The sequence below is a fragment of the Pezoporus wallicus genome, unplaced genomic scaffold (assembly GCF_028554395.1).
Source record: "Pezoporus wallicus isolate ANWC-B61680 ecotype Strahan unplaced genomic scaffold, APGP_CSIRO_Pwel_v1 scaffold_7383, whole genome shotgun sequence".
In the NCBI taxonomy this organism is placed as follows: Eukaryota; Metazoa; Chordata; class Aves; order Psittaciformes; family Psittacidae; genus Pezoporus; species Pezoporus wallicus.
In genome coordinates, this window is record NW_026636323.1 from 1,948,955 (window position 1) to 2,089,262 (window position 140,308).

General features: G+C 43.1%; 1 protein-coding gene across 1 annotated transcript; it reads right to left on the reverse strand.

The window, feature by feature from the left end:
• Positions 1-48,131: 48,131 nt before the first annotated feature.
• FOXO1 (forkhead box O1) lies at positions 48,132-112,952 on the reverse strand. Its single transcript, XM_057400000.1, has 3 exons — positions 112,276-112,952; positions 52,759-54,115; positions 48,132-52,386 (listed from the first exon to the last, which is right to left on the reverse strand). The coding sequence occupies exons 1-2, from the start codon at positions 112,873-112,875 to the stop codon at positions 52,772-52,774; spliced, it is 1,944 nt and encodes a 647-aa protein (XP_057255983.1). The 5' UTR covers positions 112,876-112,952; the 3' UTR covers positions 48,132-52,386; positions 52,759-52,771.
• Positions 112,953-140,308: the final 27,356 nt, after the last annotated feature.

Consider the following 140,308-nt stretch of genomic DNA (forward strand, 5'->3'; position numbering starts at 1 on the left):
AGATAATGAGAGTTAAAAAAGAAAAGAAAAAAAAAGGAAGCAAACAGAAACTCCAGATCTCAATCACAAAACCCTGCATTAAAATTTTATTCTATTCAGATCCTAACACTCACTTGGTCCTCATCCAAATGGTGGCTGAGAGATCCCACTGAGCCACCTACTTTTTGGCTTCTATTATCTGGCAAGAAATTCAGAAACTCTGTGCTTGTATGAAGGCTCAAACACGTGCAAGGAGGCTACAATGTACAGGAAAATCCTATGACCCCAAGAATGAACCAGGTCACACATGAAACAAGCCAGTGTGAGAGCAGATGAACACTGCAGTGGTTTTCAGTGGTCCCATACTGGACTTCCAGAGGACTTGTGCCTGAATTCACCCTCTCTGTCTCAGGCACATAACTGAAGTGCCCCTTTACCCTTGGTGACCTCATTAGTCAGTGGAGGAAGACTGGATATTTCCAGCCCACCTATGTTGCTCTGAGATGTATCGCTCTTCCACCACTGTTGACAGGAGAAGTTTGAAGCATCCAGGCTCCTAAATTAGACGTGGACAAGGGGTAACGGGTTAAAACTTAAACAGGGGAAGTTTAGATTGGATGTAAGGAGTAAATTCTTTACTGTCAGGGTGGTGAGGCACTGGAATGGGTTGCCCAGGGAGGTTGTGAATGCTCCATCCCTGACAGTGTTCAAGACCAGGTTGGACAGAGCCTTGGGTGATACGGTTTAGTGTGAGGGTCCCTACCCATGGCAGGGGGGTTTGAACTTGGTGATCTTAAGGTCCTTTCCAACCCTAACTATTCTATGATTCTATGATTCAATGATAGAATGCGATCAGGGCTTACTGCACTGTGGAATGCAAACTGGGCATCTAAGCTAAGCAACTTGATGCCTTGTGTAATGTGTGATGGCAACTGAGGGACACAGGAACCTATGAAAGTGAGGAGGCCTGTAACCTGTTCTAAGAAATAACCTCTAAGAAAGTTTAGAGCTTGACTCCAGAGCACAGAAAGGTCTTTTTACCACTTTGAGATTCTTCAGGGCTTGGACAAGATTGCAATCCTGTCTCCTCAGGACTCAGGTGGAGAAAGGCAATGCAGGAGCTCCTGCACAGAGAGCACCCCATGAATAAAGAAACCTCTGGGGAAGCCCTCCTTCTGCTTGAGGGCATTTCCGACTACTTCTCCTGCAAGACAGCTGTAACCACAAAGGCATTCAGAGGAGCTCCATCTGGTTCTGGCTATATAGCTACATATAGTCTCCATCTTGGCAGGCTAGGTGATCAATTAACTTCTGTAGCTGTGATTAGAATATGTCAACAGGGTAGGTCCTAGAGCAAAACTGAGCTAATACTAAGCTAAGCATCTACTTTCTGGCTCTGTGTGTGTTTGCACACATATGCACGTCTGCATGTGACTTTTCCTGCAGATTCCTCACCAAAGACCTGAAAAAACAAAGTCAAGACCAAGCACAAATAATCCCGGGTTTTAGATCGAACCTCATTTTCTAGCAGGAGAACTTAGCGTTTTGGTAGTGTTCACACATTGCAGACGTGATCATTAAAAAAGGCTTATGGTTGGCTACAGCCAAGACTCCTTGTTCTAGATCCCTTCATTATGCAGCGCTGAGGCTAAGTCCTGGAAGACGCTGCAGCAGAATCCTCTAAATTCCTTAAACTCAGCCTTTCCAGACAACCAAGGGCAAGCAGTCACAGGATGGGTATGGTTCAGCCTGTGGTTTTTCAGCTGCCTGCTTGACTACCTCTTTTCTCTGTCCCCCGCCCGAGGCTGGTATTTCAGGCTGCAGCAGCTCTGGTGTTTACCTCGCAGAGGGCTACCAAGACAGCAGCTCCTGGTGTGCCCCGGGGCGGTGCGGTCCGGTCCGGCGGAAGCACAGCCCTGCATGCAGGAGAGCTGCTCTCTGGCTCTAGCAGCCTGGCCTTGAAGCAGCTCCTGCCTGGCTGGGGAGTGAGCACCCCCAAAGGCCTTTTCCAATCAGGCACCAGTGCAGCACCAAAGTCTGGGAGCACCTTACCTGTCATCACCATCCTTCACCCCATCCCAGCCACTGCATTTAAACAGAAAAAGGGATAGCAGCTAGATGTGAATGCAGTGAAAGCAGAGGGTCCTTACCTCTCCATAGATGTTATTTTGTTCAAACCACTGAGTCTGTAAGATTGAAAAAAATTAGAAATAAGAATTAGAATTTTTTACAATGAGCATGGTAAAATACTGGCGCAGATTGCCCAGAGAAGTGATGGATGCCTGGATGCCTCCATCCCTGGAGACATTCAAGGCCAGGCTGGATGTGGTTCTGAGCAACCTGATTTAGTTGAAGATGTCCCTGCCCATGGCAGGAGGGTTGGACTGTATGAGCTTTGAAGGTCCCTTCCAACCCAAACCATTCTATGATTCTAATTATTTCATCTTAGTTTGGATATGACTGGTAATTAAGAAAAAATTTTGTATAACCAATCCATACATTGCCATGAGATCCCGTTTCTCAACAATAAACAGACCTAGAAATTATGGTTAGATGCAGATATTAAATTTTTTTGCTTGAAAAACTAAAGATTATAAGCCTACAACTGTCAATTGGTCTGTCTTTCATGTATTGAACAGCAAAAATTTTCGTGTCACTAATAACTGGGGAAAGAAGAAAAAGAAACCAGTAAAGTTATCTCTCTTTTTCCTTCCCACCATCAAGTCATCCAGAGTCAGTTCCTTATCCTAAGGGCTAGTTAATAGCTCATTTTATAAAGAGTAAGTACATACACTTTCATATTGCACCATGATTACCTGCTAATGACAGAAATAAATTTGCTCAGGCAGGAACCAAAGAAGGTTTAGAATGGCCAAAAAAGTCACAATTTCCTGAAAGGTTATGCTGAGCAACTGACATTAAGTCATTTTTGTAAGTCCTTGGTGAAAACCAGCCCAGCTACAGGTCTGACACTTCAGGGTGGGTCAGAGCTCTATGGTCCCCTATGAGTTCAGCCTTTATAAAAGGTACATCCAAAGGTAAGCTAGTCAAGTGGGAACTCAAAGATTCCTCTCCTGCAGATACCAAACCTTTACAGAGCAATGATCCATGTCCCTATTCCCTTTTCGTTTTGCTCCATGCTGAAAACAGGTCATAGAGGCTTGTTCCATGTAAGGCTGCTTTCCCTGTGTGATATAAGGTGCTTATTTCAGTACTACTGAAGCAGGAATTAATATTAATCATTCATTGCCACCACAATCTTGACTCATCCAGAACTGCAGAGATAGGTCTTCTTTACAGCTCCAATTAAAAATAGAGGTGGCTTTATCCTTCTAAAAAGAAACTGTCAGCAATGAAAGACAATTGACAAAAACTTTGATGCCTTGGGATCTTCCACCATTCCCTCTTGTGAAGTTCAAAAGGCTAACAGGTTCCTGACAGAAATTTATTCACAGATACCCGGCTAAGGTTGGATTTCAGCTACTATCAAAAAGGTGATGTATTTCTCAGTGATCAAACTGTTGGTTTGACTGGCTGGAATTTGTCTGTTTCCAAAATAAGTTACTGGCTACAGGGGATGCTTTAGGGCCCAGGGGCTGGTATCCAGCCATGAATGAGTATCCATTTTTAAATAAAATTATGTTCTTGTAAGTGCATTTTGGCTCTTATTTGCAATGGACCAAACTACAATAATTTCTCAACAAGGAATTCAGCTGTCAACTAGTGAGCCCCAACAACCTTTCCTCCCCAAATTAATTTGCCCTGAAGGATTAAAGTCAGGAGATCACTTCTGTTAAGATGTGGTGCTATGAAGTGTTTCAAAATACAAGCACTGGGACACAAGGTTGGCTTTGCGGCAATCTGCCAAACAGGCTTTGCTTTCAAAGCCTCACTTCCCACTTGCCAAGGCAGGGAGGATCTGATTTGGTGGAGATGTCACAGTTTATGCAATATCACCCAGCAGAAAACTTAAATGCACGTGTCCCACACTGACTCAGCAGAACAGGGCTGCAGGGATGTGGTCTGCTGAGGAGGGATCACACACAAGCTCAGGTCACTGGTTCCCCTTTTGTGGCCTTCCTCCTCCCAGGCAAACACTCTGTGAGGTGGCAGCTTCTCAGGGTGTCACATAGCCTACAGCCGGGGCAGCACAGCAGATGTGCAAATGCTCAGTCACTGCTGTCCCCAAAAATGCACTTGTGGGTATGGGACCAACAGCCCAGATGCCAGAGACCTTTGTGAGCTCAGGGATGCTGATGCAATGTGAATCATCTTCCTTTCCTCTTTCTGGGTTATTCCTTCCCTCCCCCACAACCACTGTCCCTCTGCCTTCCCCCAGCACCTTGCTCCCATCAAACCTGTGTCACAAGTGGACTTCTGAATCCCAGGGCCTCACTTCTCATACCTCCCAGCCACAAGCTTTTACATGCAAGTGCAAACTTCGGTGTTTCTTGTGTGTTATGAATTCATGCTCCTCTCTTCCGGAGCTTGAGCTCAAAACGCAGCTAGTGGCAACTGCTGTAATCTTTCTTTTTCCTTTTCAGTTGCTTACAAAGGGACCACCCTTCACATCTGACTCACCACCTCACAGGCAGGCCCAGAAGGAGTTAACTTCCTTGTCACCCTGCTTTGAGGTTTCCTGCTTTGATACAGCAAAGACTCTTCATATAGCAATGCAAAGGAAAAGCAGGGGGAGGAAGCCCTTCTGGTTGTGACATCTGGTCCTACTCTGCTTGGGTGAATAAAAGTTACACTCCCCTTTCTCTCAAGTTGCAGACAATGAGGACTACTTCCCTGCAACCAGAGTCAAATAAGCATGCAGCCAGGCCAAGTGGAGAATAGGGAATTACGCGTCAGCCAGTGTCTGAGATACAAGCCCCATCAGCTGCCATCAGCTTCAGCTGCTCTGTCTGTGCTGCTGCAGGGGACAGATGAGCAGACCAGCCCACACACACAATGTGCTTTGATGGCAGGCAGGCTATGTCTGTATTTGCATAGACCCTGCATCTCTGTTATTGTGGTCTCCAATAACAGTATCATAGACTCACAGAGTATCTCAAGTTGGAAGGGACCTGTAAGGTTCATCAAATCCAACTTCCTGCTCCTTGCAGGACTACCTAAAACTAAACCATATGACTAAAAGCTTCATCTAGCCATTCCTTGAACTCTGAGAGGCTTGGTGCCGTGACCAGATCCCTGAGGATGCTGTTGCAGCGAGTGAATATTACTATTTTTCATGCTTTTCTTGGCTGAAAATGCGTGAAGCAGTGAGGACTTGGATCTGCCACAGGGACATAGTGTTATTGAACCAAGAGTCCATGTTGCATACTCCTAGGGTGGCAAGAAGGTATGTGGGTATGTTTGAGGATACATAGCCCTTGATCACAACACTGAATGACTGCATAATGTGAAGGTACTCACACCTGGTGCCCTCTCGGTGGGCAATATGAGCTGTTCCCAGGACTCTGATGGGGTTATATCTTCAAGACAGATCATTGCAAGACTTCACAAGAGAGCTAGGGAATGAGTTAAACTGTCTCATGGCTTCAGTTCTCAGGATTCTTTCCTGGCCTTTACTTTCAAAACTATGGACAAACACTTTGAGGCTGAGAGTGCAGAGTGCCATGTGGACACACACCCTCCCCGAAAATGTGCACAGTGGCATGCCTGCAAGGCTTTTGTTACTGGGAAAGTGGAGCTAGTAAAGATGTAAGATCTACTTAACCCAAATGAGCTGATCCATAGCAGTTATCTATGAGTCTGCTTTCTGTCTGTAGTACATGCAAAAAGGGCTGCCTAAACCACAGTGATAGGGGGTTAAGCTGGGTCAGATTTCCTCCCATGTGCCATAGGATAGGAACATGCACTCAGTTACCATGCCCCAGCTGATCCTCAATGTATTTATTGTGCTACAATATGCTGATCATACGTCTGAGCCTCAAGAAATGATTAACATTTCTGGTTTGATTACTTGAAGGTCCCTTTTGAAGCTGCAAATAATGCCGCTACAATCTATCAAGCAAATATGTATTTATGAATATTTAAAAATGCTAGTTATGTAAATGTGCACTTAGGGAATTTAAAAATACATGTAATTAATCTCTTTGGGGTTGCTGTGATCGGCTGAGTGAATATGTATCCAAGGAGAATAATCAAGCCAAAAAGCCAACTACTGCAGAAGGATACTCACTCGTATCTCCCTCCTCCGCAAGTGGTGGTAGCACACAGTGGTTCTGGAGTAGACAGTTATGTCTTCAGTCATTTCTTTGTCAGGCTGCAATAGCTCAGGCTGGCTGATGAAGCATTCCCTGCCACAGACACACCTAATCAGAGCATAAAGACTCATTACAAAATCATTGCTGCAAAAAAAAGAGTATGCAGCATCTTTTCTAGATTAAATGTTTGCATTCACATCCTTCACTGCACCATTCACTTCAGACTGTGTCCTCAAAGGTATTTTTGTAAAGTCTGACCTCGCAGAACCCCACTCTCTGGTAGAAACCTCATCCCCAAGTGCATGTGATTCCCAAGGCACATGGATTGAAGAAAGAGATCCTGGAAATCAGCCAACTTGGGATTCACTTAAGTTAGCAAAGACACAAAGGAAAAAGATGGTGCTTAAGGTATTTAAGTGTTGTTTCCGTTATCTAACAGCTTAGCTCCCATGCTTGCTCCTCCGTTTTTTCCCCTTGCCACGCATACTGCATGTATGTTACTTCACACCCAGGAGCTGTTCTGTAGAAGTCAACAAGGTAAGAAAGACATGAACACAGCAGTAGCAGGACAGACACAGCCTAAGAGGCTAAATGGATCAGCAGTACGTGTCTGCTAGCCTGTTAGCATTCACACGCTTGCTAGCAGTCCAGCTGAGCTCTCATGACATCCACCAATCAGCTTATTCTTGTGGAACAAACAAACGGGTTTAGGAGCCATAAATGATCTCCAGGCTATACAGTGTAAGGACCTATTGAAGAAATCTGATATTCTTGAGACTTCTTTCAATTTGATGAACTTGATTGAAATTAGATACTATTATCTAATGGTATCTAATCTTTAAAACTTACTGGGGGCTGAGGGGAGGAGAGCTATCAAGAACATATTCTCAGAAGACTTTTGCATAGTTTTCTCAGAAGACAGTATTTTGTAAACTATCTTTGCACATGAATGCCCTTGCTTACTTACCTGGTGATCTGTAGGAGAGTCTTCTACCTGAGCTGGAATAGACTAAACACATCTCTTAAGCTTTTCAGATATTTTGGGCTTCTAGTCCAGGGAGTGGGCTTCTAGCTAGAGCTATTTCACTACTTTTTTCCTTATCTCATGTCAGTTGGTGGTTGGCTCTATAATCTGCTCAAAAGGGCTGTTATCTGACATACAAGAGGTTGAGGATCAGATCCTCCTCATAACCCATTTGTACAGTGTTCAACTGGCAGGATTAAGAAAGCTTCACCCCATGATTTTCCACAGACAGCAGTTCACCTTGTTGTTTAGATCAAAGAGAAGGATTTGAACCTGAGGGAGGATGCTTTTGACTGCCACGGTTCCATTCTTGCTGCCTGCTGGAAAAGATATGCTCTGAGCACACACTTAAGGTTTGACCAGAGAGCATCCATCTCATGACTGGAGACAGCTTAGCACCCATCCTATGTGCATGCTTAGGATTTGATTTGCTAGGTTAAATAGCCATGATTTTCAAGACACCAAGACAACTTAGTTGAAATACTTCTAGATTCAAGGCCTCATGCATAATTGTGGTAATGGGTGGAAAAGCCCATGTAAAGAACTGTTCTCCATGGCTTTCATGCCGTATCTCGCAAGCTTATCTGGTGACAGAGCTTTCATCCATATAGGCCCCTCCCTTGGATTAATACCCCATGAAAACTCTAGGTTCATGTTAATGGGATTTCTCACATTCTGGCGTTAGAAGCGCAACTTTGCCACAAGGCTTGCAGAGGATTCAGCGCGTAGCAGGCCAGCATCCCTGAGGACCCCTGATATTTATCACAGGCCTGTCCATGGAGCCCATCAGCCCATACTGCTCACATGCACCAGTGGTTATGCGCCAGCACAGGAACCTAAGAAAATGAACAACTATTTAGTCAGCACTGACTCACACACAGAAGATAGTGCAAAGCCCCAAATATCACACCGTGTCAGCTCTGTAAAAGCAGCATAGACTTTTTTTATTTATTTATTTCACATATCAACTAAATCAAGCAGTCAATTTCCCACTCCAGACTTGTCAGAATAAAACAGAAAGCATAAAAGAACCAGCTAAATTTTCAGTGACAAAACTGAGAATGTAGTACAGGCATTTAAAAATAATTGCTTTAAAAGCTTGGGAGCTGGGTCAATTTTCTCTGGAAGTGAGAAGCACATCAGGATTCTACAAAAAGGCATTTGAACAGGCTTCAGACCTGCAATACTGAGAGTAAGGGCAAAAGTTATCCTTGTGCAGATGTCTACAGCATGTTTGGGCTTCACTGAAGCCCACAGTCCATGTAGTCCTGAGTACCCTCCATCACACACATTGTAGCACTTGTGGTAGCCACCCCATGCAGGAGCAGTGCTGGTCCCAGAGCAGGTTCAGGAAATGAAGAGGCAGCTGGGTACCACTGCAATACAGCAGAGGACACTGGGGATGGTTACATTTGCTTAGTGATTCTTTTCCAAAGCAAGTAAAGGCAGCACAGCCTTTCACAGTGGGTGAAATCTAGACCTAGAGCCCAGCTTGTGCACAGTGGTGAACTTTAGCCTTTAGGGAACAGGCACTAACTTCATAGGTGCACTTACGAACCACAGCTGAATCCACCACTACCACAATGTGGCCACAGGAGCAGCAAATGCACTTCTAAACCCTGCCTGGAAATCTGATCAGTCTGAAAGACACCAATGAACTTCATCATAGTTCAGCAGAACGTCTGTGAGAAAAGGCAAAATCAAAACCATTATGTTCAGCAGTGCACTGACTGACATTTTCATATGCTAAGTTTCAGTCACAAAACCACTTATCTGTAGTGGAAATACTGACACGTATATGAACAGTAACACTCAGTATTTTTAGAAAAGCATTTTATTTCTGAGTTTAAGACCTACAGTTTCAAGTAGCCACAACTAGTAGTTCTCTTAAGCAAATTAAGTCCAATTATCTGATGTCTAAATTATAATCCTCTCCCTCCTCAGCTCCACTTGCAGCAATTTTTAGCACAAGAGCAATAACAGTTACTCACACTTACCTAATTATAGATAATGATCTTTATAAAGAGCTGCTAGAATATGCTAAGCATCTTAGCATAAACATACCCATTCACTCCTACAGCAGGAGTATGGTACAGTGCAGTGATCATGGCAAACAGTACCCCTGTGGAAGCAACCTGCTCAGTCAAAATGCTGTGTCAGTCAAATGACCTACCTCCTCCCTTTCTTCCATCTCATCAGCTGTTGGTGTTTCCTTTCCAGCTCAGAGAGAAGATCTCAGTCCATTGCTCACATCAGCAAGTTTTAGGAAAACATCTTTTATTGCCTGTGGTTTTTGATGCTTCCTCTTTTTGCTGCCATGAGGCAGGCCAGTTCGAAGACCCATTTTGACCCAGATCCCACACTGCTAGATACAAACTAATGACCACGTTCTTCTGACAGGGCAGATTAGAGGCACCACTTGTTACAAAAGCGCCATATTTCCTCAGTATGATTGGGACGGGCAATGTAATAGGACTCCAGTCCTGTCCACTGTTCTTTCTTTCCTTGCTTGATCTTTGTAGTCTGATTCTGGCCACTGATGTCACATAAAAATAATAGGTAAACAAATCCTTTTTTTCCTCAACAATTGTGGATGAAACTATATCTGCACCAAACCATATGCTGAAATTTACCCTGCTCATTATAGATTTTTCCACACAGAAGGTTTTTTTCTGCTAGGGACAGGTAAAAGGAAGAGATCTCCTATCCACTTGTAAAACTAGGAGCCTGAGCCCAAATATGGTGCTTGTGGACATGTGGGAGGCCATAGTCACATGAAGAAAAGCCCTACCTTTGAGCAGCCCTATGTCCCAACAGTGCTCAAGGCACAGCCCTATATCCCTGTGATGGCCAGAACCCCTCACCTACTGCTGCTCCCCAACACACAGCAAATCCACAGGTAAAGATCCCCAGCAGCAGTAAACTTCCCTAGAAAAGGAGAAGGTAAATGCATTGTAAATACAAATTCCCTATCACCTGGGAGGCAGTAGAGCAGGAAACTATCCTGACATTAAGATCACACCCTTGCCTCTCCTAACATTGCATCCTAGGACTGTCATGGTTTAACACCAACCAGCAACTAACAGCAACAAACGCTGCCAATTGGCAGGATGGTCTGTGACACACTTTCCAGGTCTCCCTGCATGACAAAACTAACTTCATCTCCAGCTACTTGAAAGGCAAGCTCTACTCTTGCCATCATGAACTCCCAGGGCATGTCTCTGAAAAACAGCTGTGTTCTTGATAGGGAGTTAGAAGGAGCTGAAACACAGGCACTGTGTGAGCAAGACCAGCCACTAAAGGCCTGTGGGGGCCTTCTGGCCAGCCCCTAGCGTGCTGTCTGGAGCACACACACTTTGTTAACATCTCAGGACCAGGTCTGCAAGCCCCGGGGAGGCAGGATGAGCAGCACGTACATTTCCGCCCCTCGCTGCCAGCAGACCTGAAAAGCCACAAACCACGGGGCTGGGAGGGGCTGTGGGAGCAACCTCTTCACAACAGAGTGGTCCAGCATCTGTGCCTGGTGCAAGAGCCTCCTGAGAAGCTCTACTGGTCAGCACGTTTCTGCCAGAGCAGTCTGTGCTCTTGCAGCTTTGACAGCGCTGGGCTCACCCCCCATGAGACATTATTCCTGCTTTGTAGCCCTGTGAAATAGCAGGAGAGGGGAAGTCCGCTGCAGATCCCAGTTTCCAGTCCTGTGCTCCAGCCCACCAAATTGCCAGTGACTGCCTTAGGGTTTTATGCAATGGGGGCATGGCAGCAGCCTTCAGTAGCAGATTTTGCCACCCTGGTAGTCTTGTTTCTACCATGGTAGAAACAGAAATTCCTGCACAGAGCATTGTGAGAACCACCACCTAGGGAAATTAAAAGATGCATTTCCATGAGTTGTTGAGGGTCTGTATCTCTTGTGAATAAAAATATGCCACTTCTGTCAGAGGAAACACATGAGGGAAGCACCTTTGCTGCTGTCAGGGAGCACAAAGAGATGCAGCAATAGGAGAAAATTAAACATGGCCCCATTAAGGCCTCAGCTGTTTGATGCTGCCAGATTAAAAGGTCTAGTCAGACAAAGGCATGATGCTGAAACAAAACTGCTTTGAGAGGCCAATCCCATGCTTGGGAAAAACAGTAGGGATGAAGCCGTTACAAAAGAAGTACATCTGTTGAAGGATCTGCTTGTACGTGGGGTACACTATCTGTGTGAATATCAGCCCCGATGCAAACTTATACAACAAGAGACTGTACAAAACCTTTCGTAACTTAGAGGTGAGGCTGCAAGCCTGCTAACCTCACCGGTACAAAACTCAATGCGGTGAGCAAACCCATCTCATGATTGCTGCTTACAGCCTATGGCCAGACCCTCCCCACCGATTCTGTACAAAACAAGCCTACAACTTGTTTTTAGGAAAGTGACACTAGTAGTGTGCAGAGCGGGTGAGCATGCATGCTGGGTTATGAAGACTTCCTGCCTCTCACCCAGGAAGGGCATGGTCTGCAGGTGTCATCTGGGGTGAAAAATAAAGTGCAGCTCCCAGTCACTTATTCCTGGTTATCACTTTGAATTTCAAGGTCTGTGTTAGTGAAAGGAGCCACACTGTATTTCTATGGAAATGTCTACAGAACACATCAGATAGTAGGAAAAAGAAGTGTCAGGTTATTTTGGACAGGCAAAGTGCAGCTGAAGCTACACACACACAGAAATCCCCACTTCTTGCAGTGATAGAGGATGGGATGGGTCTTTATCCAGTGCTGCTGGAAGAAATAAAACATTGAAAATGTGTCTTCAGCACCTTTGCATGACCAACCATTGCTTGCCCCAGGTTGCAGAAAGCAGACTCCAGGGTTGAGGGACACTCTCTACCTCAGCCAGCTGCTCAGCATAGCAGCTTTGTGAGAGTCACCCAAGAATGGCCCCAGCTGGGTGGATTTAACTGTCAAGAAAAAGCCGTTTCCTGCTGATACAAGCGACAGCACTAACTCTCTCCTGTACAGAAATTTTGTATTTGACCCATTTTACAGATTGAGAAACAAAGAAACAGAAAAGGACTGTGATCCACCTGACCTAGAGTCAGGACTAGCACCATCCATATTAGCCAAGAGTTTGTACTAACCATGCACGTGATCCAAGGGAATACACCGGCAGAATCAATTGTAGTAGTGTCAGCTAGGAGCTATTCTCCAGTGAGTGCATATAGCCATACAGTCTTCAGTACCTGAAACTGCAAGTTTTCTGTCAAATAGACTCTACAAAGTGACCTGAAAAAATCAAATAAAATATTGATAAAATAAAGCTTTCTGTAAAATACTTCTTTTGCATAACTAGGAAATGTGAAGGACATGTTCTGTTCTGCATATACAAGCTTTTTACTGCATAGGACCAATAGGCATTAATGATCCTAGTGCTGACAACTATTTGCCATAGATCTAATCTGGAACAATAATTCTTACAATGTCCTTGAGTAGTTTTATCTGATTCAACACAGAGCTCATACTTTACTTTCAAACATGAATCCTTATTTTCCCAGTTAATACTGTGTTTTGCAGAAAAAAAGATGTGCCTAGGTTATGTTATTACTACAAGTGTTTATGAAAATGGCATTTTAATGAGACCAGGGCACAGGGAGTCAGGTCCCCATCTCCAAGGCCATGGCTGCAGAGCACAGTAATGTCTGTTTTACTAAGCAAAATCTAAGATAGCAAGATGAGCTCGCAGCCTTTTGCATGGGCATGAGATGTTTTCTTACTCTTTTCCTGTCTCTTTCAAAATAAAAGCAAACCCTGCATACTCTTCTAAATAGCTGAAAGAATAAGGAAGTTGTTCTGTAGCAAGCCACATCAATGGGCACTATATTTCACCCAGGGACAACAAAGAATTTGGCTTCATTACATCACGATCAGTGGAGGGGATAAAATTGTTTTATCTACTTCTAAGCACAGTTCTCATATGTCTTACCCAACAGATTAAATGGAAGCAAAGGAGCAGCACCCGCAGTGATTTACAGGCTTCTGATGATATCAAAGGCAATTGCTCAGAGCAAGACGATATCCCTGGGTGTGCTGCACTTTCCTGTTATGATGCCCACAGCAACACCTTCCAGGCCTTGATCCCTGGAGGGAACCGACTCATCCAGTCTCTGGAGACTCCTCAGCCTATCAAGTGAGCATGTCCCTTGCTACACCAAGTAGCTTGCAAGTACTTTTATTTTGTGCTCTCTGCACACAGGTGATGCACCCAGGCATCTGCAAGAGAGAGGCAGGGCCAACAAAGACCACGCAATGCTGTACAATATAGTGCACACCATGGCATGAACATCTCAAAGCCCTGGAACCCCATGCCTTCAGGCCTGTGGAAAATAGCATAGGCAAGACATAGTCATGGTGTATCTACCACGTATCTTCATCTTGAATACTGGGCATATTTTGGCCATTTTATCTCAAAAAGTATATAGCAGAACTGGAAAGGGTTGTGTGAAGGACTGATATAAAACAAAAAAAAAGTGAAGCAACTTCTGTATAAGCACTAGCCAAGGAGACAAGTACATTTCAAAAACAGGGACTGAGGCAGAATATAACATCATATATAACGACATGTATTGAATCCTGAGTGGTATGGAGAAAACAGGGAACTTTTCTTCCTTTGTGCCCTCATATTCAAAGAACTTAGGAGCATTTTATGAAACCAGAAGATTCCAAACAAATGAAAGGAAATTCTTCACACACCCATAGAGGGTTCAGCTGTGCTCCTCACAACTGACAACAGTTTAAAAAGCTACTGAACAAGTACGAAGTGCCTGGACAGGTGAAAGTCAGGAAAACTTTTCCAGGGAAGCATTCACTTGACCTTCAAATCCACATACTTAGGTGCCCATTTAGCATTCACTTGCCTGCCCACCTTTGGTTTCACCCCTCCAGGTGCTCTTAGGGTGTTTCTCATGACGCACAGCTCTCTCATGTTAGACCCTGAGCAAGCTGCTCAGACCATGCCAAGGCAGCCCATCACCTACAGGAGTCACATAGTCCTGAAAAAAATCCCATACGCTCTTCTTCATTTGGAAGAGATATACATAGGATCACAGTTTTGGGAGGGCCTTTTACAGCCAGTATGGTTTTGCAGAGATTACCCATGTGTCACAGTGGGATACAGAGGGAAGAGGGGACTGTGACAGACAGAAGGAAATGTTGAGGGACACTTCTTAAGAGTGCAAAATCCACAAGGTAGACCACTAACAAGCAGGATCCCAGCCCCTCAGCTGTGTCACGCAATACAAAGCAAGAATTAGCTTTCACAGGTAGCATGATCGCAGATCCACCCAGGCCCTCTGACAGCTCAGCAAACATCACCAGAGGGACTGCCACAGAGACTCAAAAGGTCTCTTTTAAAGCCATCCACTGGAGAGGAGAGGGAAAGGGAGAAGGAAAAGGATAGGGGGAGGAAAAAAGAGAGGAAGAAGGAGAAAAGAGACACTGGGGCAGCCCTTGGGAACACCTTAACCAGGACAGGGCACATGTGGCCATTGTTTCTCTGATTACAGCTCAAGCCTGCTGACAGACTGCATCGCTTCCTAAAGTTCTCCGTTTATTTCCTAATTGTCTTGATGCGTAAACCTCATGTATTACCTTACATGTAAGACTGAGTTTTGTGTCTGCTTGCAAAGCTTGTTTCCACTAGATGTTGCTTCACCATAGCTAAGAATAAAGGACCTCAGAAGGAAGGTGCTGAGCTCCATCCACTTTAATTCACTTAAAAAGAGCTGAGCTGTGATTCATAATAAGCTGGAGATGATGGCAAGTGCGTAAACGTCAGGAAGAGTGTGTTCTTTCCAGCAAAAATCACTTGACTAGGTCTCTGTCAGCCTAATTTACAGAGGTGAAAATATTTACCCTCTTTGGAAATCTACAAACACAAAAGCATGAGATAAGTGCTAAGTATTAACTGAGGGATTGTATCACTTCAAAGAGACATAGCCACCATGCTGGAATTTCCTCTAGCAATGAGGAAAAGACATTGCCATGAGTAGAGGAGGAAAAGATAATTCCTTCTCATTCACTCACTGAAAGACTCGTAAATCACCCTTGACCAGATGTCATGAGAGGAAGAAATGCTGTTTCTACATTGTTTAGAAATCAGTGTCACTAGCACTAAATGCTCCAAACAGTTGTTTTTAAACTAGGGACAGGAAAATTACAGCTCTTTCCATGCACATCAGCAGTGGCAATGATAATGTAACTAAAAAGCTTCTATCACACTCCTGCAAATTAAATGCAAGTGTTCTCAGAGGGACGGGTTTGTATTCAATCAATGAACAGCCACAGGGCAATCAGTTACTGAGTGCACACAGTAGAAAAATTCCCTTTCTCTGCAGGCAGATGGTTTAAACTATGGATCCTCCACTGCTACTTGAAGATGCACATCCTAAGTCCTGTGGCATTCTGTCCAGTTATGCCAAAGGAAGGTCTATCCAATTATAATCAAAGTGAATATCATTGTTCAAGCCTCTGTAAAATGCAAGCACCTATACCACAGGTTGGAGGAAATTACAAGTGAGCCATTATAATGATTAAGTAACCAAGCAACCTTTTGATAAGTTCCAAGTAATTGAGTTTTCCCTTGGGCGATGCTGTTGAATCCATAGAGTGAGCAGCACCAGCAAGACAGCAAGGGGCTGGCCAGGAGGGCAACCATCCTGCAGCTGTGCTCATGCATGCACAGAGAGCTTCTGGAACACTCACCTCCTTAACCACACTTCCACTGAGCTCACTTTTTAAAGCTACAATTATGTTACACACTCCTGCCAAAAAAAGCAGCTGACGCATGAAATTTTAAAGGGTTCAGTTTGGTCTCTTACTGAAGCACTTGTCCTGCCCCATGTTACTTCTCATGGCAACTTCATAGTCAATTTTTCTTTGGCTGGTTCCTGTAAATAAGGATCTGAGAAGTGAGCACCTGGCTGCAGGACCCATGTCTGCCAAACTTTCTTCTGTTAAAATGCTACTTTTCAAGAAACAAGGAGCATCCCCCCAGGACAAAGAACAACATCAACCAACTTCTTTATGTTGAAATTACTTCTTGGTCCTGTTTTGAACATTAAGAAAACAAGTCTTAAATATGGGTTACAATTTATCTAAGAGCAATCCCACAGGAGAGGCTCATCCAGAAAAACCTGGGTTAGCATCTGGAAGTGCCTACACTGTTCCTCTGACACAAACCTGAGTAGCACTACTCGGTGTGCACAGAAATAACTGCACAGGACCTACACAGGCCTACTGGACAATTTCAAATATCTCTCACAACATAGAGAGGTACCCAGAAGGCTGGAAGGAAGAAAATAGATAACCAAGCACAGCAGAGGTTCCCATCTCAGTCAAATCAGGTGCCTGGAAACCATCATCTCCAACACCCAAGTGCACCTTCAGGTGCTAGATGTTTCTGCAACTCCGATCCAAAACGAAATTCAGTCCCTGGAGATGACATCTTTACAAGTGCTGTCCTCATCTTCATCTGCAAAATAATTCAGTTCTACTCCCCCTTTTTTTAAGGGTCTTGTGTTCTCCTTAGAAACATTTCTTGACTTAAAAGAATACAGCATCATCCCTTTAATTTACCTTACATTACATGCAACTGTAGCAATGAGATAGAAAGTCTTCTGGCTTTACTCACAGCGTGCCAATTAATGCTGCATAGGCAAAAAGTAGTTCAGAAGCAAATGAAGTTTTAATCAAAGGTTTTAAGTGCCACTGTGTCATTTTTCTAAATGGGACAGAAGCATAATTTGAACCTATTGTAGTTTTTCCTGGTTTTCAAGGAAGAAACCAAGTACTTGGCTAAAAGCAAATCTGTTCTTTCAAAAAGAGACCTGCATGACATTTTCATTATATTAATGCTGGCTCATCTCCACCAGCACTAAAGTCAATGGCACAGGGAGACTGCAACTGATTTCAGTTGAGCAAGGTTAAGCCAGTGCTGCCTGCCTTTGAAGAGCCAGCACAGAAGGTCCTGCAAATGCACAGGTCCTGCAAAGTGAGGGTCCAGATAGCAGAACTTTGAAGTGGGAAGGAAGTAGGTGAAAACGAGCAGCAGTGAATTCTGATGAAAGGGGAAGTACCAGTCTGTAGAGAAGCTACTAATAGAATTACTCAGGGAGCAGTATTGGCCCCATCTTGTTTAATGTTTTTGCAAGTGACCTTGACATACAAAGAGTGTGCTGCTGTTATTTGCTCGTAGCATCAAGGAGACCGGTCCTGTTTCGTTTGGAGAGGCTTGCAAATCCAAGAACTGGAGGAGCAAGATTGCTGAAGACACAAAAATGGGATGAAATTCCAAGATACTCAACACAAGATCATATTTTCATGGAGTAATAGTGACAACTGCTACCATAAGCTGAGAGTTCATTAACTGGAGATGACTAAGGAGGAGAAGAAGCAGGGAGCATTAGTTAATTATAGTATGACTTAAGCTACCAAGTGATGCAACTACAAGAAAAAGCAAATGTGATCCTAGGATATGTCAGTCAAGGTTTTTCCAAAGGAGACAGGTAATTGTTGTTATGGCATAAAGCAGTGCTGCAATGTAGAATGGTAATAACATACAAACTGCAGTACGAGTTCAGACCGAGGGTCCTCCTAGCCCATTACCCTTTCTTCAACAATGGCCAGAGTAAGAACAGGAAGAATAAGAATAGGACAAGCACATGTAAGACTTCCTTCTGGTACTTTCATAGCCTCAAAACATTTTCAGCTCAGGGGATTTCCTTCACTAGCTGTGGTTTGACTATTAAGCAACCAACAATGGATTTTTCTTCCAAATGACTCTCAATCTACCCTTGAGACAGTGTAAATTCTTTGAATCCACCGTGTCTTTCATCAAGGACTCCTTACATTTACTGCTTATCACATGAAGAATCTCACCCTTTTTTTGTTTTGAACCTAGTTCCCAATAATTTTGTCATGTGGCCCCTAACCCTTGTGTGGAATTAAACAAGGAACAGTCAATCCACATCAACCTTTTCCCCTATTTTGTAAACCTCTATCACACATTTCCAAGTGGTCTCTTCCAGGCTGAACAGGCCATATATATTCAGCCAGTCCATATCCCTGATCATCCCTGAAGCCCTACTGTTAGTTTCAATACACCCTTTCTAAACTAAAGAGAGCAGGACTACACTGAGCATGCAAGGCATGGTCAAGTCATGGGCTTAAACAGTGGTGTAAAGGCTATGTGTACTCTACTCTGCTTCTAATAGTTCCTACATTTGGTGTGGATGGGGATTTTTTTTTCCTTCTGAGTGTAAAACTGATGTTTGCACGTCTAATTCAGCCATCCATGCCCAAGAAACTTTAGCTTCACTTTGAAGTACAAAATCAGGCTACACTAATGAGTGACATGAAGAGTCTATCATGTGAGTTGAGTTTAAAAGAAAAGTTATGATTCCTTTCTGTACATTTCACTTAAAGCACAAGGCAAGGAACAGAGTTATTGAGGTGGAAAGGCAATGTTATGACAAAGATATAGATTGGGTTTGGATGTAAATCAAGCCTCAATATTCAGACTGGTGATTAGAAGGAAGCCAGAGACTAGGAGACCCTGTAACAGCCTCTCAACAGAAAGGGGGGTAAAAGTAAGATTTGTTCCAAAATATGGCATAGTCAGTTTCTGAAAGGATGGTTGCATGCAGTACCAGCAGATTCGTAACACAAGAATGCCCCACCTAGGTATGCATTTAGTAACATACAAGGTGTTTCATGCCAGCTTCCTCTGAGGCTCCATTTAGGCCTTCCCAAGGGCAATACCTCTCGTTTTACTTTTAGAATGGAGTATGTTTCTTTGCATATAAAGATCTAGAGGGCTACAGAAAGCATCCTTGAAGTGAAGGCAGAGGAAGCAAGACTGGCTGTAAAGCTTATTGCTGGTTAGGGTTATAAGCCATTACCAGATGAAGAATTAGCTTGGGCAAGTACATGGGAGTATGAAACCTATATCAAACCTTCTACCACAGAGTGAAGTAGTGGGAGGAGCAGGTTACATAATCCCTATCCATTTAAATAATTCAATACTTCTTAAATGCTCAAATCATTTAAGCAATTATTTATGGATTGAGTAATCCCCTCATTTATTTCTCCTTGTGTAGACAAACTTGGAGTAACCATTACTGCAAATACCTGAGCTTATAGTAGGTCAGGTAACAGAATTGTGGAACTAGGCACTGGATAAATTGAAGAAAATGGTTTGGTTTGGGATAAGAGGCTTTTTTGGTAGGGTTTTTTTTCCCACTGGCCTCAGTATTTACAAAACCTCACTGTCACATTAAAGAGAAAAGGAGAAAAAAAAAGAAAAGGAGCCTCCAGACTTCTTCAGTTCTCCTCATCACTCAACATATGACCAAAACACTAGAGGATGCATCTTGGAAAGTTTACTACTCAAAGGTATACACTGTATACATTGTATACACTGGCATAACACAGGCATATTTCAAAGAAGTGTAAGGCAACTTCAAGACATTTCTTTTTCTTGGGAAGTCAGAAAACTGGGAGGAGACATTTCCGTATGCTCAAAGAGATCCTGTCTCACAGGCAGAAACTGTAAAAAATCTTCCTAATCAAACTGCCTGTAGAGACGGCAACCACGATTCAAAAAAAGACCAGTCCTGTAAACCTCCCTCTACCATGGCTGTCAAAGAGCTGCCAGGCTCTTTAATGTCACTGACAACCTCAGAAGATTCAGCCTAGTGACACTGGTTATGATGCTGTGGTTTAGTGCCAAAGTCATCCAGCCAAAAGCCGGTGTCCAGAGGGACAAAGATTTAGAGCTGGCTAATGGTAGACGTTATTAAGTGATGTCTTGTCATATGAAAATATGAAATATGAAAAAGTAATGTAAATTTTCCTTAAGATGTGTGGAAAAAGATGGATGTAAAGATTGTTTCAAATTACATTTTTGATTAATTGGTATATATGGGCAGTGCACAAATAGAATCATAGAATCATAGAATCATAGAATCATAGAATAGTTAGGGTTGGAAAGGACCTTAAGATCATCTAGTTCCAGCCCCCTGCATTGGGCAGGGACACCTCACACTAAACCGTGTCACCCAAGGCTCTAATACATTCTTTCCTCAACAAAAGTAAATTTTGTCCATCACAGAAAAACACAAATATGGCTTTGATAACCACTTTCTGTATTTTTCCCTCAAAAGGGGGGGAGGAGTGGGTCACAACAGTGGCTGTAGAGTTTTAGTGGTCCATCTTCACTCAGCTATGGACACTTGACAAAGAAGCCCCAGCTTCCATGTGAATGAAAGAGATTAGTAGAGAGCAATGCAGGCTCTCTAAAACATAGTTCCAGTAAATTAACATTAACATGGGGGGGGGGGGGGGAAGAAAAAACAGAAAAAAAAACCTCTCCTGATTTCTGGTCTTTTCCCACTGGGGCTGTGTCATCATCAAGAATAACAATAAAATCAATTCATTATATTCCACTGAAGGCAGCCTCAGGGGAGAGATCAAAGAATGAAAGGAAATGAAAACTGACTGCCTTTATCACCTTTGGAGTCAGCCCCAAAGATCTCAAATTAATTTAGATTGGTGGGGCAGTCCTTTACCAGTGCAGAGCCTCTATACAAACCAGCAAAGTGCTGCTGTCTCTGGGGTTTTTCAATGAGACAAACATTCTTGCGAGTGCTAAGTACTTCTTCCTTTGGCCATTTCAAGTTTCTTCTCAGAGGCAGGGGGAATACTTTCATGTTTTCCTTTTGAATTCTGCAGGAAGCCATCTCTCTCTCCTGAAAGACCCAGAGGTGACATGTCTGCATGGAAACTCTTCGGCAGCAGGCTGCCGTCCATCAGCCCTCCCCTGACTGGCCAGCAGACCAAGAGCAGCATACAAGCCAGCAATGGCACCCACAGGAATCAGGGGCTGCCTGCAGTGAACCTTTCTTTCTGCTCAAGAGAGAAAGCAGTTCCCTGAAGCTGCAAGTCACAGGGACCTTACCAGGGTTGCTGCAATACAAGAACTCCCAGGAAGGGGCTGGAACCCCAAGGAGCAGGGATCCCTCTACCAGCAGTTACAGCAGGCAGCGCAAAACCTGACCTCTCTTCCCTGATCCACACCAAGGCCACAACAGGTCCTGGACCTCAATCACCCTCCTGTTTATTTTTGTCCTTTCCCTAGGAATTTGATTTCTGACATTTGAGAACAGCCCTCTGAGCACTAGTTTCCCCTCCGATCTTTCCTCGCAATGCCTTATTGTGTTGTATTTTCAAACCAGATCACCATTTCCTTTTCAGCCTTTGTTTTAATACACAAGCTCTGGACTCCCAGACACAAGACTGGCTCCAAGCAACTTCCCTGCCTTACCTCAGGCCAAATTTTACAGTACCTGTGGTACCACATGCCAGAGGGAGACAAAATCCTGACAGACACCTTCCCTTCCCTCACCTCCTTGGCAAGTGGCTGCCTTCTGGAAACACCCAGTTAGTCAGTGGATCCCATTAGTCCTGGTGATTCAATACTGCGTCATCTGCAGCTGCAGACAGGCACTGCCTTTTTCCCCTCCACGGCACGCAATTCTCCGTATGGCATATTAAGGCATTAAGCGTCTCTGGTCTGATTTCTTATGAGTCAAGAATGTGGAGTCTGAGCCTACAAGGCTGGGGGATCTTCCTCAAAATGAGACATGCTTGATACTTTAACACTTTCTCCATGTGCCATAGGATGCTTTGAACTGTGTTCAGAGAGGAGATGGGATTTAAAGAGGCTTCTAAGCAGCCAGGTGTTCCTCACCACGTGACAGAGCCCCACCACTGAAACTGGTGCCCTTTGAAAGGACTCTGTTTTCCCTGAACATCCAACAAAAAAATCCCTTGTTTAGCCCAGTTCTACATTCAGTAGGAGGTAAAACATCCTGAAAAAAAATATGTCTTGTGGAAAAGTCCCTGATCTTCCAACTTAACTTACCACCTGAGGACTGCCACAAGAAGTCCCACAGGGACTGTACAAAGCTTGCAGGTCCTACTGCATCAGCCAGTTCTGAAGGCTCAGCCCTGAAAGAAAGCTGCTCTGAAGAACTGAGAAAAGATGCACTTATTGCTGTTAAAAATCCATACTCTTCACAAGCAGTTTGAAAACCATCACTTTCTTTCACTAGCCCCCTCACCATGTTGCCTCACTGGAGGGTAGATATTTGTGGAGGGTGTCCTTGCCCATGATTCCCGAAGCACAGTGGAGATACGTCGCGAACAAACGTAGGTGTGAACTGCATCTTCCATAAAAAGAAACCCTGTCCCCAGCCCATCCGTTGATCCACAGGCACTCAAATTTGCATGCAAATAAAAGCTTTTTTAAAGTTGAGATTTCTTTTTAACTAACAGCTGTTCCTGGATTTGAATGCAAGGAATCGTTTGTCTCGTCTTAGCTCCTGATGGATAGATCCACATGATCAAAACCACTTTCAAAAGTAAAGAGTAGTCAGGGTGCTGGCAAGCTCAAAGGACAGAAAGGAAGAGAGACAGAAGGACTTTTCAGCTGCTTTTCCTGGTGGTCAGTTCAGCTGAGTGTCTAAGTACAGCAACAGTCTAAAGAAGAGATGCTGTCACTGGCGCATGCCAGCCTCGCCTGTAAATAAATAAAAGGCATCATTTTCCTCTGCTATGAATCTGGTGCTTTTCACCAACACTAAATTGATTTAAAACCTTCCAAAGGAAAAGCCCCAATGTTTAATTTTGCTGGCTAGCTTTAGATTATTGGCCCACTTTTATTTTCCATAACATCCAGCCTATTTCATTAGACACTTGCTATCCTTCGAAAATGCTATTGTAATTAGATCATAATACTTTACAACCATCTCCAAATTTAAATATTCCCTTTCATTTAAGACAGTTTATGTGTAAATTTCATGAGATTTTGAACAATGTTATCTTGAAAGTACACAGTCTTCAGAGCCAGGGTGGAAGGAAAATAAACTCATATAAAATAAGAAACAATTGAAACCTCTGTCCAGAAACTCAAACTCTTTTGATCCTCCAGAAAAAAAAAAATGCTTGATTCTATTTATTTTCCAATTCTTCTTTGTTTCCTATGCTCAGACCAGGAGGGAAATACTGAAATACTGTGTGAAAAAAACAGAAAGAACTATTTTTTACTGTATTTTCAGCTCTGTGAGGACTGGAAAACTAAAGAGTGTGACTTGAAAATCATCTCAGTTCATTCACCTCAGGAAAGTTGTTTGATTAAGGGCCTTTATATAATATATTCTCTGAAACGTGGATCTGTCCATTTCAAACTGTTACAATGCCACAGACTTACCCAGGATCATTTGTTGCTACAACCAAATTCTTTGCTCCTTTGATTTCAGCCTCACATAGTCCATCATCAATTAGTTCTCCCTTCAGTTTTTTTTCCAGAGTGGCTGTGGCCTAATACTAGAAGGTTTTTCTTTCTTTTCCCAATTCATCTGCTGAGGAAACTTCTCAAAAATGAATCAAACTAAATAGCAACTGGCTTTTAAAGACAAAAGGTTCATACCCAGGTACACGTTATTTGCTTGGGACTATGGCTAGCACCTCTCTCTGACAACCTGGATGTCTCCTATTCCACACCAGCATTCAGGGGTCCCCTGAGTTTCCGTATGAGCCAGAGACAGGTCCTGCAGTTGGCTTGGCAAAGCTGCATGACCAGTCACAAAGATATACCTTGAAGGTACTGAATATGGGAGCAAATGAATGCAGGGAGAGGAATCTCTGACCTGTCCCCTCCAAAACAGAGAGTGATGGGGTTATACAGAAGTCCCAAGGCAAAGACAAGCTACCAAGTTCCAGAGGTGGTTCTTTCTACCACAGCCATGTTATAGGGCCTAACCACAATCACCCACATACTACCTGACCTACCTGACACTGCTGCTACACAACAGCCTACTGTGCTGGACAGGACTCATATTTTATGTTCATGTTCCGGGTATGTAATCTCTACCTTATCTGCTCTAACTGCCATCTAGGTAACAGTCTTGCAGTGATTTCTCTGAAGTTTCAGACTTTACACTCAGGCTCCCAACTCTCCTTATCCCCATGTCTCAACAACCCCACCCTATAACAAAGCATCCAGATGTCAGTATTGCCAGTCTAAAAGGACACCAAGGATGTTTCTTGACATGTTAAGGAGAAAAGAAGCCTTTTTTTTACCATTGGTGCATTCAACTTTCAGAAGCCCAAACCAAGATCCTGAGACTTTTAGAACTGCAGAGAGTTTAAGGTGCTTGGTTTTAGAGCAATCACCACAGAAATGTGTTGATTTGGTTATTTGCTTCATGTTGATTGGTAAATTTCGAAGCAGATAAAGATAAAACACTTTTTGGCACATTTTGTAGGTGAAAAGCAGCTTTCTTAAGCCTGCCTGTGAAATTGTCCTTCCCCTTCAAAGCGGACTGGCTTTAACAGCTTGGCATTTGTTGCCCAAACCAGAAGCTGTTCCTCTGAGATTGCTTCTTCTTCCCAGTCTCTGCATTCTCCCAGTCCAATCGGCATATTCTGGAGAGCAGTCCTGCAATGAAGAGGCAGTGAAAGCCCATGAGGGCTCACATGATCAGTTTGAAGTGACCTAATATCCTGTAGTCAAACACTTACAGTGTCCCAGTGTTCCATACAGTAATCTCCAGTGGTTCTCACAGAACAGCACAAAAAGCAACCAAGTCCATGAGTCATTATCAGACACGCTAACTTGTGCATGTGTACTGTATTTCTTAAACCCATGGGAAATGTTGATATAGCCTGTATCGAATGAAAAACTTCAAAGAGTATTAAAAAAAAAAAAGGTAAATAAAATCCTTTGAGCATGTTATCTAAGCATTAAGAAAAATTAACAGCTCTCTTTCACACAATTTTTGAGCCCTTTTCTGTGAGATGGGTTCCCCCGGGGTCGTCTGGCTTCAAAATAAAGTATCAGTTCAGGATCCTTTGTCTTAGCCCAGTCTAGCCTCTTTGTTGGAGTAAAATCATGGTAATTGCATTAATCCCATTCTCTGTTGAACAGCTTTGCTTCCTTCCTCTGCTGATAGCCAGTACTACTCCCAACATCAATGCACCACTAACAGGAAAGGTTTTCAATGACAGTAGTGCCAGAGGCTTCATCTCTTCTCATCTTTTAGGGCACTAGAGTACTCCTCAGAATACCGTCCCACACCTCCTAAATTGAGTACCCACCAGAGGAAATCCTAGCTCCTCTCTTACTTTTCCTCTTCTGGAAAACCAGTTCATACTGGGGTGAAACTCATCCAGGCTTAACTCTTCCAGTGTAACTTGGGCAAGACTTCTAGGTTTTTCATAAGTAGGTAAGAAGGACTAAATGGGTACATCGTACAACCCAAAAAAAGTGCAATTCCCATTTTAAAAATGAATGAAAACAATAGAAGTGCAAAGTTCCTGGGAATGAAATTGGCCTCTACTGTTAGAGGAAATAAAGGGGATACTCTTTTAAATTAATGATGGTAATACACCCAGTATGTCCCTGAGCCAAAATGCTCTTTCAGTTCCCAGAAGTAGAAGGTGGAAAGAATTTCGTGAGACATTATCAGAAAGAATTCATAGTGAGATAAACACTTACTTCTTCCATTTGTTTTCATTCAGACTTGACTTGTCACTAATAATTATGACAGAGGATGTGATAAATGTCCGCTCAACATTTATAAGAACAATATGCTTTACCCAAACATAAGAACACGCAGGAAAAAAAGGCTAATCATAAACTAATTATTTCTTTCACTAATCATTACTGCTCTGAGTCACCCTATGAATTGCCTCAGATTTTTCCTTCAGTAGTGAAGCAAAGGAATATGTCAACTTTGTTTTCTTCCTTACCTTGCATCTTTTTCTTTTCACATTCTTGTGTATTTTATTTCTCCTTGTCAAGAGTATGTTGATGTTCCAGAGCCTACATTTGAATTTTCCAGCCTTCATAAATCTAATGAATGGCTAAGGGCAGCTAAAATACAAAAATGCTAACCCTGACTGTGCTTTAATTCACATAAAATGTATCTCCTGGGGAGTTACATTCTTTTCATGGAGTTGGATGGAGCTTGAATGGCAATTTAGACCTGTGCTTTACTCCTCTTTCACCTGCCACATTTCCAAGGGGTAGAAAAGCTCTTCTGCCACAGAGATAAGACCTATTCTTATTTTGGGCCTCTGCTTTGCTTTCATATGTCAGCAATGGGTATAAGCAGACCACCTTCTCAAAATTCCTGAATGAAAAATAAATACCCAGGTTTCAAAGTCTTGACACTCCATCTTGCCAGGAGAATGAAAGTCACCAGCAGCCCCGTCTTAAAAGACAAAATCTAAATCATGCAACTAACTTTTTAAGTCCTGTGGGACTGAGTGCTCTCACCTTCCCTTGACTTCCTAAAAAGTGAAGGATTCTCAGTGCTTTACAATAAGATCTCATCAACCTGCTAGATTTAGTCCTTGATAGAAATACACTGTTTCTTAGGTAGGAAACTCAGGTTTGTGAATTAAGAGATGCAAGAAGTTCTGGATATTGCACGATCTCTGGGGAAAGAATGAAAACACCAACAAATGAGCAGGGGAAAAATTAACAAACTGCTCTTTAGAAGCTGCACAATCTGACAGTTACATAGCAATTTGGAGTTATTGTCAACAGCCCTATCTCCTTGGAGACTGGCTGACGCTGGAGAGAAATATTAGATGGGAAATTAAGGTTAACAAAGGGTTTCCTACTGTTGTTCCTAGTAATATAAGCACTTTACACATTGGTTCTAATTCTGTTGAACTGACAAAAAGGAAATGGGAGAAGAAAAATTAAACAGGGACCCTCATTTTACAGCAGAATTAGATAGCAGAAACCCCCATTAAAATCAGAGGTATCCCATCCTCTGTAGACTCACATTCCCATCAGCAAATCACTGGTGCAGCTTTACCTTACCTTAGCTGGCTTGTTCAGAGGCAATCTTTTAATTATAAGTGCTTTAAAGTGCCATGATTTTGCCATTAACCCAAATTCAATAGCTGGTTTTCAGCAAGGTCTTTTTTCTGTTGACGTGGAAACATGGCATGGTAATGCCCTCAAAGTGAGGACAAATTGTTTATCCAAAAGCTGTCTCAGGCCTGATGCTGAGAGGCTCTGGGCAAGCCCAACAAGCAGTGCCACTGATGCAGTGCTTGTTCAACACTGCTCAGCGTCACGTACATCAAATATTTCAAGTGAATATGAACTCAAGTCTCCTGATAACATCTGTGTTGTGTTCTGCTTTCCAGCAAGGCTCTGACATGAATCAGGTGAAAGATAAAAATTCCCATCTCTTTTCCATCGATGTATCAGCAGTAATGAAAATATTTCAAGAGGTCTAGGAATTCATTTCCAGTCAAAGCCTGCCTTTTCTGCTCTTTTCCCAAATCACTGCAATATTGCAATAATCTTGCACTGAGAAACCCTCAGGTGTTCAGAGATCATACTGCCAAATCCGCATGACCATGAGTGGCAATGGTTCTCCATGTTTTCACATGCTTGGAAAAAAAAAAAAAAAAGGTGGTTATTTTGAAGCAGAAGCAGCAGAGCATGCCTGCTTAGTGGTTATTTCACCAGGACCCTGAGAAGGAGCTAACATGTCCCAGGCCAGTCTCCTGTTTGAAGAGAAAATGCTCTCGCCCTTGTCATCATTCGTATGGGGAAGAACACATCCAGCCTTGGACAATGAATATTTCTATTGCACCAGGGCCACATGGACCTCAAGCATCAAGTTTTAACTTCTGCTCTGACTCAGAGACTCATGGTCATCCTGTGAGTGGTCTTTACTGCTTCAAGCTCTAACTCACAGGCATGAAAAGGTTTGCAGAAACTCGGGGGGGAAGGGGAAAAAAAAGGTAGCTGCTTGTCTCTTTTTGCGTAAAAAACAGACTTGGCCTGTGCAACCTCTGCCATCACCATGCGTGTAGCCGTGGCTGCCATGTACTTTCCTGATCCTTTTTATTGCATTAGCTTCTCACTTCATCTTGCTTTTGGACTGAAAGAAATTTGGAGATGGACCCATCTATCTGTATAGTATAGCATACGCTGGGTAGAGAATTACACACCATAAACTTTCAGGTAGTGTCTCTATCATTTGCAATTCAAGACAGTGGAAGGCTGAAATTTTGCAGAACTTTCCTTCCTCTTGAGCAGCATAGCCTTGTTTAAAAGGACTGTGACTGAGTGGAAATGATGCAGACTCGATAGCACAGAAATGACCTGCCAGTAGCAAGAGAGCTGAAAAAAATCAGGAATTCTGGATTTGAAGGTGAGTGTGAATAGACTGGCCAATATTTCCTCCAAACCCTTCCAAAATGCTTCTGTCTCTATCTTTGTTAGTGCTGGCTCAAGCTACATGGTCCTAGTCTATATTTCAGACCATCTCCCCCCCTTTACTGTTTCCAGTTTTCCTTGCTCGGTCAGTCCCTGCCTCCTCTTTCTCACCCCAGCTGCCTTTCCATTCACCTCCCTCTTGTCTAAATCCTTCATACACCTAAACTGAATTTTGCCCCATTCAACTTCTCAAATTTCTCTCCCTTCTTGTCACCTTTACCTGCTGAGATCCTCTATTTTACACACACACACACATATTTGAATAAGACAGCTTTCTCCTCCATACTACTGGAGAACCAGGAAAAGATCCTGAACAGAAGAGCTGTTCTCCACCCTGTTCTCACTTCCAGCCCTGTTCCCAGCTAAGCCCACGATAGTTCCAAACACTACTACACAAGATGCTTTCTAGCCCACCATAAACTCAAATGCTTTGCAGGGATGGAGCATGCACATGAGGACACTGACAGGGCTGGAAGATGGCCAGCGATGAAAATATCTTCATGAGATTTGAACTCTACAAAGACGTGCAAGTTTCCAGCCCAAATTTGTGCAAAACGCAGATTACACATTTCCAACAGTGTCTTATTACTTGGTCAAGAGAGATTTTCAGAGGGATTCAAAAAAATCATCTTCAATAGAAAAGCAACCATTTCCTACTGCATTTTTAATCTCTGCTACAAAGAATAGAAAGAAGAGCATTAAAAAAAAAAAAAAAAAAAGAAAAATCACTAAAATTATGGTTTTTTTTTTTTAAAGTTTGACTTTATTTTGAGCTCGCCTTTGGACAGAGGGAAAAAGCTTTTCTATATTATTATACTTACTTTATGGCAGCACACTGGGGAGAAAATTCAGCCTACATAGTTCAGCCTCAAGAATGTGAGTAATAATTAAAAACAGAATACTGAGCTGTCAGGTATCACGTAACTTTAATGATAATCAAAGCTACCAGCCCCACCTATAATCACGTCTTTAAAAGAACAGAAATGAACCAGCCATTTCTAATCACTTTAGTTCATTATTGCTACACCTTCCCCCCCTCCATCTGCCACTCTTCTGCAGTTCCTCCCATCCCAGCCTGAGCACATTGTGGAAAGACCAGTCACAGCCTCGGGGATGATTGTTTCCTATGACATGTACACAGAAGATTTCACTACACCTGGCAGTTTAATGCTACAGCACATTGTACAATAACATCGTAATATTTTCAAGCAACTGTGTAATGCTCTATTCTTTCTGAATCTGTCAAGAGTTTCATTACCTAAATCCATGTGAGAGCACAGGAAGCTGTGTTTCCCCAACTCCTGAAATATGTGCCTCAGGAAGGAAGGTATATTGTCTTTCTGATGCCTCTGTTTTGCTTGTGAGGTGGTTCTGTGTGCCTGTTTTGCAACAGCGCTACAAAAGCAAACCAATTCAAATCTCCTATGGAAATGCCATGTTTGCTAGACAAAGTTTGCATCCTTTTAACTCAAGGGTGACTGGCTCTTGAGCATATCTCTAACATTATTAAAATCTCTATGATCTGGGGAGCTCCAAAGTACAATTGTTTGTGCTGCAGTGGGAAATGAGCAATATGAAAATGATTCCCTGCATTTCAACCACCCCATGTTTTTGTTTTGAGAAAGGGAAATATACTTCCTGAAAGTCTTTAGCTAAGTCCAGGACAAAAAAAGAAAACCTACTTTAATCTTTCCTTTCAGTGTGTGAAAAATAATATCTTCAGCAAGAGATGATTTTTATGACCTCTGAAGGCATGAAAACAGAGCTGAAATAATAATGATTACCCAGACTTCAATCTTCCTCATTCTTTGTCTATACAAATCCCAGTCCAGGCACCAGGAATCTGATCTGACTAATAAAACCTAAAGATTCAGGACAGTCAAGAAAGTAATACTACCCAAGTGCAAGTTGCTGACATGATAAATCTCAATCCACAAGTGTAAATCAAAATATCTCTGTGAAGTTTAGCTTCTTGGACTTAAAAGGCTAGTTCTATAATGCTTAAAAATAGCTTCTGAAAATTATGCCTTTTTTTATTCCTACATTCTGCTCTTCCTTCCCTACCAACAAAAGACACAGTTCACAGAGCACACACCTGAGTACACCATCAAGTCCTATTGGTGTCAGCTGGGAAGTGAATTTGAATTCACACCAATCTAAACAATCCCTTTGACTGATTCTCTTGCAGCATCCCATCCTTACTGACCTGCAGACACCTTCCTCTGATACATAGATGTCCAGTCCTGGGCCCTGATCCGTCATGTACATGCTTCAGTTTAGCTGCAGGAATAGACCCACTAGCTCACAAGCTTGATACTGGCTGCAGTAGGCTTTGGGTTAGACCTGGGAAGATTGCTACTATAAATGACTACAAATGCAGACAGAGACAAGCAAGCTCTGAGAGAGCTGTCAGAGGAGGCTGGCAAGTCTCTTCTGGGCACTGTTTTGGTCACCAAGGGGGGTGAGGGACACAAGAATCCAAGAAGGAAGGGCAGAGCAGGTAACTGAGTCCATCAAGAAGACATCCCACATGACTCTTTTCCAAAATGGGATATGAGCAGAAAAAAGTCAGCAGCCAGAAGCAATCTTTATACAAGGAAAAGGAGCACTGGGGTTCTGAGCCATGCTGCAGTCTGCCATGCAGACTGGCGTTTATTCCTGTGGTGAGAACACGAGGCAGCTGTAAGCAACAACCCAACCTTGTGCTTACCAGTGATTCAGGAAATTTTATCCTCACCACATTTATTGTTCTCATATTTACTGGACTGGGAGAGCTGGCATGTTCTAGCAAGGCTAGTGCAAAAGGATAATACTGGAAAAAGGTGACAAAGGGGGTTTTCTTCTTGAGGTCATAAATAAATGTTTTTAGAACAGCAAGATGCTCCTTAAGATAACAGGATACTTTCTCCCCTACTACTCATTAGACTGGATAAACGTTTCACAGCAACAAAATAAAGCCCCAGTGGGCTCTGGTAGTTCATACCATTTTTTTATTCTGTCTCTCTCTCAGCTTACACAGGCAACTTGAATTTTTTTTTAATTTCACATATCCATCTTTATGCACAGTCAACATTGGCCATCTGGTATACAATAGAAAAAGATTCTGAAGGGTATAACATAGTGCTTTCAGGCCATGTATATTACCAGCTCATAAATCTTCCCCACAACAATCTATGGTAAGAAATGAAGAACAAAAAAAAATGCTCTTAAATGCTGCTGAATAAAGTAGATAGAACACTCGTTCAGGACTCCTTAATGTGTTTTTTGTATTCTCCCATGGATACATTTGTACTTTATAATTCGGTTTCTCCACTGTCCAATTATCTACAGACAATTTAGTTTTGGGTGGATTATAATAGGTTCTGCTTCAGTTCATCTAAGACAGAATCATAGAAGGCTGATACAAGGCCAGCAGCAAAGGAGTGGCAGATTGCTGAAGTATTTTCAGGGTCACTTCTTATTCTGAGCTTCCTACAGTGTGTTCAAACGTATTGTGATCTTAGCTTCTTATGTTCTGCCTCAGCCCATATCCAGGTCTGAGGCAGAAGTTTTTACTTCCCTGCTTATTTGAAACATCTTTGGGATAGAAACAATTACCAGCTCACCTCTTGTGCAGAGCCCAGAAATAGCCTACCTTTTCACTCTCCCTGCTCCTATCACAGCTGTTTCTCTCATTTTTTCAAGACCAGCAACTAAAGACAATGCTCTCTACTGCTAAACTTACCTGACGTACAATCAAGCATAAGAGCTTGGGTTTGATTGTTTTATTTTAACCTTTTCACTTAGGAGGACTGGAACTTGAGGAACAATTCTTTTAAAGTGTTTTTTAAATGACAAGTCTACACTTCACAGTTCACTGTGATACTGCATGTGCCTGGCAATATACTGACAGAGGGATAAATTGATTGTGTTGAGAGCTCAGTTATTACAGTGCATTAATACCACAGACCTTAACTTCTCTGTAATTCTCACATGCAGCTTTCTGTAATACTATAAAGTCTCTATTGTATTGTGCAGAACAGGGGCTGGTACTTTCCTCCTTTTTAAAATATACTTGACATTTATAATACCATCAAAAGTTTTGAGGTTTTCTGACAAAAGCTCTCAAAGCCTTGCTTCCTGTTCTGATCTACAGGCAGACACAAAATTCACAGTAGAGCAGTATGTCCACCAGCAAGCCCTCAGTTTCTGACGGGTTTGTGCATTTTAGATTTTTTTTTTTTCATTTTCCCTCTCCCAACATGCACTACCAGCTGCTACTTTGATTGAAAATCAGCATCAAGGTGGTCTTAAAACTCTGTTTTGAGTGAAGGTAGACTTTCAAAGTATTAGCTGCCAGACACCAACAAGCACTTCAAAGCAGATTCTTGGAACCCCTGAACGACCTCTTTCATTGTCTGGTTTGCTTTTTCCATTATTTCCCCATCAGAGCTAAAATCTACTGCTTTGGGATGTCGCTGGGGCAATCAACACTACATCTTGAGCTAGAAGTGATCCAGATGGTATGAGTCCTTATCCCAAACCAGTAGGCTCTCCCTGCTAGTCCTCTATCTTCTTCCGAACTATGGGAATGGTCCCCTTTACCAGCACAGGTCCAACTCCAGTGGCTTCCCTCCTGACTGGGAGTTCCCAGCTGGCAAGAGCACCCTGCTGTTTAGGTGTTCAGGGTGACATGAGCTTTGGATTCTGCCAGCAGAGACATGCCTGGAGCCTCCTACAGAGAGCACCTGAGCTGTTCAAAAACACCTGTCCTGAAGAGCAAATACTCTATTCCCTCTACATTTTTCTTGATATTTCTGAATTTCCTATTTTTGCCAGAAGAATAACTTGTGGATTATAACCCTACTTGGTGGAGTACCTCTCCCTAGAGGTAGGGATATGTTGATTCTGTGAATAATGAGAGGACCTTGGCAATAGCTTCCACAGGATAATATCCATTTCCTCCCACTAAACAACTTAATTTCCATCATAAAATATCCTTAGAAGGATATTTTTCATTTAGATAGTTGTCCTGCCTCCAAGCTTAACCAGTCAGACAGGTCTAGAGGGTTATTCCTTTATCTCCAAAATCCTTTTAGCCTACTACACCCTCAGAACCCAAAGACACAACTAAAAAGGCAATATCTGCAACATCATTAAACCCTTTGCAGAGGATTAAACTTCAAGACAATAAACTAATGTAGTCAGTGGGCTAACATAAGCTAGGTTGACTTTCACTAGCTTCTAGCAGTGACTCTGCCAACTCTTCTGGGACTGTTTACATTGTAGATGGCCTCTTAATTTTGTCTCCAAAAATCTAGCAGTGTATCTTGTCCACACCCTGTTTTTTAGAGGAAACAGCAATGCCTTTCAGTGCCTCTAGGTGACTGCTCTGTGATAATTAGGCCTGTTTTGCAGAAGCCTTTGGGCTGCAAACAGCTAAGGATGCTCAACTCACTCCTGTCAAGAGCTTATGCCTTGGTCCTAGGACAACCACCAAACAGCAATCCCACACACCTAGTTCCCTGGGCATTTTCCCCCATGAACCATTTCAAACCATTTCAGAACCACAAGGAGGGTAGTAGCAGAGTCCATCATTTCTGATGGGCTGAGAGGTATGTCAGAGAAGAAAGCAATGTGATTTCCTACACAACTGGAGATTGTGCCACAGAGTGAAGGGTCAGTGTTCAAAGGGGATGAAGAAGGTGAACTACTCCCAGCACACAGATCAGCATCATAGCATCTTCTCAGATAAGACAAGACATCACACTGCAGCTGGCAAATCTGACGTGCCAGTGAAATACAAAGGGTACTCAGCATGGCCTCAGAGATCATTAGGATCCATGAACTTCAATTTAGGAATCACTAACTTAGGCTTTAATAATACAAAAAGTCCATACATGGCTTAAATTTTTGTCAAAAGTATTCACCTTTATGGATCTGCAGACAAACCACAACTTTTCTGGAAATCATTGTTCCCATTCTATAGCCTAGTTTCCAAGCTTCCCACCCAACATCTTACAAGATACAGATCACCTGTGCCCATTTTAGATGTATAATTTTGGATAAGATACATCATACCCCAAAAGTGCTTGTATCTTTTCACTGACCAGAGAGAGAATCTGGGGTGGAGGAATATAAGCCGGAATGTAAACACCCCTTTTGTAGAGCTTTGAAGTCAGGAGGGAGAGAACCCACTAACCTAACTTTGAATCAGATTCACTTTTGGCAGCACTGGGACAACATACCAAGAGACACAGTAGATTTCCCTTCAGCAACCATCTAAACCAGAGCCAGAAGGTGTGTGTTGCTATTGTGACAAGTCCCATGACCTGCATTATGCAAGCGGACAGGCAGCACTGTTGCAGTGCTTCCTTCTGGCCTTCCATCAATATACACTTGGCCACATTTCTTGCAAGGTAGCTTAAATTTTTCATATGAGCCGTTCCATTTATTTATGCCATCGGTCTTTGTTCACTGCCTATTGTCATGTAACACTATGCAGGCTGAAATAAACACTGTATGTGTGCTTTTGTACACCTATGTAAATACATGTGTATAACACATAACTGTATATATACACACATATTTTGTAGGTTTATGCCTGGATCTTGGTCAACAATGAGCAAGTTAGAGATACCTGTTCACTCCAGTACACTTAGATCTTAGATGTTAGTGTCTGTCTTCACCAAGCAGCCCCTTGCTTTAGAACAGTAACAGTTTCCACCCAGACACTTGCAGTCATGAAGGGTCACAAGTTTGCTGACATATAGTATAAGGAAAAAAACAGAAAGCTTGTTAATATAGTTTATTGATCCCTGTGAAGCAACAACCGTTTTCGTCAACCCAGCAAGACAGGAGCAACAGCAGAAATATATCAAAAAAGACCATTTAAATTATTTCGCAAGCACTGTCAGTTTGGACATAAGTTCTTCCTGGCATATCTTCATGGTTTGTCTATGCTCCCAGTAAGAGCTCAGTTCTGGTAAGAACTGAGATTGTTAAGATATCTACAAAGGCCAGCCTAGCACCTCTAATAACATTCACACCAGTTCCTTGTTTTTCTGCTCCTCAGGTTCTGCATTGGCACAAAGCAGAGCCTGAATGAAACGCAAGTGTTAGCTAGGCCAATTCACGTCTTGTGTTGCAACTCTGTGGGAGGGAACATTTGCTCTCGCTATGGTAAATTGGGGAGAATAATTCCCTCATCACTGGCTGGGGTGGAGCTGCCACAGAATTGGACTCCTTTGCTTTCTTAAACCCAGCTAAGGGCAATTACTGTTCCATGTGTAACCATGAAGCAAATAATTAGCTTAACGTGTCCATGCTAGCTTGGGTCTGGGACTCTCACTGTCCTGGTAGCACTAGGAACAAAGATAATAAAGCAATGGGAAAAGAAATAGAAAGCGACATGGCTATTTTCAAGCTATCAAGTGAAATCTGTTCTTCAATAGAGCACATAGCTCAGATTTGTTGGGTCACTGTTATACAAGATAAGAACAGCTGCCTAACAAGAATCTGATCCAGTGACAAATGGTTGAGCTGCCACAGGGAGAGAGGATAGTGTTACTAAGAAAAGTTGCTCAGAACAGAGGACGTCTGGTCCCTTTCTGTAGTACCAGGTGATCAAAAAAAAAAATAGTTTATTGTAAGCTGAGGAGTTTTTCGGGCACTTCTCTCCCTCTGTGTCTGTTCTGAACCCAAGACTTCAAGTTAGCTCAATCATCTGCTGCATTTATCTGCCCAGTTCCTCAGAAATATCAGGGAACAGCCAAAGGGCTCCTTCAGTTCTCCTGTGCAAGTCTCTTTTACACATAGACCTCCTGTTTACCGTGTGTGTGAAGGTGAGAGGGAAGATCTAACCTAAGTAAGCAATCTCTGTAGGAACAACATACAGGCATACACATGTAGTTTTATCTGAAGAACTGAAAATATTTAGAAGCTGTTATTAACTAACCTCCTAAACTCTCCCGTGACATAGATAGGTAGCCCCATGGCTTTGAGGATATGGTGCAGAAGCTCTGATGTCATTTGTGTCGTTTTAAACTTAATACAAGCCCATTTCAGTTGGAGCAAGATGGCCGGAAACTAAACAAATGCTGAAGCTGAGACCTTAAAACTAGAACACATTTGTGGCTTTAGCAGCTTAAATTTTCCAACAAATGCAGTTTTATAGCATGAAGTCTCTGAAGCTGAACGTCTCAGACCTAAAGACATCGGGCTTAACCTATGCTTAAAGGTCCCTCAGCACCTGATAGACTTCACAGCTGCTGAATTTTATTGCTAGAACCAGACAGTTCAAACTGAGGACATCAGCCAGTTTAATAAAAGCACAGCAAAATATCTCAACAGTGACCTATTCCAAGTATCATGTGTTATGGGCATGCTCATGCCTTATCAGCAAGTCATGTTTGAACAGGTCGTTAGACTAGAAACAGCAGCTTGCTACACCTGGGTATGGAGTGCTTGACCATTGCAAGGAGAAGCTGAACCCTCTGAAAGTGAAATCTACCAATCACAGGCTGCAAGAAAGTGACAACACTGCACAGTCTGAACATGACATGGAGAAGGAATAGGAGGAAGAAAAAGCCTCAGTCTTCTCCTCCAAACTTTTTTTTCTCCAACAGAATTATGAGTAGCTGTGAGTAAATTTGAGCATCAGTCTGTGCACGGATAGTCTTACTTTGCAGAGATCCATCCATGTCTAAAAGTAAAGGGCCTCCTAGAAATCCTTCTATACTATAAAGTATGTGTAAGTTGGTTTCTACTAGTTTCTCTAGAGGGTTAAACTGTGAAGACTTCAGACTGGGGAGTTTCCATGCCCGGAGTCAGTTTAGACCCCAAGTCAGACAGGGCTGGCTGCATTCATTAGAAAATTCAAGCTGCTAAACCTACAACCTGTTTCAGCTTTAAGGTCTTAGCTTTTGTTTAACTTCCAGCCAGCTCAGTCTCAACTGAAATAGGCTGGTAAAAAGATAAAAAGAAGAGCTGACTCCAAAACTTCTAGACCAGGAGCACTGTTTGGAGTTCTCTTAATCAAATGGATCTGGCTTTGCAGAGGAAAGAAATGCAATAGGCATGTGATTTTTAAAGTTCAGTCCTCTGGGGCTGTCACAACAATGAAAGCTTTCTTGTCTGGCCAGTGCTCTCTGTCACTTGTGTTCACAAGCACAGTCACTGGTGTAGGTCTCAGCACGTGCCTCTAAGGCTGCATGTTAATGCCTGGGTTTCCCTGTGCCTTGCTTTGGAGGAAATGCTGACCTGGTGTAGCTCCATCTCTTAACCACATCTGCTCTTCTCCAGCTCCATAATTCCCAAGACTTTTTTTCTGGCAAGTTATTTTTTGGCTGAATCAGCTCCTTGAGCTGGTTTCTCTGAGCCCTACATGGTCAGCAAATGGGCCAGGACAAGTAGCTGAAGTCTCTTACACTCAGCAGTCACCAACATGTGGAGCCAGAGACAGTGTTGGGTTTGGCTGAAGCAGAAAGGCGTCTCCACTGTTTGTTTTTGTAGGTGAATGTCATTTTGCACAGACCACTAATAGCCCCATCCCAAAACTCAGCACTTGCTACATGAATCCCATTTCCTGTTTCCCTAAAGATGAGCAGAAAAGCAGCCCCACACACAGCCCTGACAACAGGTCTTTTAGGTGTGTATGCATCTGCTGTTTTCTTGAGACTGTCTACCTAGATGCTACAAATTCATCTGCTTCACCCTGACCCTGTGAGCAATAGGTGATGATAGAAGCTGATATAGCAACCAAAGATGTATTTAGAACAGATTTGATGTCTTGGAAACAAAACCAAAGATTTATCCCTGCTTGTAGCCCTAGGGATTCAGGCAACATTTTGTCTTTCAAAGGCCTCTTTTAGTTCTGAATACTCTCTATTCCCATGGCCATCTGCCTCATTATGATTGTAGTGGTACCACACTTGCACTGAGAATGGCTGTAGCTGGTGCCAGACTCTCACAGCAACTGACAATGTGCTCACTTTCATGGTTCACACCTCATTAGCCCCACAAATACCATTAATGACACCTCCAGGAGCTGGGCATCCATGGATTCCAGCAGCCTGGTGGCCAAACACTCTCCATAGTTTAGACAATTCATTTTATACAGGACTGTTAATACACTCCGTTTATTATATTATTACTATGAGTAACTCCATTAAGCTCATTGGTTTGTGTTACTTTGGCATAAAGACCATACACTGCCACATAGGACATACTGGCTGAGAAGTTGCTTTGCCTGGACATGTGACTGAGATCATGCTCTCCCAGCAACTTTTGCTGGCTCTCTGCACCACACTAACTCTCAGACGAGGAACGTCCTGCCCAGCCACTGGTTTGAAACCCTCGTAACTCTCCCCAGCTCTCTCTGTTCTGCATTGACCAGCAACAGAGTCTGCTCTTTCCCATTTCTTTTTCCACCTGGCGCTTACCTCTCCTCCCCAGTCCCATTTCATTTCCCTCCACTCCTTTCTGCAACTCACATGCTTTGGTTTTCTTTCCCCTTAGCTTCTCTTTTGCTAAACACATGAAAGACTTGTACCATAACACTCGTGGCCATCATGCTACTCAATCCATTTCTTTGTTTTCCCTTTTCCCTCCCTGCTTACCTTTTCACCACAAAGACAATAAAGGCTGCAAATCAGAGATGATTTCCTGGAGCTAGGTTTTTCCAACACCCAGCCCAGTGGGGCCCTGTTCTGCAATATACAGGGCTGATAAATAGCAGTATAAATCTCTTCAAAGAGGGGAGGACCAGAGGAATGTGATAGAAAACAGGTACACAGAAAGACTAGCACCCCTTGATTTCTGTCATCTGTCAAGGACTATGCTTATATCTGTGCCCCATGTTACAGTTTCCTTTCAAGGACTATGCTTATATCAGTGCCCCACAGTTTCTTTTGAACGGTATCACACTAAAAACAAGTTGACTATTTCTCCACACCAATGTGATAACGCCTTATTCAAATATAGAGGTAAAATGTGTTTCAGAATTGTTTATAACCCAAAAGACATGCTTCGGGTTATGGTCTGATGCCAACCTCATGAAGTTTAACCATGCCAAGAGCAAGGTCCTATACCTGGGTCGGAGCAATTCCAGGCATAGCTACAGGTTGGGCAGAGAAGAGATTCAGAGCAGCCCTGTGGAGAAGGACTTGGGGGTGTTGGTTGATGAGAAAATGAACATGAGCCGGCTTCAGTGTGCGCTTGCAGCCCAGAAAGCCAACTGTATCCTGGAATGCATCAAAAGGAGCATGGCCAGCAGGTCAAAGGAGGTGATCCTGCCCTCTGCACTCTGCTCTTGTGAGACCTCACTTGGAGTATTGTGTGCAGTTCTGGTGTCCTCAACATAAAAAGGACATGGAACTGTTGGAACAAGTCCAGAGAAGGCCCACGAGGATGATCAGGGGACTGGAGCATCTCCTGTATGAAGACGGGCTGAGGAAGTTGGGGCTGTTCAGCCTGGAGAAGAGAAGGCTGCGAGGAGACCTCATAGCAGCCTTCCAGTATCTGAAGGGGGGGCTACGAGGATGCTGGAGAGGGACTCTTCATTAGGGACTGTAGTGACAGGACAAGGGGTAACGGCTTAAAACTTAAACAGGGGAAGTTTAGATTGGATATAAGGAAGAAGTTCTTTACTGTAAGGGTGGTGAGGCACTGGAATGGGTTGCCCAGGGAAGTTGTGAATGCTCCATCCCTGGCAGTGTTCAAGGCCAGGTTGGATGAAGCCTTGGGTGGCATGGTTTGGTGTGAGGTGTCCCTGCCCATGGCAGGGGGGATGGAACTAGATGATCTTAAAGTCCTTTTCAACCCTAACTATTCTATGATTCTATGAAATACAAAAGAGCATGAAGAAATACAGATTACTTTCTTTTTAATTTGAATTCATTGACCAGAACTATGTTTTTTTCTTTAGACAAATAACTCAAAAATCACCTTCCTTCTCATTAAACCTGTTCCTACCACTATATCAGAATCCATTCTCATCTGAGTAATAAGCAAATAACTTTTGAACATGGCAAATGCATCTTGACCTTTAAAAATCACACTTGAAGTTTTAAAACAGTACTCCCTCAAAAATGTCCCCTAGAGAAGTGGGTCATTTTTTCAACAGATAGAGAGCACCCCCACTAAACACAGATGCTGTCTTCACATGGTTTCCAGCACCACTGAAGTAAGAAGCTACTCTTGCAGCTGCTGAGCACAATATGTTATGTCTGCACCACCAAAGCCTCTAAGAACCTGAACGTGCAGAATCAGAGACCATCCTACCTTCTGCCTTTGATGAGTGTTTTCCAAGTGGGTAAACTAAATTCTTCAAAATGAAACAGAAGATCAATGCCATTGTGAACCCTGCAAGGAACACTCACTTCATGCAGCCATCACCAGGGAGGGCTCAGGTCTCTTGGTGTGTAGCAACCCAAGTTGCAGGAGCAACTTAGCTAAGCAGAGCAGCATTTGGAGCTGGGGGCAGCCAAGGGTTCTTCAGTGGGCTAGGCAAGCCTTCCTTTGCCAGACAGAGTTCATGCTCCCCCCTTGCACTGTGGGTAGGAGCCACATTCCAGCAATTAGCACAGCAGCACCAGAAACGCAGTGAGCAGGACTGCCTGACTGGGACCCCAAGGCAGCAGGTCTGCCAGCTGGATTTCATCCCCTTGGCTGCCAGAAACAGCTTTGTATCATCACTCAGTTTAACTAATGTGCAAAAGGCAACTGTAACGTTGGTATGCAATTGCCTCTTAAACTAGGGAATTATGAGTCCTTCCTCAGTCAAATTATGAGGATGCATAGAAATGTGATAAATAAGGGAGCTATCACAGTCAGCTAGATTGTGGGTTCCCTTTACATGGGCAAAGGTGCAAGAAGTCACAGCTTCTGCTTGATAGAAGTTACCACTTACCACAGAGCTGCAATAAATGACAGTGTAAATACCACCAGACCATTGCACGTGAGAAAATAAGACAAAAAAAAAAAGAAAAGGAAGAAAGAAAAGTTGATACAAATCACCTCCGAATTAAGTTTATTCAGAGAGAGTAGGCTCACATGTTTCACTTTGCATTTGCAACAAGTATCTGCACAGCTTCTGGAGCGGGAAGCAGAGAGCTTCCCGAAGCTCTCATAATGACCTCAACACATCTTAAGGTTGCTAATGGCTAATGCAGACAAAACAGGGTTCAGGACAAACTAGGAAATTTTGAGGAAAGGTATAGCAGCTCTCAAAAGCAGCATACAAAGTCATTGCTTACTACAAATTCTCAGTTGCAAGCTTTTTCAGAAATATGAATATTTTCACCATGTTTGGAAAGTGCTTCACACCTTGCAAGCACTATTAATAAAAGCGAGCAGAAGAGAAGCTGCTAAATTATAACAGATGCCAACATAAACAAGAAGGAGCTCTGGATGCCTGGTCTCTTAACATTGCACCCATGATTTGGGTGTCACCAAGTCATTGTCAAACCTACTGGCAATAAGAAGGTGGGTGGGAAAAACAGGGAAAAGGGAATGGATCTGCTTAATAATAAAGCCTAACCAGTGCTTTATAAAACATACAGTTCTCTATTATTTAATTTGAAATACATTTAAAAGTCCAGGTTTCAGTCAGTTGAAGTACCAAATAGTAAGTTAATTTAAACAACTTACAGGTTGCATTTATGAAGGTTTGGATATCTCCATTTTTTTTTTAATGGTGGAAATTTAGAGAAAATAACCACTGGTTCTTGAAGGGGAACATACAGAGGTGACAGCTTTCTTAAAAATTCTTTTTGAATGCTTTGAGAAGAGTCAGCATTGATCAGACTTCACATTTCAAAGCTTCACAGAGAAAGCAGCTTTGGATACAGATCCAAGGAAAGAAAGCTACGTTTGCAATACATATGGTAGTCCATTAGCATTATGTTTTCAACACTTCAGTGAAACCTGTGATTTCCTGCATGTTGACTGATGTGCTACAGCATAAATTCACTCTCACACAGTATTTATAGCTGCTGGCATCCAAGACTCAGTTGCAATGTCTATTCAGTGTCTCTTCACATGAAGTCCTATAATGGGCTATCTCAGCTACAGGCATGATAACAAACCTTACCTTTCCTTCATCTTTAGGTCAGCATTTCTTAATCAGTTATGGTGAGGTAACAAGCCTGGTGTCATTCTGGTAACATACAAAGGAAAGAGCTCATACTACTGATCTGGCAAGAAAATGTTGTTCTACCCTCCACTAGAACTCCACCCTACATCATAATAATACTCAGAAAGAGATAAAACTGCATATTTCACACACATTTCTTTTTTGGCTGACCTCAGCAGTCAGCACTGGAGAAACTGCTACCACTGACACACAATTACTTCTAGACCACTTCTGTTATGCTCACTGTCCAGTATTACTGTTGACTCTCTCTGAAAGGCTTTCACATGCCCACATATGAATGACTTTAACCCTTTACCTGACAACAAAAGCAAAAAATGTAGTGCCATAGTCATGGGTGTGGGAGGGAGGATTGGATTTGTAATGCACTTATCCTGCCCTCAGCATAGCCTCCATGGAGCTGCTAGGAAAGAGCTACTTGAGGAGAACAGAGATTTTGTCTCTCCCTGCTCTGCCTTCCTTGTGCACTTTTTTTCCCCCCTAAAAGCTTACAAATCTAAACAGGTATTTTGCATTTGTTACGTTACATCTTATTACAGCGAGACTGTAATCTCAGTTGATGCCTCCCAGTGAAAGGTACCAAATGAGACTCTCAATAGAGAGATAGCAAATCCATGACCACTGACAGAGAACTGGAAACGGACACATGGATGTTTGAAACTTCCTCATAGAAGCTTGCTGGGCAGTTGTTTCTGACTGCACCTATTCCGAGCATAACTAAGAATCTGAAGACTACCCTTGTAAGGTCAGATCTAAGGTAGACTTATGCTAATGTCCAGTCCCTCAAAGCGGCCCGCAGCGGAAGAGTAGGAGAGAAGAGCATAAGGAATGGGTCACAGAGTGAGTAATCCTTCCATGGTACACGCTCCAAGCTTCCAGCAAGTGGCCCTTTACAGACTTCCTGAGCTAGAAGCCATATCTGGACCACTGTATTTAATAGCTACTAAAGGACCTATCTTCTGTTAATTTGTATAATCCTTTTTTGAATTCATTTTTACTCTTGGCCTCCACAACATCCCGCTGCAATGAGTTCCAAATTTTAATTGTGAACTGTGTGAAAAAGTACTTCCTCTTTTTTGTCTTAAACCTGCTGCCCAAACATTTCATTGAGTGTCCCCAGTTGTGTCACAAGAAATACTGATTAATCGTTTCCTAGTCACCTTCTCCACAGCATCCAAAATTTTACAAACCTCTATCACCTCACTCATCTATACCCACCCTCACTCATCCTTTCTATTTAGTCTCTGCTCTGCTCTTAATAGCCCTGCAATACTCTCTTTGAAAGCCAAACAACATGTAATATTTTTGATACAGGTGCAATTTGCATGCAAGCAGTAGTACAACAGAGGTTTTCCATTCTCTTCTCCTACTCTTATTTCTATTCTTTTTGCCCACAGCTAATTGTGAGCTGAGACCTCAAAAAAAACCTTCCAACAACTCCAAGATCTTTCTCATGGTGATAGCACATCATCCAGGGTTCATTATGCATCCATATGCACTAAACTCACTTTCCCCCTCTCCCTTGTGCATTATTTCACATTTACCAACACTTAATCATATCTGCAGGTTTATCAGCTAGGCACAAAATATGCTGAAACCCTGCCATAGCTCTTGGCACAGCCTGATATTTCACTATGCTGTATAACGGTGCACTCAGCAATTCAGGTCATCAACTGCTTCTGCTGATGGTTGTTTAAACTCATTGAGCAGCACAGGTCCATGGGGGTAGGCAATGGTAGCTTCCCTAGTTTGGAAAAGACAAGTGCTACTTGCACTTGAATGGCCTGTAGGCACTGAGGATGTCCATTAAATCCCTGTTGTCCCAGGAACTCAGTGAGGAAAATTACTGAAGCCACTGAAAGCCCAAACAGATTACACTGATCACTTGTGTCCATGCTTGCTGACTTAGCCCCATTTGTGAAGCACAGCTCTCTTCAGCAGGGACACAGCCACTCTGTCCTCACAGTCACTCCATGCTGAGTCCATTTTACATGTTCTGTGAAGTTACCCGGTGTGGAAGTCAAGCACACCTCTTTCGACTGTGCTACCACCTCTTGCAAAGACCAGTACACCATTTTTTTAACTTATCTGGCAAGAAGTCCTGTTTAAGCAACAGGTTCCCTAGCAGTTATGCTGGAGTCCAGCACATTCAATATAATTATATTGAATATTATTATTCAATGTTATTTCTGGAGTCAATACTAGCCCCATCTGCCTAGCATGCTGCTCAATCACCAGCAGGCTCTTGTCTTTCTGCACCTACCACACCAAGACCACTAGGATGAAGACTAAAGCTGCTGAGGGAGTCTGTAGGCAGGAAGCCTTCACTTATTTTATGCTGAACATAAACACATGGGCTGAACATAAGACACATGGGCTTACACCAGCAGTTTGCCTGTGGCAGAATGGGACGTCTGGGCTGAGGGAAAAGCTGCTCAGAAAGGCTTCCTGTGAAAGCCTTGCCTTGCACACCAACAAGGCTCAGTGGAAGGGTTAAAGGAGGCTGAAGCAGAGTGGGATAGGGCCATGGTGGAGCAGCTGCATGGCTCCAAGACAAGCCGCTTTCCCAGGACTTACCCTGCCATCCCAGGACTATTTTTAATTTAGAAGCTGCCCAGCAGGAGAGCCTCAGGCAGATGAACCTTCCCACCTCATAGAGCTCCTGGGGCCATCCACAGGGTAAATAAGCTTTGGCTTTGGGTCTCATTTGGGCATTGAGAGGTCTGCTGTGCAGGCTGAGAGAGGAGGAAGGGGCAAAGAACCTCCTTAGCCGTTGTCACCGGGGCTGAAATAAGGACAGAGGACATTGCCTAGCTCAGCTCCTCTGAGCCGGGTGGAAAGATATTAAAAATAAAACCCAAACACTAACACTCTTCTCAAGTGCTGCAAATTGATGGGATGAAGTGGAAAGAAAGGGAGGAGCAGGAAGTGGTAACTTATTTGGACTCCTGAAATGAAACTCCAGTTCTCACAGGCTTTCACAGCTTGTCACTTGTTTTCACCTGGTCAGAAAGACCCAAGCAACAAATCAGGCAAGGACATTGTGCTGTCTGTGACTGCTACCGGACACAACTTCAAAATCAAAGAGAAATGAAGCTATTTTTTGCCACACGGAGCCCTTACCCCAGCTTCCTTTGCCCTTCAAAGCAATCACTTTTCTTGCTTTGGCATTCTAGAAGCAGCTCATACCTGCAGAATTTCTCCCGTTCCAATGCACGTACATGTACTTCTATAACGGACTTTTCCATGAACTCCTCTGACTTCAGTAAAATCTAAGCAGATGGAATATTTCCAAAAAAATGTAGATATCCCTGCCAAACACAGTTCCACAGTTAAACCCAGCAAAACTCATGTGCAAGATCTGGGCAGTTGCCTGCTCAGGTGGCATCGCTCTAGGGAATTGAGAAAAAAATGCAACCATAGAATATTAGTGTTGTCTAGGTTGGAAAGGACCTTTAAGATGAAGTCCAACCATTAACCTAACACTGCCAAGTCCACCACAAAACCATGTCCCTAAATGCCATATCCACAACATCTTTTAAATACATCCAGTGAAGGGGGCTCACCCACTTCCCTGGGCAGCCTGTTCCAATGCTTGACAATCTTTTTGGCAAAGAAATTTTTCCTAATATTCAATCTGAACCTCCCCTGGTGCAATTTGCGGCCATTTCCTCTTGTCCTGTCGCTTGTTACTTGGGAGAAAAGACCAACACTTACTTCGCTTGGAAAGGCCTCTTCATTTAAGGATGGCATGAGCAATGATAGATGAGCACAAAGCAAGGATGTAAAATGTTGCAGTTCCAAGTTATGAATGAGCTCTTGGTCCAATTCTTTGCTCCACAGCCCTATTATAGCCATCAGAAGCTTCCTGCAGTGCTCCTCCTTGTACTGCACGAAGCCCTCACACCTTTTCCCATTATCTCAGTGATAAACACCCACACAAGAAGTTTACTTGCAAAAAAGTACATGCAAAATTTCTGAATGCCCCAGGGTCCAACAGCAAGTAGAAAAACACAAAATAAGATGGGGCGCTGCTCCTGCCTCCTCATTTTAGCTATCATTTTGGCACATGCCAGAACATTACCCCAAGCAAAACATCACTGACTAATGAACAAGGATTTGCATGCAATTCCAGCAGTGGGCATAACCACAGACACTGATCAGTGCAAGCTATTCCTTCTGAGGATCTTCAGAAAATCCATCTTTGCACACCAGCTGCACAACAAAGGGCCATGACATCTAATGTTATTTGTATTTTTAATTGGATTATCAACTGACATAATAGTTGATGTTTCTGCACAAAAACATGTTTATTACATTGATGCCGAACTGACTCAAAGCACAAAGATGCTTTGAAGTTTCGGTCCTTGATCAGCAGATTCAAATCCCTTGGTGACAGATTGGCATAAATGCTAGCTAGCCCCTTCCCAAGAGTCAAGCTTTGACTTTCTCTCCTGACAGCAATAACTAGTCATGTACCAATCAGATGTGCATCCTTTCCAACAATGGCTTCACAAACACCCAAAGAGAGTATCTTTGGAACTTACACCCATCTGATTCCAGAAATCAGGCTTTCCAAAATGTGAAGATATCCTCAGCTTCCCCTAATGTGCAAAAACCTGTCAGAAATGAACGCTGAATTACAAAAAAAAAAAGCTTAGCTAAAATAAAGATGGAACTGCAAAGTACAAGGGGGAATTATTTTTAAAATATCTTTAAATGTTTCTATTTTTATGCACAATGTATTCTTTCATGCTCTTTAGGTCTACCTCTGCTCACTTTAAGATCAAACTAGCATTTTTGCCAGCAATTCATCTAAAGCCTGCTCTCTCTCATCTAAAGCCACTCCTCTCCCTCCCCACCTGCAGGCAAGCAGGGATCTGGGCCTCACAAGACTACTGTGGCGTGGGTGTTATTGGCTGTCTGTTTTGGCAGCCTCTTCTCCTTTCTTTCAGCTCTGTTTTGAAACACAATCTAAATTAAAAAAAAAAAGGGAAAAAATATAAAATTAGACATTCCTCCTTTCTGTACTCACATCAGCACTCCTGCTGTTGCAGTGTAAAGCACGACTGTGAAAGGAGCAGCACCATGCAGGCTGGCCTATATAGACCAAGTGTTTGGCAAATGAAAAACTCTTACTCCAAGAAAAGGTATGTACTTCAGGAAGACAGGAACGGCAGAGGAAGGCAAGAAGAGGAAATGGAAGACAAGAAGGATGAGAGGACTTCATGAACTGTCTCACCTTAACAGGGGGAGTGGTGGGAAGAGAAAGGTGTCTCTCCCAAGCCCGTGCTCTCCCACATTTAACAGCATTAGGATCTAACATGCAATTTGGACTAAATGACTAATTCTTTCCTGTGGTTTGAAGTATGTCAGCGTCCCTTGGTGGTTTTTTTCCTCTCCTTCTTTAACAATGTACTACATAACATTCTGATACACTAATTAACATCTCATGTCATAGCAATTTTATTAAGAGCTTATACTTACAAATACCCATTCTGAAAAGATTTCACGAGTTTTTTTGTCATTTTCTCTGAACTACGCTTCTCGAAGCACTGGCAACACGGTCTGATGCTGCCTAACGCAGCTTCCAGTAACAAAGCATCTCTACACAGCAAGGCCTACAAGTCAGGCATGGATTCTTCTTGTGTTTAGTCTCAAAGACTTGTAAACAAGTTACTTTTAGCACATTATGTTGATAAAACACTGGTAACACAGCCCTATTAGGTTCCTGTACCTGCTACGGTTCCAATTCCAGAAGCAATGCCAAGAGAGAGAAATTCCTTTATAGCAAGTAATGGAAAATTTGTTAACTATTCTGCAGTTAGTGTTCGCTCATTAATATGGTATCATCTTGCCAGGCAAGACTTGGTACCATGAAGTATTTTTCCATATAAAATTGCTAATGTCATCAGGATTGTCCAAACGGATAATGATCATCATCATCATTAAAAAGATTACGCGGTAAGGAAAGTGATTACAACAAAGTCGGAGTAGAAGGATTACTAATCACAAGTAGAATCCTGGTACAAATCTCATTCTCTGTATACAAAAAAGGACACAAAACTTTTTAAACATAATTTATATACATTTATGGCTTTATACAACAAACTGTCAGGGATTGTTCTCGTGTGTCTGTAGAAGTACATCAGGCACTTTTGCTGAAAATATCCACATATGAATTTTAATCCTGCAATGTGACTAAGTCAGAGCAGTGAAGCGTTGAAGAGCTGTCACACCATTCGCAAATAGAACTAGCAGTATGTACATGCCAATCTCTCGATATTGCTGGTTTGTGGAACACCCTCAAAAAAGGAGGCCAGTTTTAACGCCAAGTAATTTGCTTTTTTTTGCTTGCATAAACCATGCTTCATTTTACATTATGATTACCAAAATAATAATAATGAGAATACCTTATTTAAAATCAGTCATAAATTAAGGATCCTAGCAATTTCACCATGAAAATAGGAATTTCAAATCAGTAAAAAAATAAAAAAGTACTAACATACATCCAGTGGTTTAACAAGTGCAAATTTTATACTGTTTTATAATTGGTCCAATTTTAACTTCTCTTCTTAGGGATGCTCTGTTGACTTAAGCCAATAATAAGCAATATAACTTTTGCTTATAAGTGTAGGCAAATCGTCAGTTTATCAAAGCAGAGCTTTCCAATTAATGCATCTACTACCTAAACATATATCATATAGCTATATTATGGAAACAATACATCTTTATATTTAAAATATCTGAACAGCTCTATAATACAATAAACTTTTAATAACAGTACAAACCAGAGAAAAGTCAAAAACAAGGCTGCATAGGTAAGATCATCTGCACAATTCACAAACCAATCATTTACAACAATTCTGACAAACTAAGTTACTCCAGAAACTTGGTACTTTTACTGAAAAAGGATTTATTATTTGAGGTCACATAATGTTTGTTTTCAAGGCCGACAACATGCCTCTTCACCAGACTTCACAGTATTCCAGAATTACAACTGCAAAATATTAGAATGGCACAAACAAAAAAAAAAGAAAGAAAACAAGGAAAAATGAAACCAAAACAAACAAAAAAATGACCACACAGCCCAAACCTATGATTATCTACAACTGCTTTCTCACAATACTTAAAGGGGCTTCCTGCAAACTGTTGTAATTAAGGAATGGCTACATTCAGGTTATTCATAATTATAAAAGGGAATTAAGAAAATACCTCTATACAGGAAGTTATACAGTAGCAGTAAATAAAAACCAGGAGGTATATTGTTAAATGTAGCATGTTCAGCTGTAACCCCATGGCGTTTAGTATTAAGATGCTTGCTTTGCATGCAGAGGTGAATTTTACAACTGCTTTGACCTATGCATATCAGAGCCCATTTAGGAACAAACATTTTTGTACATGCAGCAGAAAGACGGATCTCCAGAAACTCATATGTGAGCCCTCTTGCTTGCTCCACTGCCAGGATTTCTCGTCACATTTCAGACACTATGAATTCGATGGTGAAGATGCTACTAGAGATACTTGCCTGTGAAAGCAGGCAGCTTCATTGAGGCTTCAGCAATAAGAGTATTTCATTTTGCTCAACAAAGTACAAAGACCAATTTCATGCTGGGGAAGACCTGTATCACAGGACAGCTCAACATCAGCCTCTGGAACTGCTGACAACTGTAGTAGGATATGTAAAAAAGCAGGATCAGCTGTAATTGGTAGTGATATAAGCCAAAAGGGAGCTAAATGTTAGCACATCAATAATACATTGCAGAGCCTTAGGAAAGTCATAACAGGATCATTAAATATATGGCTTGTTACTAAACTTAATTTTCTTGGCACATCCCATTTCTTTCTCCACCATATGCCATCACTACAGGGAAGATAAGTTTCAATTAGAATGTTTTCCAATTGTGGGTTATGTAGACAAAAGAAAAATCAATGGAAAAATATCTATTTCTCCCCTTCTTCACAACAACCAGTCCTAGCACAAAAGATGTTCATCCTGTCACTGCATAAAAAAGCTCCAAGGATTTCTCTAACACAGTGGTGTTTAGCAACCAGTGAAAACACAGATGAGGCCTCTTATCCACACCTCCATGAAAATTGCACTGTGCAACGTCAAAAAATCAGAAACCATTTATTCGAGACCCAATCCTGAAAACACTCAGGTAGCTGTCAGCGTGCCTATTCCAGCAAGACCAGGTTTTCCCACAGGAACAAGGCCTCTGTCATTAATGCTCGCCCCTACCCTCAAACTCGCCTATTTGTATAACTTCACAACTTACTTTATCTTTCTTATGTAAAAAAAAAATAACTAATATTTTGTCCTGCAACAGGGCATGACAGAAGTTTTAGTATCCCACTCAAAAGTAGCATTTTTGCCTCTTCAAATGTACTGCTTGACAACAGGAACACCAACAAACCTTAAACCTAGCGCTAATTAAGACAAATTACAATTTTGTCATCAATTTTACTAAAATTGATAATAATATACGAATAAAATGAGGAATTTCTCCAAAAGGTCCTGCTCTTGAGTGCACAAACATTATGAGACCTCCATGAAATAAATATAAATGTGAAGCATTGTACAAGCATCTAACAATGAATACTTAACACTTTGTGGTAGTCAGAGTTAAAATGATAGTAGAAGCAGATGACATTTCTAAAAATGCATATATAAAAATGATTAAATATTTCCTAAACATAAAGTTGTCTATATTTATACATCACACAACAAAAAAGGGACAGAAATGTTTTGTATTCAAGATCCTTATTAAGCTTTTCCTTTATTAGCACTCCCAAGTGCTAGGGAAATCTATAAAAACATGTACTTAATCCAATTAAAATACTGTACAAAATGAAGAGGTTATGAATGCTGCCAGATCTCAGATATTTTTTATCTTTTTTAGGTTGCCTATGTAACAAAAGTAGACTTTAACTATAAGAAAAATAGCTTGGAAAGTATTCCAAAAATTATCTTAAGTCCAACAATAGTCATTAGTCTGACAATGAAATCCAGATATATTCTTGCATAAATTTACATGAATACAGGTAACTTATCAAATGGCATTTAACCTACTGTTTGCTTTGAATAGTGAGTTTATTAGGATCATATTTAACAGGCTATTCTGTTCCCATATGAAATGTATGGCAAATTTGAGTAAAATAATGCAGTTTGTACTGCTGCAAGGCAAGTCCACAGTTATCTCAATTCATCAAAACACAGGTAACATCAATGAAGGTTAAACTTACTTAGGGCATGAGATCATCACAGTATTCTTACAAAAGTTTATAAATTTTTCTTGGACCAAAACAGATAGTCTTAAAAAACAATTCTTCTTCTACAGATCATACTGTACAAAACCGAAAGCACAACATGATGTAAGTTAAGAGTCTTTGCTGTGATTACATGGTGTAGTGAATTTGGCACTTCAGAGTAATGAAATTTCCAATGGCACAGTTCTTATCTACAGCAGCATATAACCTGCAAATCTTGGGCAAACATCCTGTACAGGAAAATACTCTGTCTGCTGCCAACTCTGACGAAAGGAAGAAAAAAGACAAAAAAAAAAAAAGACCCCCAAGAGAAGCTAGTGCAAGCGCACAGCTTTGTCAAGAAAATTAAAAAGGAAGGTGAAGGACATCTTTGTACTGCTTTTCTCAGTTCCTGCTGTCAGACAAGTCTGGAGAATTTAACCGTAGCCTGGGAAGAAAGAAAAAAACAACAAAAAGAACAAATTAACACTCACACCAAAAGATTAAATCTATTAAAATATGCTAAAACTAGCTTTAAGTTACCTTAAATGGTGGGGAAAAAAAGTATTCAGCAATTGCTAGCTACCAGCAATTTTTTTGTTTAAAGTATTAATGGCAAAATATTAGTGCTCCACATGAAGTAACAGCAGTTGGTACATGGCAATCCTAATGCACCGGTGGAAACTAACAAAGGGCTGGAAAGTGACTGATTAATAAAGGCACTTCACATGCCAACACAGAAGACACCCTGATTTTATGCATTTTGACATCTCTTTTCCCTTTAGTGGTTTTCAGATTTATTATAAAAAGCACAGCTTACCTCCTACTACATCCTAGCCTGACACCCAACTGTGTGTGGTTGTCTTTACGCTGTGCTGAAAACTTTGGTTAGGCAATACACTGTCAAAGTTAAAATCTAATGTTTCTCCATCCATAAGGTCATTACGGATAATCGACTCCATGTCACAGTCCAACCGTTCAATTAACATGTCATCTAAGTCACTGGGAAGCTTCTCCTGGTGGAGGGAAACAATTCCCACCCTTCCGTAGCCATTGCAACTGCTAACAGGGGCGTACGGGTTCATAGCATTCATCTGCATTGGGTGACTCATAGGCACTTGTAACGAAGTCTTCACTGTCGACAAGCGATTTAGACCTGATGTATGTGACATGGTGTTCACCGTGTGTGACAAGGCACGACCATTAACTGCAGGTGTTGGCTGGTTATGTCCTTGGTGAGGGCGGGTGTTAGGGTTCATCATTTTGTTGTGGGGTGGTTGACTGCCATAAGTTGGCATCACTGAGTTAGCAACCATCAGCACATTTTGGCCCAGCCCCCTGCCACCAGGCTGGGAAACACCAGTATCTACCGATGCCAAGATATCATTGTGCGGTGGAGAATCGGAAGTCAGTAGCTCCTTCAGAAGCCCTGCGGGACAGTTAAATTGGCTCATCGATCCATAGCTTGATTTACTGTCTTGAAGAGTCTGCATAGGAATCTGGGGCAAAGAGTTCATGCTAGCTTGAGCATACGTGAATTTCCTGTAGTCTGGATTTGGTGAACCTATACTTGTGGTTGAGGATGCGAAAGAGTAACCTGGTGTTTGCTGCATCAGAGTAGCAGATGAAGACTGGGTTGACACAGTCATTGACGTATTAGGTGACAAGAGATTAAGGTTATCCAAAAGATTTTCCATGTTCTCAGAATTACTCATCTCTGAAAGGCTGGGTAGAGTAGAAGTCATTTTGGTGGCTGGTGATGGGTATACCATGGAGTGCACATCCCCATCTCCAAGGTCATCTTGTTCTGGCAAAATAGGAGAAAGTCTTCCACTAATCGTACTAGCATTAGAGCTAGTTCTAGGTCGAAATGTACTCCAGTTATCAAAGTCATCGTTACTGTGAGAGCTGGGGCTTGCAGGCCACTTCGAGAACTGCGATCCAGGGCTGTCACTATTTCCCTCTTGACCAGACTGAAGGGATGCTTTTTTCTTGGCAGCTCTGCCTCTGCTTTTGGCAAACTTGCTGTTGTTATCCATGGACGCTGCTCGCCTCCTAGGAGATTTGCCACTCTTTCCTCCTTCAGGATTGAGCATCCACCAGGAACTCTTCCCTGTTCCTTCATTCTGCACTCTGATGAACTTGCTGTGCAGAGACAGGTTGTGACGGATTGAATTCTGAAAAACAAAATAAGGTGTAAGAAATAGAGAAAACATGCATCTTTTATGACATACTAAATATTTGTCACTCCAAATATGTTTTAATTTTGTTAGAAAACATAGGCCTAATCATGAAATGGAAAACCATGCCTATCTGGAAATATCTTTTATCAGCTCACCACTCAGAACTGGCTGACATGAGCTTGCAGTGAGTTGCTATGTCAGTTTGACTGTCACGTGGCCCAATCACATCTGGCACTATAAAAGGTTAAACACTGAAGGAGCTGGTTTGAAATACAAATTCCTCATAAAGGAGACAAAATATACTAGAAGGCCAAGGAGATGACTGAAGATCTCATTAACAGCTTCACTCTAACAAATGAACTTGATTGCATTTAGGGATTTACTTATTTTTCATTATTTTACATGAAGTTCGGGAACGCTAGATCTAGTTCTATGGTCCTTATATTAGGTTTTCACATTGCACATCCCTAAAACCCTGCAAACATGCCAGCCTGTGATTATTGCCACTGAGCATTAGTAAGGTTTATATTATTTGTGTTACGTGAGAAAACATATATAGAAAATCAGTTGAGGATTAAGTTCCAAGTTTTATAAATAAACATGACAAATTACCTAAGAAATCGTAAGGGAGAAAGGAATGCAAACAGACAAAAAAAAAATAGACAAAACTGCATTTAAAATCTCAGTCTGAAAACCATCTCTCTCTTTCAAAATTAACATTTTAATATGTGAAGTTGATTCTTCTAATACCAGAGGGCACAAGATACCTTGTGCCAAGACTGACCAGAGGTACTGAAGCTTTTCATTATCTCCTCAGTCACAAGCTTCATGTTTTGTTCTTACATACAAAAACAAAAAAGAAAAAAATCTCAAAATCAAAACTCCAAGCCCACAGGTTGACCTGTTAATAAGAGACTACCCTTTGCATTACCAAGCTGTAGATAAACACTTTTTTCTTCATGTAATTTTCTGCTGAGCACATGTAAAGAACACTGTATCAACAGAAAAGCTGTCCTATATTTTGACATAATTGCTAACAAAAGGTCTCAGTCTCAAGGAGTGCTGAAATAGGCATCCATACACGTTGGTAGGAAGGTGGTGGGATGGTAGCACAGTCTACATGGGGACCCATGGTCTGTGCTGGGACTGCAATTCATGTAGAGCAAGTAGGAGGGAAACACGAAACAACGCATAAAATAAGTAAACCAGAAATGAGACCTCAGTGGCAGAGAAATTAGTGAGCCAGCAGCTGGCCTCCATTCATAATCATTTCTTAGCATGTTGTCTTAAAAATAAATTTAGGGGAGCAAAACCAGAAAGACTTTCTAGAAAGCAGTAGTAAAGTTGATCCTGACCATCAGGCCATTTATCTCAGAACACTAAATGGCTGCCAGATCTACAAAACCCCTGGTAGCACATCGACAATCAAAAGTTCCATCTTCCCTGTTTTCCTACCTTCCTCCTCCCATTCTATCTTAATTTTCTTATTAATTATGTTTTTAATCTGACACCCTGGACACACTACAACACCAAACTAAGAAGATGATACAGCTCATGGCACTTTGCATGCCTTAAGAGTCAAACCAGAGGACAAGGGACACAGCCACTGCTCTGGCTGCTTTTGCTGTATTTCCCAACCCTGTGACAGCAGCATCTCCAGAAATATCTTCCTTCACCTTCTCTACCCATTCTCCTGTGTACATTTGCTTTCTCAAAGATGCCCATCTTTCCGCATTGCTTACACATCCAGCTGACAGAAGAACAGGAGCAAAGACCATAAGGAGGCATGCCAGGTGAAACCAGTCATCTCATGGTGCCCAGCTCAAACCAGGGACAACAGGCTCAAACAACCTGCAAGGGCCATGACACGTCGTGGACTACAGGAAGCCAACCATCCAATGAAGGCCTGGCCATCTACAGAGCTCAACAGGAAAGGTTATTCTGGGGTTGAAGAGGAGTCCTTTTGCAGATGAGGACAGCCAGGCAGCAGTGTTCTGGGACTACCCCCACAGGATAGCAGCTTCACCCCAAACAGGGGCACAAAGCGCTCTTTGACAGCAGAAGATGCCACAACATGGCCTCATGTTCAACTAGCTTGGTGTTCAACCAGCACAAGAAGTGAAACCATGTGCCTAACCTCAGAGTCTTTCCAACATCTCCTTCCCCTCCAAAGAACCATCTTTAATAAACTATCCCAGTAAAACAAACACCAGTGATGATTTGAGTGCTTCCTTACTCAATTTAGAAAGGAAGCCATTCTCATATTAACTAATTAAAGTAGGAATGTACATCTTCACTGCACGTAACCCTGCCATCAAAATCTCATCCTCTATCTACTACAGAGCAGCAGGGAAGGCCTTGAAATTGTGTATTCATCAGGTGCAGCTCACACATTGGGAGGGTAAGCCCAAAACATCTATCTTTGGACTTGCCCGTGGCCCCGAGGGCTGACCAAGAAGCCTTGTGAGGCCGCCCTGGCGCAGCTTGTTGTTTTCACTCAAGGGCCACAGCCGAATCCCCAGCTGACCCAAGTCCAGCTCTAGAAATGTCGCAAGAAAGTTGTTCTCTTGATTAAAAAACCTCCTGCACCAGTTCATTCTCTTTTTTTTTTTTTTTTACAGTATTTTGTAAACATACCCAGTTGGCTCAGGCCCACTGTTTACTATCAAAATAGGTGTATCAAACACACAAAACACACCGGCAGAGAAAATACTGTGCTAAGGCTCGGTTCCCTCTTCTCTGCACCAGAAGAGTTAAATATTTAAGAAATTACTGCTATTCCTTAGTCATCAAAAATGTTATAATCTGGTATTATTGTACTGAGGACATCTGAGGTCGCTCTTTGAGTAACAGAGCTGTCTCCTAACGCTGCCAGCAATGCAAAAAAAATTTTCCTAACAGGAAAAGGTTTGCGGCCTGGAGCTTGTTACATAAATTCCTGTTTTTCACGCAGCCAGCAGGACATTAAAGAAGCTATGATTTACTAACTTGGAAAAAGTGTTGAAGAGGTAAATCTTGTGAAAATATGCGCTGCTGTTAATGATGTTGTGTCTACAAATCTTTGCCAGACACAAACATGACCTGATAAAAAAGTACAGTTTCAGCAGTGGATCTTGGCAGCTGGAGGAGTGGCACGGCTGTCAGCAGCCAGGGTGCTCCGCAGCACCACCAGCCCCAGCATGTTGCGAGATGCTTTTAGCCATGGCTTTTGGTGGGACTTCGAAGCAAAGCCTCCAAAAACCTGGCATGAATGAGGTGAAAAGCAGCCGGCTGCGTTTTGAGGCAGGTTTGTGAGCAGCAGCGACACGTGCCAGCTCGCTCTGAGAGCATCCACACTGGAATTTTATCAAACCTTTGTCAGGACGGCAGCAGGGCTGCTGCCACCTGTGGGGTGTCTCCTGGGATTGAGTTTCTGCCTTTGGATAAGGCACAGAGAGCCTCCACTCCCGCCTAGTCTGAACAGACTCCATGCCATACCTCAGCATATAGACCAGGAACTGTCGATATGCTTATCACTGCTCACTGATTTAAGAGACAAAATATGCAAACCCATTATCTGCTAAATGCAATCTGATGAGCACAGACCAGCTAATAAAACTTATAAAACCAAGAAAATGGTTCCTTTAAATCTACATATATTATTCAGCTACACTTCCAACATTTCCGACAGCCAGACTGCCACTGCTACAAGAATGCCCTTCTTGCTACTCCTCTAAGCAACAAGAAACCTCAAACTCCTTTACAATTTTAAAGCAATTAAAGAAATAAAAGTCTCAGCCATTTAATCCCTGTGTGTAAATAACTCTGCTGATACCTAATATTGCATTTAAACCAAGATATACACACTAAAAAATGCAATTTAAGTTTAACCTTACTGCAAAAAAAAAAAAATCATACTCCTGTTACAATTCTTTACTTGCAATATTAAGGTATTTACTTTTTCAGTAAATTGTTTTGGTGTTTTACTAAGGAGAAAAACCCAAAGCCAGAGTTGCGCTGTAAACTTGACAACCTTGTAAACCTGAAGTGAGACCATACAGTCACACTAACCATCTTTCCTCCAGCCCAGCCCTTGGAGCATACAAAGGAGAGCAAAGCGGAGCAGAGTTCCTGCTGCAGACCTCTTGTTTAACCCCACTGCAAACCTCTCCAAGCAGGAACTAGCTGTGGATCTGTGAGTATCTGGGGAGCTGCAAGACCCAGACTTTGTAAGAGCGCTTAAGAGTGTCCATGGTCTCTTCCACCCTCATACCCTCAACACTTGCGCCTGGGCATCATCCATTCAGCTTCAGTGCTGTGACAGCCACCAAAAGGAAGAGCAAGGAATAGATGCAACAGTCAATATATTTTACAAAAAGAAGCGGATCTGCTGTCAAGGTGCATACGCTGATGGCACTGCAATGCAGCATGCCATGGCATCTCAGAAAACATTTACCAGTAACTAGTAACAAAGCCAGAAGGAGTCAGCCTCTGGAGAAAGATGCAGTCATAACACAAAGTGGAAGGCTGTAAAAGCAAGACTGCGTCCATAATGCACAGGTCAAGCATTTCAATTAAAACTAACAGTCTAATGGCTGCCCAGTAATTCTTCATTCAGAAGACATCTCAGCAGTTCACTGCTTCCTGCACCTCATCCAAGGAAACAGTCTACACATGTTGCTAGTCAGCTGGAATGGCTGTAAATACAGACTGGTGCACAATATCTGCCTATAGTTCTCAGATCTCACCAAACAATATCTGAAACAGATTTGGAAGCTGGAGAGAAACTTTCAGGGAATATGGAACGCAAGACTGCTTCTGCTATGACCCTTTAAAATAATGACAATTCAAAAAAAGTAGAAGAAAGAAAAGTGGGTGAGATTGCTTATTTATTTATTTTAACTGATAGTTGGAGAATACTGCAATAGGAACATGCCTGGCAAAAAAAGTCACATTTGAGGACTGGTAGGACAGAAGTTAGAGACCCATCAGCTAACATCATAACTGTTGAGAGGTGTCTGCTGTCATCAGTGGTGGCTGGCACAAGCCAGCTGTGTTAGTGTGTCCTGTTACTGACAGCTTACAGCAGATTCAGAATCATGAGAGTCCCTCTGTGGAAACAACACCAAAGCAAAAGCTTGGCAACAGAAAAGGGAAGACATCAGGATTTCTATATGCTGTTACAGAGGACATCAGACTGTCACTCAAGGTCTGTGTATGGGGATTCTACAGCAGGTCCAGACACCCAAATCACCCTCCTCTTGGAGCCTCAGTGGCAAGCAGCACTCTGAACAGAAGTCATTAAAAAAACCTCCTAGGAAAGTATGCAAAGGACAGGAAGTTCACCAGCACATATCCCCAGGGTTCCTTCAGCGTTAACAAGCCAGACAGTAGCAGCAGGATCTAACTGTGGCAAGTGGTGCCACGTAGCATCTATCCAAGACTAAGTTAGACCATGCCTGGTGAAACAGGCAGGTCTACCTGGAATAGTTACACTGCCTGCTCCCACTTTGATGTGGTTTCCAATCATCCTGCCAAGTTTGCAGGGGCAAAATGAGGAGGCTAAGAAGAAAACAGAACATTGATAACTCCAGATGTACCACATTTTCCTTTGGTAAAACAGTCCACTGTAAGGCAGACCTGTTTGTCTTATCTGATGACTATGAGATACAAGAAGTTCAGAAGCAGATGCTGCACAAGGAGCTTCGGTTTGCCGCAGAGCTAGTGTTGGACACTCAAAAGCATTGGGTCAACAGATAGCACACTTGTTATAAGACAGCCTTAGCCACATTTCTCTCTCTAAACGGTTCCTGGTAATACCATGCTCACCAATACAACTGCATATCTGGCTGCACTGTTGGAAGTTCCAAATGCTAATGAAATAGCTATCTTTGCCACCCAACTGTAACATTCTTTGATTACAGCTCAGAAACCTTCTCCATTGTCATATAAGAGCAAGAACAGAAAGCGTGTCACTTAGCCTCAGGTCAAAGAGTCATATTTAGAAGATGCTGGCAATTTGCCACCTGCAGCTGCAAGATGGTGGAAAGGCAGGATTTCCTCCCAAACAGGTCATGCTTTTTTGGGTCCTTTGTTCTTCGGGGGGTGCTTTTGTTTTACTTCATTTTTGTCCTGTACTCCTACACAGTTAAGAAGTGTCAGCTGGAAAAAGTGCAGAAACGCTTCAGTCTTACTAGGGGCATCTTTCACTGTTTCTCTGCGCTTTTCCTTACAGATGGTGGCATAGCAAGAGTCTTTCCCAGATCACCACCCATGAAACGTTATCTGCAAACATGAAGACTGTTTCATTTGATAAGATTTTGGCAATGAAGCCCTTGTTCCATGAATGAGTGTACAAGAATGGGACAGACTATATGCTATCACTATATGATTGATATACATGTCTCTCTGCACAAAGGGGCTCTCCTGTGACCATGTCAGTGGCATTAACCTCAGTTCTGCCTTTTGCAGTTAACTCCTCAGATTTATACTCTCATACACTTCCTTCTCACAGATGTAGAAGACTAAAAATCTTTGGACATCAAAAGGGCTTGGCCATCCTCCAGGTTGCATCCTGCTACCACACGTGGTGCCAGGGGCTGGACAGTATTTCACAAACACTGGAGCCTTCTCCTCTGAAACATAGTATGTAGTAACAGAAAATACATGCACTGCTCCAGACATTGATGTTTAAGGGACTTGGCAATGCATACTTACATCTCAGAAATGGCAACTCTACTGACATGTATTTGAGTAATTCCCAGTTGCTATCCCCAGACACCTTCCTTTTCATTCTAGGCAGAATCCTCTGCATAACTTTCCCAGAAAAGCAGTGTAGATTTTCTAATGAGATAGTAATAGCTCCTTATTTTCCCTACAGAGGCATTTAGAAAGAATGAGTATAAAAAACATGAGCAAAGTAAAACACAGTGTAAGAACTGTACACACAACATAAGCAAACACCTGGATACTCTTCCACATGTGATGACCCCAACCAAAACTGCTTACGACCACTCTTATGTTTTCTGTACCTCCAAGAGAGACATAACCACGACCATGTTTACAATCACTAGTGCCCATACTCCATTTTATAACTACATTTATTTCTATAACCACAATACAGGCATGATATAGTATCAACACAGCATACACCAAATATATAAACATTTGCTAGCATTTCAAAGCCAAGGAAACTAAGTGACACTGATTAGGAAAAACAACAGACGAAGATGCATAAGAAAATGGTGAGATTTTTTTAAAAGGGATTTGTCAAATGGAACTTCTTCCCTCTCTGGTAAAATCATCTGGGAAGCCAAAACAGCCAACAGGTTTGTCTGAAATGGATCAGTTTTCAGGGGTGAAGGAAAGGCAATAGCAAGAAGGCAACACAGTATTATTAAAAAAAAAAAAAAAGGCAAATAGCCATCAGGATAAAACAGAAGTTGTTAAGTGTAGAAAATAAGGGAAGACTAAAAGAATTCCAAGCTAGCAGGGATAACTACGTATTTGGTGACCCAGATAAATCCTAATAGTGCCTTTACAAAACTGATGCTGTAAGCTTTCTATTCCAACAGATGGAAAGCTAGTGTTTAACAAATATAAGGGTTCCATACTTGTAAATAAACATTTCTGGTTTCCACAGATAGGGAACATATATATCCATATGTCTGCATAGCTTAATGCTGAAGAAGCATTTCCCAAGTTCACTAGTGACACAGGAGGCCAACGCTGAGCCCTCACTGAAGAAGAACATTGCAAAGTCAGGATGCTCTTAAAACTGGGTCCGCTTTTCCTCCCTCTTTAAGCATTCTCAGACCTTCTCAAGCAGCTTGTGCTGCAATTATGTCAGTAATGCAAAAAGAGCAAAGCAGGAGGACCCATGCATAACATGGATGACCTGACATTCAGTCTCAGATGCGATCATAGAAAAGCTGATAAAGGGTGCAATTAATAAACCATCAAAGGTCAGGCATATAATTAATGTCTTTCAAAATAGTCCCCCAAAAATATAGGCCATCATGTGTGCAAGAAAAATACATCTTTTGTTCAAGAAAGGTAAGTGAGAGAACACCTGCAGATAGGCCACTGCCACACTGAATGACAACGCAGCAAATATTAGCACCAAGCACTACTGCTAACGTGTGCTGAAAGGGATTAAAACCATTAAAATTATCTGTAGTGCAGTAAGCCATGAGGAAGGATGCTGAGATTCGTGATGGGTAGCCCTCTTACAATTATGCACTGCAGGCTCTAGCGCAGCAACCAGGAATGCGACCATATAGGAGATGCAGCCACCACAGCAGTTTGAAGCAAGTTTGTCCCTGAATGCAGGGCACAAGCAGGTTACTGCCAGGAAAGCAAGAGTCACAATTCTAATCTAAGTTTATTAAAATAAGTAAAAATTTGGAGTAGTAAAGTAGCAGCTCAGCCACACAGTGCCAGAATGACAAACAGCTTAAAATTTTATTCTGCAACTACAATAAAGAAAGACCAAGGGGTGTTTATTTTTTTTCAGCCAGCAGGAATAATTACGATCAGTAGGACAAAAATTGTTAATAACTCATTTCCTCTTTAACAGACAGCCTGTTTCACCTCTGCCACTCTCCAGGGTTACACCCAATTCATCACGAAGACTACAGCTCTGTTTATAGAAAGTTTCCCTCTTTTTTTCTTTCTAAAACAAAGCTGCCTTTTATTGACATTTGTTAGCTTTAATGAAGAGGTACAAAGGTGCATACATGCTAAATATATCAATACTAATTAGACGAGCAACTAATCTTTAAAGGATCACTAGGAAGATGTTCTCACCGGTAAGAAGCAACAATGTGAGAAATAGGCCAAAGTCTCAGTGTAAACCACAGAGGTGAGAAACATCACAGTTGGAAAATGGGGCTCATTTTTTTCATTGGCCTTTGTGACCACATGATTATTCCAAAAGCTTTACTAGGATAAGTGAAACAATTGCAAATATCCCTCCCTGAGAAGTCACGTATGCTTTACATGCTAAAAGTCCTGCATAATGACCTAAGCAGTCAATTGCCACTTGCCTAGGTAAAGGCACAAGCAGACCTAACCCTAAATGCTTGGCTTCAGCTGGATGCTTTACTAAGGTGCCACACATCTCCTCTTCATGGATCAAGACTATTTACTTTCACAAAATCACTGATAACCTGAAAGGTTGGAATGATTGTCACAACCTAGTGGATTCACAAGCAATGGGCTACCCACAATAAGCTGTACTGCTTTGCTTTACCAGCCTCAGTTTTAACTCATTTTCCTTTGCCTCAGTTGGCTAAGTCTGTGACACCCCAATCGCTGTGCTGCCCACAGGCTAGCTGTAGCTGCAGGGGCTTGAGGACTTAATTCACCTGCAACAAAGCCCACTGCCTGACCACAGACCTCCCTTTAGGGACACCGAGGAGTAGCAGCTGCCAGTTTGCAGCCATGGATCCACAAATGGAGCCAAGTGCACCTGCAGCACTGCACCCACAACTCCTACAATGCACAAGCTCGTTTGACAAAGGCAGCAGAGAGGTGTTTGCTTGTTTGCTGGAAAGGTACCAAGCATGTCTGTATCTCTTACCTTGGGAAGAAACATACAAGGAGGGGATGTACAGATCCAATAATATTAAAAGCTGGGTTGACCGAGTCTTTGTGTAGTTTAATAGAAAAGAAAAAAAAAGGAAATACATCTCCTTAATACCTTGTACTAGCATAGAGGGAGCCTCTCCTTTGGCAAGCAAAGGACTCAGATTCTGCAGACATGGGTGACACTGAATACTAGTTTTTCAGAAATAGAGTCAATGAAAGCAGCAAGCTTCCTTTGCAGCAGGGTTAGTTGTGCCCCACAGGAAATCCCTGGCTGAAGGAAACTGCAAGTCTTGTAACAAGAAGGGCAATGCCTTGCATTTACAGGCTGAATGGTATCTTACGCTACATCTCACTGTGTGTTTGATTTTTATTTTGACTACAGCAAGTGCAAGGATAGCCTAGCAAAATTTCAGTATAGTCTCCAAAACTACACAAAGAAAAACAAAATGGAGTTGAGTGGGGGCTTTGTTTGATTTAGCGCATCTTTAGAGACCCTTTACTGCATTTAGTACTAAAGATGCTGAAGGTTTCACATTCGTAAGGGGACAGTGTCAGCTTAAAAACAACAACCACCTTCTGGATTTCACCTAATGTTGTAAATACATAATGCTGCTATAGTAACCAAGAGAAACTGGGGAAAGAGGACAGGGACATTTATCTTTAGTTTATTTTGTATATGAATACAGTCCACTGTATAAGTGTTTTCACTACTTGTTTTTCCTCTAGCCAATTCTCTCTTAACCTGTCTCACATATAAAAAGAAAATGAAATATAATTCTCTTGTAAAGAAAATATTATCAAAAAATAGATTTAAGTTTTTATAAAGGAGTTTAAACAGGATCAGATTTAAGTTCTTTTTACTGTATCATCTGGAAATACATAAAGTACATTGCTTTATGTCGTCAATATTTGTTCATTTTTTTGTGTTCTGTTTTTCATACTTGTCCTTTACTTCAAAGTTACAAGAAGCAAGTACCAATTCCCCATATATTGTATATTCTAGAGAGGCAGCACATATACCAGGTATTGTGTTTCTATTCAGCTTCTTTGGACAATTTGCCTTGGTACTTTTTTCCCCTCACCACAGAAACATGCCAGACCACCAGCACACTCTCTTCAGGAGAGCTCCTTCCAATTCAAGCTTGCTCCCATAGCCTAGATGCTTTTACATCACATGATTTACTACTCCAGTGCCCACAAAAAAACCCTCATCCAAACATCATTATAGCCTTGAGCTATATTCCAGTGTACATTGCCCCTCACCACTGTCTAGCCAGCTGCGGTCACCCTCTTTCACATAAGGTGTGGTTTATACTCAAAGGGGTTTTAGTTTCTCACAAGAGGGTCTCGGGACTTGAAGGACTCCTGATGGGTGGTTGCGCTGCTCATGCCAGTGTCTTCCTCTTGAACACTCTTTCTGTGATGTTCTCCAGGCTGCAGTTTCAAGGAACTCTGGCGCTTGTCACTGTTTTTAATGACATCTGTTCAGCATTATAAAGCAACAGTCACCCAATCTTGCAAAAAGTGTAGCACCAACCCTGAACCAAGGTAGCCCCAGACACGCTCACAGCTTTCAGTAGGCCATGGGAGGCACAGTACTATTTCTAAGAGCAAGCTGAATACATAGAGATGGGAAATCTAAAGGGTAATTTCTTCCCTCACAACCTTTTTGGAAATATTCCTGTCCCTTCACTACTGTAGGATGTGCTCTGTACTTCAGAGACCCTTACTAAAGCAAAGGACTATTTACAATCTACACACTGGCAAGTCTTCATTCCCACAGAATGTCATCTGGCAACAGTGACTTAAACCATCAGCTCTGCATTTACTTGCCTTCCTCTTTCCCAAACAAGAAAAGTAAAGAGTAAGGCGCAAGAGCTCTGGTGCACCAGCATTCATCGCAACACCCAAACTTAATTATTTTAAAAAACGGTAAAATATTACAATGAGGACAATAAAAAGGAAACTAAGTCACACCACTATGGCTTGGTACTTTTGACATACACAACACTGCTAGAGAGATGCAGGACCACACTGCACACAAAATGAAACAGCTCCCAGAGTGGGATGCAAAACCAAGCTTTGTTAGACATTTTGGGTGCTATTTTTCTACTGTTAAGTAGGTCTAATTAACCCCTCCTGATTACTGTTTCTCTCAATCTGATATACACAAGGAGGCTGGCCTCGCAGCAACTACTCAAAGCAGATCTCACTCTCATTGTCCCAGACAGCCCCTGAACACAAGGAGGGTCTGTGCGCACTGGGCACTGCAAAAGAAGGTGTCCCAGGAAGGATGCTGCCATCACTCTCATCAGTTCAGAGAAGATGACACTGGTTTTGAAAAGCCTCCAACTCCCCTTCACTAATCCCACAAACTAAAAAACTCTTATCAGCTTTTGGATTAGGCTCCCTCCTTCTGGAGGTCACAGTCTTCGCTTGGTGCAAACTTCACCACTATCGCTCCCTCAATGAAAAGCCCATGGGTAACTGGGCAGCCTGAGCCTGCCTGGCTAGTTATTCAGATGTAAGGACTGCAAAATCCAACTCTGCAACCACAAAGACTGCCATGGGGCTCCCATCCCTCCCATGTGTTTGCCCAAAGATGAGGAGATCTCCTCCAGCTTTCCCCAGATGTGCACTAAAGCACTATGGCAAAAGCAGAGCTGAGAGAGCTAAAATGCCCTAAAATCAATTCAAGGGGCTGCCACAAGGTAGTCTTTAGACACTCAACAGGGGCATACTCAGTATTTTCTCCTTCTGACAGCTTTTTCTTCTTTTAGGTACCACAGTTTAGGTTTCCCTTTTGCAAATGTTCACAGAAAGAGAAGCAACACAGCCCCTTGTGCAGCTCCTAAGATGCACAAGCTCTTTTCTTGAGCAAATTGGCTTTGTAGGTCAGAATGGGACATTCATTTCAAATAAATAAATAAAAAATTTCCAGGACACAACCTTACATCAGATTAAAAATAGCAGGAATGTCAGCAGTAGGAGCTGTCATTTGCAATAGCTATCAAGACACAGGAAGTTATTTATTCTGTGGATCCCATAATGGCCTCTTTAAAAACAGGGATGAAACATAAAAAGCAAGTGTGTTTACTAAGGCATGTTTTCCAATATTATTTATGTCATCAAGTTTGTTTATGAAGTTTTATAATGATTTCTCATTGATACATCTATTACGTCCACAGATTCATTAAACTGCTGCCAAACTCCAGCCGACCCTGCAGCCCTTGCTGCTTTTATTTAATATTGGATTATTCTCAGTTTTGAAGATATTACAGGGAATGTTTCCACATTCTCATTTTGTTTTAAAAAGAAATTAAAGTCTTCCCCCAGAAAGTCAGGTGTTTTCAAGTATTTTGTCTGTTGATTATTCATGTAGTCATAAATCACGCAGAATATTTGGCAGGCCATGCCCTTCTCTGTTAAAACGTTTGGTTTTACTTTTTCGGTTATTGTTTAGACCCTGGTCATAACATGCTCAGGTTGTTTTGAACAGCAAAGAGGAAATAAGCAATATTTCAACTTATAGAATCATAGAATCATCAGGGTTGGAAAAGACCTTAAGATCGTCTTGTGCCAACCCCCCTGCCATGGGCAGGGACACCTCACACCAAACCATATCACTCAAGGCCTCGTCCAACCTCGCCTTGAACATTGCCAGGGATGGAGCATTCACAACCTCCCTGGGCAACCCATTCCAGTGCCTCACCACCCTAACAGTAAAGAACTTCCTTCTTATATCCAACCTAAACTTCCCCTGTTTAAGTTTTAACCCGTTACCCCTTGTCCTATCACTACAGTCCCTAATGAAGAGTCCCTCTCCAGCATCCCTACAGTCCCCCTTCAGATACTGGAAGGCTGCTATGAGGTCTCCACGCAGCCTTCTCTTCTCCAGGCTGAACAGCCCCAACTTCCTCAGCCTGTCTTCATACAGGAGGTGCTCCAGTCCCTTGATCATCCTCGTGGCCCTTCTCTGGACTTGTTCCAACAGTTCCATGTCCTTTTTATGTTGAGGACACCACTGCAACAACATTAAGTGCCTACACAGCAATATGCTGCCTATTCAGTATTTTCAGCTTTCTTCCTGTCCACTGTTGACTTACAACAGCAAGAAGATAATTCATAATTGTACACAGCTTTGCAACCTACAAACACAGCTATGATTTGATTCACAAGCATGCTCAGAACAAAACACAAACAAAAACATAGACAAGAAACAGGATGTTTTAAAAAGAGAGGAATATAAAGTAACTGTATTTGCTTAAATTTGGTTTTGAAATCATAGGAAAACCAACAAAGCTTTTCTGGAGTCAGGTCACACACCCCCAGACACTGCAGGTACAGTATGAAGAGAGAGAGCCCCAGCAAGGCACTGTTTGCCTATGTTCACCCTAACACGAAGGCAGAGAGTTAGAAAAGAAACTCTGAACTACATGCTACCCCCACTGTTCATCCGGATCATGGTCTGCTGCAGACACAATTACAATTACATCATGACTCCCAAGAACATGCCCTCTGGATTAGACACATTGTTTAAAAGTCACACAATTCACACAGTCTCTGCACTAAAGTAGAAATTACAGAGCTAAATTTCAGGAATTTCTCAAGGACTTTTTATATAAGGTTAAGTTGGACATTATCTCTCAAGCATTTAATTCTCATGTAGCTGGATTTCTGCCTCTCTTCCACTACAGAACTCATAGGAATCCCAATAAATAAGAGGAAATAAACATGAGTACTTCACTAGGTGTTTTCCTTTGGCCATCTCTGTGAAAAAAATTAAGAGTCTGAGTTTTGACATAACATCATATTCATGCCTCAAGTCCTCCAAACACACAGGCTCAAAAAAATACCCTCAACTATTTCTGTACTCAAAAGGCAAAGTGAATGACCCCACCTAAAAAGCACATCATTTTGGATCCCTCTAACAGGAACTTTGAAAGATTTAATTTTCTAGGAAAACAGACTTCTGACTCAAAAATAAACTTGCTTGGAAAGATAACTCCCTCTCCCCACAAACATCTACAGTCTACCCAAGCAAAGCTCAGTGTGCTACAGCCATCCAAAAATATTCTTCTTTTGGAGGTGGAACACATGTACCAACTTACCTACAGAACATTTCTGTCAAACCAGCAACATCAGAAGAATTCCTTCCCCCCACCCCCAAACTTGAAGTGTGTAAGTAAATTAGAGTACAAGAAGATGTGCAAGAAAGAGCAGATCTGCCTGTCTGTAGATCAGAAGAACTCATGGATCTTCTTGAGCTGTAAATGTCCAAAGTTGCTATGTCAGCCCCTGAAACTTAGCAACTGCGGATTGGGCTAAGTCAAATTATTGACAACTGGGCAATAATAGTTTGACAAAGACAGTTTTCCTAAAGATAAAACTATGTGCATCAATTAATTTTTCTTCCCTCTCTCTCCCACCGCCAGGTGTATGTATGCAAGGCTTGACACCAGGCATCACCCTCCCCTACTTTTATTTTATACTGAAGGATGCCAGCTCGACAACGTCACAAAGAAGCCTCTCCAACAGAGCAATATTGTAATGGAGTCTCTGTCTGACGAACTTCATACCTGAAGTTTCAAAAAAACGGTAGTAGAAGTTGAGAGTAAATAAATAATTGCCGCTTATCTGCTTTTATACTTGAGCAACACTGAATGTATCTATTCCACAATATTTGGCCTTAAATAATAAAAGGAAAGCTTACCTCCTCTACCCTTTCTCCATCCTTCCATCTTCCCTTACTCCCTATTTCCCCTGGAATAAAAGTAATAAAAACAGAGAAAACAACAACAGAATAATTATCTGCTCAGAGGGCAGTGTTGATCTCAGCACTTACCAGCTAGTTGTTGTTTGCCACAAGATCAAGTTTATATATCTTTTAAAGCAACTACAATTAACAACTGCTCTGATTTAACTACATGTTCCTCATTTACCTAGAAAGGAGAGGGAGCTGAGGGAAAGAACGTTTCTTCTACAACTGGCTTTGTAAAAAGGTACATCCAAAACTCAGCTTCATAGCAATAGGATCTGGACCTAGTACTTAGAAGATATCTAGGCATCAGTTATTAATTTAACAAAGTCTAGTAGCCCCTAGACACTCCTTTTAATGAAATTCTCAGTACATTAGCCGAGTTCAGGACCTACCACTTAAAAACACATTGCACACACCAGGTTCAAGTAATGGCAAAAACATACATGGGCTCAATCCTCCTTTTTCCTTCTCTGTCAATTATTCAAAGACCCCTCATTCACTCCTCCATTGCTGCCTGCTTCCTTCAATGCCAGGCATCTCTGGGGGATCTGATAAGGAAGCTGAGCATTACCTTCATCAAAGTTTGCCTAACAACAGAAGCCATCCCACACACACGTACACATTCAACACATTTGACTGATTTTCCAAGCAGAGTAGTAGATGAGTAATTTTGACAAAAAGACAAACCTCAGTGCTCTACAGATCTTTAAAATATTAAGTGACATTATAAACAGAAAATATGATTTTTTTTTTCCAATTCTCATTATTTTTGTGTGAAGTATTCAAACACAAAAACATTCAAGATTGAGTGTGATCAACCAGAGCATTAAGATAAACATTCACCCCTAAGGAGAATTGTAGAGAAACCTACATGTGATTCCTACAAACCCTCAGCTGCAGCGATTTCTACACAGCATGGCTGGCTAATAAAAACCACAGAAACACTTTTAAAAAAGGCTTAAAGGCCCTCTACCCTAAGCAAGAACTTGCCAGAGAGCAGCAGTGACAAAACTCTGGCTTCCTGGCACAGCAAAGGGCTGTGCCCTTTTGCACCAGCTTACATGGACGCCTCTGCATCACCACTTCTCAAATAGCCTTAAGCATGCAGATTTTTAACTTTTTAAATCAAGTCTAATAGTATCCTTTCAACTGTAGTTGTTCTCATCTTGAAGCACATAGACTATTAGGGCCTCCTAAATACTTCCACAATCTTTCAGAAGGCAGCTAGGGGAGGTAGTGGCAGTCAAATGTCCTCTCTCTGATTGCACTGGCTTTCTTGTAATCCTGGCTTAAATACACCTGCACCACAGGAAGAAAACAGACAATTTTAAGTTGCTGACTATAGGAAAAGAGCAAGAACCACCTAAGATTAAACACAGTCCCCAGACTGTCAAAAGGCTGATTAAAAGGTAAGCCAAAGGAGATTATCACAAGTATGATGTCAAAGTACACTCAAACAACAAATGCTTCTTGACAAACACTGTGGGGTTGTAAAACCCAGAACATTTAAGAAACCAGTATTGCAGAAGATAATTCATAACCCTGCAGTCTGTGCATGCAGGAAAGTTCTCCTGGACCAGGTTCTGGCACCCGGTAAATGCCAGCACGTAGTTTTGGTTGCAGCACAACTGAGCTGTGTTGTATTACAAACTCCTGTAACTAGAAATGCAGACAACCCAGATGACTTCGGCATAAGAAAATCCTCTAAGAGACATATTGTCCAATGGAGAAGGTGACATTGCCATTGTTCCATGCATTTTGGGACCACGTGGTTCTCCTTTCAGCTGCAAGGAGCCAGGGAGAGATGTAGTAATGAAGTGCCCTGTTTAGAAGGGGAAATGCAAAACCTATCAGCAATGTTAGCAAGGGACAGAGAAAGAGGTGAACTTGGCTGCCTCTTCTCATTCCTACTATGAAGGGCAAGAAGATTTTGGTATCATTCCTATGGAAAGACCTGTTGGCCACTCCTCACTTGCAGGGAACAAATAAGAGCAGGTCCCAGGTCTGGAAACTCTGCTAGTTTGTGGTAATCTTCCCAGAAGAGTAAAAAGACATGGGGGGAATAACCCCCACTAACAGCATTAACAGAGAAGGATTGAAATACCATGGCTCATTGTACAGCAGTTTCATTGTAGCTGCTCAACAAGCTACAGTAGATACCAGTTGCTCATTGACACCAAGGGAAGGAGCTGCCAATTGGGCAATAACTCCCTACTTTGGGTTTTCCATCTCCTCCAAGACAGTCATGGGCCTAACAGGGTGGTAGGAGCAGAGGCTGCCACTCAACTTAAGCCATTTCTGCTTCAAATGAAATCAGGAACTTGCAGCCACAGCAGCAGCTTCAAAGTAGAAAGGCTACTTCTTCAACTAGACACTTGAAGAGCATCCTTATGAGAGTTTCAGCTAAACACAATCCTATTTCTCAAGCACTGCTCACCGAGAAATGTGGCCACACAGATGATACGTCTCCACACCTTAGCTGCGATGCCCTGAATCTGCATGTTACTGGACTCAGGCCCATTGCTGACCAAAATTTTCCTCCTTCTCTTTCTCCTCCTGCCCACATTAAGTTTACTCTGTTTCTACCAGAATGATGACATCTCCAACCCCAGGACTGAACACTGGCACTTTTCCCAAGAAGGAAACCATTCCCCCACACCAATTCCCAGCAGAAAAACCTGCCAGTAAACAGTTTTCAGTGATTCAACACAGGGACAAAACTTACGCTACTCAAGTTAGCAGAAACTCTCCATTTATTTCTCTATGTCCAGTTTTCGACTGAGGTTATTAAAATATTATAATTACTGCTGCTATTTCAACCATATGAAGATCTGCTCTGCTTTGGTGTTATTCTGCATTTGCTTACATTTAAATACAATATGCTTTCTTTTTGGAAGATGAGTCCTATAAGATTCAAGGTAAGAAAAAACGCAGTAAAGGCAGTATAAAGAGTACTTGTGAAGATTAAAGACCATAATGATGGTCATAGGTCACACACAGAGGAGGCTGACATCCCCACTGCTATTTTGGTTGTTGACTCTCTTAACCACTTTGTGAAAGTCTTAACAGAGCAATAACAAACAGCCATGAAGAACAACCTTCCCTCCCAGATGCAGCTCTCCCCGATGAGCTGAGACACAAAAACCTGCAACACACAGTAAGCTGCCCACTCCTATCTACATACAGCACCACTGCCAGCCCACTGCCTATTTGCGTGTGGAAAGGTGGAGGGAGAAGAGCAGGAAGATGAAAAGGTGGCTGGCATTTTTGGTAGCTATTCAGAAAACACCATTTTCTCTAGCTCAGAGAAGGAAGCAAACAGCAAATGCTGCAAGCGCCATCCCTCAGCCATGCAGCACGCACGCACATGCACACGCATTTCCTCCAGCTTCACAAAAACAATGAAGTGTGGGGAGGCTGGCTCTTATATAAAGTATGTACTAGCTATATATAAAATTAGGAAAGCAGATGCTTCTAAAGCTCAGTCACCCTCTTATCATCAACAGAGCTTTAATTAGTACCCATCTGCTTCCTGTTTTATACTACAGAACCAACTTTCACCTGTTTCAGCAAAACACTCCCTCCCCAAAAGCAAGTGTGTGTGTACACACACAAACGCACGCAAGAATTTAACACTGTTACACTTAAATGATTAACATCAGAAATCCTCCTTCTGAGCATGTGGAATATTTATTTGCTTTTGGAAAAAACTAAGCTTTGCCAGAGTTATCAAATTTCACATCCTACACCTTTAAATCACACCCATTATATGCTTCCCCATCAATATGAAATCATTGGCACTCAGGGATCCCAAAGGACAACTGGAGCCCTCTTGTACTGGCACTATACTACAGAGAGCCTGCCCAGAGGACTCACAATGGAAGTGTGGGTTTTTCCTGAGGTCCGTCACACACATGAAAGGATTTAAATAAACAATGGCAAGGCTGATAGTTAAGAATGGATTCAAACTCACCCCATTGTTTGAAGAGAAGAAAACATGCAGAAGAAAAATATTACTGAGGGAGGAAATAGCTTCACCTTTGAATTTCCTGACATTTTTCCTCCCACGCTTTTCCCCTTCACACGTCAATTCTTTATTTATTTAGCAGGGAGAAGACAAGTGAAAGTTAAGTACACCACCAAAGCTACGTGCTGTCAGACCTGCCCATCTCTCCTGCATGGAGGAGCTACCAGTGCTTGAAAGCTTGCCAAGCACATGGTATCCAGAGGGCAAGACAAGAACAAGCAAAGCACCAGGAGAAAGAATTGCTTGGCAATGGCCATGCAAGGAGAAGCACTGCCTGCCTTCTCCTAGGCCCGACTATAGGAATGGGAAGAGGAGCAAGTGCCAAAAGGTACAGTATTCGTAAGGACTCTACATGAATTCTGTGAGTACATGAAACTTTTTCAAAGTCACCCATCATGGAAAGAAGCTTTTCTTAGCACACCTTTAGCATCAGCCACCACCTCCAATGCTTCTTCTGCCAAAATAAACCTGGCAACCACTTGACTCATGCTCCAGTTTTGGAGTGGGAGGAGATAATTCTCTCTTTACAGTTAGAAACCTCATCTGCAACAGCTTTATCAGCACAAAGCTGATCTAACTCTTCATTAAGAGTTTTCTCCCATAACATCTTGGAGCTGCTTGCTGAGGTTTTAGACCTGCCTGTCTGCAGGTTCCATGAGATTCGCCTCCAGAAGGCTATTTTGGAAGACTGAGAATTTTCTTCCATTTGTTTGAAATCTTAAACCATTTGCTAGATAGCTACTCATGGTGCTACTGTGAGCAATCAGCCTACAGTATCTTCCTGTGCCCCCTACATGGCTGCTCAAGGGGAGATCACACTGTTTGTAACACCAGATGGGTCAACACTAACAACCCAACACAGCTGGTTGTAAGACTCAGCATTCAGACTAGGTTCCCTAAGAAATTTAGGTGTAGCATACTGCCATTTGTTATCAAAACAGCACACCAAAGTACCACCTATCTCTGTACACATAGATATGGGGGAAATTGAGAGATTTGTCCAGTGCCACACAAGTAAATCTGATAAAGAACTGTCATTCAAAAGTAAAGATTGAGCCTTATTTTTAAGCCTCCAACTTCTAAAAGTTCTCAGCAACTCTTCTGCTATATCATTGTCTAGCGAAGGCAGGCTTTTGTATGTACACTAAGGGAGGTACTCATGAAGTGAATAAAGTCTGCCTTCAGAGGAAAAAAAGTCAAATTAAACAAATGAGCTTGGTCCAGGCACAATGAATTCTCTAAGCATGTGAAATTGGTGAGAAAGGATTGAGCAAAATGAGCATCAAATGTGATAACTCCAAATATTCCTTGGAAAAGAAAAGGTGGCACACTTCTAACTCAACTACTGCAATCAGCTAAGGAAAGAACAGGTCCACTAGAGTTGGGGATTTTTAAGCTTTTATAGATTTTATTCATTGATGAAGCCAAATAATCAATTTTCTACTAATAAAAAAATATAAATCATCTATGACTGCGTGTTTTCACCTAGAAGATTACACCACCATTTAGATATTTTTCCATGATATCTCAAGCAACATATTACAAAACTTCATCCAGGACTGAAACAACAGATTGTCTCAAGAGCAAATGACAAAATATTTGTACCAGAAATCCTGGCAACGTTGTGTGCAGATGGGTTTCTGAAAAATGGGGTTCCAAGAATAAGTCACCCATGGTTCCAAAAAGAAGAGTTAAATTCAAACAAAAACTGGATGTTCACTTAGCAGGGCACTGCAGTCCTTCCCCAGGGTCCCACCCTTGCCACACACAAGACACTTGCTAACCACAAGCCTCCGAAATCTGAGCTTCAGCTAAATATGCAAGACTGGGAACATGCAACCGAGTCCAACATCCTGTCCGTGTAACCCAGAAAATGGCACACTATGGTGTGGTCAGCCATTTTACTGCTGATGGGCTCAAACTTGAGCATCAGGACAGAGCCAGGATAGTGCAGCCACCATCTACAGAGGCTTGGAGCTGTAGCAGGAGAGGAACCATCCTATCAAGCAGGGCCAGGAACACCTCTGCCTATGGCTGGAGATGTGGGGATGCCAGTCAGGTCTCAGCCTGACAAGGCACAGCTGGGACCACCTCCAAAACGCTCACCCTCCCCAAACCACTGGGGCAGGCACCATGTGAACTGAGGCACTGAGACATGTCATGCTTTGGTGGGGGGAGTACTGGAGCATGACTGCACCACAGCAGAAACAGATGTCTGAGACTACTCTTATAAATAGGGATGGAGAAATTTAAAATCTGTAGGGTATTTCTCCTCTTCCCCTTTTTCAAAAGGAATCAGAAGCAAAGTTCATTGGTTCATGGTACCGACCTTCTTCAAACAATTCCTGGGTTTTGGGACATGACTGCTTCCAATGCTCTGTTTGGCTTTGAGAACCTTACTTAGCCACATTTACTGTACATCTTTTGTTTTTAAAATAGCTATTGATCGGACAGGGAATTCCAGGATATTTTGAAACAAGAATAAGAAAATGGAACCTTATTTTAAAAGACATATTTAGTCAATATATTCCCAATCCCTAGAATCTAGGGCCTTCAACAGCCTTTCCACCACTAGCTTGTCTTCCTTTGCAATAACCAACTACATATATATAAATAGTGTTCATAAAGGCTATGCAAAGCTGATGATGTTTGGTAGGAGCTGGGTACACTCTAGCCTGAGACGAAAAAAGCCAATACAAATATTTGAAATGTGGCACTCAACCAAGACCAAACTTTTCTGTTAAGATGATTAAATAACTGGCTTGATGTATTTTGCATAAAAGACTTTAAAATATAATATGGATATCAGAGAAAGATAAGTGAAACAAGAATGGGATAATGGCATTTCATGATAACAGAGAGCATTACAGTCTGGTGTACATAACCAAAGAGTGCCCTCCCTTTCCGTTCATCCACTCCCCATTTCCCTCTATATATGAAGTTAATGAAACAGGTTTTCTATAAGCTTAAGAAATGACATAAAAGCCAGGGCTTAAACTAAAAGCTTTGTCTTACTCAATAGAGCCCAAAGGAATGTGATATGAGGAACAGAAAAACTCAACACCTCATAAGATCAGCAGACACAGTACACACCTGTATTTCAGCGGTAACAACTACAAAGCCACACACTGAAGTTTACTCATTCTCTAGCAGTGTAAACTTCCAACTTACAATCCTGAGTTTTCAAGAAAACACCAAGCTGTTGGTGTTATCACAGCAGCCATCTACAGTATACACCATTCTCAACATTGGGAAATGACAATTAGACTAAAACTTAATCTCTGGCCCCCAAAAAGTCAACATTAATGCATCAAGCTGGTAACTTCAGAAATTCAACCATTTTCCAGTATTTTAATGGCTCTCCATCATATTCATCTTACTTTGACTAAATACATTTATTCACATAGGATAGTCACGTGCAATTTTCATTGCCTCAACACATTTAAGGTTTATTTAAGCTGCACTGCAAATTTCTTTTAAAAAAAAGACACATACACAAGAAGGTTTGTGCTAATGCTCACCCAATGTAACTTTATTTTGAGCAGGTCAAATCACTGGACAGAATCTGCAGATAACTGTACAGATTACTGCTGACAAGAGATATGCCTAAATTCATTGGCAAGGCTCTGCCACAAATACTCACTGTATCTAAATGAGTGTTCATTGGATCTACTAAACACCCGGCTTACACAGGACAGGCAGTATACATGCCAATTCAAATTGGTGACAAAATTCACACAGCTTTGAACAGTTCAAATAAGAAATAAGGAAACAACCTATATGAGCACAAGAGAAGTTGCAGTGACTCAAGGACCAGTGAAAAACAGTCCAACTCCACCTGATATTTCTTTCTTTGTAAGAGAAGCATGGGAAGTGCCATTCAGTGACAAACCAAAATGAAGTCTACAGTCCTCCTCAGCTCCATGGAAACACAAGCTCTGCTTCAGAAGCTCTGGATTTCAAGGGAAATGGGAAGGAGGTTCTCTGATAAGAATACTGTTGGCAACATGATCAAGAAAGACCTTATTGCACGCTGCTCCTTTCCTATCTCACCTAGGGCTGAAGTTCAGCAAAACTGGATGAGGTTAAAAAGTGGTAAACTGAAGATGACTTCCTTTGGTACAAGGAAAGGCAAAAGACAGACCCTAAAAAATGCATGTGCATGTGAATACTAGGTGTAAGAAGACACCAGCAGCCTCACACTCATCCTGAAACTTCCTGTCCATAGAACTGGCTGAAGACAAGCAAGTGAGCTCCTACATGCTTAACTTCTAACAGCAAATTACCTACCCCCATTCTTAATTTTGCATCTGAGCATTGCAGTGAGAATAGAAAATAACAAGAATAATATATTTCTTAGAAAACCTTTTAAAATAATAAGTACATTAAAATTAGCATTTTGGAGCCATCAGTGTAGCAGTAACCTTATGATAAAGCACTACTAACCTTCAGTTCAGTCAGAAGTCATTTCATAATGAAGAGAAACCCTTAAAAAAGAGCTCAGATATTCACAAGCAACATTTGAACAGTTGTGGTGCCTGTATGACTAGTAAAATATCCTGAAGTTTGATTTACTGCTAGTAAAACTCCTATGCACAGCTGTGGTGAGACACCTTTGTGCATCCAGCTGTAATGGTGACTTGACTTTAAATTGATTCATTTAACTTCAGTGTCTTTTACTTCTGTAGTATCACAATCACAGCAAGAACACATTTCTGCTTTAGGCACAGGAAGATGATATATTACGAAGAAAAAAATCATTTTTTGTATTAGTGCAACAAGACCAATCACTTTATATAGTGGTTACCACTATTACACCTCTTGAAAGGGGAAAAGCATCATCTAGAAACTTTATTACAGCAGTTAATCTTGCCAGCTGGAGGGTGCTTTCCATTATAACATAATCACAGGCAAGACAGGGCAACACCAATGGTCCCCAAATTCAGCAGGTCATGACACCGAGGCCAACCCATCAGCAGCTTTGTTATTTTTTCCTGCCTCCAGCCCAACCACAGGCAGCTTCTTGCCACCACAAGCACAAGGATGATTAGGGCAGTTTACTACCCAAAAGCTGGGGATAGAGTACACTGGAGCACAGATGTGGGGTTATGCCAAAATTCTCAGCAACCAGCCTTGCTTTATTTTTTCTTTGGGCTTCATCTGGCTCATCTTCCCTGACAATCCTGCCCAAACTGATGCAGAGCAGCTTTGCATAGATCAAATCACCCCACAAACATTCCACTCCCACCCAAATCAAGGCCAGGCTGTGGCATTTTTAAAAGTTCAAGCCTCTTCATCAAACAGAGGTCACCTCACAAGAATACGTAAGATTTTTCTGTTGTCCCCTTTTCTGTGTTTTCATTTTAATTCTTAAAACCAGCTGATTGGACCCTTTGGACCACAAGGCACTCTGCTCAAGGCAGCTGTTCATCCAAGTTCACCTAGATAACAAATCAGGCCTCTACATCATAGATCTACCATCATTTTCTCCTGCTATGAATTATATATAGATTGAGCAACCGGTCTAGTAGACAGTGTCCCTACCCATGGCAGGGGTGTTTTAACTAGATGGTCTTTAATGTCTTTTCCAACCCAAGCCATTCTATGATTCTATGATCTTCTCAACATAAGGATTGTGTCCCACTCTACTGGGCATTCTGCAGAGGGAACAAAACGGTGACCTCTAAGGCAGAGGGTTACAACCTGAGATAGGGGAATATACCAACAGAAAACCAGTATGGGAGCAATATAACATTGAATCAAGGAAGGAACATGCATCTGCAAGGGAGTAGTAGAAGCAATCAACCCAGCTTGTTACCAGGATCTTTAAAACACTACAAAGACTTGAAATAGGCTTTTGAATGAGGATAATGAAGCAGTTTCATAGATGGTTTCTCTCCAATAAGAGACCACCAAAACAGGTTTAGTACAGATGCATCAAGTAGGCAAAAGATACTGCAGTCAAACTAGAGGCTGGCCTGAGCATCACAGGAATGAGTAAAAGTGGAAGGGAAAATAACAGGAGGTTAAATGAGGCCCTGAAAGTGAAGATGAAAGACTCAGCTCTGACATGACAGACAGAAGGAGGGGAGGAGGTAGTTAGGCAGGATGTGGCATGGCCCAGTACGGGGTACAGGTACCACCTTTGCAACCACACTGTGAAGGGACATGAGCATGGTGCTTTTCTCATGGTTAGAAGCACAGTGCAAACTCAGAGCAGCTTCTAGATGGTCAAGAGTGATCTCCAATTTGTGTGAAACATGCTTCAGATCCGCTAGCAAAATTGAAAGCTGTCATTTGCTTTCATAACATCAACCCATCGGGTTCCTGGGACTATCTCCCCTTTTCCCTAAGGGATTACCTTTTCCCTGTTTCAAGAAAAATACCCTTACGGTGAAGGTGGTAAAACGGTAGCAAAAGTTGCCCAGAGAGGCTGTGGAGTCTCTATCCTTGGAGATACTCAAAACCTAACTGGACCTGGTCCTGAGCACAGCCCTAGCAGATCTAGCTGTGAGCAAGGGGGTGGACTAGATGATGTCCCAAAGGTACCTTCCTGCCTCAGCTACCCTGTGATTCTGTGATCCCTCCCTTAGACTATCTCCACTGATGGTCTTCTTGTATACCCTGGAGGCTCTAACACTGCCACAGGAGGGATGGCCATGTACCCCATCTTAAACAACACTTTGATCCACACTGCCTCTGTGATCTTCTGACAGCCTGGTCCACAGCGATTCCAAAGGAATTGCACTCTCTGTATTTTATGAAAAGCATAGAAGAATTTCAAATACTTAAATGGAAAATTACAAGGGGCCTCGTGTTCCCAAACCATCTTGGACACTGACTCATCACTGTCTGAGCCTTCCAAAACCATGACATTGCGGCTCCAATGTACTCTACCCACCCCTTGAAACAGACCTGGCCCAGCTCAGCTTTGGTTTACACTGCTCTGGAGCTGGCTTCAGAGAGTTAATAGACTTTCCATGCAGAATACAGTCGTCAAACAATGACTTCTCCATAGAGCACGCAATGGATTGAAGAGCAGAGGGGTTGAGGAGATGTTACCATCTCTCTACTTAGGATGACAGCACTCAGACATAGCCGCTGTAAGCTGTGTTTCAGCTACTGTGTATAAAGTTTCATTCACCTATAACGGGCCTGTAATAGCTATGGGTATGCAACTGAGAAGCTCAGCTCAAAACAGCAGTGTCTCCTTGCTCCCTCTGTGCCCTTGGGGATGTCCATCAACCACAAGGCTTCCCTGAGAGGACCCAGTGCATGTTGTCAATGGAGGTGTCTAGGTCTTCTAGCTTCGACCTGCAAGGAAGGTGTTAGGAGGCGGCTGGGTAACATTGTTCCTGGTATTCTGGAGCTGCAGGACAGCTTTACGGTCATAGGTTCTCATTCCAGCAAAAGACTAACACATAGGTCAAAAAGATAATGAAGACACTGGCAAAGCAATTCGTGCTTCAAGTATGGGAAGCTCATCTAAAGCAGTGTCAAAGATTGCAAATGTTAATGTTCTTGATGTTTGTACTTACAAACTTCTTTTGGTGTGTGAAATTCTCTCTCCTGGAGAAATTACACAGGCAGAAAAAGCAGAATTATTATAAAATAATATCCATCAATAAAAACAGATCAGCAATTTCCTTCAAATTAATATGCTTTAAGTGTTCTAAAAGCATTTATTCTTCTGAAGAAAATGTTCAGTAGAAATTCTAATTCATTTTTAGCTCATTACCTCCCAATGCATTCAAATGCCATCAACAAATAAAAGCAAGAAAGCAGAAGTATCTCCCTCTTCTCTCATTTATCATTACAGAAGTTTGGTACAAAGTCTGTTCTTAAAAAAAAGAAAGATAAAAGAAGGGCAATCAAATCCCACAGCTCTAGCAGGCACCCATAACAGAATACAAGTCTTAATGAAAGTAACGCAAACACCTGTCATATTAGATAGCTTGAACAATGGACTAATATATTAATACATATTTAAAGCAAGACCAAAGCAGAGAAGAAAAAAAAACCTTCACCACTGAAATGAATCAAAACATCATTTTGATTAACCACAGCTAAGGCTGTGCAATATTACTACAGTTTTCTGAAAGAAAATTCCAAGCATGTTCACAAAAATCAGCCTATTTTGATTTTTTGCCAGACAGGCTACCTTCCAAGAATAAAAGTGTGGGGGAAAAAATGCTAGTACAGTGACAGTACAACATCCCCACTTCTCACTCATAAAAAGGAGACAAACAGAAGATAGAATGAAGGAGTTGACAAATGACTTCTTGAATCTTAAAGCTCATGTACTGCAAGAACCAAGGTGTGATAATATGCGACGTCATCTGGAGAAAGCGGATGAAAATATGGAACACAGTGTCTAAAAAAGCATCAGGATTTTCCTGAGCACTTATCAAAGGCAAATAGTAGAAACAGTGAAATTTATTATCAAGGCATTTTTAATTAATTACTCAGAAAAAAATACCATTAAATTTTAAACTGCACTATCATTGGCAAGGGTGGGGTTTTTTGTGAGGACAGTCTGATAAATTTACTTCTCCTACTTCTTTTTCATGGGCAATGCAGAGACATCCTTAATACACACACTGCGTAGGTTCCACCAATCTACACTTGACATTTTAAGTGCAATCAAATTAACACGGTCTCGAGCGTATCAAGTCCATAAATTTTTACGTGGCTATAAAACAAGAGTCGCTTAATGCAAGTTTTTGTTTGTAAGGAACCAGGCAGTACTCGATGGTGTAAACATGGCCACCTGTCTCTCTCCAAGTCTTCACGGATTGCGTGAGAGCCAGCGTGAACATTTGTTCGCCTAAAATGCTCGGCATATGGTTGAACTGACAATTTAATAATATCTCGATAGGGATGTTGCCAGATTTTTGGCGGGAGATAAGTATGTTTTATCACTAAATATTTGTACTGCAGTAGCACCCAGAGACCTTGAGCAGAAAGGGCCTCACTGTGGCAGGCACAGACACTTTAGAGTCAGTGACCCAAAGAGCTGACAGCCCAGGACAACCAGGTTATGAAAAGAGACTGAGGGTATATACTACACGTACTACACTGGAAACAAGTCCTTCTCCCAAATACACTACATCCACCCATTAAGACTTCTGCAAGCCATAATTGGAAGGATCTGCACTGCAAAAGCCTCCCACTGTGCCAAGAAACCATAGTGACTTTCAGGGCAGAGAGGACTAGTTTATGTTCAATATATTTTCTTCTTTATGCATCAGAAAACCACACTTCAAAGGCAAAATCAAATTGGGCATTCACTTTCTGCACATAACAGCTAGCAGCTTCATTAACAGCACCACACACTGAAGCTTTGTTTCCTACAATGTTTCCTTTAAAAGTCTGCTCTGGCTTTGCATATAATTCCACCTGCAAAATTTATAGCGTACTCTTATTTACAGCCCATGATCCAGCAAAAATCCCTCTTCCTCCCTCCAATTCCACAAATATTATTTTGTTTCCAGGGTATTTTCTAGCCCTAACAACCAAGTGAAAAAATGAGTAAGGGAAATGGATTAAGCACAAAATTGCATCTTGGAATACCTCTGTTCCATTCACACTGGTAAAGCCAAGTTAGTTACGTAGATGTTACTGAAAGTAGTTCTCCTAGGGTGTGCATTAAATACAGTAGCAACCTCCTAAGAACAGAAAACAACCCCTTGTACAGCACAGCCAAGTCTTACCTTTCAAACAGTGTTTCCTACTGAGCGGCTTCCTATGAAAGTGGGCTTTATTAAAGGAGATTGAAAATATGGCCCATGGTCCAGACAAAAGATGGGACCAACAAATGCTTCTATTCGAAAAGAAACTCTATGTGTGGAAACTTCACAGTAAGACTACAGAAATGAAAGACCTCATCAACAATAAAAATGTCTTAAGTCTGATCCACCTTAATCTTTAGACAATGACATAACGCATTTGCTCCACCTTCACAGCTATGACGTGAAAGTAACTCCTGCATAAACAGAATTTTAGCACAAATGTTACATGTCTCCTGCATAGAATTGCAGGAGACAATAAAGACTCCATAGAAGTAAAGCATCTGCCTTTGCACCAGCACCATTATTTGTGCATTGGCAGTTCTATGTGGGTTTTTACATATAAACATATCATATGCAAATTAGCAAACCACCGACATTTTATATATAAATATTACATGCATATCTATATAATATTTATATAGATATTTCCTTATATGTGTGTATGTGTATATATATCCTCAGAGGCTTAGATGAGGCATCCTGCAGACTTACATTGCACAACAGCTGGTAACACCTCCTTTTTCCCTTCGCCACTCCCAAAGGAATAAGCTGGGGCAGGCTCAGATAACTTTATCTAAAGCTCATACCAACACACAAATTCTAGAATACTTATTTTTGCCTGGCATGTGTTTTCAATTCCTTTTTGTGTACCACATCTGCTCTGACTTCAAATTTAACCAAAGGTTTAACTTCATTAACCCAGTGTTTTAATTTGCCTTTACAAGTCCTGTTCACAGCTGATGAGTGAACTCTGTCCTTATTGCTATTTGCAGGCATGTCTGCACATGCAAGTCAGCCTTATTCTGCCTTCCTGCTTGCAGGACATGAGGTAGTATACACGAGACATCATTTCTAAGTTATAATGGTTTTAATGACAGTTAATCTAAAAGACTGGAGACCCTCAGAGTGCGTGATTTTTTTAAGACAGCCAGCAGGGTCCAATTTTTTTTTATTTAATATTGTTGTGATTTCTTCCTCTTACCAAGAAATATGACTGAAAGCTTCAAAGCAGCAAGTACCTTCTTGATGAAGGTTCTCAGCTTGTAAAATTTAACAAGCATTTTATGCACACCAGTGATAGTAATACTGCACTATATTTTAGGAGCCCAATGTGACACCGTTAGCATTATTTTCTGTTCATTTAATCTAATGTGACAAATTAAGAAAATGAAAATATCACATTTATGAAGATACGGGTGTAACTTGAAAATTCAGTGTGTTCCAGCTACCTATCTAAGTTATAATTACACGCTTTCCACAAAATAAATTCAAAGCCCTTTCTTGAATGTGAAGGTGCTTCACTGGATGGATGCATGCCTTGATCTTAAACTCTAAACACAATAGGCCCCAGAGACAGACCAGACTGGAGTATAAGGAACTTAGGCCTAATTCATGAAAGGCCATTTTTACATGCTGAAATTCACTTATAAAACATCATTTGGTTGTGGTCAGGTAGCCAACAGAGCCTAGAGGCAGGTGGTGATAAGTGCACTCAGATCAGTTGTTTTTAATTGTGACATCAGGCCTGATGGGTCAAACATCTCCTGTTCTCACCAGCTCCATATCATGGATCCCTTGCCATGGCACATGCCTGCCTCCTCCCTGTACAGCAGTCCTTCCCCCAGTGGGTGAAAAAGCCAGGCATAGCCTTCCCTGGACAAACAGCAATACTAGGGGCAGAAAACCTTTTACAACTGGAGCTCCTCCCAGCTCCTTCCTCCCTGCATTTGCTATCATTGTGCTGTAAAACAAACTGGAGGGGAGATGCTGGGATAACAATCACAGGAAGAGAGCTTGTGACAGCCTGGCTGCAGAGTTATGGTGCCCTGAGATGGGAGGGCAGAGGGTCACGCAGGAAATGATGCTGAGACCAGGACCCTGCCCCAGCTGGCAAGGGGCCTCTCAAGGCTGCAAGTTTTGGAGGGATGGAGGAAATGTATTTTGCTCTTTACCATTTTAAAGGAATGAAAGGACACGGTGGCATAGAGCCGCCGTGCAGCACAGGCTGAAGGACGTTTGCATTTACAAAAGACCTCGATTCACACTTAGAAAAGTCCACTTTGCGTGGCTTTGAACTGCTGCAAAACTCGCAGCAGGCTCTGCTCCACAGCCTTTTGGCACCATGCAAGGAATCCAAGCATCTCTCTCACCCAAGCTGGGAAATATTTCAACACCATCCCCCTCAGAGGAAAGGCTTTTCTGGCTCCCAAGATGACTTCCAACAGTGGAAACAAGTTAGCCCTTAAAACAAAAGCATCTGCCAAACCAAAACAGAGACTTGTGGCTTCCAAGGGACTAGGGTGTATTTGAGAGCTGCTGCAATCTCCAACACCATTAAACATTGACTACAACAGAAACTGTGCAATAAGAGTGAACTAAAAAGTATCTTTGAAAAAGAAATACATTTGGTTTAGATGATTCAGAGCACTATGTGCTCTAAATTTAAAGAAAATCCTTGTGGAAGGATTTCTGATTGTGTTAAACCAAGTTCTGCTCACCTCTTTCTAGTGACTGCTCTTTCTCCTCTCACCTTCTGCTGGAGGAGAAACAACAACATCACATGCTGTGCTGCAGGTCTGGGACGGGACAGATGTTCATAAACACTTAGTCATGTGTCTACCCTGTTTTCCACGTTTCTAACTTCATGCCATTTATTTATATGTTTTCAAATTCCAATATAAACATAAGCTTAAAACCCTCTAAAAGCTGCCCGTCCTGGCTATAGCAGTGTTTCTGATTCCTTTGCCTATATATACTGAAATAAAGATACAACTTTGAGTTGTTTCTCTACCTCATTTCTGTTTGCCCAGGCCATTCACAGCAGAAACATCGGACTTTGGCTGTGCATATTCTCATACTTCTGCTAACAGCTTCCCTTCTATTTTACAGCCCCTCTAGCATGTTGCTGCAGCCAGTGACTCAAAGGGTGGTTTTGAACTCAGCCTCCTCACATAAACGCCTCTTTGAGAAGCTCTAGCCTGGCACCACTTCCATGCTGATGCATGTGATAGAGGCCAAAGTCTCAAAGCTATAAACCCCAGCAAGTTCAATCACCCTCAGGAGCAGGAGGCACAGCATTCTGCCCACACTGTAGAAAAAAGCATACCCAGACTTCCTGATCCGATTAGCAATTCTGGCACCAAACCCTCACCCAGACAAAGTATGTGTGACTGATACTTGCCTAGGACCAGCTCAAGGTTTCTCAACAGCGTAGGCAAAATTGAATCTGGTGGCATTACCAGGTTGGTAAGTGGGAAGCTGAGAACAGCCCCCAAAAGCTGTTTTCCACTCCCTGCAGCATGACATCCTCCATCTGTCTACTTCACACACAGTCCCATTGCAGCATGCCCCTCCTCTATCTTCTCAGACCCAGACTCAACTAACGACATCTGTCCAAGGGGAAGGAATGAGGTACGGTTACACAAAGTAATGCGGTTCTCCATCCCAAGAAAAGCACTATGTGCAGGCAATACACTTCATAGAGGATTGCTTCCATGTCCCAGAAGGACTCAAAGCCACACCTAAATGCATCCTATACTGCAACTGCTTAAGACTTCTTTGCTGCCTTCTCTGATTTTCCATGGATATCATCTTGGGGGGGGGCAAAGGCCTCTTAGATGTTTAGTGGTGAGCAAACAAGTGCTCAAGGAAATGAGGTGAGTGGAGACCCGGGGGCAGTAAGGATCACACCACTGTTTCTGACACATTATGGTTTGGGTTTTCTCTGCACTGTGAGCTCAGTGCCCTCCCTGTAGTCTTTTTAATGAAATAATATGCTTCCTAGAAAAACTACCACAATTAGGCTATAGCAAAACACTGCTTACAGAACCTCTTCAGTCTCTACTTAAGACAAATCCAGAAGCGACCCAATTATAAATACTTGCTCTTAGAGGAAAAATTAAAATTTTTATTAGTGAATGCTCCCAAGTTTTCCCAAGTAATATACAGTAAAATATGTCTATATATTCAGCTACAGTTTGTCAACAAAAATTCTTATTACAAAGCAAATAGTTTGAAAGAGGTCCACACACTTGAGCTTCATACAAACCTAGCTTGATAAATTGATGGTAACATGGGAATAGGAGGATTTAATTCATTGTTAGCCTTAAACCAGTGTTTCACAGTAAGTGTGGAGCTAATAATATCAAATAACTGTAGTAGAAAGAGGCTTGACATGTGTAGAGTTAATCATCAGTGCATTCCTGCCGTATGACTACAAAGCTGCTCATTATCCAGCACTATGCATGTAAGGGAAGACGTAAACCCCTGTATGTCTCTTTACTAACCTGGATTTAGGTACCTAGAATTGAGTCCTGAAACTCTCATTTTTATCTCAACAATCTTCCTCCCAAAACATGTGCACTAACATCTTTGCTATTTCATAAATAATTATTCATATCAGTCTTTTGAAGTTGAAAGGAAAAGTATCAAGCAGAAAATTCTCTTAGCTGGATACGCGCCTTGCTCAGAAAAGGACGTGTGGTAACTAATAAGCGAAGCAGTGCTACAGCCAAAGTAAGTAACAATAGCGGAGAAAATACAAAGTATTTTGGCAACACAAAAATCTACTAAAAAAACACCTTGTAACTCCCAAGGAACACCTACTTACACATTCTTTGTTGATACACATACAGGCTAATTTCTTACTCTAAATTTAAATCAGACTGACACATACACATTACCACCTCCCAACCCAACTACAACTCCATCTCCATACCTTGTACCTGTCTCTCACAAGGAGCTGCAGTGCCCTTCACATGTTAATCCTCTTCTGGGAGAAGCCCCCTGGTTCTGCAAACAACATAGTCCAAATATGTTCAAAACTGAACTGGTGCCTTCCAGTTTTCCCTTCAACATGAATTCAAGCCAAATAAATAAATAAATAAATAGATAGGTAGATAGATAAATAAATAAATTTACTGATTACAAACCCGGTTCATATGATAAATAAAGGTTTCATAATACGAATTCTTCCTTGGGCCCACATCACCTTTCTGCTCATGTATTCTGCCGTTTCCATACTGTGATTTGTCAGATTAGATATGCCAGTATTTTAGCCTAGAATCTAGTATTTCCTCTTCATCTTGGAAGATCCCACATGGCACTGGGAGCTACAAGCCTACAGAAAACCAAGTAAGAATTTGGATCCTTGGACAGTTCAAGGAGAACTACACTGCTTGTAAACTTGAGTTTCTTCTGTGTGCAAAAATGCAGAGTTTATGCATTTACAAAGCAGCAGCTTAAAATACTTCATACACAGAGCTGCTCGGCCTCCAAAGATAAAAAATTAAAAAGAAAAGAAGGAAAGCAAGGAGACTGATAACTTCGTTTGCCTCTTCTATTATACAAGTTATGAAGCCTGGCATTAACATTTACTTATTAAGCTTCAATACAGTTCGTGAAAGCTCCTAGACTGCTATGATGACCTGCTCGTACCTCCAATTTTGCCATTTCTAAAAGAAGCCTGAAGCTATCAGGCTCTCTCTGCTAAGTTTTAATCCATATGTTTTCTTGATTCCTGATTTTGACAACACATTAAGTACCACATGCTTCCTAAAGCATTTAAAACCAAACCACCAAGTAGAATTTGTTCTGGAAACTTATCAAGCAGTCTTTCTGTTGCCTTCCTCAGATTGCTGTGTGCAGCCAAGTGGACAACCTGCATTGGTTAATCAACCAATTATTTTGACCCCCATCAAACATCTGGTATTGCATATATCCAGTATCGTGAGACAGAAATGCTGTAACATCAGTGTACTTTCTGAGCACCCAGGGAGGGAAAAGGCAAAATGGTAAAATATGTGAGTAGAGGGTTTGATGGTTAACTATGGAATGATGATAAGTAGCAAGCTTCAAGAAGACATAAGCAGTCTCCTTGTCAAGAAGAGATGGGATGAAGCAATTAAAGGGCAGCTTAAGAGTGGATCATGCAAAGCCTAACTTCTTTAGGAGAATAAATTGCAGAATATATGCATAGGAAGTCTCAGTGCATCTTAATTCACTGTTTATACTCAAACATGTACTCAGTATTTAGCATACAAAAGATCATACAGTCTCTGTCAGATGAATTCAACAGCAAATCTCAGCATAAATTTAAGTCTGAGGTTAACTTCTCCATCTTCCTCATAAAAAAAGCAGTTTAAGCTCTTGTGTATATGAGCCCCCACAAAAAAAAAAACAAGGGGCCAAGATCTTCAGTCATGTCAACCAATTCTACCTGTAGCTTGCCTCTTGCAAGCGATATAAATGTGTAAGAGCACATCCAAATCACATTCCATTTGTCTCTCACTCAAAAATCAAATTCACACAAGACTCTTTCAGCTATGCAGCTCAGGGAACACATTAGCCAGACACAGATTAAACCAACTGACCAGCAAAAAACAATCTGTGGAATCACCAGCCACCTCCTCTCTCAGGAGCACTAGACCTTAACTCTCTGCTGTTAGAGGGAAGAGTAATGAAAGAATGGCAGAGCCCCCATATGTGGAAAGGGGTACAGTACCCACTTGCACACATGACTGGTCCCTCTCACTGAGCAAGCCAGCCTTCCTCCCAGCACGAGGTTGTTTGAATACCAAGGCCCAGAGCAGAGTACTGACTATGCTCCTGATTTGGAAGACACTCACAAAGTAGACATGACTTTCTGATCTACCCTCCTACTTCTCGGATTCACTATATATATGGAGCTGCGGCTTTGAATAGACTAGAGACATCCAAGTACAGGTTGCCCACTGTGATGCTTATCAAAGAGCAAGAGACCACCTACTAAGCTTAAATAGCTATGTGGGAAGAGCCTTAGCTCATCTAGTAATGAGGATCTCAATATTCCTTTACCAGTTATATTTCAACAATTAGCTATCAAAAGGCCATGAATTTCATAGACACCCTTATTTATCAGTAAATGCAATAGTATTCACAGGCTGTTACTGAAAAAGTAGAGTACAAGATGATGTCACACAATTCATAGTTAAAGGAGCATTTTAGGAGTTGCTTTGGCCAGTCAGACACTCAAATTCTGCTTATTTTTATTCTCAGGCCATGTATTTTGAAGTTAGTTATACAAGCACCAAACATGACAGGACAGATGCTTTCACAAATGCAAAGAATGAAAGCCAGGATTTATCATCCAGAAATGCACCAGAGCATTTCTCGGGCTACACACACAAGTGAAAGGATAAAGTCACTCACCCACCGTCAAAATACTGTTACTTCCAAAGTGAGACAAAGCAGCCGCTCCGCTTGAACACTACAGGATTGTTTATGAGAAGGGAAACGAGGCTCAACTTCTCCAGCTGAAGCTGCAGAGGAATTTGAGGCAGGCAGAAAGTAATTATTCAGCTGGAGTTTGGCCAGGACACTGGAGTTAGCACTGCTGCTCTTGCAGGCTGTGTCAGGGGACTATGTAATGACCACCAGTGCTGTCTACTGAGTCATGAGCGCCACTTCCCGCAGAACCCGGGTTCTCCTTGGAAATCTCCCATTTCTGGATTAAGCAAGCCCAGCCCTGGCTGGTTTGGGAACAGCACAGGACAAGGAGGAAGGGCGAGAAGTATAACTATTAGTGTCACTTTCAAGAGCAGTAAAATTTACATGGATTAAAGGGATGAAATCTTTATATATAGTAAAAAGGATAATTACAACGAAAGCATCTGTCTAGCTGGCACCACCTACAGCAAGACCTGCAAGCAGTAATTGTACAATAACAACGTGGTGTTTAGTGTGAGGTTTAGGACATTCTGCCAGAAAACCTAAAGCATCCAGGTTGTAAAACACTGTAATAAGTAGGTAATCCCCAGCCTGGCGTCCAAGTTACTGCCCTAACCTGTTCTTTATGATTATAAAATGTCTCAGTGTCAGCAGGTTCACTGTGAGTCAGAGCTGAAATAATAAATGGCTTATTCTCCATCCTGATGGAGGAAATACATCACAGCTCATTGTGGCTCACTTACTGAGGCTTTTTTTTTTTAAACAGGAAAATATAAAAATAACCAAGTCATTCTGCCTTATTGCACTTATTTTTGATTAACAAAGCCCTCATTACAATCAAATTAGAAAAGAAAAAGCAGCATGTTTTCAATATGGTCTGCAAAAACAATACCTTAGGAAAAAATACAGAAGAAAAAAAATACTGCACAGCCAAAGAATATGAAATTCGTGACAAACAGCCTCTTTGCCAAAGTGATTCCACCACTTTGCTCCTGTAAACAACAGGTTGCCTGAGCTGAGGAAAAGGTCTAGGCTCTAACCTCGCTCACACTTTTGCTCCCAAGAAGCTGTCTTTAATCATGTTCCACTGCTCATAGCATGCTCACAACTGCTCAGTCAGTGCCTTACATCTGGCAGGTCTGCCCAAACATTACACACAAATCATGCAAAATGTCCCACCAAAAAGTATTAAGAGACAGATGAAACACCAGCATCCCAAATATACTCATCCTTTACCTAAAACAGAAATACATAACAGCAGGAGTAATGCAAGCAAGGTGCAATCAGTCCTTACACCTTTTGCAAACTAAAAGAACTGTAACAAGTAGAAAAAAAATTAGCATCATTATTTTACAGACTTTGGCAAAAAGCACAGATGCACTAAGATGGCTATTTGAAGCTCAAATTTAGAGCACATATATTTGTATACACACAGAGAGTGGCCTACATGTGTAGAAAACTTAAAAGAACATAGAAAAAACAGAGCAAGATAGAAAAATGTATAAAGAAATTATATATCAAAGTCTTAAGCAGCATCCTTTTTTAAGAAAAATACCTAAAAGAAGAGGAAACACAAGTAGATCAGTATTTGCACAAACAGTAAAAGGAAAAAAAATCTGGGGTGAGTATCAAAGACAGCCCTGATTGTTTCCAAGGAAAATATCTGTCCCAAAGAATTGCAGGCTCTATGACTTTGAAATAGACAATAATTTACATTAGACATACAAAGTATACAAAAATCTTTACATTAAAATGACATATACTGAGAATATAAAATTTCTCCAGTATTTCACTGTAGGAAAAAAATGTTACAGTTTTCTCAATTACATGTAGAAAAACAAATTGTAAACTAATACTTTAGAACAGAGTACAAAAAGCAAATGTTAATTCCAGGAGTACTCCTGCTAATAAACTGGGCATCGGTAACTGTTATTTATGACCAAAAGTCTAATACTGGTCCAAAAACGCAGATAAAAAGTACAAAGTTGTTTTTAAAGTGGTGTTTCTTGACAGCAAGCTTTTTAAATGTACAGTTTAAATGTACAAATGAACAATTTCCACTTCTGGCATATCCTTTCTGCAGCTTCTTATGCATGCTTCAGTAACTGAAATTCATCATGACCTTTAAAATTTCAAGATCTTTTGGGTAACAGTGGCCAGGACTCAGAGCAACAGCTGCAGCAGGCCAGACTTTTTCTTCCCATGCACGTTTTACTGTGCCAGAGCTTGCCAGTGAGACACACTGCAGTGTTGGTTTCCACCCCATGCTGCTTTCTAGCTGAAAACCCTGAATAATTCAAGTTCTGTTCTGGTGCTATCCATCAGCCTTCATTCTTGGCAGCTACTTAAAAGGACTAATGGTCTTGCAATGGAGTCATGGGACTTTGACTCACGGTCCCAGATTCAGCTTCAGGTTCCACCACCAGCCCCCACACAGCTCCAGCACTCTCCTTTGACCCATGCTCCTCCTCAGCTGCCCCACCGCTGCCAGTGAGGACGCTAAAACCCATTTCCTCTTGGGCCTCCCAAGGCTTTAGACTATTTTGTGGGTGGTTCTGACACATTCAGGGTTGCCTTTGCTTGCAATTGCTCCTCTTTGCTGTCCTTAACACAAACACATATCAATATAAGTGAGAACATTGGCAAGTGAAAGGTTCATAGACTAAAGCTATGAAAGCACAAGCCATGCCTGATTTTCTGCAGATTCACCTCCCACTGACATATGCCACACTTCCCACAGGCATAACCTGAACCCCATGATCCACACTCTCTAACTTAACCACTTCCACTCCTTTATCTTTTGCAGCCCCCGAATACTTCAAGCCCCCAGTACATAACCCCTGAACTCAACAGCACCCCTCGCCCCCTCCTAAACAATGTCCCTTAGAGAGTCCACCAGGTCCACGACAGTGCATGGACTGGCCAGCAAGTTGCTACCCCCTGGCAGCAGAACAGAAGATCCCAAGCAAGGATACTTAACTCTTGAACTGAACCTTCTTTTTTTCGGGGGGGGTTCTTGGTTTTATTTGTGTGACGTTTTGTGACAGCCATAATATGAATATTACAGTAATGAGCACAGAAGCTGGATTCATTACTGCCTTGTGACTCATTGGAGTTTTTTCTAAACTGGATAAAGTTTCCATAGTTTTGGGGGCACATTCCACATCAGAGCTACACTTCAAAAAGTGTTACAAATCAAAACAATTTTGGTGGGGAAGCACAAGCATCCGACATTTGGAATGGCAAGAAATAAGGATTTTTAAATATTCCACAGAAACATTAAAAATTTTTTAATCCCCTTCACACTTTGGATTTCAACCTTTAAAAATGCAAGAAGAATGGTTCATTTTAAGCTTCTGGATTTTTTTATTATTATTTATTCCCATTTTGGCTTGTGACGTGAACAGATCCATTCAGTGACATTACACAGCACTGCTTCTGAAAGCAAAAGTCTGCTCTTTCCTACATCAGTAAGAGCAAAAAACCCTCTTTCTTCTGACCCAAAGATCATGGAAAAGAATACATGTGTCTAAAGATGAGACTTGCAGACAGGCATCATAACTTGAACGGGACAACCAAGTTGGAAAAAGCACAGAAGCTTTCAAGTTACACAAGCTCTTCCTTTAACTCTTTGAAGTATTTTAATTCTCTGCATGTGAATAGCCGTTTTCTTAACTACAAATCACAGCAAGTTATCTTCCTTATTAATTGCAGCTTTTTTATAACACTCATCTAATTCTGTATATTTTTCTTTTATTCTCATCTGCATTTACAATGTGATTGTAAACAACATGAACAGGAGTTCATGCTTCCAGGTAAAGATTGTGGTTTTTTAACTAATAGGAAATTCTATCATGTCATACTGTTGCAGTTTTTCTCCGTAACAAGCTCTTCCATTACATAGCAGATTACATACCTTTAAGATATTCCTTTTCTTTGTGACACACATTGTCTTCTCTTTAGACAGTAAAGCAAGAGAAAGCAGGATTTTACAAAGCAAAAACAAGAACACAACAACTCACGGCACTCATGATTTAACTCACACTTCAAAGTCTTCTCATTTCCTCTCTTGCCTTTTCTTATAAACACCACAAACAAAACACATTTATTTGCTTTGATTTTCAAAACTCCACTACTCCCAAGTATGAGGAAATTTCTCTGCAACTCACTGAGGTTACCGGCACATCATGGCCTTTGTCCCTGTACTGAAACCATCCAGACTCTGCAGGCTTTCTAGGAAGCACAAAACAACTTCCAGTTCAGATATTTCTTAAGTCTGCCCAGGGAGTGGGCAACCCTGAGACTGACAGACATCATGGCCATCTCTGACTCAAAGAGCATATTTCATCATAGGTAACCGGGATGTAAGCACTCTGCTCTGTATCCCTGGCCTTGCTTTCAAATGGAAAGAGGGGAGGAACCCTCTCAGACTGCAAATGCATGGAAGTTGTGCTATTTATCTGAAAAAATACATCAACACTATGTGTGAATTGTGTGGCTGTGCTCAGTCTTTAAGAAACCAGACTTAAGACCTCCCAGTGCTGGTAAACAGGGAGTCAGGCACTGGTTAATCTCCATGTAAGATTGTCACCTTTCTACTACTTTGGAGGAGCAGAGTGTTGCTTCTACATTTGACACCCATGACTTCCTAATCTACAAATTAGGAGATGCTTGCGTTTTTAATCATTCTTAGAGAACCTTTTTCCCAGTCCTTTAGTGGCTTCTGTGGTATGGACAAGACAGCGACTAGAGCTTTGGTTCCAAATTAGTTTGCCAAAATACAATCTGTACAGAGAAACCCAGAGATTCCTAAAATCTCAGCATCTGCACAACAGGGCAAATTGGGCCAAAAGTCCTCACATGAACTAGAAACAACATGGTCTGAGATACCATGTTAATCCCATGCACCCAGGACTACAGGCTTGTATTTGATGAGGTTATTTTGTCAACACTAGAAACTGTCCCTTGGCCTTTTCCCTAAACTGATGGTGTCTCATAATCCGAGCCTAAAAGGACCTCTGGGGATGACCACAAAGGCTGCCTCCTTTCTAGGGAGTTATTCACCATGCCTGATGAAGTTTCTCCTTGTGAACAGTTAAGAGCAAGAACCTATTCTTCACCGACTACCTAGCCCAAACAGACCAACCTCCTACACTAAAAGCAGACTACCTAACTCTCCTCATATGTAGCTGTCTTCTTTCCCTTCTCCTGTTACCCAAGGGCTTCCCTTGCAACACCAAGAGGTACTTTGAATCACAAAAGTCAACACATGGAAAGGAACCACTAAGCTTAACTAAAGGCAACTATTAGGCTGTCTAACTTCAGGCAACCTCACATGGAGTTCAGAAGAGGACTGTGGTCTACACACCAGCTAATCAGTCAGGGACAAAGAAGAAACCTCTATTTCTTCCTTTGAACCTTCAGTGCTGCAGAGGAACCCGAGAACCTCATCAGACTCTCGCACAACCAGTTCCTTCAGCAGTTACACGCATGATCTTTAGGTCGCCAATACAAGATGAAAAGTCAAATCTTATACGGTAAGCAAGATCCATTTTTCTTACTGGTGCTACCCATGTGAAAATTAAGGCAAAATTTACATGGCAGAGGAAAAAGGTGTTAATGGGGAGAAGGAATATTCAGGTTAGTACATATATGGTTTGCTATTCTATTTCTATTCCTCAGGTAATAAAATTTAGTGCAAGTGGTACTTCAGAAAAATCAGCAGCACAAGCAATAAGACAGAAGTTTTTGGCAATAAAAGCACGTTCTGCCCTCTGTTTTGTTTTTTTCCTCCTTAAATTTGGAAGGAAGTTCCACATTACAGTACAATTCAGACCATATTAAAGACATTTCTAGGAAAGATCATGTTTCCTACAGCAAATCTCATTTAACAGTCATTTAACAGCAACAAACTTAAAGCCTTGGTTGACAATTTCAATTTCTCCTCTGCATGATTCATATTTATCCCTAGGATAGGCCTCAGCAAGGGATTCTCTCAGCAAAAGACAGACTAATCAAATTATTTCAAGTCAGTCAGGTATTTGCTTTATGCCACCCAGCCCCAATGGCAAAATCTCTTGCAATAGCAGATCTCCCAACGTTAAAAGAAAAAAATGTTTATGGGCTAAATACTGGCTTAATCAGAGCCAAGAGGCAAAGCTCTAACAGTCAGAAAGATATAAATGTTATCACTGCCTTATCATGCTACATTGGGAAATGGCTTCTATACATATATATGCACCCATTTCACACACTCGACAGAGCGCAGAATTATCCCCGTGTGCAAGGCAGCACTGCTTGCCAGTGGCTAGCACAGAGAGGACAGATTTTTGCAAGATGCTCAAAGATACCAGCACAGTGCCCAGGACTGAGCAAAAACCTGGAAAGGCTTGGTGCTCTCCACCCCTCTTCCTGAGCAGATGGGCCATCCATGTGTATCCAAACATACATTGTCCAGAAGAGCAAAATTCTCCTTTCCACTTTTCTTGACCACCAGCGTGGAAGGGAGACAGGTCTCAAGTCAGTCAGCCCAAAAGTTCACAGAGGGCAGCACAGCAGAGTCATGGGGACACCATGTCCTCAGCCTTGTGAGCTGCCCTTAGGCAGGGACACTCACTGCTGGGCCCCTGCAGGGATACCGCCCCAAGAGCTGGCTCATGAAAACAAAACACCGCCCTGGGCCACAGCTGCACATTCAGCTGGTGTGTTACTAAACCCTGCTGCTCAGTAGAGCAACTGAGGCAGTCTGGAAACTGCTACCTCGGAAGAAATATCCTCAGCCATGGCACTGCCCTAGCTCACAGGCTAAGGTAAATTCCTGAAGACCAGAGTGTGAGCTGTGTTTTATGCATCCATCATCTGCTGCTACTTTTACACAATGTGCCTAGATAAAGACACCTAACCTAGTAAATGAATTTTGGTGAAATTATTTCTTACCCCGTCTCAACCTGGATTATAACTTTAAAATTAAGGTGCTTGGTGTGCTTTTGCTTTAGCCTGGTTTCCAAAGGACAGGGTGCAGCATCATCTCGTCTGCTGAGTATCTGTGCTACATACTGCAGCAGCCTGCCTCAGGAGTAGATAGGAAACATGAGGGAAAGATCAGCAATTAAACCAATAACTACAGTGGGTTATTCTCTTCCACACCTCCCACCGACCTTCTAAGCTCCAATAGCTTCCATATCTCCTATCCATTGGAAGAGCCACTCAGACTTACATCTCCCCATGTGCCCCTTCTCTACACCTGCCAAAAATGCTCTTGATCTAATCTCCCTTGAAAGCAAAAATAGTTTTGAGTTTGACAGCTTTTATTTCACATGTGAAGAACCTCCTGCACACCTGAAAGCTTGCTGGCCTTTCCCCCATGGTACCCTTGGCTCTAAGAAAAGGCACTGCCTCTTTTAAGGGCACCATGATGCCACCAACGTCACCACTTTTTCCTGCGTTCCCAAATCCAATGCAGAGTGCAGTCACATGTTCCTTTTTATATATCCCGTAATACAAGGCCCTTATTTATCAATAAATGCCTTGAGGTGCAGAGCAAAGCCTGAGCTAACAAAAACCTGACAGGATTTTCTGCTGGTGTTTCACATCAACAACAGCAGCAGCCAGGGGAAAGGTAAGGGAAATGATGATGCAACCAAGAGGGTCCGAAGAGTAGAAGAGTAAAAGGAAGGGGCTGCTATAGGTATTTGAAGAGCTGAGGAACGAAGAGGGAGAAGAACACAACAGAAGTAGAGGCCTAACCTTTTATTTTCCTTCTCTTTTTTTTTTAACTCTAACCCAAGGCATTAAAGAATTACTTAAAAAATTACATACAAAACCAGACAAATGCTGTTTTGCCCCATAAGTAACTAACCATTGGAACCCATGGCTGCAGGAAAGTAACTTGCAGTGATTAAAAAGGGATTAAATGGGTTTTATAAACAACCGTATCTGTTGTTAAACATGCTAAAATAAAATTACAAGAGTTAATAACCCATTTGCTTCAGGGCATAAACTAATGCTCATCTAAGGGTAGCAGAGATCTGCCTGCATGTCAGCTCAATATCTGGCGCAAAAACTTCTCTCCGTAGGCAAGCAATCTTTGCTTTTAATTCCTGGCATTTAAAAATTGCCTTTCTTGCCTGAAAAAGAGAGCAGGCTATTGTTCAGGCCTTCAACTGACCTTACGTAATTGATTCTGGAGTTTACCAGATATATCATTCCCTTGAGGAGAGCGGGAGAACTGCATGAAAAGAGAGGAAAACAGTTTACTTGCGCCACACTTCAATATTCTACTCTCAGTTTCTTCAAATACAGTTTTTTAGGGCACTAGAACCAAGCACATGAGTTAAAATTCTTGTAAAAAGCTTAAAGATACGAACAAAACACAAAATCTATTTTTACTTCGCCCTGCAACAGGTCACCAGCCAGATCAGTCTATGAGAAAATTAGACCTTTAGGGCAGGCAGCAAGGAAAGATTTTTGGTATGTCAGAAGAACTTACTCTGCATGGTAACAATTAAAGCATTATCAAATATCATACCCTGTTCTCAAAGATGGGATAGGGTTGAAGTACAAACTCCAAGATTATGATTCCAGCCCTCTACAAACCCAAATCCAGACCCAAGAATCTTACTAACGGATTGGCTTGTCTCCGAAATAATTGCTTCTGGACAAAACACGAGATGGGATACAACACGTCCAGTGTTCCACTGTGGTTATGAATTTTTAGTTTCAAATGACAGCTTTCTCTTCCCCACAGCCAAGACGGCTGGGCGCTGGGGACACTCCTCCCCTGGCTCAGGATTGCTCCTGGAAGAACAGGTCTTACATATGAGCTCTACAGAACTCACTCCACAAGTGACCCTTCCCTCCGCATTGCCAGACTACCCAATCCAGTTTCATTTGTCTATGACTTTATTGTTATTTATTTTTAGGGGGGTGCAAATTACAGCTGGCCAGTTCGGCAGCCCTAAGGGTCAGCATTTGAATTGTGTTTTCAAACAAGAACTTCCCATTTCAATTGACTAGCAGACCAGATCAAGTGTGCCCTGTGCCTTGTGAGTCTGCAAAAGTTTAGCACTGACTACCCAAGAGAGCAACGTCAGTGCTGAAGCTGCATGTTAAACTGATAACCAAAGCAAGAAATATCAAGTGCTGCTAGGAAGAAAAAAGTAACTCTAAAACTTAAGTAAGATTTACAATGAATGTTTCAGACCACTCTATGTATATATTCCCTCTCCTCCCCTACTGCTGAAACAGCAAAGCAGACATGGCAGATGGCATGATTCATCTGAAAATTACTCCAGCAGCACTCTATTAGGCTCTAAGGAGTAAACTAGGATAAAAATATTCTGAATGCTAACTTAAAACTAGGCAGTTGTCATGGGGAGTCATCAGGTCAGTCTACTTGCTTAGTCTGCAGAATTTTTCTTTCAATCAGCAAAAAGCATAATATATGAAGATGATATAATTTATTTGTTCTACCTGCCAGGAATTAATACAGAAGAAAGAAGGGAAGCAACTGAGGGACAAAAGGGTTTATTTTACTACACGTAACTAAAAAAGTACCAGCCGAAGTCAGGCCAAGCACATTAATGACAGCACGAGCCATTTCTGGCATGATTGAATAGATTCGGTTTTTAAGAGACATCTTAACTGGAAGAACAATTTCCTACAGGTCCAGCAGCTCAATGTAAATGCTCAGCTGAAGACACGGACAGGAACTCTCTCCCCTGTCCCAGGGCATAAGCAATTATGTCCAAGACATCTGCAAGACACTGCTTGGTAAGAACACCCACCGAGGGAGCCACCCCGAGCTCCAGTTGTAGCCCCCCAGTTCACTCACAGGCCCATGGAGGACATGTGTAGCCAGCAGACAGCCCTGAGGGAGTGAGTGAACACAGCGAGGGGCATTACACCCCTGCTCGGCTGCAGTCTCACTCCAGGCTCCCAAGCTAGCACTGCCCACCAGCCTGTGTGACACACAGGGTAACTCACCAGGGAAGGGAGAAAACAAATTCCAGCATCACATTCAGTGTCAAGACAACCTTACCTGCCCAAAAAACGCAGTTAGAGCACTGTGCCATCAGCCCCCCTCCTTCACATGGAAGACAGGAGTCAGCAGTGTTGCACATAGTCTTCCAGAGAAATTAAAATTGGGATCCCAGCTGCAAGGAACGCTGAGCACTTGCTCACAGACCTGTTGGGCTAGCACACAATGCCTCCAACTGAAACTCCATCACTCGTTTGAAAAAAAGAAACAAAACACACACTTAGATGGTTCAGCTTATGCTGACAGTACAAAAACTCACTACAGTGCAGGCCACTGCCCCAGGACTGACTACTGTAACATTAATTGCCTTCACTCTGGGCCCCAAGCTAAAATCTCCTTCCCAAATAAACAGCCCACAAGAACCAACTTATTTTTTTTGCTCCATCAACAGTAATACTCAGTCAGCACAAGCTGAATATTTGGTGTTCTTTGATATGCAAGTTAACCAACCAGGGGATTGAAGCCAGTAACGTAGTTGCCCTCATCTTTGGGGAGAAGGTGATGAAATTGTGCTTAATGTCATCTCTTCAAAAAGGCGTTTTCTACATATGTATACGCTACCACGTCAGCCTCATTGCATAACTGGATTGTGCAATCATGGCAAATTCATTTACATCTTCATTTCTGTTCCCGAGCTCCAGGAGGGGGAAGGAGGGATCATTGTCAAAGGACAGGGTGGACTTTGCAGAACTGGTCTCTTCAGGGAGAGGAGGGTGGTCTGGAGGGGCTGGAGGCAGTGTGAGGGCACCAGGACTCTCATTACTGCCACCACTGCTCACCCAGAGCAGATGCTGGGAGCAGTCTTAGAAACCTCAAAGCAAAGAATGACTTCATAGCATCAGTGAATGACTAGTGTTGGCTTGGATGGCAAGCAAAGATTATGGTTTCTCCTTTTAACACTTATTACTATGTTATTGCCACAGAACTGTAAAGAAGAAATAGGCAAGAGTGCAGTATCAGGTTTTCATAGACTGAACAAACTGGATTATTCAAGGGTGACTCAAGTTTCCTAACAAGCATGGAAAAGTCTGCATTAAGATAGCATCTCTTTATTTTCCCAAAATCAATCGCAACAGGCTGCATTTTAAAATCCTGCCTTAAACTCCCATCCTCTTTTTTATTTCAAGAAGGCATTTACTAGATTTACTACATTTGTAGATAAGGACACAACACACCAATAGTACCAGCGACCAGACCCTAGACCAGCATTAATACTCCAGTGACTAGAATATACACTCACAATGTTAAGAGAGATGCTCAGCTCTTGCAGCAAAGGCAAACCCACAATCATAAAGATCTGACACCATAGTTTTACTCAGAGGCTGTATGCTCATCAGGAAAAAAAAAGGGAAACAAGATAAAAAAATCACCCATCTTGAGCTGAAATAGAAAGCTCCAGGTTCAGCCCTCTCCATCCCTCTCCAAGGTTTCCGAGCATTTAAAGCACAGAGGTGCCTTCCAGCTCTGCCTTAATACCATCCCAAGGACAGCAGGACAATGACACCATAACAACTACAAAAAAAGTGAAACTGTTCCGAGTTAATCCTGCAGTCACAATCTGCATTTTCACACCCAAAAACACCCCAAAATACACCTTCTTTTTATATTGCTTCCTTCAGTATAGATTTCTAGATATTAATCAAGATCTAGATACACTCAGCCAGATAAAACCATGTACTGCATTTTTATTTATGTTTGAATTATATAGCACAATTTGATCAGATCACACATGAGGCTGTATCCTCACCCTGAATTTCAAATGGCTGCTGGTTTGAGCTGCAGAGCTCAGTTCCAAGAGCAGGGCTGAAGCAGGACAAGCGTAGCAGTGGTGACAGGCAAACAGCAACTGCAAATACCTGAGCCAGATCTGGCTCTCGCAATTTAAACTTCCTTCACACCACCATAAAGCTCATTAAAAAAAAATAAAATAGTAGTATTACTGAAGCTAATCAATAAACATTAATCTTGGAACAACAACTTCCATCATGAACCTTTCATTTTAGCACAAGCATTGCTTTCCTCTCCTGAACCTCTAGAGACACTGAAAGATCTCACTGAGGAAAAAAGGCAGCAGCACAGTATCCTCCCGAGAGGCCAAGGGATGTGCTTTAAGTAGTGAGTAACCTCCTTGGTGAATCACTGCAAATTTCTCCCTGTAACTGCTAAGAGGAAATGAGATTGCTTTCCCTGACCTCCTCTTCACACCTGAGTAGCAAACAGGGAAGTAGCCACAAACACGCCCAAGAGACAGTGGTATTTCAGCAAGACCCCACCAGAGGCTCCAAAACCTCAAGGGATGGGCACAGCAGCACCTCGCCAGTGCCAGGGAAGAAGCCAGGCTCCAGTCTTCCCCAGAAAGCCTTCTGCTCACATCTCACCACCTCTTCACACCTTCCATCATTTGCATCTGAGAGGACTGCTGTTAAGGGTCTCTGGGAGCATCCTCAGAGACTCTGATGCTGGATGCTCACAGGGCTGTCCTTCAGGGGAGGGAGGCATGAGAGCAAGAAGAGGGGCACTAACCAAACAGTTACAAACTACACCTGCTAATTATGCATCTCCAGAAGGGAGACATCAGCAGGAATGATCCCTCTTCCCTCAGCGTGCCACCAGGATGTCTTCAGAGCCCAGTTTTCTGGGAGAAGGGTTTGTGGGGGTTGCAAATAATGACATTTAATTTGAAGGTTCACATTTGAAGAGAATATTTTTGGAAAGAGAAATCAACACGTTAACAGTGAGCAGGAGCACAGAGCAACATAATCCTTTCACATCCTGACAGGGGAGAACTGCGGAGGCCTGCTATGAAGCATCTCTGAATAACAGCATCTTCATTTTCTGAATATCTAATTAGGAGTTTCTATATATTGCAAAGCATCACTATAAGATATAATTTAGTTGGCAAACACAAAAGATCTCTCAGTCTTTATGCTTTTAGCAATCAAAATTTAAATCTGGATATATATCCAAGACGTGCATGGCACAGGTAACTTTTTTCTTTTAATTCTAGCAATTACATTCAAATTAGCAGATTAACTCAAATCAGTTTTAAGCAAATGCAAACTGGAAGCAAATCAGCCTTCACCACCACAACAGTATATTTTTAGATGGTTAGTATCCTTACTCCTGTTAGTAGCTTCAAATACATTGAACATCTATCAAAGGGCAACAGACAAAATGAAACAAGTTTAGTCTAAATCTAAGAAGGCTACAGATGCCAGAACTTAGCATCGACTTGGACTTGAAACTCCCATATGCCAAAAAAACATTTGCAATTGTGTTAATTCTCACTGTGGGAACTGAAAGGCAGCTTCATACAACACAACGGGCAACAAATCCATTCCTTTAATTTCAGTCGCCCAATTTTAATTAATTTCCATCCAGGCAAACATTAAGTGTTTCTGCTGATCTTGCAGGCTGTAAGTTCATTTGCACAACAAATGCGGTCTAACAAGTCACCACATTTAAGCAAGTTGCTTCAGTCTTATCTAACTGCGCAGTTTGAAAAGTCAGTGACGGGTTAAGTGAAACTCCACCCACGTCACAGTTTCTGGAGTTAAGCACAAGAAAACTGAAGAAGTTGCAGTCTTCTCATTGCAGGAGGGGTTGCCAACAGGATTTTGACAGTTGGAGTCCATATCCTGAACTATGTGTATAGCCTTTACTCAGGAAGGGGAAAAAACACTTTCATTTTCTCCTACAAAATGAATGCTCATATTCCAATGCTCCAGAGCTCCCCTTGCAAAAACAAACCAAAGACCCTCTGTTGCCTGCTCACGGTAGCTGCTGAAAAGAACGGTGAGGGAAAAAAGTAGGAAAACAAGTAAAATGAATTATATTGTACACATATAAATAGGTCAGCATATAAACAAAACAGCCACAAGGCGTGTCTGTGCGAGGAGACACAGATCACTGCAGCATTAAAGCAGAGACCATCAGCAAGAACAGGGATTCCCCAGAGGTGGACCTGCCAGCAGAAAGGGCAGTGGGGCAGCCAGGGACACAGCCTGTATGTAGCAGCGGCTGCCCCTCCACACATGGAGACTGAAGACCAGCTCCAGGTGAGCAGCAGTGGTGGGGGGTAAGTGCTGCTTACTTGCTACCCTCCTCCTGTGCAACATCAACAGCAGAGCAAGAGAACAGTGCCCTGGCTGCTCAGCTACTGAGCTACAAATCAGCATCACCAGAAAGTGGCTGCCCCTGCATCTCCTGTCTTTATGAACTTTCAACATTCCCCGAAACTAGTTTCCATGGAGAGCATAAAGGCTGCTTACACGTAGAACTCCTTCAGGTACTCACACCACTCATTTCATTAAAAAAAAAAAAGTTTTAATTTCCTGATTTCTGGGCACAACAAAAACTTCGTTCTAGTACCAACTGGAGGTGTCTCTAACTGTTTTTAGCAGGAAACACCAAAATGCAAGAAACACAAACCAGCCCATTCCATCGTTTCACATCCTGGCACAAGAGAAGCATGGAGGCCCAGCACAAAGTGGCCTCTAAATGATAGATATTTAAAAACTAAAATTAAATTAAAAAGCTAATTAAATAAATGCTTTTACATATTATAAAGCACAGCCAGGAGACAATGTAGTCAGCAAATGCTATGGGTTAAGGGCACCTCTGCTTGCAAGCCCTTTTTTGGCAATGAGCTCAATTTAAACCTGAATATTTACTGCTTTAGAGACCATGTCCCACACATACCCGGTATGTTCTCTCAAGCACACATGTGCCAGGCCCCAGAACTTGCACCCCTTAGACCTATGCCACAAAAACAGCCTGAACAAAATGAAGAAAGAACCCCACATGCTCATACCAACATGAGCCTGGTCTGCACACACCAGCAAAACACTTGGAGAAACATGGGCTGCTTAGAAATGCAATCACAGCCATCCCTGGCATGCTGGCTTGAAGTGGCAATGGGACTGAATGCAATTCCAGCTGCACGGATTCCTAGCATTCCCAAAAATTAAGTTTCTGAGACCAGAACAAGGGAAGACTTGTACCTTTAAGTTTAATCAACTCTAGAATAAGACGTATTTTCAAACAGAACTATAACATCATTGATACTGTGCAGTGATGCAAGATGCCTTTAACAACAGTAAGCTGTGTGAGCAAAATGAGGGCTGCTCTCCCCTCCTCCAGCAAATTTCCAGTCTCTGTCTGATGCAGCAGCTGTCAGAGTCCCAGGGGTTTTCAGTGACTACATTTTTAAACCCAGCCAGCCACTTCTGGTCCCATATACCACAAAGCAGAGCAATGCTAAACCTTTCCCATTTACTGCAGAAGTGCTTCAAAACTAAATACATTTGCGCCTTTAAGTGATCTGGTAAAGATCAGTACCCACTATTGAAATCTAGCATGAGCATCAGGCCTAATGAAGTTCTGAGCAGATAATCACAATCCAGTAAAAGATGATCAATTTATTCTTTTTATTCCTCCACCACCTCCATTAGGAATGGAGACCTACCAGGAAACATCATGATACAGCTGCTGCACTGCTAACTTAAGACATCTGTATATCACAAACTACAGTACAGGAATGAAGCACCTTTTCTTGATGAACACATGAATAACATTAATAAGTATATTTAGAAATAATACTTAAATTTATCTCAGAGGACCAGTGCTATTCACATTTAATTCATGAAGAACATGCAAATGCTGTTCTTCAAAATGTGACTCTTCCCAGTGCACTTCATTTCTAAAGTACAGGCTGTTATGATGAATGGTGTTTCCCCATATTTAGAACCCATTTCAGAAACCAGATTTACAAATAAAATGCTACAAAATTCATTAAAATATTAGTATGCACTACCATATCCTTAACTATGACTAGCTGCAGATAGCATCAGGAAATTTATAGTTCCTTCTACATAGGAGTTGACATTAAAGTAAATATATCCATGTTTTACATCTTTCTGAAAGAGAAAACCAATAAACTATATACCAGGTTTCTTCACTGGATCACATGTCAATATTCATTACTCAAGGTTACAAAATAACTTCCACTAGAAATCCCTGTGCTACATACGAACTTTCTCCTGAAACAGAAGGGGCTGAAGGTTGAATCTCTGTAGCCACAGCCTTACATACTTCACAAATCTGTGGCTGCAAAATGTATCAGCATTTTTGTTCCAAAAGCCAAGTGCTCAATTTACGAAATATTCACCAGTTGTGTAAACACAGGAGCATATATTTAGGTAGCATTATGCTTCGGAAACAGAAAAAGTCAGAACAGACATCTCAAGAGTACATCATTTCTGAAGTCTTACAAAAAAAACTTAAACACAAAAAAACAATGCCTGTTTTACTGTTGATCATCATATTGAAAAAAAAACAACAAAACCCTCACATGCCTCACCTAAACATCTTTATCCCTTTGTACCACACTGCTTCCCCTTTCTATCCCAGGCATCAAAAGCCCCAGTTCCCTAAACCTCCAACTTTCACTGGTCACAACTTGTAAAACTAAGTAATACAAAAATTATGATACTAAGGAAGCAGCTGAGCATGTCATAAGGAATAAGGTGGCAAAGAGAGCAGTTACCTCAGTTTTGTATGATCTTTAAAATCAGGCACATCCGGAAAATTCAGTTCATTATGTCAGTATACAAAGCCACTCAGGCATTGTGTTTTGGTGTTTAATCTTTACCTGTAATTATATAAGTAACTGAACAGATAGAACAAATAGCAAATGGGCAAACAAAACAAACAGTATTTCCAAAGCATCTCTCAAGGCCCTGATGGGAAGCTCAAAACCCTGATGAACACTGGGACACATTACACCAAACAAAAGAAGCCACTGGCAGTGGGCACATCACGAGCATTCCAGCTGCTGAGAAGTGGCTTGGTCCCTCCCAGGCACAACCTGCCTGCGAAATGAGGCCAGGGAATCCCCCACACTGCCCCAAAACCAGGCAGTGTTTGATTTGAGCTCAGAAGCAGCTTTTTCCTTTAAGCAAGGGCAAGGTTAAAAAGGCAAATATAAAAGGAGAAATGAATTAAGTTTAAAGGAACAAACAGGTAAGGGCTGGGATTCTGATACAGCTTTGCCATGAGTTACTTGGGCTTAGGCGAGGAAAGCACCTTACACCTGTAAAGATTAAGCTGAACTTTCATATCTGAAACTAAGCAAAATGCAAGCCTGTGACTCAGAGACAAACAACAAAGGCTGCTACAAAGGACTTTTAGTGGCAGTGATCAGGTATGCAAGCTAGTAAATAGTAAAACTCACAACAGGGTGGGCAGAAGCTGGAACTGATTTGGCCCCAGCTGAGACCAGGCATCCCAGCAAAGCAGATGCAACTACAACTTCCAGCTGTTGAGGCTATTACTAGTGCCACACATAAGAAGATATGACTGTAACAGCATTTAACTTGGCAGAATCCATTAACAGAAAACCCAACATACATACTTATATATGCTTATGTGTGTGTATGTATAATATAATGCATGATTCTAGGGATCCACAGATCACCTAGGGAAGCATCTAAAGGGACTGAGATAAATGTACCACCACTGAGGGAACACACAGCAACTCTTCAAGACAGTCTTCAGTTGTAATACTTCCATGGAGAAGAAAAAACATGTAATAAAAACCTCACAAAGACATATTCATTTCACTTAAATAAATTGTATGCATTTCCATGATTTAGATTGTTCACTGATATAGAATCAAAAGCTTTAAACAACTTCTGTGAAGATTATTCTTGTCCTCTCAAAGTCCTTCAAACACTTCATACTATGTGGCTTTCAAATCAAATACACAGCAACCCAGAATTTATTTTGCATGGAGAGCAAATCACTACTAAACAGAGTCATGACCACAGTGTTCCTATTTTAAGGCCACCCAAAAGCACCAGTTCCATGCCTCTTTTGTCCTCAGCATTTCAGGCTTACATCCATTCATTCTTCTGCAGCTAGATATCACCTATTCTCGTTCCTTCAGCAACGGCAACAAATAAATCCAGGTGACCGAGTTTTCTTCGGACTAGAAGTCAAGGAGGTGTAGATACACGTGACCTTAACACCCGCCACTGTGAAGAATAAACAACACAGCCACCTCCAGATGAATGACACCAAAACTCTGCATTTTCTACTCAAGAAAAATTACACATTTTTATTCTAACCCATTTTCAAAAGCAGGCTAAAAGGATGAGACCATTCAAGAAAGGTTAACTGTGATAACTCCATTACAATCCATCTCAACTATCTTGCCATAAAGCAAAGACATCATGAAACATGCACATCACAGATGCTTCAAATTTTATATAGATAATGATTAGCCAGAAAGCTATCAGATTCACCTACAGCTGTGGTGAAGTTCTTGGGGGACTACGCTGTCTAAAGCCCTATGTCTCCCACTAGCATATGTAAGGGAAAAAGTTGCTTTCACTTGATGACTACCAGGAGAAAAGTGTCATTCTTCCATGCAACTTTCACAACAATTTCTTTGTTATCTCAGAAACAGATCTTGTTCTTGCTTTAGCTTTGTCTGAGCAACACCAGCCACTATTGGCACTCATTCACAACCAACAAATAGTGCAGATCTGGCAGAGCACACCTCAGTGTCTCATTCAAGGTAGCCACTGCAGAGGTCATGCAGTCTTTGCTTCCCTAGGGCTCAATGGGGGTTTTGTTCATAGAGTTTCTGCTAAGAAAGACTGGAATAAACTACTTTGTATAACTGAGAACAATTGTACCTACTTTAATGAGATACTACTGATAATTTTATGTTACTACCTTTGGTAGTAACTACTATGCTACTACCCTTATTTGAAAAGCTATTTTTATTCAAATGTTATTATTTGGAAGAACCTAGATGCTATTTTGAGCTCCTAACAGATAATGTTGACATTGCTGAATATTATTCAGTGGAAAATTAAAAAGCAGCTCAGCATCAGATATTAAATCAGGACACTGCATAACTCACAAGCATTAGAGCAGTTAGCCCTCAACATCTGGGTGAGAAACACAGTCTTGCCATTATACAGAAAGTGCACATTCTTCTTCATTTCTTGTGTATTTCTTAGATTTTGCATATAATTTGAAAGGTGCCTTGTTGCACTTACAAATATGCCAACTCCAACAGAGTGAAGTGTCTCAGAGATTCATTTAAGGGAAAAAGAAGACTAAAACCACCCTCCTTCTCAGACTGCAAAACATCCGTGCACAATGCACTCCCGGCCCCAAGTCAGTGCCAGGCTCTAACGCGAACCCGCGCTCCCTCTGTCAGCAGAAAGTCGAACGCTGATCTGTGCGCATCGCCGGAGCCACGCTCCTCCTCTGCCGGGCCCTCACCTGACTCCGGCTTCGCTCCCAGCCCTGTGCCCGCACCTACAGCGGGTCCCCCCAGCCACCAGAGCACGAGCAAATCAACAGCTCCCAGACTCAAGAATACAAATAATCCCTATTCAAGCCGAGCTGGATGGATAAATGGTAATGAACCAGGTGCACGGGCTGCGTGTTTCAACCAGACCAGCTATAGCATTGACACCCAGCGGCCACAAGTAACTGAACTTGAAAAAACGTGTTTGAGAAACCTTGCACTTACCTCGATGAAGTGGGAGAAGCTCCAAGTGTGTAACTTTCTGAGCAGCCTGGCACTGACACAACCAAAGGAAGGTCTTAGGGCAACATGTGTCCAAGGTAAAACACAGGAACTATTTCATTTGGATAGGCGAGTACACGCGTATTTATCGGCCACCAGTGACTGGCAGGGTACGTCCTGCACCCTACCAGAGGTTAGCCCAGCCAAAAAACATGCCAGTAACGGCTCTCCCTGTCACAGCAGAGGCATGTGGGCAAAGGAAGAGCTCAATCTGTCAGAGGGAGTCGTGGAAAAGTTGCTAAAGCACCACAGGAAAAGCAGCAATAAAATAAGAAGTGCCTTGTAAGTTACACAGCTAGTGGAGCTCGCTCACTTGAATTTGAGATTTCTTTGCTTTGATTTTATTTTGGTTGGTTTGGTTTTTAGCTCTCTTCTACTCATTCTGAAAAGGCACTTGATGCATCTGGCTTTTTTCAAGGAGACTGAAATAACAACGGGAAAAAAAAAACACCACCCTTTTCAAGTGACAAGTTACCTTATTTAAAAGTTGCCAGCTATCAATCATTTCACTCTTGTTAAGGGTTTCCATGAAAGATGTCTTTAGACAATTAGCCTTTACATTTTTTTAGTCAAACACATTAACAGAAACTAACAAATTACCCTAAAAAAGCTTAAAAGCCTCCAGTTAAAAATTAGTTTAGGATTAACTCCATTTCCTTAGCAGAATGCTGTTTACCTCTAAAAAATTAAATTTACAAAAAAATGATGTGACAGTTAAAAACAGATGTGCAATTAAAAATACACAAATACAGGGTTTTAATTGACACCGTTTTGGAAAAGGCATGTAATACAGATCCTCAGAAGCAAAGCAAAGAGTTTGGCTGGCCCTAACTGAAACTGTCACGAACACACCAGAATGCTCCGATGCTATGTGTGCAGCTCACACATTTATTGCCATCATTTAATCCCTCGAAGGGTGGAGGAGTCTCTGTCTTCACACAGAGGGCTGAAGCTCATTCTGACAATGCTCCCACACAACAGTGCTGCAGAACTACGCGCCTGCCTCCGCTGTGAGCAGGGGCACAGGTGAGCGATGCGTTCTCTGCACAGGCCTCCGAGGAGCACGGTTTGTTCGCAGCAGCATCAAGGCTTTGCCACGCACAGGGATGTGGAGCTAGAGGGTACCACGGGCCTCGCAATGCCACCACCACGGTGGGCAAAGGCCAGTGTGGCCTCACAGACCCACGCGAAGCAACACCATGTGCCCAGGACAGTGGCCAGCTAGCAGCTCCCCCAGGACCTGGGGGTGAAGCAGCGTTCAGAAGCCGGCCTTACAGCCTGACTCTGAGCAGACGCAGCCTCTCGGACCCAGCCTGTGCAGGTCTGAGCACAAATCCCTGCAGCCAACAGGTTACTACTGCTGCCCGCCTGCTACGGCTACAGACTGCGCTGCAGGAGGAAACTCTGTCCCACTATTTAACAGGAGAAAGACGCTCCCGCAACCAAGGTTTAACAAAGCCATCAAGACAAATACAGCAGCTTACTCATTAAACACGCGGTATTTTTCCAACCCTTGTCCTGCCTCCGGTCTTTCCCCATCCCTGTTTGCTTCTGCCCCCTCTCCGTCACCTGAGGGCAAACCCCGCTGCTGGCGAGGCCGCCCCTCACCCCCCATCGGGGCCGGCCAGCCCCAGGGGGACGCGATGGTGCCCCTACGGAGCCCAGGGCCACCCCTGGACACGGGTGTTGAACCCCGGCCCCGGCGGCCGCCCTGGGGGACCAGGAGGCGGCGGTGTTCTCGACGGGCTTGCCCGGGGATGGCGCCGTGACACGGCGTGAACTTTTGCTTTCGGCGGGGCAGGGCGGGGGGGGGGAAGGGGGGGATAGGCGGAGAACGGAGAGCGGGGGGGGTGCAGCCCCAGCCCCTCCTGTGCCCCACCGGGGGGAGGGCAAAACCTCTTTTTTTTTTATCCTCTTCGGCTTTGTCGCTGAGGACGGGTGAAGTCGTATTTTAACGAAAGAAAGCAGCAGCACGGAGCTGGAGCGCTGCAAAGTGCGCGGCGGGTAGCGCGCTCGGCAGTTCGCAGCCCCGCGGCTCCCTGTGCCCGGGTGGCACCGTGTGCAGCGCAGAGCACGGCGCCCGCACCGCCGCGGCGGATTCTCCCGGGAGCCCCACTCGGGTGCGGTGTCCCCTGCCACCCGCCCCTCACCTTCCAGCCGGCAGAGCTGTTGCTGTCGCCCTTATCCTTGAAGTAAGGGACGCTCTTGACCATCCACTCGTAGATCTGGGAGAGGGTGAGCCGCTTCTCGGGGGAGCTCTCGATGGCCTTAGTGATGAGGTCCGCGTAGGACAGGTTGCCCCAGGCGTTGCGGCGCGACGAGCTGCTCTTGCGGGGCTGCCCGGCCACGGGGCCCGGCGACAGACCGGCTACGGGTGGTGGCACCGGCGGGACCGGCGGCGGTCCCGGCGGGTGAAGTCGGCAGCCGGCCTCGGGCGCTGGGAAGTCCCCGCAGCGGCAGGAGGCCGCCTCCGGGGCGGCGGCGGCGGGGGGCAGCGGTGCAAAGTCCTCGCTCTCCTCCAGCAAGCTGAGGTTGCTGATGAAGTCGGCGCCGAGCGCTCCCGAGGCGGCGGCACTAGCCGCGGCCCCGGCCGCCCCATCGGGCTGCCCGCCGCACGACGGCGCCGGGCTGGAGGTGGCCGAGCTGGGCGGGTTGAACTCCGGCCGCGGCAGGGGCCAGGTGCAGGAGCGTGGCCGCGGGAGCGGCTCGAAGTCGGGGTCGATGTCCACCAGCTGCGGTGCCTCGGCCATGGTGGGGCCGGGGCGGGAGCGCGACGGCGGCGGCAGTGGGGCGGCAGGGCTCAGAGCCGCCGCCCCATGCAAGCTCCGGGCGTGGACCGGCGCGGCCCCGACAGCGCGGTCGCCAACTCCCCTCGCGGCTCCGGCCCCGCCGCCCTGCCCTTGTCCGGCTCCCGGTTCCCTGCCCTCCTTGGCGGTAGCAGCAACAGCAGCAACGACCCGGCCGCCCGGCGCACACCGACTAGAGCGACCGCCCTGAGCGGGCCCGCCTCCAGCCTTCCTCCTCCTCCTCCTCCTCCTCCTCCCGGCGGGGTGGGACGGCCCGCGCCCCGCCAATGGCAGCGCCGCGCCGCCCGCCCGCCTCCCGCCGCGGGGCCGGTTTGGCAGGAGGGTGCCGATGCCCCCGTGCTGTTTCTGGGTGGTTTTTGTTTTCCGGCGGCGGAGGGGTTGGGAAGCTGCGGCCGGTCGGCGGAGTCCCCTCACACGCACACATATCCCCGGTCTTGGCGCCGCGGAGGGGCGGTGCGGGGCTCCCCTGCCCCTCCGGAGAGCGAGTGCCCTGCGGCCGCCGGGAGCCCGGGAAGTAACTGCTCGCACTGCCAGCTGCAGTGGGGGCCACTGAAAATGCCCCCGAGAGTGTTTCTACTTTGGTTGCTGTCGGTGGGGTCCCACCGCCCGCACCGACGGCCCCGCTGCCCGCCGAGACCGGGGATCGGAGGAATTTGGGGGCATTCCGGGGTTGCAACGGGGCTGCTGAGGGGGTGCACGGCGGACGTGGTCGGGCCCCGGCGGCTCCCCGCTAATCCCCCAGCAGCCCGGCTGCCTGCCCCTAGGACCGTGAACCGTGGGCTGCGGCAGCTGCCCTCCCTGCCTGCCTCCCCCCTTCCTTCCCTGTCAGGACGGCTCCTCGCCAGAGAGCGTGTGTGCCTCCCGGAGTGATAAACCTCCTCTTCGGCTGAGCGTGTTTTCATACCGGGAGCTGGTGGTTTGTTCCGTGGGCAGGCACGGGAGCTCGGGATAATTTCATTGTAAGTCAACTATTAAACATGCTTTATATATTTTCCCGGCAAAGCCCAAGGCCACACTATTTGGCCTTCGGGAAAATACTGTATACTGATGGGACTTTCAGACTTATACACATTGGGAATACAAGTAAGGGTTGTATTCCGTCTTTCCAAAGGGGCAGAAGTTACAGGACAGGCACCTCTGCCTCCCGACCCCATAAACGTGCAAAGAGATAGATGTTTGAGGCAACACAGAAGCGTTACTCCATTTAAAGTTAAAAGGAAGACATTTGCTTACGCTAGGGAAACGATCCCAGGGATGAAGCACGACTCAACACCGTGTTCAAACTGGCAAACCATCGTTTTCAGAAAATCTGGTTTGTTTCCATAGAGGGAGTGCTTTTGGGAAAACATACCTCAGACACGGCTTAGTATGTCACAGAATTCACAACCAGCCATGGCATTTGATGTTGCCTGTCGAAGAACCACTGGAGCGAGGTAACTGTCACCGGTGAGCCAGCAAACCTGTTACTCTCCCCTCCTCTCTGCATCAAGGCAGGGAGTGTTACTGGAATTTAAATGTGGTCATTGTTCCCATAAAAATATTTTCTGAAAATGAGTAACAATAATGAAGGAGAGAGAGCATGAGGCTGGATTTAGGCCCACAGCATGTAATTTAGTGACAGATCATACATCTACATGCACACGCCGTCTATTATGAAAACACCTTTTAAGACATGTGATGACACCTAACTGCATAGTCAGTGCAACATATGCAGAAGTGCGGTGTAACTGATCAAATTGTAAAGCACTGTTTCTGTCATGTTTATTTTCCCAAATACCAAAGGTGATTATACCTTATTATAGATTGGCCGCTTGTCAAATTTCAGAGTCGTTTTGCCTGTAAGTCATTTCTGTGTTTTCCAAACCCTTTAAAGGACTCAACCCACAAATGTGCATTGTTTAGTCCACAGATTTTAGAAACCCCCTTTTCCAGTTTAAAAAAGAAAAAAATAAAGAGAAAGAAAAGCAGCCCCAGTTCAACCTAATAACTTGCATGCCACGTTTCAGCTTGGAACAGCTTTATCTGGCAGCATTACACAACTCAGCTACAGTAGTTGCCCTGCACTGAGGGAGAGCACCCTGCCTTGGAGAAGCAGAGATTATATAATGGTGAGGAGCAGCCAGGGACGCGCAGCTAATGGACGTGTTTAAATGGGAGCCAAAACAAAAGAACTGCCTAAGAACACTGAAACGTTTTCTTTTTCTTTCCTTGGTGTCTGAAAAAAAACCCAAACCCAGCCTAAGAGCCAGGCTGGCACCTGTCCTGTGAAAGGAAATGGATTTATTACCTGGGCTTTCTCATGAGGGTTTTTTTTAAGTCTTGCACTCCTTGCTTTTTACTTTGTCAAAAGTAGAAATGTTATTCCCTGACCTCTACTGGTGTATGCAGATGTTGAAAAAAAACCCCAGCTTTCCTTTGTCATATGCCAGTGGTGGAAACTGGAAAGAAAGCTACTGCTAAGGGATTTCAGCACTGGTGTGTTCCTAGTTCAGTCTGGCTTGTTCTGCAGGGTAAGGGCTGTATTGCCCTTTCTTTACCCTACATGGCATTGCCGTTGCTCACTGTGCCTTCTCAGGGGGCTCTGCTACATTTGTGCCCCACATCACTGGTATGCTTGCAGCTCAAAACATAGCAGTGGATACAGAAAGCAGTTTTCAGTGAGGGGTGAGGGACATGGGGTAGAAAGTAATAAAACTAGAGCCTTCAAAATGCTGCACTTTCTTGGCAAGTGGGGCCCCATGGCTCACAATGCAACAGCCACTGCAGCAGGGGTTTTGACTATTGCATGCTATCAGCTGGGCCAAGGTCTGCTGAGGGTTGGAGGAAGGATGAAAGTTGATGAGACAACGCAGTGCACTTGCCTGTGATGAGTAACCCAGACAGTCTGCTCTGACTTCAGCATCACCGCCTGGGTGAGCGAGCCCTTTTGTAAGGCCCCTGTCCACCCATACGTGATCCTCTTCTTTCCTCATAGGATTTCTTCTCCCCATCAAGTATTTGGGGATTGAATCCCTTCATGTCAACCAATTTTAGAGTAAAAGCAACGAAGTGACACATATGCCAGGAGGGTCACATGAGCTGTGTGCTCTAGCCCCTCTCTCCCAGTACACCCCAACACCACTGACCACCCTTAGAACATGCTGCTGTGAACAAATCCACCCATTTGGCTGCTGAAGGGAGGCTTCCTCCTCCTAAAACATCTCAGCATAGCAGTGGCTCAGTACAAGAAATTTTACTGCATCTACAAATGACAGCGTTAAGTTTATCTCATCTCCCACAATGCTGAAATGCTGATGGATGCACCACAATTCATTTTCTACTCCCACGGCCCTCCTCCTACACTCCACCTTTTCATTTTGCTACTCCTACTCCTGCTCCCGTTTTCCACTCCTCTACAATACAATATCTCCTATCATCCTTAGCATTGACTTGTATCTTTTTTTTTCTTTTTTTTTTTCTAAATTAAAGACTTGAAGATTGCCTTTTATCATCACTGGAATAAAGCAGAGCCTTCTATTCATATACTGTGTTTGAGGCAGCCAAAATAAAGGATCTGTACTGTCTTTTTACTACTGTCTGTATAATGCATTTTTTGAGGTTTTGATCAAATTCAGCTAGAGATTACATGAAGTTGAAAGCACTCATACTCTATGTACAGCTTTTTCTTACATGTGTGTGCATGTTGAGGGAGTACAAACATTTTAACAGAACAAAAAGCAATCATAAAATGCCAGTTTGCACCTGGTATCATAAGAGCTGGGAGAATAAGAGCTTATTTTCTGAGGAAGGGTGGGGGAGTTCAGTACCTCCAGTTTCTTCTCACATCTCTCAGAAGGAACTAACTATGGTTTGTAGTCCATGTTTCCGAGGACCTTGGGTACCAGAAGGGTGGTGTGGCACCTCAGTCATCACCTCCCTGCCTAGTGTGACTGAGGGCCTCCCCACACAGCAGGGTTTGGGCATGTCCTGGGTAGGCAGAGAATTCACAATGCCCCTCTAAGGGAGTTCAGAGTGTCTGAAGAGCTCCCAACTGGTCTGAGGCTTCCTACACAGCCACTGGAGAAAGGCAGTCTCTGTACTGCTGTGAGCTACCTCTTAGGAGGGGGCATCACTCCCCACCAACCCCACAAACCACAGAGGGAATCTATGGACCTGGTAATCCCTCACCACAGTTTGGTAGTGATAATGCCTCTGCTCCTTTTTCATCCTGTCCTTCACCTCCTGCCTTGCACAGCAGTACCCAAAGGCAGGTTGGGGTCCAGCTGGCCCAGGGAGAGGTGGGTGTCACACTTAGGGTCATTCAGTGGTCAATGGAGAGAAACATATGCCCCCCAGATGGTGGAGCTGACCAGTCAAGGGGATGCCAGGATCTTGCTGTGAGTAGTTCACATTCATTTCCAGCCAGCTACCTTCAGGTCTGCAGATTCCACCTCCCTCATTTTATAGTACATGGAAAATGTGCAATATCTGACTCCCTTGCCATCATACCCCCAAGATTTCGGGGCTCTAAAAGTGCCCAGTGGCTCAGTGCAAGCCAAAAGGGCAGAATGAATCTAATCTGAAGGGACCACTTACTCAAGCAAAACAAGCAGCGCTCAGCCTGCCTGACACAAACTTTTACGTTATTTCTTGTTATCCACTGTACACTAGCACCTATCTACCACAGAAGAGCTGCAGCCCTCCTGAGCTGAACAGCAAGAAAAAGGCTGTGCCACACAGCATCAGGCTAACAGGCTAACTGAGCACTGCGGAGAGACAGCGAAAGAAAGGCAAAACAATTAGTTCTACTTTTCAGGGGGCAAATTGGGCCACCATGAACCCACATAATGTGCAGAGGACCTCACGGAGGACACACAGGCAGAGACAGACTCTGAAGGTCTGCCAAGACCCAGACCTTAGGTTTCAAGAACTTAATGTCACCAAAGAGCTGATAGGGTGCTTGCTGGTGAGGGGTTGAAGCTGCCTTGCCTCAGGTCCATCTCCTGCTACACAAAGGGGAAAATCCCAAATGCTCCCCATAGAGGCAGCAGGGCCCTTCTAGATTTACATCTGTATGACTGAAATGAGGGCCACACGCTGGCTGTGCTGGCTGCCTGCCCCACTGGACATGTTTCAGAGTCGGGAACTGCCAGATCCTCACACAGTGTGGTGCAGTTCCAGCATCCAGAAAGCCTCCAGGCAGCTTATCCCTTCTCAGAGGGAAGGGGGAACTATGGCTGATGGTGGGAGAGCTGCCAAACACCATCTCCTTCATCTCCTTACCACCCACAGCAGGGAGCTGGGCTGCTGTGACCGGGGCTCTCGCAGCAGCTGCTGCATCCTCCTCCTCCTCTTCCTGCTCCTCCTTCTCTTCCTCCTCTTCTTCACCACCAGCAATTGACAGTGAGTCCTCAAACTGGACAGCAACAACCTGCAGCTAAAAACCTCCTCCTTCCCCAATTTCTCTGTAGTATCTTCAGCGGCAGACAGTGGCCAGAGCTATCTGTGGGCGCTGCTGCCAGGAGGGGCAAAAGGGAGCCATCAAGAGGAGTGAAGGTGGGAAATGCTTCCCAGACTGGGAAAAGGAGAGAAATCTCAGTACAGACCTACTGGCTGCTGAGGTTGGACCCCCCTGGCTTTAAAGAAATGCTGCAATAAATATTTAGTTGCATCAATTAAAAAATAATTTAGCATTAATAAAATGTTTTTTCATTAAAAATAGCTAGTAAAAATATTTACTATGTATTTTTGGACAATTTCCTTTGATGTTGTTCATACCTCATTTGTTCTCAGCATCTGCAAAAATGTAAACAAGATTTGAGGGCAGGGTTTCATGGAAACCATTTCTAAGTTGTGCTGTTTAAAAGAATCAGAATTTTAAGTTTCCTTGTTCAAGAGCTCATGTCAGAAGCACTCCTATGCTTTTCCAGTCAAAGAAAAGAAATAATAAGAGGACTTTACTGGTTAATGTGTCTCAAATTCCTACTAAATGTAGCTCTTAATAGCATTTGGACAGAACTGTATTCACTGAATGAGCTCAAATGAGGCATAAGTTACCAGGAACCAGTGTGGTGCCACATTTCATGAACAGAAGAAGAAGGTAAACTGAAGAAAGTATTTGACAGAAGCTTACCTCTCAACTCTCCCAATCTAGGCTCAACACCTCCTATTTAAATAGATACCTTCTTGCATCCTGTATACACCTCCGTAAGTGAAAGACTGAAGAACAGAGGCAATAAACAATCCTTACCAGGATGGATACAATAAATACCAAAGGTAGTGTCAGTGCAGCGATATCTGGTTTTAATGTGTCATGTACAATCACTAGCTGTGATGTAAAAACAGAAGGCAAGAGTTTATCAGGTTTCAGATTCAGCTGAATCACCCGGCCCACCCCTATGCAAAGGCCAATGTGCCTGGAAGTAAACACAGTTCAAGCGGTGTGTACGTTTTCCAGGGTGTTGGGTTTCTGTTTTGTCGTAAATATGATCTCTTACAATATTCTCCCACATCCTACTGTCAATGTTTCAACATATTCAGGTGCGTTTTTCATTTCTTGTTTTCCTTGATGTATAGCTGGAGGAAAAACTGACTAGCTTCGCATGATAGCTTTTGTATATTAAATAATTTTATTGTGTTTGAGGAACAAACTAAAAGCAGGACGCTTGACAGTTACAATATAATTCAGTGGCTTCTCTTCAGCCTGTAGGAAGGAAAATTCACGGCTTGGTACAATGCAGTGCTTGACAACTATTTCATCTTCCTTTCCTTTGTTTCACTGGAAAACTGATAGCTACCTGTCATCAACAAGAAAAATAATTTATAGCCAGAACCAACAGAGGGGCTGTGGTATAATAAAAACTTACTTTTTAAAAGGAATATTTTTCTCCATTGTTGAATTCATGCTTCAAAAGCATATTTCTATACGCGTACAACTGTATTTTCATACAAATGAATGCATTATGTATACGCTGCACAAATGCATATGCATGATATTGTTATATATATTTTACACTAAATTTATATAGATGCAGACATGGTGAGACAACAATAATAAGACAGTATTTTGACATACATGCATATATTCCTGTGCTGCTGGTGACTAACACAGTGCAGGAGGCAGTGTTTGGGGAGGATGCTCAATAGGTAAGGTCTGTAGTGTATAAATGGTTTAAATGTCCACAGCAGGACGATGACACTAGGTAGCCACATCCTCTTTCTTCTGTGAAATGAAGTAACTCTGTGCTGCCTTTTTTACCTCTCTGTAAAATAGGTATAAAAATATTTGCTCAGTGCAGCCCTGTTGGTTAAGAGTTTAAGAAGTGCTCTGAGATCTGGTGCTGCCAATGCAAACCTTGCTTATGCCTGGTCTGCAAGAAGAATATACTGATGAAACTGAAACCAGCAAGGTCCCAGTGGCAGGTTGTACCTAAAGGCAAAGGCACACCATGTACTGCCCTGAAAACAGATAAGAAGAGCAACCAGCAGTTTCAATTTTACATTTGCATCTGCCAAGCCCAGAATAGTGAACCTCAACCAGGATGAGACGAGCTCATGACATGTGACCAGCAATAGGAAGGCACGTGGCAGGCAACAGATTGGTGGCTTCTCTTTTTATTCAAGAAGGAGATGGGGATCTCTGATGAGATTTAGGAGGGGGCTGAAGGTGGAGAAAAGCATTGGATGCAAAGGGATAAGTAGCAGGGCTGTTCAGACCCATCCGCCCACACCTTACAGAAATGCTGCTGCAGATGCAAAGAAATCAGCAGTGGCTCCCTGAAAGCCTCCCACTTTCACTCTTTGCTCCACTTGTGGCTACCAACCCTGCTGCCTGGTGAAGCAGCTTGCAACAAAAAACCCAAAACCCCTAAAAACACCAAGCAAATAAAACCAAAGTAGAGTCTCAGGCAGCAACTGGACTCTCTTGTACCCCCTTTTTGCTGAGGTGGGGATCAGTTCATTGAGGCACAGACTCACAGGGACTCCTCATTCACTCCGATGAGAGACAGAGCTGCTGGAGAATAGAAGATGCAATGAAGGGGAAGGGCTGAGTGGAGATAAAAAGAGAAAGAAAGGGTGGGTGAAATAAGGAAACCAGAAAAAGAAGTCACAACAAGGGGGAAAAAAGTGAGAAAGGAGAAGAAAAAATAGAAAGGAGGAAAATGAGCACAAAACAATGAAATAAATTAGACTTGGGCAATGTATGAAGAAGGAGAACATGTATCAAACCACCCACAAGAATACTTACATGGCACTGAAGGACTCTTATTCCAGAGCTGTGGCTCTAACGGACAACTGGCAACCTCCGCAAGTATCCAGGGCAGGTATGCATGGATGTCTTCTAGAGGGCTCACCATGGCCACATTCACACCCCCATCTTGCAGAGATTCAATGGAAGAATGGATCCAGAGCTCTTGCCTCTGGTGCAGTCAGAAGTAATTTTGCATTTCCAGTTTACACTGCAGTGAAGTTCAGCTGGTTGAGTGTGTACTGCAAAGTTGGTCCTGCGCCTTCCTTTCTGTTATGCATCATCTAGTCAGCATTTACTTTCCCTTTAATCCTGGGGAATGGCTGACATTGCCCTGCAACACCCACAAGTCTCAAGTAAGCACCCCCGGGCTGCGTTTCCATGTGGTGTTCCCAAGAGTGCTGCAAAAAGTCACGAGATTTGGAGTTGGCAAAGGAACCCTCACCCAGCAGTGCTCTGTCCGGAACAGCCGGGCACAACACTCTGACTGACAGGCTCGGGGATGCCAGGGACTGACAGCTCTTGATGAAGTGGTGTATCAAGCAGCCAGCTGCCCTCTCCTTGACCCACCTGAATAAATGCCAAGGCACCCTCAGCATTTCTTGCCAGCGTTCTGCCCAGGAAGACCCAGCAGTGATGGCCTCTGAGTGTCTGGATAAAAAACTGAGAAGGACTCGGGAGTCAAAATAAAATGGACAAGGGGCAAAAATTAATTTTGAAGAATTTTTAACATATATGAGTTTGTTAAAAACTTGAGGCTTGTACAGTTTCATCGCAAAACTGTATTTTTATATTACAGAAAATTTGGTGCCAAAAAGCAGGGCTGCTTATATCTCTTCCAGACCAACCAGATACGTTTTCCTTCCAGTTGATATCTTCTTATAATTATCCTTTACTGAACCTTTCCTTACAGCTTTTTCCTCGTTTCTACTTGTACACCTTATCTTACCCTATATAAAATCTCTGTGGTGTGGTTGAAAAGTCACTTTGCAAACAAGCAAGAATACTTTTCCCACAAGACTCAAAAAGCATTACCCTCTCTGCACATCAAGCTTCCTGCAAAATAAGAATTCCGTAAGGAAAAAGAAGAAACACAATGATAAATGCTGAAAGCGTTGTCAAGGCTTTAACACAGCCAGCCAGAGCTGCCTTCTCTGTTGTTCCTGAGCAAGCCTTTCCAGTCACCCATGATGTCAGGAGGCGCCATTCAGACAAATAACAGCAGCCCACATCTCTGTGGATTCTCTTCAGCTTCCATAAATAGGCACTTTCTTTGCTGCTCCTTCATATGAATCTAATGAGTAGGGGTTTTCTTTTAATACTGGAACTAAATCAGGAGTGCGAATACAGGCACCAGTCTGACCCTGGCTAGATCCTTCCTCCCAGCTCTCTGTCAGCAGAGAGGCACTCGTCGTGTGAAGCAGATACACAGCTTCCTCCAGGGCAACACCCACAATCCAGCACATGTAACCTATCCGAAGTCAGCTTCCCAAACCAGGCAGGCTCCATGCCTCAGCATGCCAGAAAGCACAGAGGTGAGGAAAGGACTTACCCTCTCCAGAGCTCCAAGGCCATGGAGAAGGAAGCTACAGAGGCATTAGCCCAAGGCTGGGAGATGAACTGGTTTGTCACCAGCAGTCTCCAGGTCACCCTTAGACTGACTGATGGACAATAACTGTGTTTGACGCTTCTTGTCTTATGGTGTTAGCCCCTGCATCATTCAGACCCTCCAGGGTAGCAGCGTGAACCAGTTCTGAACATCTGGCAACTTGGACAGAGGAGAAAGAGTGAAGACGGTGGCATTCAGTCATCTTATAGAGGTCTCTTTGAAGGGTGGGAAGGATAAGAAAAGGAGAAGACAACAAAGAGTGAGGACAACGGCAAAGAAGCCCCAAAAGATGTCAGCATGTTCCTAAAAAGCTATCAAAATGTGGTAGCTGAGAGGGGAAATTGTAAATCTCACCGTTGAGTACACTGAATTTCTCAGCAGATGACTGGTTATCAAGGGTTGTAGTTTACAGACAGTAATGTCCAAATATTTGTGACTCACCAGGACAGTTCCTGGTTTTATTTCCTTTTCTGACAGTTTTCAGGAATATGCCTTTGTCTTCCTGCAGTCTTGCAGCATTACAAATTTTCATTATAACCTTTCCCCTTATTTCTTGTTTCTCTAGGGATAGGACAGTATTCTGTGGCCCAACACAGCACAGAAGAAAGTCCCTGCAGACCACTTCCATTCCCTCTTCAGTTTTCAGCTTGACCCAGCTGCAGGTGAGAAAGGACACTCAGTGGTTGCTGGTGCTGTGAAATCATCAGTTAGAGTAGCCCAATGGCCTGATGGGTGGCTTGCAAATCATCAGCTGTGGGTCACTGGCACATGGATTGCATAACTCTTCATCCCAAACACTGCTATTACAGCATGGGTAGCAACTGCCTCCGTGAGAAACCCCAAGATTTTCTTATGGTGGTCAGAAAAAACATCTATTTGAGCACCTCTGTGGAGTCATGGAAATGGGTCTAAAAAACACCTACATCAATGGATGATTTCTTTGATATTTTAATCAAATTCATGTGCCAATGTCAGAGGAAATCAGCACATTTCTTCCTCAGTGGCGGTACTCTCTAGCTGACAGATTGCTGCATGTGCAGCAATGTCTGAACAGCCAACAAGATCTGCAGCTGAGCCAGGAAGTGGTAAGAGCCATGAAGGTAAACACAAGGTCAAGAAAATGGCTAGAGCAAGTGCAAAGGTAAATGCTAAGCAGAGCACTGACAGGCACCCAGAAGGGGTTTTTCACAAGCATGCTGGCATGCTGTGCTGCACAGCTTGCTCTGCTCTCATAGGTTTCAAGCAAAAGCAGCCTGTGACAAATATTTTGAGAGTGCTTTGCGGGAATTGAAGCTGCGAGATGTTGAATCTGCCCTGGCAGAGCCAAGCACAAAAAGTGGCGAATGAACTTTTTCCGACACAGATTGCACCGCGGAGTAAGTTTCCTGATCTGCAGAGACTTTTTACACTTCTTGTCATAGGCAACCCTGCCATGAAAAAGTAGTTTCTGGAAACCTCTTCTGCAAAACCTTGGTGGCATATCTTGGTTGAATCAACTGGGGGGGGGAAAGGCCAAGAATTTCCCAAGTCATATGAAAGACCGATGAAAGCTGTTGAACACTCATGTTGGGCATCATCTTGCAGCAGATGAGGAGAGCAGCCTGGCAGCTGCTGCACTCAGCACGGTAGCAGCACCGTGTTTTTCCCTTATGGATGATTCACAAGGGCTTGGTGAGGAAAGAAGGCAATTCGTGACGGAGATTTCTTCTAATGCAGCGAGTTTAGTTAGAAACCAAAAGAGCAACCCAGGCCGTTGGAAATAATTCAGAAGTATGATTTTTCCTCTTGAGAAGATAACAGCTTTTGTTAGCCATATCACTGTGGGCACAGCAAGAACGTGGGAGAAAAGCCCTATTTCTCAATATAGTGCATGTGGCTTGCACAAATCCTTTGCTCAGCTTCATTGGGGGAAAATGGAGTTAATTAACTTGTTATGGCAGTAAAACGGGCCTCTGCTGCCTTCTAACAGTATCTCCAGGCAAAGGGGAAAGTACCTGCAATCTTCCAAGTCGTAAGGGGGAAGTGCAGCTTTCAAGTCTTTTTTGTGCTGACCAAAGCTTCTGGGGAGACAGGCATTTAAGGGCCTGTGTGAGGCTTCATTTACCAGTTCAATGTGTGGGTAGGATTCACCTGTCATGACTCAGGCATCCAAAACTTAATGTTTAGCTCTTTGAAGGACCTTCAGCTCCATTTGTAGAAGAGGAAGAAAATAAGACAGAGAAAATCCACTTATCCAAAGCCTGGCCTGAAAGCCAGGCGAGCTGAGCAGTTCCCTGGTTTGATGTGATGGGAACAAGGATGACCTGGACACCTGTTACCTTCTCACCCCTGCGTCTTGGTGCAAAGCTCACCCTTCCTGCAGGCTTTTAGAGACATGTACAGCTGCTTCAATAGCCCATGCTCATTCTCTAAGGGTAACCCCAACCCTCACAAAATCAGACATCAGCATGTCAATGAACAAGAGTTGGTACACTTTGGCTCTGGCTCAGACTTTACAGTCACAGCCCTGACAGGACACTGACCAAGAAAGGCCTCCCTCAAAGCAGTATTAAAAAAGCATAGTCTACCTTCACAGCTGTCAATCAACTGCCGTTTTTTCAGGCCCATCAAATTCTTGATCCAATCTACATCAAGTATCAACTGATACTTCTGAGGCAATTTCTGTGTTTGAAGACAATGTGTTGCCTAGCACCATCACTTCAATTCTGGATGGAAAAGCTTCACATATTGCTAAGTTTTGAGATAACTTACAGGTGCCCAACGGCAGTGAAGACTGAGAATGTGTATTTTCTTTATACGAAGATGAATCTCATCATTCCAGACGAGAAATAGAAGGCAGCAGCCATGCTATATACAACATTATCTTTTACCCACAAAGATCTTCATTTGTAACTGCAAGCCGTCTTCTTTTCTGTAAAATAAGTTCAAAGCTAAATATAAAATTTTGTTTTATAGTACTGTGTAATTAGTATTAATAGGGTTAATAAAAGACTGTTCTTTAAAAGCATCTTTGTACTCTGTTTTTATAAAAGCTACATAAATTAGTAATCTATGAGTGTTGTTCAACCTCTGCTACTGAATTTACTTCAAAATGCCATGCCAGTGTTGTAGACTTAATGACAACTTAAAAATTAATATGTTGACCTGAAAATGGTCTGGTGTCAGTGGAAAGAGAGAAGATCAACAAGGACTTTAAAGTCTGACCCCTCTGCATGGATTATAGTCAGAATTACAAATGGCCTTTAGAAGATCAGAATATTCTTGTTTAGACAAGCTGTAGATGGAGTCAGCTGGTGCTGGCACTACAGGGTAAGGTAGATTTCCTCCTCTCAGATTGTTCCTTTCACCGGTTAACCTCTTATTATATCAAAGACTCATCTTCGTTAGCTGCTGTGCCGCAGGGCTCATCTTATCTGCCAGCAGAGAATGCTGATTTCATATCAGAAGTGGAGACAGGGCAAAGAGCGATGTGGAGGCAGGGTGACCAGTGGAGCGGGAATCTCACATCAGCAACCAGGGATTCCAGGGCACCAAAGCATCCTGGGAATGCACTGGCCACTGCAAGAGGATTCTTTTTTAATCTTCTTCTGAAGATAGGAAGAACTACTTTAAAGCAATGTGTGCAGAGAGGTGACACAAACTGAGGGTCCAGGGTGACGCTGTCAAGAAGCACCAAGTACGTACTCACAGAAAACAACGTGCAAAACTGTCTAAAGCATGGAAAGAAACACACGCCAGCAGCATTTGGCTCTCCAACGATTGTTTCACTTAACAGAAGCGAAACCTTTTTGCAAGAGTCTTCAGACAAGGGCTTCTAGTACCCATTGAGAAGCTGAGCATGCCCAACCCACACAGCTAAAAAGGGAAAGATTGAAGAGGGGCAGGAGAGACTTTTCAGAAGACAGCTACTTCAGTGCCAGAAACAGCCTGATTATGAATGGGACTTTTCACTGTTAGAAGTGAGACAGATTCACAAAGCTATGCTGCACCAAGAGGCAGCAGGAAAGGTTTTGAAGAGCAAACCTACTTTTGCTGAACACAGCATCTTGTGGTCAGCTCAGAATTAGAGAAACATTTCAGCAGTGAGTATTTCTGAACCAGGTAGATAAAAAAGCAGAACACAGCCTCAAACATGCAAACCATAAAACTGCTCACACAACTGGAGGAGCAATGATAGGGTCAGATGCCAGGTTTCTCCAGAAGCTATACCATGGAACAAAGGCTCATGAAGGTAAGAACAAACATGAAGGCTCTCAGGCAGTTGTCCAGGTAACCTGGGATGAATGCCAGGGATGAACACCTTCTGCAAGTGCATCCATTTAACTCAGTAAACAGCTGAGGGTGAAAATAGGGAATTTTTACAAAGACTATGAAAAAAATTAAGCAGAAAATGTTCTGTGATATACCATGAGCTTAAACTCTAGCCCATACAGAACTGTGCACGTTTGTAGGGATGAGCTATAGGCTCACAGAAGCATTAAGTGCTTGTGAAGGCACTTCCCTTTCAGGTGAGTATTAAATCAAAGCAGACCTCCTGGGAGACAGCCCTTTGACTTTTACAAAAGAAGATGATCAGCCTCCAAGACCAGCTGGCCCACTTGTCCTTCTCAAACACCCTGGCTTGAAACAGCCCCAGTTCACTTCAGCCTCTTAGCCAAGCAACCTGACACTGTGGGATAGACAGGCTCTTTTTCTCCTCTCACTAGTTTCTTCCTTTTCAAATGCCTGTTTATCTATTTTCTGCAGAAGACACCATTATCAGTGCAGCTCATCGCCTTCACCAATACCAGCACCAGCCACAAGGAGAGATTTCAGGTACCATTTGGCCAGAGCCAGAGAAGTGATCCTGCAGTGCCTGGGACCAGTGGCCATGTGTAGGAGTGGGGTGAACCCACTCACAGTGCTGACCTGCAGTAGAGCAATCCTCCCACACTGAGTGAAGCTAAAGCCAATCTTCATTGAAACACACCTACCTCATTCTTGTCACTGAGAAGCAGTTGCGTCAAGAAGCACTGCTTTGCAACTACACCCTTTGGGGAGACAGGATGCACTGGATCTGGGTCACCTCTCCCAGCCTTTGAAGGACATCTGTGCGGGTATACAGGAGCATCTTAAAGCAGGTTGACATCTCTTCCCAGCAGTGCCTCTGCCAGTGGCTGTGAAACCACGCTGAGCTGATGGTGCTCTTGGTGCTGCAGATGCAGTGTGGACATGGTTGATTGTGGTGCAACTGCTGGGCACTCAGCAGCCAAGCAGCCCAGAGGGCAGGTCCTGTGGTACACAGGTTTCCTTATACTGGGCATCATCACCATTACCTCTGCCACACGGAGGAGAGCTGCACAAAGCTATCTGTCTGCAAGGGTGTTTATAGGCTGAGGTAATCTCCCCTCTGAACAGAAAAGAATCATATAAAGTGGGTGTATATGGGGAAGGATCCCAGAACATGATAAACTGGTACTCACCACTGAGCAATTACACTGCTGCTCTCCCAGGCGCGTGCACCAATGGTTGTAGGCACATCTTCTGCCTCCTGGCTGGAGCATACAATGGATCTTTTTGTCTGTCCCCCAAGGGGCATGGATAGGTGGGTAATCTGGGATTTCTTTTTTCATTTCGGCTGGTTTGGATGAGGATAAGACACAGGGACATTGTAAAAGGTTTTTGTCATGCAGGCCAAGTTCATGCCAGCACAGTAGGCATGGAGGAACCCTCATCCTGTTCTGTCTTTGAAGGGCTTACATTCATGCACTTCCCACTGACTATTTCAGCCTTCCTGGGCTCCCAAGGAGATGGATTAAGGATTATACTTTATGGGGCCTCTCTCAGATGCTATCAGCCATGAACATACCCAGGGGCATCCATCACCCTCCAATCCCAGCCAGCACTGGTGATGGTGGGCTGCTGGCACCCACAGATCTTGTTGCCCCACTCTGTAGCCGAAGGAGAGCAGGCTCCATCTTCTGCCTGGCAAGCATCCTCTGGGGTGTGATTCCTCATTTTCTCCCAGCAAAGAGAACAAGCAGCATCTGGAAATGATGCATTTCAGTGCCATGGTTTTATGGCCCTTATACTCAGTATAACACAAACATTGAGTTGGAGGAATAAGTAAATCATCATGAACCAGAAAGAAGAATAATCCTTTGTGAGCACTTCCACAGGAGGCTATTGAAACACCAAACAAACATAATCCAAGAGACTTCTTAATCTTCAAAATATTTCTGTAAAGTATGCCAAAAAAAGATAAATATGTGCTGGAGCTTTCTGTTCACATTTGGGGTGGGGAATTGTAGTTTCTTGGCCATTTATAGCAACCGTAACACCAGCAGTTAGGCACAGGAAGTTAAGAAGAATACCACATTTTACATGTGAAGAGATAAGTTAGCTAGTCTGAAAATATTTTACCTGAGTTAGGGTGTGACTGGTCTATAGGGGTTAACATCCTTTTAGGGTGTATAATGCTACAGCATTTCTTCTTTCTCTTAGACGAATGTTCCCAGTCCTCCCCTGGAAATTTTACCCAGAATGGAAAAACTATTCATGGGGACACTGTCTCAAGGGAAAACCTTCCACCATGCTGGGTGAGCAGGGAGATGAAAGGCACAACATCTGGCTGGGACTGAGAACTGCAGTGCCATTTGCATGCAATTTCTCATTCATTAATGCAACTTCAGGAGAGATTTCAGAGCTTTAATCACACCAATTGATTGTGATTAGTAATGATTTGTTGCAGTGTATTTCCTTATAATCCAGTTTAAGTATAAAACTGTCTTGGTAGTTTCTGGATAATTCAGCCAGCCTGTAAAAATTCTTCCTATGGGAGAAAAAAAAAAAAAATGGATGTTGAAACACAGATTTTCATCATAAAATGCCTTTTAAATAAATCAGAACAATTGTTTTCGCTCCGTTTTTCACACTGAAATGGGAAATGTTTCTTGCCCAGCTGCTGCAAAACTCTGGACCCATTTTGTAGAAAGCCTATTGTGACAGTAAAATTGCTACATAAGCTTTAAAGGAATGAGTGTCAACCAGCTTGTCATACCACAACATTCATAACACCTTCAGGGAGCAGAACAAACGGTTAAAAAGAAAGTTAGCTGACTCATTTCAGGAGTAGCTGGTGTTAGTCCTAGCAGCTTGGAAGTTAACAGATAAAAGTGTTATCACAGCCAGCAGCAATATAGCCCTAACGACGACAGACAGAGTTACGTATAAAATAAGTCCAATTATCTGTCTTAAACATGGGTGCAATTTGGATTTGGTATTAATATTCCAGTGGTATCCTGGAGACTGACTGACTGCTGGATTAAGCTTTAGAGGAAAAGTCTTGCATTTCTGCATCTTCTGCTGGAGAATAATTTTATTTAAAGATATACAGAGACTTCAAAGTGCTGCTCCTTTCAGGTAACTAGGCCAAATTTGGTATTCAGTCACACTGGTATAACTTGAGTTTACAGTAACTCCATTGACTTCACAGCATAATTAAGCACTGTAGCAACATACCCAGCAATGCTGTGGACTCTCCATTGCTGGAAATTGTTCAGTCCCAAATGTTTGGCTTGTTTGCTTGTTTTTTCCTAGAAGAAATACATAAATAAATAAAAATGCTGTAGTTGAAATTAATAACCCACACATCTTGTGCTGACCATGATATCAGATTAGAGGGTTATGTTGCCTAACTTTGACTTCATGATCCATGAATGATGGGTCTTATTCACATGGGGGATTTCAGGAGCTTGAGGGTGGCATGGGATGGTGTGGACAGCAAGAGCTGTCCCCACCAAGAGCATTTCAGACCATTTTATGGGGAGTGAAGCACATTTCGCCTGGAGACAAACCCTTGTCAGGGACCTTTGAACTGACTTAGACTTGGACGTCCTGGACTCAAATCTTTATCTCCATTCAAGCAAAAAGCCAAAGTATGCAACCTGATATTCACAGTTCATAAAAAAAAAAAACCAGCATTCGAGTGCCTTCTTGTAAGTTTTTAGGCAGTTACTCACCTGTGTCACCTGGATTATCAGATACCATGAGTTATTTGTTGATTTGCTACGTTCAGCTCCTGTGCAGTAAAATCATGTGTCACTATTTGTGGGTGTAAGCAAGTCTAGCAAACGGTTCAGAAAAAGGTAACGTCTTTCCATACCCCAGTTAAAACCAGGGACTGCTGCTGCAAAGGCTGGGGGGAGCCACAGGATCTATTCAAATTAGTAGCTGCTCTATCTGGCCTAATTATGAGAATCAAGAGTGAGGTGTGTTAACAGTGACAATTTTTATTGTAGTTACTTGACAGCAGCTGCAGTCATTTATCCCTGGGCAGGGTCACACTGCCAGGGCAGAGGCACTGCTCATCCCACACAACACTCTTACACCAGACCATAGCAAAGTAGGGAGCTAAATGCCCAAGGTAAGTGCTTGTGGAAGGCCCAAAATCCCTCAGCTTCTTTTTTTTAATTATAGGGAGAGTAAAAAATAAGCATGGAAACTTGCCATGGGATTCTAATTTCTTGCCATGTTTCAGATTTTATGCCTAATTCTGCCTCCTCTTGCAGCAGTAACAACTTCTCCCATCTCGGGTCCACAACGCCTGCAACCTCAGGCCACGTACAACTCAGATGCATGTGGTGCTCTCTCAGTGCCCATGATCATTTCCACACACCACAAACCACAGCCATAATGCTAGAGCTGCTTCCAGACCTGCTGCCACAAGCAACCTTCTGTAGGACCAGCGTGTCCCATCTGGTACCCAGACCCATCCCATCTGGGTGGAAGCACTGTTTTTCCTTCTCCAAGATGCTCTCACCCTGCTCCAAACATCACACAGAAACAGCCAGAGGCTGTGCTCCCTCTGACAGCTTCCCCCTCTCCCAGCTCTCAGGCTTCTCCCACAGCCCCAGTGCCCACCATCCCAGCACATATCCCTGGTATTCGTCACCAAAAGATTATCTGAATTCATTTTGTTTGAGATGCATTGACCCAGACTCACCTCTGTATCTCCGTGCCACTCTGCCCTTCCTCATCTTTCTAACCACCAGACCCAGCTCTGTTCAGATGAGGTGTATGGGAAATCCCAGCGCCCACTCACATGACAATGGCAAAATTATGACAAGGAAAAACAAAACCATGGGAGTTTAGTTCTTTTTAGCCAGCTTAGTGCCATTTCTTTCCTGACTAATGGCCTCAGGGACCTTCTCTGGCTGGGAAGAACTGGGACAAGTAAAAATAATAATAATTAAATGTTATAAATAACATCCAGCAACACCCTTGACACAGCCACAGCTGGGACAGATGTTTCCCTGGGTCGTCTTCCCTGGTTGCCCTGTACTGTTACTGTACCACTCACTAAACATTTTCTCCACAGCTACAAGGCAGCAGAAAGTAAATACAGCTTCTATTTCCCATCCCAGCCAGGAGAGGAGAGGAGCAGGATTTTCCTTCCCCATTTCCGTGTGGTGGGAGGAAGGAGAAGATCTGGTTAGCAGGTCTCAGCCCTTTTCCCAGGGAGAGCAAGAGGGGAAGCAGTGCTCACTGCTCAGCTCTGGCTGATGGCTGGAGGTGATGCTGGTGGTCTCACCCCAGGAAACTGGGGAGAAGAGCAGGGACACTCCTTATAGCCCTCTGAGCAGCCAATAGCTCCAGCTTTGGCCTCCCTGGCCATGCCTGAGCCTGCTTCTGTTACGCACAGTGCTTTGGCAACCAAAGGAGATGCAGGGATGGCTCAGGGAGGGATGCAGGATCCCCCCTGCACTGCAGTATGATTGAAATACTTCAGCAGTGACGGTGAGGAAGCTGTCTGCTTCCTACACTGGCATCTGGTTAAACAGCCATTTGGGGCATGTGCTGCGGAAGAAAATACAAAGACCAAATTATTGCCAACAGCCATGGAGAATTGGGCACAAGCCTCTCACAGCCCCTTCTCCAAATAACACCACTGCTGAGACAGAAACTCAGGTTTCTTTTAAAATTATATGAAATATAGGGCTCAAGGAACAGCAGGAGCTACAACCATGAACCGGTGTGTATGCAGCCAAGTACACTGCTGCTCAGGGACCAGGGGGCTGCAGGCTGTGTATCAGCCAACCCAAGCCCACCTTGCTTGCTGCCCAGTGCTGAACTGAAATGTGTCCCTTCAAGAGTACAAGGCCTGCCCCCCTCCCCTCTTTACCATCTTTTCCATGCAGAAATGAACCACAGTGCAACCCAGAGCAGGGTGAGGCTTCAGAAAGGTGGCCATTCCCAGCCCCTTAGATCACAGCAGCAAAATGTTGGGGTTGGGTGTTTAAGCTACAGTTTTGGTCAGTCCTATTATCACCACACTGCAGAAAAACTGCCTTGGGTGGCAGTTAGGCTCAAACAAAACCTATGTTTTATATGGTACACACATACCCGGGGAGTCAATGCAGATTGGAACAATCCAACAAGTCTCCTTGGCAGATGCACAGCCACAGCGTTCTCCAGCAAGGACCAGCAGGTCCGGCAGGCAGCCCTAGCCTGACATGCAAACCACAGGTTTCACACTTGCAAATGCCCCTTGGATTGGGATCTTTCTCTATGGAAGTGGAGGACAGAAGCTACACAGCTTGCCAGTCACTTTTAAACATCTGCAGAAGGACCTCACAAAGGAGCAGAAGATGTTTCAGGTCTAGAGTGGGAAGTGGACAATCAACAGCAGGTGGGATACTTGGCCTCTGCAGAGCACCTCCCTGCTGTGTCCCAGCAGGACCCACAGCAGCTGTAGGGTGCTGTGAGTGGCTCCAGGCAGCCTCCGAACCTCTCCACCACTGGTTAGTAAATCACATAGCTTGGAATGACAGAGGAACCAATCTGACTGCAGCCCTGAGTTCAGGCAACCAACCTTTTGCATGCCTGGCAGCTGCTTCTGACTTTGGAGCAATGGGAAACTCAAATTTACACCCTTGTGATACCAGCACAATCCGGGTCTGGATATTACCACTCAGCATGGCTGCCAATCTGATATAGCACTGCCACTCTGAGGCCTCTGTACCTTGTGACTGACCTAAAATAACCCTTTTCAAAAAGCTGCAATATTAAGTTGCTTTCAGGAGAGAGGGGGGAAAAGTAACTTCCAATAATTTCATTAGAGCAATGTTTCCCAGGGTTTTAAAGTCAGTGATGCCAGGGCCTTTTTGAGCAAAACACAGCCACTGATCACACTGAGAGCAACACTGCCAAAACATTCATTTTTAGCTTAAAATTGGGCTAAGGTTGAAGTATTCCTTATATTTTATCTTTCTCCTTTTCCTTTTATTTTCCCCCTTTTTTGTCTTATAGCTTGTGGGCTTATAAATCCAGCTTTATAAAATCCAATTTTATAAAACAATTTTGCATTTGCTGCTATTTTATGGCCATCATATCTATCTATATATATGTATAGATAGATATAAAATGGAATAAAGCTGGGTCTAAGGGACTGGGAGATTTTAAGGAGCAACTCTTGGTATGTGCCTCCAGTTCCAGCTCCAGCTTGGAAAGCACTAAGCAGACATCCCCTCACCAGGGAGGCTTGCAGTGAGTTCACAGTAAAATCTTCTTATAGCCAAAATGGTAGTTTGCTTGAGCAATCCCATTGATTTCAGGGGGTAATCACTAACCTGAGGAATCAGCTCACAGCTTTGCCCTTAAATCTAGGTGGCTGTTTTGTTTGCACCTTTTCCCTTACCCAGCACAGCTGCAGTGTGCTGAGCATCAGGATTCATTCTATTTAAAAATCAGCTCTGGGATTATCCCTTATCTTTGAAAACTGCCTGGCTTTGCAGGGCATCCCCTGTCCTGGGCAGCCCAGGAGCACATCTCAAGCCTGTGCTAGGGGCAAGCATGCTGGCAGAGTCCAGCCTTGAACAGGCAAAATCTGTTTGCCAGCAAAAAAATACCTCTTTAAAGTGGAACGCAGTGACTGTCATGGTGTGGAGGGCAGGAAAACACAAGTTACTTCTCAGCAACCCCTTGATCCCAGAAAGTCATCTTGGCTGTCCCATGGGTGAGCTGGTACATAATGCAGCAAGGGGAGAGGGAGTTTGCATCCCCATCCCCAGCTGGTCTGCACAATGCAAATCCTCTCACTCAGATTTAGGTGGGCAAATGCTTGCCCATAAGGAAAACACTGTTTTTCTGTGCAAGGCAGGCCTGTGGACAGGGCTGAGCATCACATGGGTCTTGATCTCCTTCCCTCCCTTCCCACTTCCCCAGTGAAATCTGAAACATGGCTATTTCTGCCACTGCTTACAAATACCTTATGCGCCCCCCCCCCCCCCCCCCACGGGTGACAGGGTACAGTGGTGGGGACCACAGATGTATCATTGCTCGGCTTCTGCACATAAATCATTGCACAGCACAGTGGTGGGAGCAGGGCCACCCACACCAGGCCAGCATGCAGTGCATGGAGGTAACCACAGCCCCAGCTGCAAAGAGAGCCAGGGGCTGCATTGCCCATGACTTCCATTGGGAGAATGGGGATAAGTGCCAGGGGCTGCAAGGGAGCAGAGAGGGAGGCTGGCTGGGAAACCTCCCTACGGCTGCTGGCCATGCTGCCTCTTTTTCCCACTATGGCCAGAGCAGCTGGGAGCTGCAGCCCAGGGGAACTTCAGCTAGCCCAGAAAATCCCAGGGCAGCATAGTCCCAGGAGAGGCTGGACAGCACAGGGCATGGAGAAGCCCAGCCTGTTTTGGGGAATAAAATGGCAAGACCGACATCATCAGATCAACAAGGTAACAGCAATATCACACCAAGACTCCCTGATTCCCATCCATAACCTAATCTGTTGACTGGAATCAAGAAGTGATCATCAGGACCCACCCGTTCACCCTTTAATAGCCCCATATGGCCAGTGCTAAAGTCTAATGAAGAGTGGAGAATAACAGTAGACTATCGTGGCCTAAAAGAAGCCTCACCATATAATAAACTCTCAGAAAGTGAGAAGCAATATGGCTGGGGAAACTCTCTCCCAAACAGGGCCAGACCTGGCTTGGCTCAGTGCCTCTACCACCAGCACTTCAGAGAATCTTCTTCCATGGAAAAACACCTCTGTGGCTGACATCCATCTGAATCCATCTCAAAAGGCATTAAGAATTTTCTCTGATGGGCAGGGACTGCTATGCAAAAGAACTAAAAGGTGAAGAGGAACTCCCCTGTGTTGGACACTGTGTCCTGTTTTCTTTGCAGGGCCACAGCTCATTGCTCAACACTGTAAGACCACATTTTGTCTATAAAGAAACAAAGCAAGCTTTGGATCTGCCAGCAGTTAAGCTTCTCCAATACATTAATTGACCCAATCACCCTCAGCTCCTTCCGGCAACCCATGCTGGTCCTTTAGTTTTACTCCAGGCTTCCAGTTTTCCTCTGAGTAAGATATAGAGCACTATTGCACAAGTGAGATTATTGCATATTACATATATGCAACTTGTCCCCAAGGGATTAAGGACACCTTGATATGAGCAAAGGGTTGGCCTTTTTTGCCAGCAGCTCTGCTCCCATTTTGGGGTGTCACTCACGCCCCTCCCTGGATGCCAGCACTCGCCACATTGCTCGTCCATGGGCGACACATTACAGAGCACAATCAGACCTGTTGTGCAAGCTCTAAACAGTTTTTGCTTTAGTCTGCTGGGGTGGGGGGAACAGCACAAGGATTTTATATCTAATCCCATAAATCTACACTGACATCTTGTGGAGATCATGAGACCAGAGTACAGCAGCCACTCAGGAGGGTGGGATTTACACCTTCCTTGTGTCCTCCTGGACAACATCTCAGTGGCAGATGAACTTTCAATACACCTGCAGGTATGAACACAATGAAAACCAGGCCCAGCAATCTCAGAAGTCATCACTCTCTGTCCATGAATATCGTTTTGCTAAGCGACGGTCACAAACCCAACTAAAATGAGACTATTTGCTTTTAAATCCTCACTGAAAATAAGCCGATCGCCCCTCTTACACAAACGCCATGATGCTTCAGGGTTCTCAAGCACAAGCTTCCGATGAGAAGTTATTTTCATGCTGGAATTTTGTTATCTCTGTAGGCGCTGAAAGAAAATGGACCTGAGTAGCACTCCAGGACTCCTTTAATGCTCCTCTTCATTTAAAAATATATGGTTTAAGCAAAAACCACCTGCAGGTAGGAACACACACAGCATTTTCCTTCCTATGCATTCCATTCCTTTAAGTTCCTCTGCCAGGTCAGAAGGCTTAAATTAAGCCATGGCCATCCTTCTTCTGGTTGGTAAGGCTGCAATTCCAGCACAGATAATCTTGTAACCAATCCATACAATCATTCCTCCAGCTCTTCCTTACACCATTCACACTTGCTTCATAGAGTCATAGATTGGTTTGAGTTGGAAAGGACCTTAAAGATCGTACAGTTCTAACACCCCTGCCACAAGTAGGGACATCTTCCACTAGACCAGGCTGCTCATAGGCCCATCCAACCTGAGCTTGAACACTGCCAGGGATGGGGCAGCCACAGCTTCTCTGGGGAACCTGTGCCAGGGCCTCACCACTCTCAAAGTTTCTTCCTAATATCTAATCTAAATCTCCCCTCTGTCAGCTTAAAGCCATTCCCCCTTGTCCTGTCACTACATGCCCTTGCAAAAGTCCCTCTCCAGCTTTCTTGTAGGCCCTTTTAGGTACTGGAAGCTGCTCTAAGGTCTCCCTGGAGCCTTCTCTCCTCCAGGCTGAACAAGCCCAACTCTCCCCACCTGTGTCCATAGGAAGGGTGCTCCAGCCGTCTCATCATCTTCATGACCCTCCTCTGGACTCACTCAGGTAGGTCCATGTCCCTCTTGTGTTGGGGGCCCCAGAGCTGGACACAGTACTGCAGGTGTAGCCTCTGTAGGAGTAGAGGGGCAAAATCACCTCACTTGACCTGCCGGTCACGCTCCTTTTGATGCAGTCCAGGATACAGCTGGTTTTCTGGGTTGCAAGCGCACACTGCTGGGTCATGCTGAGCTTCTCATCAACTAGCACCTCCATTACACCTTTACAAATTATATGGGCCCCTTTCAGTCCTCCCTTTATTCCCTCGCTCTGCCAACAGAGTTACTGCCCTCTGCCAGGCCTTCCACCTGCACTAGTGCCTCCATCTCCTCTGAGATGGCCGAAGAACCACTGCTGTAGCACCAGATGGGTGAAAAAGTGAGGAAAAGGAGCTTGGACTTATTCACAGGGTAGCAGTTCAGCTGGGGAAGCCACGCCCATCATTCACATTGCTACCGGCAGCTACCACCATAGCCAACAGTGTGTCTCTGTGCCTTTGCATGCAACTGCAGTAGTAGGTCAGCCATCTCTGATCAGTAAGATGTTCTGCTATGTATCCATTGTAGTCACCCCAGATAAAAAAATGTCACCTAAAAGTTGCACATAGACAGGGTTCACTGCAATTAGGGCTCCAGGTCAGTTTGCTCCATCTTCTTGATCTTCTCAGGGCAGTGTCAACTGATTCAGCTCCTCCCCCTCAAGCCAGACAACTTTCCAATGTGGGTGTCACAGAGGTATAGCATTAGCAGCACATTAACAAGACCTCAGCTTCATGCACAGAGAAGAAAATGTAAGACCACAGAACACAACAAATGCTATTTTGCCTTGAACAGATCCTAATGCTGAGTCTGTTAAGTTATGTGTAATACCACCTAACCAGTTATAAGAGGGAAAACCAACCATCATAAGAAAAGCCTGAATGACTCCAGTGTGGGAATCACTAGTTGCAGCACTGGCTGCACTCTGAGCAGTGGCAGACAGCTTTTATCCTCTAGGCTGCAACAGGAAAGGGGTGATTTTTTATGCTTCTAAGTGACTCATCTGTAAGCAACACCTTAAATGCCTGCAAGCCTGCTACCAAGAAGCATATACCACAAAAAAACGACACACATAAAAGCCCTGCCACTTGAGCTCTCTTAATGTGCCTTGAGCAGTCCCAGTAAGCACCCATACATATGTGCAGCTAGGTTTGATTATTCAAATCCTGTTGCCAAGTATTAACTCTCAAATCTATATTTAAGCATCTAAGTAGGAATTACTACAGCTTTTCAAAGACCCTAAGTACTAAGAGCTCTTGTTAAGAGCTTGTCGAAGTACTGACCTCCTAATGAATCTGTTTAAACAATAACATTGACTTCACTCCCAGTGCTGTGAAATTCAGCACTTCCATACACAGCTAACACTTCTGAAACTCTTCCATTAAGGGCTGAGCTTCTGAGCATCCCATCTTTCATATGAGAACATGTTAAATGCAAACACACAGAGAAGCCATTTCTAAAAGCCTGTGGTGAAAAGTCACTGTACCTTGTTTTAGAAAAGTCTTGAAATACAGAACACCAGCTGTGCAGCACAGTTTGGTAGCAATCTGGGAAGCACAGTATTTTTGAAATCAGACATATCTGAGCCTTGAACCAAAAATTAAAAATTATCCTATTAATAAATGGGGATATTTTGATATAACTCTCACTCTCCTTTCCAAAGCCAGTAAGTCTCTGAGAATTTCTACAGGACTTGAACCTTGCCGTTCTTGCAGCTAGGAAGTCAAGAAGCTGCTTTTCCTTCTCACTGCCCAAGTCTTGCCCTTTGCCAGACAAGCAAACTCACGTCCTGCAGATGAGCAGAACGCAGCAGTAATATTTCAACTCACAAAAAGAGGCCAACTCTTTGGTTTTCATCTGCTTTCTTGCAATTCTGCTTTTAAAATCAGTTTGCCTATGAAGCCAGTGTTTTACCTTCATTCCATAACTTCCTCCTTCCTGCTTGAGTTGCAAGGAAATGTGAGAAAAAGACAGGAGCTTATTTATAGGGCCAAGAACTGCTAAAGTGTTTGGAGTGAATGCAAGAGAACAAGAACACAATATGCAAGTCTGGAAATGCTCTGGAAAGGTAAGAAGCAAGAAAGTAATCCAGGATTCTCAATGACTGAGTGAGCAATTCTGGATGAAAATTTAGCTACAGACCAAGATAAAATATACTGCAATTGCTTAATAGACACAAAGGGCCACACATTTAATTAGAATAAAGGATCAGCTAGAAAATATGAAGTTACTTCACCAGCATCAGAGAATTAGACAGAAAACAGCAGTGGTATCATGTGACACCAATCAGAAGGCGACAACTCTCCTTGCCAGCAACATCAAGTCCTCTTTCTAGCCCTGCAGAGGAAGGAGATAAAGCCTCAGCTCCAAACACTGTAGTAATCATGAAACTGCTTGTTCTAATGAAACAGAACTTTATGGATTATTTGACAACCAGACCCATTTTTAAACAAATACTGATGGGAAGCTCGTCATGGATGTATGGATGGTAGGAGAGACTTCCCATACTGTTTTATGTAATTCAGCAGTATTATGCTGTGTACACATCTTTTGGATGTAATAGCCTTTTCATTAAGCAGACAACCTAACAAACATTCAATTCAAATGACTTACTCATTACCAAAAATTTTTAAATGAACCAATAAAGACAATTAGTGAAAGGAGGATAGAAAGGATTAATGCCATCCAAATAAGTGTATTTCATGAATGAGCAAAACAAACTGTTATGATCTCAGTAAC

Bases quoted from the DNA above. Each gene is read 5' to 3' on its own strand.
- FOXO1 (XM_057400000.1), bottom strand. From the start codon at position 112,875: ATGGCCGAGGCACCGCAGCTGGTGGACATCGACCCCGACTTCGAGCCG. The intron at 54,116-112,275 runs GTGAGGGGCGGG...TTTGTTTTTCAG, and splicing joins ACAGCTCTGCCGGCTGGAAG to AATTCAATCCGTCACAACCT.